Raw genomic sequence first — 144,179 nt, forward strand, 5'->3', positions numbered from 1 at the left:
GCTGCCTCCAATAACTTTCCTGATGAATTATGATCGAAAGCTAATTGGTGCTTCAGGAAGGTTTGACACAAAGGAAAGATAAATGCCACAATGCAGATGTCCCTTTCATTTGGAGCCTGTTTTGCCACATTCTTTTCTTGCCAGATGTTCTCCTTTGACCCAGTCACTCCTCCTGTTCCAGTCCCCCCCTCTTCCCTTCTCCCTATTCGACCTGAAAGTCTCCTTGTTCCCTTCTACATGTGGCCACTGCAAGAGGAGGACCCTGGGAGAGGCAGTCAGCAGCACCTAGAGGAGTGTGCGAGAGGAGGACCCTGGGACAGGCAGTCAGCAGCACCTAGAGGAGAGTGCGAGAGGAGGACCCTGGGACAGGCAGTCAGCAGCAGCCCCCAGGGAGCTCAACGGGACAAAGGAGGACACAGAGAGAGACAAGGTGGAGAAAGAGATTGAGGCAACAGAGAGCCAATCAGCAGCACTACCCCCTGTACCTCCCAGTCCTCAGGACAGCGAATCAATGGAGGAGGAGGCAGCAGTGGAAAAGCAGCAGGGGGAGTGGCGGACGGTGAAGAACAAGAAAAGTAAGAGGGAGCGAAGAAGAAGCAAAGGCATTTCCCAGAGAAGCGGCAAGAGGCGTCTCCCATCCGACATGGATGACAAGGGCAGCAGCTCTTCGGATGATGAAGTGCCAGGGCGGCACCGACAGAAGAGGCGGCAAAGCTCCAGGGCGTTGGAGGACGAGACACCCGAGCTCCAGAAAATTGGAGACAACAAGGAGACCAGCGCACCCCAACTTTGCCTGCAACCTGAGGAGGCCAGTGCACCACAGCCCCTGGAATCTGGGAGCAGTGAGGCAATCATCGCACCCCAGCTCCAGGAAGCCGGGAACAGCAACACCCCAGAGGGGGTGAGTTTTGGAGAAGCTTCTCCAGCAAAGGTCATCTCAAAACCCACTCTCTACGTGAACCTCCAGATGCCACCGGAGCAGAACACGGCCAAGGAGATCTACCTCAGCCCATCCAAAGTGAAGGAATTTGAGCTCACTACGGGTATGAAGGAGCAGACTAAAGGTCTGGGACTCTCAGAGACAGTGGGTTTGGTAGGAGAATAAATGCTTTAAAATGGGTTTAAAGATTGTATCCATAAATGTGCGTAGCATTAAATCTACTACGCGATGTGTTGCGACCTTGGACTACCTAGCCAAGGTCAAAGCTGACCTGTTGTTTCTGCAGGAGTGTGCGATACCGCACCTCAGCTCCTACAGGCAATGGTCACGATGGTGGTCCCATGGGCCATCGATCTGGTCGGGCGGAAACAACTCTCGTTCCTCCGGCCTGGGTATTCTGCTGCGGGGAGGCAACTTCACCGTCTCCGAGGTCAAGGAGGTGGTGGGCGGGCGACTCCTCGTAGCAGACGTAATGTACAAGAACGCTCCACTCCGGTTAATTAACGTGTATGGCCCGGCACAAGGGGCTGAGCGGCTGGAGGTTTTTCAGCAGCTCCCACTGCTGCTGGCGACCTCCAGGCCGGTCATTCTGGGCGGTGACTTCAACTGCATCATCGATGCGGCTGGACGATCCGGCAGGGCCGGCAGCAGATTGGACGCTACGTCCAGATCCCTGATGGAAACAGTTAAGGATGCCAAGCTGCACGATGTCTTCAGCAACCCTGCAGACGGAGCGCAGCGTAGATACACCTGGTCGCGGCCAGACGGGTCCATTCGTTCCAGGATAGACTTCCTGTTTGTGTCCCGTGCATTCACAGTCAGATCCACCGAGGTCAAGCCGGTGTTCTTCTCTGACCACTGCCTCCTACTGGCGGACTGCCACTTGGAGAAGGACCTGAGGGTGGGCAGGGGGGCATGGAAGCTAAATGTGCAACTGCTGACCCCAGAGAACATTGAGGAGCTCAAGAGGGATTACAAAGGTTGGAGAACCGTGAAACCCCTCTTTGAGTCCCTGACACACTGGTGGGAAGCGATCAAGGGAAGCATCAAGAGGTTTTTCATCCTCAAAGGCACCCAGAAAGCTAGAAAGGAACAGAGGGAAATGTCCCGACTCCAGAAAAAGATGCAGAATCTGCTCTGGCTGCAGTCGATGGGGGTCGATGTCAAGGAGGAGCTCCAAGAGGTGAAGGGCCAGCAAGCCTCGCACTTTGCCTCGGAGGCCTCCAAGATCATCTTCCGTTCCAGAGTCCGCTCCGTGGAGCAGGATGAGACGTGCTCACGTTTCTTCTTCCAAAAGGTACACAGAGAGCGCTCTGTGATCAGCAGCCTGAAGGAAGAAGACGGCTCAGTAAAGTCATCACGGTCCGACATTCTGAGGATCAGCAAATCCTTTTATGCCGGATTGTATGACGTGAAGCCCACGGACAGCACGGCCTCCCAGTCCTTCCTGTCCTCTATCACGGAGGTCTTAGACCACAGTACGCGGGAGAGCCTGGACAAACCGCTAACTCCTGATGAACTGACTAAGGCCCTTGAGTCCTTGGAGAAGAGTAAAACTCCCGGAAGCGACGGCTTGCCGGCGGAGTTGTATTCGGCTCTGTGGGACTTGATCGGCCCAGACCTGCTAGGAGTGTACGAGAGTATGCTCCTGGCCGGTAGTATGTCAGAATCCATGAGGAAAGGCATCATCACCCTCATCTACAAGCACAAGGGGGAAAGGGAGGAAATTAGAAATTGGCGACCCATTTCACTGTTGAATGTGGACTATAAGATTCTGTCCAAGGTCATCGCCAATCGGGTCAAATCCGCTCTGGAATTGGTGATTCACCCTGACCAGACCTGCTCTGTGCCAGGCAGGAAGATCTCTGACAGCCTGGCGCTGCTCAGGGATACGATTGCCTATGTACAGGACAGGGGTGTGGATACCTGCCTCATCAGCTTGGATCAGGAGAAGGCCTTTGACAGAATATCGCACACCTACATGGGGGATGTGCTCTCCAAAATGGGGTTTGGGGAGGGAATTCGAAATTGGATCCAACTGCTCTACACTAACATCAGTAGCGCAGTCTCAATCAATGGGTGGGAAACAGATAGCTTTCCGATTAAATCTGGAGTCAGGCAGGGCTGTCCTCTCTCGCCTGTCCTTTTCGTGTGTTGCATAGAACCCTTTGCCGAGTCCATCAGGAAGGATCCGGGCATAAGAGGAGTGACGATCCCAGGCAGTGGAGGCACTCAGGTAAAAGCCTCCCTGTACATGGACGACGTCGCCGTCTTCTGCTCGGATCCGCTGTCGGTGCGCAGACTGATGCACATCTGCGACCAGTTCGAACTGGCCTCGGGAGCCAAGGTAAATCGTGGGAAGAGCGAGGCCATGTTCTTTGGGAACTGGGCTGACCGATCCTTTGTCCCCTTCACTGTCAGGGCTGACGGCCTGAAGGTGCTGGGGATATGGTTCGGAGGGACCGGGGCATGCGTTAGAAACTGGAAGGAGCGAGTGGCTATGGTGAAAAGGAAACTGGGCATGTGGGAGCGACGCTCCCTCTCCATTGCGGGAAAGAACCTGGTCATCAGGTGTGAGGTACTCTCGCTGTTGCTGTACGTGGTGCAGGTCTGGCCCATTCCAGACTCCTGCGCGATGGCGATCACTCGAGCCATCTTCCGCTTTATCTGGAGGTCGAAAATGGATCGTGTCCGCAGGGACGCGATGTACAAGCCTCTAGATAAAGGGGGAAAAAACGTGCCCAACATCGCCCTCATACTGATGGCCACCTTTGTGTGTGGCTGCATCAAGCGGTGCGTAGACCCTCAGTACGCAAACACCAAGTGTCACTACGTGCTGAGGTTCTACCTGTCCCCGGTGTTGCGAAGGATGGGTCTGGCCACGCTGCCGCGGAACGCTCCAAGTAGTTGGACCGTGCCGTACCACCTGTCCCTGGTGGAAAAATTTATGCAGAAAAACACCTTTGACCACAAGTCCATCAGGCAGTGGTCAGCACGTAACGTCCTAGAGGCCCTGAGGGAAAAGGAGAGGGTGGACCCTGTGGGATGGTTCCCCGAGCAGACTGTCAAAGTCATTTGGCAGAATGCCTCATCGCCAGAACTTTCCAACAAGCACCAAGACGTAGCTTGGCTGGTGGTGAGAAAGGCCCTCCCCGTCAGATCCTTCCTACACGCCAGGAGGCTCACCCCCTCTGCACGTTGCCCTCGAGGTGGCTGTGGTGGGGAAGAGACCGTTGTTCACCTCCTTGTGGAATGTGCCTTTGCAAAGAAAGTCTGGAGAGAGATGCAGTGGTTGCTGTCGAGGTTCATCCCGAGCAGTTCTGTGACACAGGACTCTGTGCTCTACGGGCTGTTCCCAGGGACACACACCGAGACAAACATCGACTGCAGCTGGAGGATCATCAACTCGGTGAAAGACGTGCTTTGGTCTGCCCGAAACTTGTTGGTCTTCCAGCGCAAAGAGTTGTCCCCGACCGATTGTTGCGGACTGGCACAATCCAAAGTCCAGGACTACGTGCTGAGGGACGCACTAAAGCTTGGGGCAGCGGCTGCAAAGGCGCAATGGGGAAGGGTCGCTGTCTAAGACCTTCTGCCACAGCGCACCGAGAGACTGGGAACTGTTTAGAGCCCCTAGGGCTGTACAGCTCAAAATGAAAGGCTGTAAATGATTGTAATATTGTTTGTACTGATGCACCTGGTGATACATTTTGTAAAAGTTTAACCTGGATTGTACCCTTGTAATGTTGTTTTTGAAATGGTTTGGAATGTGATTGAAGATATTTTATGAATAAAGTATATTTTTACAAAACAAAAGTCAGCAGCACCTAGAGGAGAGTGCGAGAGGAGGACCCTGGGACAGACAGTCAGCAGCACCTAGAGGAGAGTACGAGAGGAGGACCCTGGGACAGGCAGTCAGCAGCACCTAGAGGAGAGTGCGAGAGGAGGACCCTGGGACAGGCAGTCAGCAGCACCTAGAGGAGAGTGCGAGAGGAGGACCCTGGGACTGGCAGTCAGCAGCACCTAGAGGAGAGTGCGAGAGGAGGACCCTGGGAGAGGCAGTCAGCAACACCTAGAGGAGAGTGCGAGAGGAGGACCCTGGGACAGGCAGTCAGCAGCACCTAGAGGAGAGTGCGAGAGGAGGACCCTGGGACAGACAGTCAGCAGCACCTAGAGGAGAGTGCGAGAGGAGGACCCTGGGACTGGCAGTCAGCAGCACCTAGAGGAGAGTGCGAGAGGAGGACCCTGGGACAGGCAGTCAGCAGCACCTAGAGGAGAGTGTGAGAGGAGGACCCTGGGACAGACAGTCAGCAGCACCTAGAGGTTCTAGTCTATCTAGAGGATCTAGCATCTAGTCTATACTCAAGTAGGAGTAAAGGTAAAATAAAAGCCACTGTCCATATTCTATGTGGTTAAGATAGGCCTGGGGAGCTCAGTCCCATGATTTGTACATCCTGCGCTATGTGGGAAACTCTAGATGCTCCTGGTGGTCTGGATGACCATGTGTGCAGGAGGTGCCTCCGACTAGTGCATCTCAAGCTCTGGGTTTTGGGGCTTGAGCAGCAGCTGGGGACACTACGGTGCGTTCATGAGGTTCGTGGATAGCACGTTTCAGGATGTGGTCACCCCACAGCTTAAGGATGTGCAAGCAGAGAGGGAATGGGTGACCGCCAGACAGAAGAAGGGAAACAGACAGGTAGTGAGGGAATCCCCGAGTGTATCTCGCTCATAAACCGTTTTTTGGCCTTGGAACTCGGTAAGAGTGACGGTTCCTCTGTGGAGGCCAACCAGAGCCAAGGCCACGGCACTGTGGGTGGTCCAGCTGCTCAGGGGGTGAGGAAGAAGTGTGGAAGGGCAATAGTGATTCGTAAGTGAGGGGAGTAGACAGGAGCTTCTGTGGCCATAGACGTGACTCCAGGGTGGTATGCTGCCTCCTGAGTGCCATGGTCAAGGATGTCACGGAATAGCTGCAGGGCATTCTGAAGGGGAAGGGTGAGCAGCCAGAGGTTGTGGTCCAAGTTGGGACCAATGACATAGGAAGAAAGAGAAATGAGGTCCTGCAAGCAGACTTTAGGGAGTTAGATAGGAAATTGAAAAGCAGGACTTCCAGATTACTCCTGGTGCCATGCAGTACTGAGTCAAGGACAGAAGGGTAGAGCAGAGGAATGCGTGGCTGGAGAGCTGGTGCAGGAGGGAGGGCTTTAGATTCTTGGGGCATTGGGACCATTTCTGGGGGAGGTGAGATCTGTACAAGTTGGACGGGTTACATCTGAACAGGAATGGAACCAACATCCTCGCGGGGAGGTTTGCTAATGCTGTTGGGGCAGATTTAAACTAAATTGGCAGTGGGGGCGGGATCCTGAAAAGTAGTTCAGAGGGGAGAGAAGCTGAGATGGAATTAGAAGTTAAAAGGCTAGTAAGCGAGTCTGGAAGGCAGAGAAAACATAGGCTAGATAAGAAAGAAGTGAGCTTAGCAAGGCTAAATGGAATATATTTTTATGTAGGAACCTGAGGAATAAGACAGACGAGCTGAGGGCAGACGTGGGCACATGGGAGTATGATATAGCTATGACCGAGGCTTGGCTAAAATAAAGGCTGGATTGACAGCTCAACATTCCTGGTTATAGGGTATTCAGATGAGGTAGGGAGGGGGAAAGAAGAGGAGGGGTGGGGGTCATAATACTGATCAAGGGATCAATTATAGCAGAGAGGAGGGATGATATCTCAGAAGGATCATCAAATGAGGCTATATGGGTAGAAGTAAAAAACACAAAGGGGCAAACACGCTGTTGGGTGTGTGCTATAGGCCCCAAAACAGTCAGGGAGAGATAGAATCAAATTTCAGAGAAGTGTAAGAATAATAAGGCAGTAATAGCAGGGGATTTTAACGACCCAAATATTAACTGGGATAGTTTAAGTGTGCAAGGTAGTGAGGGAGCAAAATTCTTAAGTTACATCCAGGAGAACCTTTTTTTAGCCAGTACGTAGAAATCCCAGCAAGGGAGGGGGCAGTTCTGGACTTAATATTTGGAAATGCGCCCGGGCAGGTGGAAGGCGTATCAGCAGGGGAGCATTTTGGAGATAGTGACCATAACTCAGGTTTAGGATAGTTCTGATAAAGGTTAAGGTTAGGCCGGGAATAAAAGTTCCAAACTGGGGAAAGGCTAATTTTATTAAGATGAGATACGATTTGGCCCAAGTGGACTGGGAGCAGGTACTTGCAGATAAAACTGTGTCAGAGCAGTGGGAGGGAGACAAGGAGGAATTAGCGAGAGTACAGGGCAAATATGTTCCCGTAAAGACAAAGAGAGGGGACCAAGTCCAGAGAACCCTGGGCATCAAGGGACAGAAAGGTTAGGATTAAGAAAAAAAGAGAAGTTTATGGCAGAAACCGAGGGCTCAATACAACCCTAAACGAGTATAAAAAGTGCAGGGGGGAACTTAAAAAGGAAATTAGGAAAGCTAAGAGAGTGCATGAGAAAGCATTGGTGGGTAGAATAAAGGAAAACCCAAAGGTGTTTTTAAAATATATAAAAAGTAAGAGAATGACTAGGGAAAGAATAGGGCCAATTAGGGATCATAGAGGTAATCTGTGTGTGGACCCGGAAGACATGGGCACAGTCCTCAATCAATACTTTGCATTGGTTTTCACAATGGAAAAGGATGATGCAGATATGGACATCAGGGTGGAGGACTGTGGAATTTTAGAGGAAATTAACATAGAGAGAGAGGAGGTACTAGCAGGTTTGGCAGCCTTAAAAGTGGATAAATCTGCAGGCCCGGGTGAGATGTACCCCAGGCTGTCGAGGGAGGCAAGGAGAGAGATATCAGTGGCCCTGGCAGTAATTTTCAAATCCTCTCTGGCCACAGGTGAGGTCCCAGAGACCTAGAGGATTGCTAATGTTGTCCTATTATTAAAAAAAGGAGGAAGGGATAGACCAGGGAATTGCAGGCCGGTCAGTCTAACCTCAGTGGTGGGGAAGTTACTAGAAATAATTCTGTGAGACAGAATATATCTGCAATTGGAGAGACACTGATTAATCAGGGATAGTCAGCATGGATTTGTTAAGGGAAGGTCGTGTTTTGACAAATTTGATTGAATTTTTTGAGGAGGTAACCAGGAGTGTTGATGAGGGTAATGCATTTGATGTGGTCTACATGGACTTCAGCAAGGCTTTTGGTAAGGCCCCTCATGGCAGACTGGTCAAGAAACTAAGAGCCCGTGGGATCCAAGGCAAAGTGGCACGTTGGAACCAAAATTGGGTGAGAGGCATGAAGCAGAGGGTGATGGTAGAGGGATGTTTCTGTGACTGGAAGTCTGTTTCCAGTGGGGTTCCACAGGGCTCAGTGTTGGGGCCCTTGCTGTTTGTGGTGTACATAAATGATTTGGACTTAAATGTAGGGGGTACGATCAAGAAGTTCGTGGATGACACGAAAATTGGTAGGGTGATAAATAGTGAGGGGGATAACCGTAAACTGCAGGAGGATATCAATGGACTGGTCAGGTGGGCAGAGCAGTGGTAAATGGAATTCAACCTGGAAAAGTGTGAGGTAATGCACTTGGAGAGGGCTAACAAGGCAAGGGACTACACTATGAACAGTAGGACCCTGGTAGGTGCTGAAGATCAGAGGGACCTTGGTGTGTGTATCCACAGAACCCTGAAAGTAGCAGGACAGGTAGATAATGTGCTTAAGAAGGCACATGGGATACTTGCCTTTATTAGCCGAGGCATAGAATAAAAGAACATGGAGGTTATGCTGGAACTGTATAAAACACTGGTTAGGCCACAACTGAAGTATTGCGTGCAGTTCTGGTCACCACATTATAGGAAGGATGTGATAGCACTGGAGATGGTGCAGAGGAGATTTACCAGGATGCTGCCTGGGCTGGAGGGTCTGAGCTATGAGGAAAAGTTGGATAGGCTGGGGTTGTTTTCCTTAGAGCAGCGAAGGTTGAGAGGGGACCTGATAGAGGTGTATAAGATTATGAGGGGCATAGATAGGGCAGATAGAAAGGCACTTTTTCCATTAGTAGAGGGGTCAATAACCAGGGGTAAGAGGTAGAAGGCTAACAGCGGGGGTTGAGGAGAAATCATTTCACCCAGAGGGTGGTTGGAGTCTGGAACTCATTGCCTGAAAGGGTGGTTGAGTCAGAAACTCTCATAACATCTAAGAAGTATTTAGATATTCACTTGCGTTGCCATAGTCTCCAGGGCTATGGGCCAAGCGCTGGAAAATGGGATTAGTGTAGTCAGATCTTTGTTGACCAGCGCAGACACGATGGGCCGAATGGCTTCCTTCTGCGCTGTAAACGTCTATGAGTAATTTTTATAAGAAAACCCACTGCCTGGTGACAGACGACTGAGCCAGAGAAGGGCCACCAATGGCTTAGACATTAGTCAAGAATAGAATTGCACTTAGGGTAGCTGCAGTGTCCAGAAAAGATACATTGGGGTGTTTTGAAGGTAAAAATGATCAAACCAGGGATGTGAACCTTTAACAATGGTTTTTATTTTCTTGTGTTACAACAGTTTCAATTTTCTCAGACAGGCGTTCAAGAGGATTTTTACTTTGCTTTCTTTGCTCATTAGTTTTCTTTCTCCACTGATTCTCCCTTGTGTCGGCAGTAACTCCATGCTGGAGCTCAGTTCTATGGGCGCCAGATGCGTTCCAGACTTTTGTCTGAGTATCTGGTCATCATCTATCAGCTTGACAGCAAGGTTTAACTGGCTCATGCAGCCAAAATCCAGGTACAGGCATCGTCCAGGAGGGGTCAGTAGTTATCCATCAGGAGCAGGAAATCGGAATGCCCAACCCTAAACCATAACTTAAATCTGAATCTCAATTTAACTCCAACCATAACATGAACCCGATCGCTAATCCTAAAAGAACTGTCCCTATCCCGACTTCTAATCATAATTCTAATTGTGTATCGCTGAAAAAAAGAGAGATTTTTTATTGAAGCTTTTCACCTTGCACTCATCAGGATGATTCACAAGAATACCAAATGTAAAGGGAACAACAATTTATACTGCATGAGAAGAGAGTGGACTTTAAGTCCTCTTTCGAACCAATCAGCACTCTCTTCTCATAGAATAAATTGTTGTTCCTTACACATTCGGTATTCTTGCAAATTGTCCTGAGGTGAGCAGGACACAAAGCTTCGACAAAAGATGTCTCTTTTTTCAGCAATACTCAAGTCCTGTGCTACCAAATGACTATTCATAATTCTAATGCTAACCTGAATCTGATTATTACCCCTAATGCCAACACAACCCAATCCCTAACCCAACACAATTCCCGAATCCTTGCCTTGCCCTATCCCTATGCCTTGTATTTTGGGTTACCACATCTGGAGAGGGATGAACTTTTGGGTACGGTATTTTAGCAGTTCTGTGGCATTGGACTGGTGGTTATCAGCTCAAATTATAAAATTAATTTAGGCCGATTTGGTCATTGGTGGGCTGGCAGCATTAAAAAAATCTCAAAAAAAAAGCTGCTAAATTGTTAGAGAAACCAGCTCCCTCCCCCAAGGGGGTTTGGCCTGCATGTGACTTTGGCCCCTCGCTGCTTAGCTCTCTCTGGAGCAGCCAAGTGAGTTGCTCAGTTATGAAGCAACGGGCAACAAAGGATGCCACCATCTACTCCAGCAATCAGCTGTCCTCAGTCATGGAGAATGAACAATAACTTGCATTTACAAAACATCTTTAACATAGTAAGACATACTAAGGGGCTTCAAAAGAGCATCTTCAGCCAAAAGTCGGCACTGATACATGAGATATTTGGATGGGTGACCAAATGCTTGGTTAAAAAAGTAGGTTTTGAGGAGCAATTTCAGGGAGGAGGGCGGGCTAGGGAGCCAGGAGAGGTTTAATACGGGAATTCTCGAGCTTAGGGGCCTTGGCAGCTGAAGGCACGGCCACCAGTGGTTGGGTGAAGAAAGTGGAGGACGCTCAAGAGGCCAAAATTAGGGGAACGTAGAAGGGTTGCAAGGTTACAGAGATTGGCGGGGGGAGCGGGGCGAGGCCACAGAGGGATGTAGACAACAAGGATCCAACTTAGTCCATCACCAAAAGCTGATGCGGTAAGTTATTGTCCCAGGGAATGATTGGGAGCGTCCTACAGTTGCAAAGCTAATAGCGAGCTTGTAGCTGCAGAAGCAAAGGTCCATTCCCACCCTGAAAGCTTTGGGCGATGTGTGTTGTGTTACAACAGTGGATTGACACAGGCCTATTTTTCGATATCAAATTGAGGAGGCAACAGTCACTATCCAAGAGGCACAGATTAAAGGCTTTTACAGAGGGAAATTTAAGTGGCTTCGGAAAAGGCTAGGAAGAGTGAGGACAATTATTTTCTAATGCAGTGCGCAGTTAGCACTGAGGAGAGCAGAGATCAAGGTCAGATTTGACGTAAGGGCACCAGAACAAACATTGAGTTTCAGGCAGTGATGCAGTCTGAATCTGTGAACACTCTCAATTACCTTGATACCAAGAGACTAGTGTTCTGCTTAGTATTTCTTGTTTTTGTTTACTGTATCATGTTTGATAATAAAGGAATATAATAATCGAAAATCATACCACCGAGCTCATAGATTTAGTAATCTACATTAACATCAGTGTGGCCTGCAACATCCCTGGCTTCAAGAAAAAAATGTTGCGAAAAACATTCTTGTCTTTCATCTTTTTCAGCAATTTCTTTCCCCTCTTCCTCCTCCTCCTCTTCCACCCCGGCAGCTGTGGTTGGTAGCACACACTGCCTCTGAGTCAAAATGCCAAGGGTTCAAATCTTCACTCCAGAACTTCGGCACATAATCTAGACTGATGCTTCAGTGCAGTACAGAGAGAGTGCTGCACTGTCAGAAGCATGGGCTTTCAGACGAAGCAATAAATCATAAACCCCACCCTCTCCATTGGGCAGGGAAGATCCCTTGCCACAATTTCGAATAAGAGCAGGGGAGCTCACTCCGAGGTCCTGGCCAATATTTATGCCTCAACCCCACAAGACTGAGGGCTTCACATTCTTCTCGTTGCTGTTTGAGGAATCTTGCTATTTCCAGATTGGTTCCCATCTTTACCCTACAGGTGGGGCAATGGTGGAGTAGAGGGAATGTCACTGGACTAGTAATCCAGAGGCCCAGGCTAATGCTTTGGGGGCACAGGTTCGAATCCCACCACAGCAGCTGATGGAATTTAAATGCAATTAATAGAATCTGGAATTAAAAGCTAGTCTCAGTAATGGGGACCATGAAACTATTATTGATTGTTGTAAAAACCCTGCTTGGCTTGCTAATGTCCTTTAGGAAAGGAAATCAGCCACCCTTACCTGGTCTGGTCTACATGTGACTCCAGACCCACAGCAATGTGGTTGCTTCTTAACTGCCCTCTGAAATGGCCGAGCAAGACACTCAGTTTTACCAAACCACTACTAAGAAGTCAATGCCAGATGGACTGTGGCAGTTCAAGGAGGCCACCAAATATTGGCCTCTCCAGTGATGCCACATCCCATGAGGAGAAACAATGCCACTGACTGCATTGCAAAGATATTTAATTGTCTGTGAAGCACTTCCAATCCTGAAGATTGGAAAGGCAAGAGATAACTACCTCGCTGAGGAATAATTCCACACCTGCTTGTGACAAATAGTTGGTTCATGTTAATATTTTAGAGATAATTTTTAGTTCTGGGAAGATTAAAATTGGAGTGTAGAAAATGGGATAAATTCAGCTAAAGCAGCTTGGAGTCTACTACACTTAAAATGTTAGGGCCATGTTGACTTAAGGGGTTAACAACTAGAAAGTTAACCATAAAACAGCTGGAGAGCTGGAGACATGATGTCTACGTTGCTTGCAAAAAAGTGCAGTCCAGAGAGATGTTTTGTTTGGGGAGTTAGAGCTAAATTAGTTTCAAAGCTTTCAGTGAACCCTGAAATGTTATGTTGTCATGGAGATGCATGGAGATTAAGAAGGTTCTCTCCTCACAATCAAATCATTGATATAGATTAGGAATAGTTAGGGCCCTAGCACTGATCCTTGTGGTACCCCATGAGTCACAGCCTGCCAAACTGAAAATGACCCATTTATTCCTACTCGCTGTTTTCTGTCCATTAACCAGTATATATATATATATATATATATATATTCCCCCAATCCCATGCACTCTAATTTTGTCTACTAACCTCTTGTGTGGGACTTTATCAAAAGCTTTCTGAAAATCTAAATATCCCACATATATTCCCCCAATCCCATGCACTCTAATTTTGTCTACTAACCTCTTGTGTGGGACTTTATCAAAAGCTTTCTGAAAATCTAAATATCCCACATCCACCTGTTCCCCCTTATCTATTCTGCTAGCTACATCCTCAAAAAGCTCCAATGGTTTGTAAAACGTGATTTCCCTTTCATAAATTTATGTTGGCTCTTTCCACTCTTACCATTATTTTCTAAGTGGCCAGTTATCACATCCTTTATTATACATTTCAGCATTTTCCCCACTACTGATGTCAGGCTAACAGGTCTGTAGTTAGTCCAGATCTCTAGGGTAACAAACCCAGGAACGTGAACCCCTGTGTGATGGTGACCATTCTCTTGGTATGAGCTTGCCAACAGGCCAACAGAACCAGGCATGGAGTGCAGGAGTCCCCTGGGGTCCCACTTACAAAGCAGTTTTCTGTTTTGGAAGCTGATGAGGGCGCTGGTTCCTCAGAGGAGTGCAGCCAGAGCCAAGATTGTGGCACCATGAGTGGCTTGGCTGTACAGGAGGGAGAAAGAAGAAAGGAAGAGCTTTAGTGATTAGGGGATTCATTAGATAGGGGAACAGACAGATGTTTCTGCGGCCGTAGATGTGACTCCAGGATGGTATGTTGCCTTCCTGGTACCAGGGCCAAGGATGTCACCGAGTGGCTGCAGGATATTCTTCTGGGGGAGGGTGATCAGCCAGAGGTCATGTTTCACATTGGTACCAATGACTGAGGTAGGAAGGGGGATGTGGTCCTACGATCAGAATTTAGGGAGCTAGGTCAAAAATTAGCAAGCAGATCCTCAAATGTAATAATCTCCAGGTTATTCCCAGTGCCACGTTGTTATGACCGATGCAGTTGGTAAAGCAGAGTTATTTAAATATCCCAGAGGAAAACTCTAAACAACTGTCATAACCTATAATTTTAAATATTATGTTTGAGATGCGGCTCTAAATTCAGGAATCAGACCATCAGTTCTTGAGGTTTTACATTAAACTAACTGAAATATTTTATTAACTTGCACAGGTTAAAAATATACATGCACATGGCTACAAATTACTACTACCATAAATTTTAACAAACTAATCTCCATTACGGCAACAGCAACCCATAGTCTTAACCAAACACCAGGCAAAGTATTTTTACCTTACGAATTCAAAATGAGGTTCTTTTCACTTTGGTCCCTATGGAGCCAGTTGGAGACTTACAGCTGCCTTTTGATCTTACATTGCCTCTGCCTACACACCCGAAAACTACTGAAGTTATACCTACCACCACTGATTGCATTCAAATTCTCATTGTCTCACCAGTCTCTTTGAACTTTACCTTTTAACAATGAAACCCCATTCATTGTACCAATTTTATTAGTAATATAAACATATGGCTTGGTAGCTTTTAGAGAGGTGTCAAGTTTTCACTCCACTTCTTGAATGCTCTATTCAAAAAATGCAAATGCACACTATCTCTCTTACATATCAAAACTAGCTGGCTTTAATCCAACTAAGGCACACCCACAGACTAGCCCAGTAATGGTGACCATGAAATCTTTGCTTTGTGTTACAAAACCCCATCTGGTTCACTAATGCCCTTTAGGGGAGGAAATCTGCCACCCTTACCCGGTCTGGCCTACATGTGGCTCCAGACCCACAATAATATCATTGACTCTTAATTTCCCCCTGAAATGGCCTAGCAAGCCACTCAGTTTCAAGGGCATTGTATGTTTTCAAGAAGGAGTTAGATACAGCTCTTGGGGCGAAAGGGATCAAAGGATATGGGGAGAAAGCGGGAGCCGGCTATTGAGTTGGATGATCAGCCATAATCAGACTGAATGGCGGAGCAGGCTCGAAGGGCTGAATGGCCTACTCCTGCTCCTAGTTTCTATGTAATTAGGGATGGGCAATAAATGCCAGACTTGCCAGTGGTGCCCACATCTCATGGAAGGATAAAGTAAAAAAGGAATTGGGAGATTTAGAAATGTGATACATTTTAAACGAATGAACGTGAGGGGGGGAAGAGTGGAAGACAGGAGGAATTAAATGACAACAGAGTTGGTGGTGCACAGCCAAATGGAGTGGTAGTGGGGCAATGGGAGGTGAGAAAAACTTTCTCACACAGCGAGTAGTTAGAGTTTGGAAAGCACTGCCTGGAAGTGTGATGGAGGCAGGTTCAATCGAGCCATTCAAGAGGGCATTCGATCACTATTTAAATAGAAGCAACGTGCAGGGTTACGGGGAAAAAGGCAGGAGGTTGGCACTAAGTTAAAATGCTCAGATAGCCGGTGCAGACATGATGGGCCAAATGGCCTCCTAACAATTCTATCATTCTGAAGTCAAAAATGAAACGATGTGTCTGGAGGAGGTGTGAATGGCAGGATGAGCAGCTGTGGCCCGAAAACAAAAAGAGAAACAAGTCAGCACAACCAAAATCGGCAAAGGGAAAGGGAACAAAATGGAGGCGGAGATCCTGACCTGAAACTGTTGAACTCAACATTGAGTCTGGAAGGCTGTGAAGTGCCGAATTGAAAGATGAGGAGCTGCTCCTCGAGGTTTTCGCTGAGCTTTCTTGGATAGGAGGAGGAGGAGGAGGCCGAGGGCAGAGATGTGTCAGCTGGGCAAGGCGGTGAATTAAAATGGCTGACGGCCGGAGCTCAGGGCCTGAGTGGAGGTGTTTCGCAAAGTGGTCACCCGACCTGCCTTTCTCCCCAGTGAAGCGTTGATCACATCGGGAGAAGCGAAGCGGGAACACTAAAGTCCTTCTTCACCTGGAAGGATCTTTTTTGGGGCTTTGGGCAGTGAGGGAGGAAGGAGTTAAAGAGCTGGTGCAACATCGCCAGTGGTTGCATGGAAAGGTGCTGTGGGACCGGGTGTTGGAGGTGATTGAGGAGTGGCCCAGAGTATAAAAGAGGGAACAGTCCCTTTGGAATGCTGAAAAGGAAGGAGGATCCTCAGTTTCTTTCATTTCTCCCCCTGCTCCTCCAGTTGTGGCTTAGTGAATAGAGCCGCTGAACCTAAAGGTTGTGGGTTCAAGGTCCACGGGATTCAACACATAATGTAGGCTAACCCTCTGATACAGCACCAAAAGAGTGCTGCAGTGTTGGAAATACTGTTTCTCAGATGAGGTTAAACCAAGGCCCAGTCTACCCTGCCAGTTGGATGCAGAAGTTCCTGTGGTACTATTATGGAGAAGAGTAGAGACATTCTCCCTGGTGTCCTGAGTGATATTTATCCCTCATCGCACATGACTGAAAAAGTCATTTGACCTGATCCTTATCTCGTTGTTGTTTATGGGATCTTTCTTTGTTAAAATGTGCTGCGTTTATTAGAATAGTAGCGGCACGTCAAAAGTTTTTAATTGGCTGCAAAATGTTCTGGGGCTTGCAGAGGCCATGAACGGTACAGATCTTTCTTCACCACTCAACATGCTCACACTACAACCTGTAAACAAACCCCCAGGTATCAATCGTGCCAATGGGGCACGTCTATGGTAAAGAATACAATCCATTTACCTGACACAGAATTCCAGTCTCAGGATCGTTGGAGGCCGGACATACAATGCAAAATGCGCGTTGGTGCCCTGCGGAAGTCCTCATATTCGGACCTCCTTGGGAATTACCTGGGAAGTTTGAACTTCCAACGGCATTTCCCCTCCTCCCTGGGACCCATTGAAAAAGTCTCTGAGTTGTAGTCCGAGACTTTAAACACTTTAGGGGGACTTACCTGAATAGTTACCCAGGAACGGTTAGACAGGAAGGTTCTAGTCCAGCTCCTGGATAACTACAAAACTGGCCCCCCAATCATTCACACTGACCCCCCTGACTCCTCCCCACAACTACCCTCCCTAACCCCACCCACCACCTCACCCACCTTCCGCCCTACCCACCTACCACCCTACATACCTGTCACCCTACTCACCCACCACCTCACCGACCTGCCACTTCACCCACCTGCCACCCTACCCACCCACCACTCTACCCACCTGGCACCCAATCCACCTGCCACCCTTACACGCCTACCCCCTGCCACCTCACCTGCTTGCCACCCTACCCAATTGGCACCCTACCCACCTACCACCTCACCCATCTCCCACCTTATCCCCTTACCCATTTACCTCACCCACCTACCCGCCCTACCATCCTACCCATTCACCCATTAACTAACATTCACACTGGACATTTAAACTTACTATACAAAGCAGTGCAGTGCCCTAAAAGAGAGCACGCCCTGTCTAGCACTGACACTGCGGCGCCATGACAGAGGCTCAGAAGACCCACCTAGGAAGAGGAAAGTTCGAAGATCCAGGCTGATGTGTATTAAATGAATAAATATGTATTATATGTTAACAAGGATTCAAATCCCAAGTGGGTTCAAGTTTCATAATCAAGAAGGCTTCACTTTGTCCAGATGAAAGCAAAATACTGCGGATGCTGGAAATCTGAAACAAAAACAGAAAATGCTGGAAAACCTCAGCAGGTCTGTGGAGAGAGAAACACAGTTCACGTTCCGAGTCTGTATGACCCTCCTCCAGAGCTGAAGAGAAGTGGAAATGTGATGAAGTTTATACTGTTTAAGGGGGGGTGGAGCAGGTGAAACTGGATAGAAGGTCAGCGATAGGTGGAGACAAAGGAGGGATTGACAAAGATGTCATGAACTAAAGGACAAAGCGAGTGTTAATAGTAGGGGTTAGGGCTAAAAAAAGATGCTGATAGTGGCATAAAGGTAAGAAAGCAGAATGTGATAATAACCGAACAAGGGTAGCATTGTGGGAAAGAACAACATGGAACACGTGACAGGGTTTGGGGGTGGGGTGGGGGTGGTGGGAAAAAAGGATAGAAAATGGGATAAAAAGCAGGGATAAAAAAAAGGGGATAAAACAATGAATAAATGAATAAAAGTAAAAATAAATAAAAATAAGTGGATATAAAATAAAAATGAATTTTGGAAAAAAGGATTTAAAAAGGGGTGGGGATGGAGGAGAGAGTTCATGATCTGAAGTTGTTGAACTCAATGTTCAGCCCGGAAGGCTGTAAAGTGCCTAGTCGGAAGATGAGGTGCTGTTCTTCCAGTTTGTGTTGAGCTTCACTGAAACATTGCAGCAGGCCAAGGACAGACATGTGGGCATGAGAGCAGGGTGGAGTGTTGAAATGGCAAGCGACAGGGAGGTCTGGGTAATGCTTGCGGACAGACCGAAGGTGTTCTGCAAAGTGGTCACCCAGTCTGCGTTTGGTCTCTCCAATGTAGAGGAGACCGCATTGGGAGCAGCGAATGCAGTAGTCTAAATTGAGGGAAGTGCAAGTGAAGCACTGGTATTATCACATTCTGCTTTCTTACCTTTATGCCACTATCAGCACCTTTTTCTTTTGTTCGTACCATGACCACTAACACTCCCTTTGTCCTTTTGTTCATGACATCTTTGTCAACCTCTCCTTAGCCCCCACCTATCGCTGGACTTCTATCCAGCTTCACCTGCTCCAACCCCCCTTAAACAGTATAAATGTCATCACATTTCCACTTCTCTTTAGCTCTGAAGAAGGGTCATCCAGACTCGAAATGTTAGCTCTGTTCCTCCCTCTCTCTGCAGATGCTGTCAGACCTGCTGAGTTTTTCCAGCATTTTCTGTTTATGTTTCACTTTGCCCAGCGCTGGGAGCTGCTGTACGTTCCTTGCGCCATTGAGCGCACAATGCCAGGATCCTCCGTGAAGCAGCAACCATAGTCGGATTGCTGCTCTGCTCAGACCCTCGCCCGCCGAGATACTGTTCCACATTCCTACCTGGGTCTTCTCAGCCCAGCTTCTCCAGCAATGCAAAGTGCAGTGACCGTCGGAGGACTCCGTCACAGTGCTGCAGCTGAGGGCAGACTGGACGGCACTGTACCGCTGCATGGTAAGCTTAAATGTCCAGTGTGAATGTTAGTGAATGGGTAGGGTGGGTGAATGAGTGAATGGGTAGGGTGGGTGAATGAGTGAATGGATAGGGTGGGTGAATGTTAGTGAATGGGTAGGGTGGGTGAATGAGTGAATGGGTAGGGTGGGTGGATGAGTGAATGGGTAGGGTGGGTGAATGAGTGAATGGGTAGGGTGGGTGAATGAGTGAATGGATAGGGTGGGTGAATGAGTGAATGGGTAGGGTGGGTGAATGAGTGAATGGGTAGGGTGGGTGAATGAGTGAATGGGTAGGATAGGTGAATGAGTGAATGGGTAGGGTGGGTGAATGTTAGTGAATGGGTAGGGTGGGTGAATGAGTGAATGGGTAGGGTAGGTGAATGAGTGAATGGGTAGGGTGGGTGAATGTTAGTGAATGGGTAGGGTGGGTGAATGTTAGTGAATGGGTAGGGTGGGTGAATGAGTGAATGGGTAGGGTGGGTGAATGAGTGAATGGGTAGGGTGGGTGAATGAGTGATGGGTAGGGTGGGTGAATGAGTGAATGGGTAGGATAGGTGAATGAGTGAATGGGTAGGGTGGGTGAATGTTAGTGAATGGGTAGGGTGGGTGAATGAGTGAATGGGTAGGGTGGGTGAATGAGTGAATGGATAGGGTGGGTGAATGAGTGAATGGGTAGGGTGGGTGAATGAGTGAATGGGTAGGGTGGGTGAATGAGTGAATGGGTAGGATAGGTGAATGAGTGAATGGGTAGGGTGGGTGAATGTTAGTGAATGGGTAGGGTGGGTGAATGAGTGAATGGGTAGGGTAGGTGAATGAGTGAATGGGTAGGGTGGGTGAATGTTAGTGAATGGGTAGGGTGGGTGAATGTTAGTGAATGGGTAGGGTGGGTGAATGAGTGAATGGGTAGGGTGGGTGAATGAGTGAATGGGTAGGGTGGGTGAATGAGTGAATGGGTAGGGTGGGTGAATGAGTGAATGGGTAGGATAGGTGAATGAGTGAATGGGTAGGGTGGGTGAATGTTAGTGAATGGGTAGGGTGGGTGAATGAGTGAATGGGTAGGGTAGGTGAATGAGTGAATGGGTAGGGTGGGTGAATGTTAGTGAATGGGTAGGGTGGGTGAATGTTAGTGAATGGGTAGGGTGGGTGAATGAGTGAATGGGTAGGGTGGGTGAATGAGTGAATGGGTAGGGTGGGTGAATGAGTGATGGGTAGTGTGGGTGAATGAGTGAATGGGTAGGGTGGGTGAATGAGTGAATGGGTAGGGTGGGTGAATGAGTGAATGGGTAGGGTGGGTGAATGAGTGAATGGATAGGGTGGGTGAATGAGTGAATGGGTAGGGTGGGTGAATGAGTGAATGGGTAGGGTGGGTGATGAGTGAATGGGTAGGGTGGGTGAATGAGTGAATGGGTAGGGTGGGTGGATGAGTGAATGGGTGTATTCCTCGAATTGAATTTAAAACGCTGCATAGCGACTGAGGGCTTTGGCTTCAGGTGGTTTTTTACAATGTTTACTAACTCATCGAAAGTCTCCGTATCGGGGGTGTTGGGTGACGTGAGGTTGTGGATCAGCCCTTACGCTTTGCTCTCGCATGTGGACAAAAGAATCACCCTCTTCTTGTCCTCCCCCCATGATGTCATTAGCAGTAAAGAAGAACACTGGGCATTCGATGTAATGAGACCAGTCATCGGAAACAGTGTTGAACAGTTCAAGCTGCCCACATCTCGGTATACTCGATGTCTAAGGAGACTGCGCTTTCGAACAGTTTCAAGGTCGTGGTGAAGTAACAGAGCTGACTTACCGCGACTTTCTTGATTGTCATTAATTTATCCGGTTTACCCTCGTCACCAGTTTTATGTTTTTGGTTATCTGGTTCACTGTGTCCCCTGAACACGAACTGTGCCCTTGATATCTACATATTAGTTGGTGCTTGAAACAATATAGGCAGAGAAACCGATTAACTGAACAAACACGGGTGGTTTATTGGAACTAAGAACAGGACACTAACACCATGTGTACTTCTTCAATCACCTCCAGCCCTAGACTTACAGTTACCAAAGTACCTGTGCTGTATAGCAATTGGCCGATACAGTCATGTGGTCGATTAATTACATTCTCTTAAAGGTACGTAGCACTCCACTTTAGCTCAGGCCATGAGGTCGATGTGCAGGGCCTGCATCCTGTGGAAGGAAAGGTCAAGGTTATTCACGAGGCACCTACACTGAAGAACACTACAGAACTAAAGGCTTCTTAGGCATGATAAACTACTATGGGCGATTTCTCCCAAACCTATCAACCACACTGGCTCTGTTATACTCATTGCTTAAGAGAAACCATCAATGGATTTGGCAAGCTCCACATCAGGAGGTGTTTCTGAAGGTAAAGCAGTTGTTAAGATCATTGGCCCGACTGGTCCCCTTTGACTCAAAGAAAGAATTGATTTTAACTTGCGACACATCCCCTTATGGAGTAGGGGCTGTACTTTCACATCGGATGTTGGATGGCTCCGAGCCACCCATTGGTTATACATCTCGCACACTCAGTGCTGCAGAGCGACAATATTCACACATAGAGAAAGAGGCCTTGATATTGTATTCGGAAACTCCATCAATACCTCCTCGATCGCCATTTTCACATGATATACAACCATAAGCCTCTGCTGGGATTATTTGAAGAGGATAAGGTGATACCCCCCATCGCATCTGCTCATATCCAGAGGTGGGCACTGATATTGGCTGCTTACGGATACACTTTTATTCACCAATCGGGAAGCCAGATTGTACATACTGACTCGCTGAGCCTCCTCCCCCTGCCAGATAACAACGTGAAGGTTCCAATTCCCCAGGAACTTGTCAGTAAATTCTTTGGATTCCTCCTCTGTCCAGGCCAAACAAATTTGTGAGTGGACAAGCCAAGATCCACTTTTATCTCACGTCCGGTGTTTTTGTTTTGGATTTCCAGCATCCGCAGTTTTTGTTTTTATCTCTGTGTTTAATTGACTGTCACTTCTCTTCAAGAAATGCCTACCTTGAAGAAGTTTTGTTCTACTCTCCGTCAGGATTTTCAATGCTTGTCCCTACAACCACCCCTCCCCCCACTTCTCCCCCCACTCCCCCACCTTAAACCAGCTTATATTTCACCCCTCTCTTATTTTTACTTAGTTCTGTTGAAGGGTCATGAGGACTCGAAACGTCAACTTTGTTCTTCTCCGCCGATGCTGCCAGACCTGCTGAGTTTTTCCAGGTAATTCTGTTTTTTTTTTATCTCACGTCCTAGCAGGTCTTGAATGGATGGTCAGGAGAGCCAAAGTCAGTTGACATGAAGCCTCATTTCAATGGCAGATACGAGCTCAGCTGCCAGGGTGGTATATTGCTCTGGGGAGCAAGGGTCATCGTTCCCCCGAGAGGGCGAAGGTCATCACTGGCTGAATTACATAGCGCTCGCCCTGGCATTAGTATAATGAAGATGCTCACGCGCAGCTACTTGTGGTGACCAGGGATGGACGCGGACATCGAAACCCTAGTCAAAAGTTGTCTTCAATGCCAACAGGCACAAAAGCTGCCCCCCCCCCCGCCCTTAGCTCCATTGCGCCCCTGGGAATGGCCGGGGCACCCATGGGTGCACCTCCATATCGACTATGTGGGGCCCTTCTTGTGCACGATGTTCCTTTTACTAACAGACACCCTCTCCAAGTGGATGTTTGTCTATGAAGTCTGGTCACCCACGTCTGCTGTTGCCATAGACCATTTACAACAGAGTTTTGTAGTGCACGGGTTACCAGAGGTGCTCGTGTTGGATAACGGGACTGTGTTTACCAGCGGGGAGTTCCACGGGTTTACAACCCTCAACGGAATGACCCACATCAAAACCTCGCCTTACCACCCCGCCTCTAATGGTTTGGCTGAGCGGGTGGTCCAAACTTTTAAGTCCGAGATGAAGAAGCTGGACGGGGATTCCATCAGCACCAGATTGTCACGGTTCCTGTTCACATTCCGGACAACGCCCCACACGACCACCGATATTGCCCCGCTGAATTACTAATGAAGAGATGTCTCCGCACCCGTCTAACTCTTATCAGGCTGAATTTATAGGGAGAGTGGAGAGAAGTCAAGAGGCCCAGAATATTAGACATGATGGGCATAATCCTGAAAGAAATCTCACGGTGGGAGACACAGTTCTCGCAAAGAACCTTGGAGTTGGGCCCAATTGGCTATTGGACGATGTGAGCACCGTGACAGGACCTCTCTTCCATAATGTATCTGTAAATGGCTGAAAAATTAGACTACACGGGGATCATCTCCGGAGAAGAGAGACAGTCCCACAAGAAGGAATGCCGTCACCATTTGCGTTTGAGTCTGTACCACATGTGGAAGAAATGTCACATGATTTGGAAGTATCGGTGGGGCCTGTTGGACCCGAGAGAGTTGAAGACACAAATTTGCCCACTTCCACCGAAGAGCTTGGTGGACAGTTGACCCCTGAGGAGGAGGTCATGGAGAGACCCGCTGAGGTTGTTGAGCTACGACACGTCCGAGGAAGCTTCCTGAGGACTTGTAAATAGTTATTCATGTAAATAATTGGGAGGTTGAGAAGTTTGCCAACTGTACTTTCAAGGAAAGGAGGCATGTGATGAAGTGGAGTGCTGTGTACCTTTAAGAGAGTGCAGTTAACTGACCATGTGACTGTATTGACCAATCGCTATAAAGCAGGGACTACTTTGGTAACTGTAAGTCTAGAGCTGGAGGTGATTGAAGAAGCACGCACGGTGTTAGTGACTGTTCTTAGTTCCAATAAACCACCCATGTTTATTCAGTTAATTGGCCTCTCTCCCTATATCGTTTCAAGCACCAACTAATGTGTGAATATCAAGGACACAACTCGCATTCGCTGGACAAAGCGAACCTGATAACCAAAAACATAAAAAGTTTCCCAGCACCGACTGTGTGTGCGTAACAGGACTAAGTGTCCCAGCACTGACTGTGTGTGTGTAACAGGACTGAGTGTCCCAGCACTGACTGTGTGTGTAACAGGACTGAGTGTCCCAGCACTGACTCTGTGTGTATAACAGGACTGAGTGTCCCAGCACTGACTGTGTGTGTAACAGGACTGAGTGTCCCAGCACTGACTGTGTGTGTGTAACAGGACTGAGTGTCCCAGCACTGACTGTGTGTGTACAACAGGACTGAGTGTCCCAGCACTGACTGTGTGTGTAACAGGACTGAGTGTCCCAGCACTGACTGTGTGTGTATAACAGGACTGAGTGTCCCAGCACTGACTGTGTGTGTGTAACAGGACTGAGTGTCCCAGCACTGACTGTGTGTGTGTAACAGGACTGAGTGTCTCAGCACTGACTGTGTGTGTAACAGGACTGAGTGTCCCAGCACTGACTGTGTGTGTGTAACAGGACTGAGTGTCCCAGCACTGACTGTGTGTGTATAACAGGACTGAGTGTTCCAGCACTGACTGTGTGTGTGTAACAGGACTGAGTGTCCCAGCATTGACTGTGTGTGTATAACAGGACTGAGTGTCCCAGCGCTGACTGTGTGTGTGTAACAGGACTGAGTGTTCCAGCACTGACTGTGTGTGTGTAACAGAACTGAGTGTCCCAGCACTGACTGTGTGTGTATAACAGGACTGAGTGTCCCAGCACTGACTGTGTGTGTAACAGGACTGAGTGTCCCAGCACTGACTGTGTGTGTATAACAGGACTGAGTGTCCCAGCACTGACTGTGTGTATAACAGGACTGAGTGTCCCAGCACTGACTGTGTGTATAACAGGACTGAGTGTCCCAGCACTGACTGTGTGTATATAACAGGACTGAGTATCTCAGCACTGACTGTGTGTGTGTAACAGGACTGAGTGTCCCAGCACTGACTGTGTGTGTATAACAGGACTGAGTATCTCAGCACTGACTGTGTGTGTGTGTAACAGGACTGAGTATCTCAGCACTGACTGTGTATATAACAGGACTGAGTATCTCAGCACTGACTGTGTATATAACAGGACTGTTTTAATTAATAGTCACCTGGTTCCTGCCTTTAGCTCTGAAATTCGTATCAATGGTTTGACTTTGGCTGGAGATGTGGGCTGATTTTTTCAAATTACTCTTGGTTTTTACTGTCATCTTCATGCCTCTCTGAGCTTGTAAAGATATTTAACCCTTGCCCACAACAGGATGTTCTTAACCCTTTTTCTCTTCACTAGTGCCTTTCAGAAAGCTACTACATGCCAGTCTGCGCTTTTGTTTAAATTTCTCAACTGCCTCTATGACACATCAGCTTCTCAACTCAGTCCTGACACTCAGTCCTGTTACACACACACACACGCATACACACACACACAGCTGGTAACGTGATTTTCGTATGATTCACTCCTTCTTTCTCTGTCTTTCTTAGGCACTAATTTGGGTTGATTTTTCTCGATCTAATTAAACATTAGGTCTGTTCGAAACACTTGAGTCTTACTCACCTTCACCGGCTGCCACCATGTTATATCTTCTAGTTTCCAGAACTAGAAGAAATAATCATACCTTTAGACTGAAATTGCTGGAGCTTCACTGAGTGTATTTCTTACAGCTCTCCACATGGCCGGTGGACTGGTACAATGTCACTCAGCACCTGACTGTCGTGCAGCAGTAAATTTGGCATGCTGGTGTACATTCTCCTAAAAATTAGCTCCTAGCTGCTCACAAATAATATAACGATATAAAAATCCCTCTCCCCTGGCGTGTCTCGTTTGTAGAGCCGGCAATTTCGGTCAGTTGCGCTCGGATTGACATGAAGTGCAGTGCCAGGGTCTGGCATAGAAAGGGTTAATGTGGGACCGGGCACAGTACAGCATCCCACAACATCAAGTACAGGAGTGGGTCCAGTCTGCCCCTCTGCTTAGTAGATGTAGGATATGAAGGGGAGTAACACAGGGGAGCTCAGCACACTGACTAATATCAGCTGTGAAGTGCCCTGGGGTGTTTCGTCTTGTGAAAGGCACTATACAAATGTAAGTTGTTGTTTTAGTTGCTGTGTTTCTTACCACACCACATTGGTTATGCGGCATAAGTGCTCTGTTGGCTGGGAAATGCTTTGGGTCATGAAAGGTGCTATAGGAATGCAAGTTTTTTGTTTTCTTAAGCAGCGGAGCTGTGAGACAGTCTGTCTCTAGGAATGCTAACGGATAGATTATTATAATTCAGTTTGCTGGTCTAGTGCCAACGAAGGAGGAAAATGGTGTCAAAGGTCAAAACATTCCTGGGGATTTTGGAATGAGAGGTTGAGGTGAAAAAAATTGCAAAATAATTGATGTGAGGAGTGAATATGTACTATCAGCCAGTGTCGTGTTTTCTTAAAAAAATATATCTGTTATTGAGTAATCTTTACAACGTAGTATCTCCTGATACAGGCAAGCTTCCAGTTGATTGTAATTTTCAGGATAATTCACAATTATCGAGGTTCAGGTTACGAGGGAAATGCTTTTTATTGCTATGGTGGTGGATAGGATATGAGGCAGGGCAGGCCAGCACTCCGGGGACAGGGGATCTCAAGGATAATATACTTCAGTTATCACATTTCATTTAGAAGGCATTTTACATACTGCCGATGACTGCACTGAGCCAGGGAGCAGTCAGAATCGGTATTGGTCAGGATCAGGGCATCCTGAGCCTTAACCCCAACCACCCCCTCCACACCCGCCAAACGAATAGATCCACCATTAAACCATTCAGGGGGACATAATTGTGGTAATGTAATGCTGGGACCCAGGATAATGATCTGGGGTAATGGGATTAAATCCCACCACGGCAGCTGGTAGTATTTGAATTCCATTAATAAATATGGAATCGAAGGATAGTGACCATGAAGCTCTCATTGGCTGTTGTAAAAACCCACCTGGTTCACCCCTGTTTAGGGAAGGAAATCTGCCATCCTTACCTTGTGACTCCAGACCCACAGCGATGTGGTTGACTCTTAACTGCCCTCTGAAATGACCCAGCAAGCCCACTCAGTTCAAGGGCAATTGGGGATGGGCGACGAATGCTGGCCTTGACAATGACGCCCACATCCCATGAAAGAATAAAGGGAAATAAAGGATGCTACTCACAGTCCACTGCCCCCTTCAGGACGTCGCAAGAATTTACAGCGAATTAAGTGACAGACCCCTTGACGGCTACTGGCATTGAGATAGTTCCCAGGAGGCCACATAGCCCTTCCCAAGTCAGTGAAGCACTTTTGAAGTGCAGTCCCTGTTGTAGTGCAGAAACATGGCAGTAATTTGCGCAAGCTAGATCCCAAATGCCAAAGAGATCCAAAAAGGATCACTGTTTTTGTGATGGTTGGTTAAGGGGTAAATATTTGGCCATGACAGTGGGGAAAACTCGCCTGCGCATCTTCAAAGTAGCTCTGTGGGATTGTTTACATCCACAATGCCTCAGTTTAACATTTCACCTGACAGTACTCTGACAGTGCAGCACTCCCGCAGCACTGCACGGGAGTGTCAGCCTGGATTACATGCTCAAATCTCTATAGCCAGACTTGAACCCACAACATTCTGACTCGGGTGGGGTAGAGAGCTACCCATGGATCCAAGACTGACCCAGATTATCATCTAGGTGATAACACTGACCCGTTCAGATCCGCAGGCTTCATTCCCCTCGACTTAGTGTGAGTTCACTAAATTCAGCCAGCGGAGCAGTGGGATATTCCCCTGCTGACTTCACCATCTCCTTAGCTAGTGGGGGAAGAATTCAGCTGGGTCCTGTACATCTGTTTGACAGCTAATGTGCTGTGAGCGGGCATTAGGCAGGGCCGGGATGAGGCTTGGTTGTCATGCTCAGTGTGGGTGCCGTAGCTCACTGACACGTACTTGGCTCAGTCAGCGGCCCTCTCTCCTCTGAGTCAGAACGATGTGGATTCTAGCCCCACTCAATTATAAGGAGCTGTCCTCTGGCGATTTCCTTCTACGCCTTCGCTCCTTGGAGATCGCCTTCAGGTCAGAATGCTTCTTTGATTTTTTTTTTCCTTCAGTTTTCCAGGATTTTAATTTTCTTCTGCAGCCTCTGCGAGGTTTTGAGTTGTTCCATTTGCTACCACCATGTTGTAAGGCATTGGGCGTAGTTCGATAGGTCTTATCAAGATATTCATAGTCTTAGATAGTTCAACAGTAAGTGTTTATTAACTACTAGAAGCTATACACATAGGTACAGTAAAGGTCTAAGCTAGGAGCTGTCTCCATGCTTGCTTCTACACACAACTCTGTCCAACACTACACTGACACCTAGGTGTGGGTCATGTGTTATCTTACATCACTGTGTGTGTGTGTTACTGTACTCAGTCCCACATTAACCCTTTATGTGCCAAACCCTTATACTACACACTCTGGAGACTTGGGCATATAATTCAGGCAGGCACTTCAATGCAGTACCAGGGGAATGCTGCACTGTCGGCAGTGCTGTTTTACAGCAAGGCGCTACCTGCCCTGTCATGTCAAACTTCCCATGGCCCTATTTTGAATTAGAGCGGGGCAGATCTCTCTGTCTCCTGGACCAATATTCATCCTGCAACACCACCAGGTTTTTTGGGTATTATCTCATTGCTGCTTGCAGAGCCTTGCTCTGCATACATTGGCTGCTGTGTTTCTGGAATGATAATGGTGACCTCACCTTGAACGTGTTCCATTGCCTGTAAAAAGAAAACGTTGAGATGTCCTGAGGTCAGGAAAGGCGCTATATAAATGTAAGATATGTCTTCTTTCTTTTGCGATCTAGCCTCACATATGCAGGGTAGCCGTACGGTTGGGGAACCATCCATCAGGAGCTATAGAAATGTAAACCAGCAAAGTATCAGTTTCAGAAGGAAAGAAAGATGTGGGGATCTGAGGGAAATACAGATGACTTATTTAAGGAAGGATGTAAATGCATTGGAGGCCATTCAGAGGAGGTTTACTAGATTGATACCTGGAATGAGTGGGTTGTCTTAAGAGGAAAAGTTGGACAGACTGGGCTTGTTTCCACTGGAGTTTAGAAGAGTGAGGGGGGTGATTTGATTGAAGTATATAAGATCCTGAGTGGTCTCAACAAGGTGGACGTGGAAAGGATGTTTCCTCTTGTGGATGAGTCCAGAACTAGGGGGCAGTGTTTTAAAATTAGGGGGCGCCCATTTAGGACAGAGATGAGGAGAAATTTTTTCTCTCAGAGGGTTGTGCAACTTTGGGACTCTCTGCCTCAGAAGGTGGTGGAGGCGGGTCATTGAATATTTTAAGGCGGAGGTAGATAGATTCTTGTTAGGGAAGGGAATCAAAGAAATTGAAACACAAACAAATCAGCCATGATCTTATTGAATGGCAGAGCAGGTTCGAGGGGCTGAATGGCCTACTCCTGTTCCTATTTTGTATGAAGGAGAGCTCCTCTGAAGTAATATTTAGGATTCTGTGAGGATTCAGTGGAATATTGTTCCCTTGTCTTGGGAATGTAAGTGCTTCCCAGTTTCTAGTGCTGGAAAGAATAGACATTATGGTAAATGGTGTCTGGGGGCAGACATAGACCAGCAAAAACTTGTATTTAGCCATAGGAAGGTTGAAAATGAGAATGAAGATTTTAAAATTGTGGCATTGCTGGACCAAGAGCCAGTGTAGGCCAGCGAGCACAGAGGTGATGGGTGAATGGGACTTGGTGCGATAAGGACAAAGGCAGCAACATTTCAGATCAACCAAGTTTGGGCCAGGGGCAGGAATGTAGGAGACCAGCCAGGAATGTGTTGGAATAGTCAAGTCTAGAGGGAACAAAGACATGGATATGGGTTTCAGCACAAATGAGTTGAGGAGTCAGGCAATTTTACTGATGGTGTGGATATGCGGTTGGAAGATTATCTTGGGGTGAAATATGACACCATTAAGGTTGCCAGCCTCAGCCTCAAGACAGTTGCGAGGAAGATGGGTTTTTCTTTCTTCATTCTTGGAATGTTAGCATCACTAGCGAGGCCAGCTTTTAATGGGGGCAATTTTTAAGAGTCAACCACATTGCTGGTGTAGGCCCAGACCAGGTAAGGACAGCAGATTTCCTAAAGGGACATTAGTGAACCAGATGGGTTTTTACAACAGTTGACAATGGTTTTGTGGTCATCATCAGACTTTTGATTCCAAAAACTCACCACCTGCTGTGGCGGGATTTGAACCCAGGTCCCTGGAGCATTATCATGGGTCTGTGGTGACAATACCACTATGCCACCACCTCCCCCTTGGGGATGGTACACTTTGTGCTGGCGGTGGATGGAGTGGATTTTGGTGGTGCCAATTCAAGATGGCTGCTTTGACCTGGATGGTGTCGAGCCTCTTGAGTGTTGTCCAAACTGCACTCACCTAGCCAAGTGGGGAGTATTCCATCACATTCCTGACTTGTGCCTTGTAGATGGTGGACAGGCTTTGGGGAGTCCGGGAGTGAGTTGCAGAATTCCTAGACTCTGAACCTGCTCTTGCAGCCACAGTGTTTATGCGGTTGGTCCAGTTAAATGTTCTGATGGATGGTGACCCCCAGGATGTTGATAGTGGAGGTTTCAGTATTAGTAATGCTGTTGAATGTCAAGGGGAGGTAGTTAAATTTTCTCTTCTTGGAGATGGTCATTGCCTGGCACTTGTGTGGTGCCACTTGCCACTTATCAGCTCAAACCTGAACGTTGTCAAGGTCTTGCTGTATGTGCTGCTTCAGTATCTGAGGAGTCACGAATGGTACTGCACACAGCGCAAACATCACCTTGGCCCGAGGGCATTACCCTGTGGAACTCCTGCAGCAATGTCCTGGGACTGAGATGGTTGACCTCCGACGACCACAGCCACCTTCCTTTGTGCTAGCCATGACTCCAATAAGTGGAGAGCTTTCCCCCTGATTCTCATTAACTTTAGAGGGCTCCTTGATGCCACACTTGTTCAAAGGCTGCCTCAATGTTGAGGGCAGTCACTGTCACCCTGCCTCTACAAATCAGCTATTTTGCCCACATTTGGACTAAGACTGTAAGGAGGTCAGTAGCTGGGTGGCCCTGGTAGAACCCAAACCGAGTGCCAGTGAGCAAATTGATGCTGAGGTAAGTGCCACTTAATGACTGTCATCGACACTCCACTACTTTGCTGATGACTGAGAGTAGACTGATGGAGCAGTGTTTGGTCGGACTGGACTTGTCCTGATTCGTGGAGTTGGTGATTAGGGGACGCAATTTGTAGTGGGGACCAAAGATGATGGCTTCAGCCTTCTCAACCTTTAATTGGAGGAGGTTTCTGCTCATCCAGTACTGGGTGTTGGGCAAGCACCTGACCACGTAGAGATGGTGGAGGGGGTTGAGAGAATGATGGTGAGGTCGAGCTGAGGGTCATCAGGCTATGGCGGAACTTGACGTGTTTTCAGATGATGAACCCAGGGGTGGGATGTACAAGAGAAAGAGGAGGGGGGTTGGGGGGGGCAAGGATAGATCCTTGGGAGACAACCAGAGGTAAGGAGTCGTCATTGCAGGTTTACTCTGACTACAATTAGATAAATACGAATGGAACCAGGTGAGTGTGACTTTTGACAAATTGGTTGAATTTGGACAAGGGTCAGCATCCAGTTGAGCCTTCTCAGTACCCCTGGAGCTGACCCAGTCCACATCCGCAGCCCTCAGTGAGATACTTCTGCAGCCACGATGCCGTGTTTTCCAATCCATTCTGAGCCATGTTGTTTGTTTGAACGGGCTGAGGTGGATAGCAGGTGTTCCAAGTTCACACGCGGGGCCACTGTGCATTTCAACTGCGCTCCCAGGACCTTAACTGCCGTATTTAAAGAAGTGGTGAGCCGTTCCCTTTTGTGAGACGGTGAGGAGCGAGCACAGGGGTGAACACGTTCGTTTGCCTGGAGGTGATGTTTGTTCGAACGAGCAGGTGCGTGTTTTTCCCACCCGGACTCTCCGAGGGGTTTACACATCGGAAACCCTGACGTGCGTTCCCCTTGAGATGTCACCGTGGGGAATCCCTGACTACACTGTAGAAACGTCTGGGTATGAACTTGCCTGCAGCGAGGAAAAGATTCCCTTTTTTTCCACATGTACAGTGTGTGTGGAGTTCCTGTGAGAATTCCCTGGTGTCACCCATGGCCCATTGTGTACCATTCAGCAAGCGCCTGTGTTGGATGTGATCCAACTATAGGAAATATAGGAACAGAAGTAGGTCATTCAGGCCCTCAAGCCTGTTCTGTCATTCAATTAGATTGTAGCCGATTTGAATCATAACTCCCTTTATCCGTCTTGGCTCTGTAACCCTGAGAATCAAATCACTGTCAATCTCAGTTCTGAAATTTTCAACTGGTCTCCAGCTGCAACAGATTTTTGGAGGAGAGAGTTCCAGATTTCCACGACCCTTTGTGTGAAAAACTCATCCCTGTATGGCCCAGCTTTAATTAGAACATTGCGCGCCCTTGTTCTGGATTCTTCCCCACCGGAGGAAATAGTTTCTCTCTATCTACCCAATTAATCATCTCAAACACCTCAACTGGATCACCCCTTAATCTTCTACACACAATGAAATGAATGCCTTTCTTCATAATTTAATCCTTTCTAGCCCTGTATTATTCTAACGGTTGCAATTCACCCTTTCCTCAACAAATATATCCATCCTAAGGTGCCCAGTGGCGCTATTGCACTGCTGAAGGCAGGCTCTGAGGAGCCCTGCACAGATACTGGTCAGGGGAAACAATAGTTCTCTCCTACAATGAGGAGTAGCCACACTTCCACTGGCAATGGTCACCCATGGACAGAGATCAGAAATCCAGGGGCCCTGCGGGTGTTTTCATCAGCAAAGTGATGGAAAGTGTTGAGGACAAGTTATTCCCATTGACTCCAGTTTTGCTAGGGCTCCTTGATGCCACACTTGTTCAAATACTGCCTCGAGGTTGAGGGCAGTCACTCTCACCCCCACCTCTGCAAATCAGCTCTTTTGTCCACGTTTGGGCCAAGGCTGTAATGGGGTCAGGAGCTGAGTGGCCCTGGTGGAACCCCAAATTGAGCATCAGTGAACAAATTGCTGCCAAGTGCTGCTTAATGACTCAAAGCACAAGGCCCAAAAAATTACCCATTGTCATTGCTAGTTAGTGGAGTCACTCAGTTATTGCAACAGCAGAGTTAATTTGTTAGTATATTCAGTGGCTAATGGAATAACCGATGTATAGGATCACTGTTTCTATGGCTCGGTGTCAAGCACCTTGGGACACTTTGCTGTTTTGAAGGTTCTACATAAATGCAAGTTCTTGGTGGTTAGTGGAGCTATTTCCCTCTGATTGGTTAATGCAGTGACTCAATGTAACCACTGGTTAGTAAGGTAATTTGCTTATGTGACCACTAGTCATTGAAGTTATTCGGTAGTTTATTTATTTAGTGGAATTACTTACCTTTCTCATCACCAGTCAGTGACTGGAGATGGAGTCATTCACCTCATGTCATCATTAATTGATGGAATTATTTGCATGTGTGGTCACTAGTGGGATTATTTGCTCATGTGACTACTAGTGAAATTACTTAGCTGTATGATCACTGGTTAGTGGAATGGTTTACCCATGTGAATACTAGCTAATGAAATCATCCTGGGGGTTACCACTGACCAGAAACTTAACTGGACCAGCCACGTAAATATTGTGACGACAAGAGCAGGTCAGGGGCTCAGAGTCCTGTGGAATGCACCAAAGCTGCAACCGGGATGGTCTTGGCAACTCCACTGGGTAGCTGCTCAGAGGCCTTGGCTCGTCCAGAAATGGTTTAAAAGGGCCCACTGTCACCAAGGTCGATCAGTAGGGTCCACGGCGAGAGTGTGGTTTCTGGTGGATCTATTCTCCTGCCAAAGGTCCTCAACTGTTACTCCTTGGTGTGGTGGGTTTAACCATATGGAGTGGTGTGAGGGAACGTGTACTGCCGGTGGGTTGTGGAGGTCCCTGAAGAAGGCCAGGCTGGGGTTCGAATAGACCTTCTCCAGTAGCTTACCTTTCAATTGCCCTCCTAAATTGGGGGTGGAGGTCACGGGGTGTGAGGCAGGGTGGGGGTGGGGCAATGTTGCTCAGTGAGCCAGGGAGGCAGGTTGTTCAAAGAGTACCTGTGATGATGTGCATTGTAGAGCTGAGTTGCACACCAATAAGTTTGGTGTGGGTCTGATTGGTAGCATACTGGGGCACGGTATTCTGCAGTCGAATACATGATTGCAAGAACAGAGGCCCTGAGGGTCTTAGCCTGTGATCCCCATGAGGTACTGGCCAGTTTACTGAGGAGATTGTTTCATTTTTTTCTTCCATCTTGATGAGGTGCCATCTGTACATGAGGGTTCTGTCAAGAGTGACACCTCGGTAGACAGGGTGGGGATCGTGCTTCAGCCTCTGGTCATCTCAGGGTGATAATCAGTTCCCTCTTGGCACTGGCACCGTGAAGGTGCAATGTGCTAGAAACTGTTTTACTGGTGCTCGCTTGATTGCACCATGTCTTGCAGTAGTTGGTCAGCTTTGTGATCTCATTGTTTAACGCATCTCGAGCTCTGGGAAGGTCTGAGCCTATGTGCCGCAGCAGATGTCGTCTGCAAAGATAAACTTCTGGGACTGGATTAGGAGTAGGTGGTTGGTGTACAATTTGAACAGGGCTAGGACAGAACCCCTGGGGTAACTCATTTATCTGTTTCCTCCATGCACTAGCCTTGTCACCCATATGCACCCTGAACCCTCTGTCCTGGAGTAGCAGTCTCAATGGTGTCAGTAGCCCAGGGAGGGAGAACACTTGTTATTTTGAAAAATAGGTCATCTCGTCAGACATTCATACGCCGCAGTGAGGTCCAGGAAAATTTGGATGAGCTAAGTGGCCACGGCACCATGGTACAGGAAGCCATTCAAGTGGGAGGAGCAAAAAGGAATGTAGTGGTAGTAAGGGACGGTGTAGTTAGAGGGATTGACACTGTTCTCTGCATCAAAGAGCGTGAGTCCAAAAGGCTGTGTTGCCTGCCCGGTACCAGGGTTCGGGACAAATGCTCAAGGCTGGAGGGGAACCTGCAGTGGGAAGGGGAGAACCCAGTCATTGTGGTCCATGTAGGTACCAATGACACAGGCAGGACAAGAAGGAGGTTCTGCCTTGTCAGTATGAGGACCTAGGCACCAAGGAGTTTGAGGAACTCTGGGAGGATGTCAGCATAACCAGTGGCTAAGTGTTCTCATCGCGCTACTCGTCAGTACCGGGCCTACACTGAGGAAGCTGATGATCCTCCAAGCAAAGAGAATTCAACAAGTCTGCCCTTGAAGAATCCCAGTTTCACAGAATTTAAAAACTGCCACAACTATGAAATCCTGTGGCTCCCATACCATTGGTCCTGCACTTTGCATCCTGAGAGTCAATGTTGAGGGACAGGCAAGAGCCATGTAGCCACACCCTCAGCCAATAACACACCATCAAGGTGATCTGCATTCAAGAAACACATCCCCCATCAGGTGAACCCGTGAGGTTCAAGTCAATGGTTTCGGCCTGATATCCCATACTGCACATCCTAAGCACAGCCAAGCCACATTTACCCAAGCAACCATTGCTGACACAGTCCACCTGTTCTCCACTGAATACTCTCACATTGTCAAGGTTGATGCCTTCTGGACGGCGAACGTCTTCAAGCCCCGTCCTGCGAACTGGTACCAACAGATCCTCCCAGTCTTATCACACCCGGCTGTCCATACCGGGGACTTTAATAGCCATCACGCAGACTGGGGCCACCAAGAGGTTAACGCAGATGGTGAAGAGCTTGAAAACCCGACTTCACAGCATGACCTTGCCCTCGTCCACGATGTCAAACAGCCTGGAACTTTCTACTCTACTTGATTTGTGCTGGGTCGGCAGAGTACACAGTAATCCAGCTCCTGAATCATGCCAAACCCTGCCCCCAGCTGGCACAGGCCCCAAAACAGATCCATACTGGACTCTAACTACCGACCGTCACCAGCTTAACGAAGGAGTGGTGGAACCGATGAAATTCCAACTGGAAGGAGCACAGCAAGATATTGCAACAAAGTGCTATGAGGGTACCATCCCAAAATATCCCGCTGGAGCTGGTATACAGCTGCTTCAGCAGAGCCACCTACAAAGGACATGCCAATCCAAGGGCATACAGCCCTGTGTATGTACCTTTCCTGGAAGAGGACTCTGCCTCCCTACTCCAACAACATGGGACCTCCAGTGACCAAGACGCTGCAGGCCGTCTGCTTGACCAGACGTGCTTACCCACCCAGGTGGAAAGGGACAGAAAAGCACCTGGACTCCACCCATTCAATTCGGAAATGTTGGCGATTCCGGAGCAGCCCAGAGACCATTAATGCCAAGCCGCCCATCTGTAAATGCCAATCTGGTGGCGCACCATCCCCTTCACCAGGGAAAGACATTGCCAGAAAAAAGAGCAAAGAAGCAAATCTGGGCAAATGGTGCCCCTTCCATTGCCTGCACAACATTCCACATCAGAACCCTTCATCACGCTGGAGTTACTATAAACCATCAAACCGGGCACTGCTGCTGGACATGGGGATAGTGTAGAGGGAGCTTTGTTTACCTGTGCTGTAGAGGGACCTTTACTCTGTATCTAACCCCGTGCTGTACCTGCCCTGGGAGTGTTTGATGGGGACAGTGTAGAGGGAGCTTTACTCTGTATCTAACCCTGTGCTGTACCTGCCCTGGGAGTGTTTGATGGGGACAGTGTAGAGGGAGCTTTACTCTGTATCTAACCCCGTGCTGTACCTGCCCTGGGAGTGTTCGATGGGACAGTGTAGAGCGAGCTTTACTCTGTATCTAACTCCATGCTGTACCTACCCTGGGAGTGTTTGATGGGGACAGTGTAGAGGGAGCTTTACTCTGTATCTAACCCCGTGCTGTACCTGTCCTGGGAGTGTTTGATGGGGACAGTGTAGAGGGAGATTTACTCTGTATCTAACCCCGTGCTGTACCTGTCCTGGGAGTGTTTGATGGGGACAGTGTAGAGGGAGCTTTACTCTGTATCTAACCCCGTGCTGTACCTGTCCTGGGAGTGTTTGACGGGACAGTGTAGCGGGACCTTTACTCTGTATCTAACCCCGTGCTGTACCTGTCCTGGGAGTGTTTGATGAGGACAGTGTAGAGGGAGCTTTACTCTGTATCTAACCCCATGCTTTACCTGTCATGGGAGTGTTTGATGGGGACAGTGTAGAGGGAGCTTTACTCTGTATCTAACCCCGTGCTGTACCTGTCCTGGGAGTGTTTGATGGGGACAGTGTAGAGGGAGCTTTACTCTGTATCTAACCCTGTGCTGTACCTGTCCTGGGAGTGTTTAATGGGGACAGTGTAGAGGGAGCTTTACTCTGTATCTAACCCCATGCTGTACCTGTCCTGGGAGTGTTTGATGGGGACAGTGTAGAGGGAGCTTTACTCTGTATCTAACCCCGTGCTGTACCTGTCCTGGGAGTGTTTGATGGGGACAGTGTAGAGGGAGATTTACTCTGTATCTAACCCTGTGCTGTACCTGCCCTGGGAGTGTTTGATGGGGACAGTGTAGAGGGAGCTTTACTCTGTATCTAACCCCGTGCTGTACCTGCCCTGGGAGCGTTTGATGGGGTCAGTGTAGAGGGAGCTTTACTCTGTATCTAACCCCATGCTGTACCTGTCCTGGGAGTATTTGATGGGGACAGTGTAGAGGGAGCTTTACTCTGTATCTAACCCCATGCTATACCTGTCCTGGGAGTATTTGATGGGGACAGTGTAGAGGGAGCTTTACTCTGTATCTAACCCCGTGCTGTCCCATTACCCTGCTGAGCTGTTATTCAGTTTACACCATCTTCCATCGCTAGTCTTTACCCCCAGCCACGTGCCTTTTGTGAGGGGCCTTATTAAGTGCTTTATTAAAGCCAAGATTTCTAAATTTCACCATATTACTCTTGAACACAAATTCTGTTACATTCTCAAAGAATTCCAATAAATTTGTTAGCTCTGACCTGCCCCTGATAATCCAATACTGCCTCAGAGTTATTGCCTTTAGTCTCTGAGATCCTCTTGAATTGCTTCCAATAATAAACTCCAATACTTCTCTCACTCTAGCTGTCAAGTTAAGCAGTCCTAATTCCCTGGATCATGCTTCTGACCTTTATTAAAGTTTTGAATACCGTAAGCTATTTTCCCAGCCTCTGCCATTGGGACAAGACACAATAAACAAAAGGGCTTTTAACTTTCTGTTGGAGGGCAGTATGGTTGCCAACCCTCCAGGACTGGCCTGGAGTCCCCAGGAATTGGAGATCAATCTCCGGGAAATTGCTGTGTGCAACCCTGGAGAAAAATGATCGGGACATTAAAGAGGATTACATTTTTTTAATCATTTTCTTTAAACATTACTCTTTACCAGATATAAAATATATTGAAAAAATATTGGGTGTAAGAGGCTATTTGCCTGACAGTCAAGCATCACCCAGTTTGGTAGTTAATACCCACTTTGTCCTTATGTCCATGACATCTGTGTCAATCTCTCCTTTCCCCCCCACCTATCACTGGTCTTCTATCCAGCTTCACTTGCTCCACCCCCCCTTAAAAAGTATAAATTCCATCACATTCTTACTTCTCTCTAGCTCTGAAGAAGGGTCATACGGACTCGAAACATTAACTCTGTTTCTCTCCCCACAGACGCTGTTAGACCTCCTGCTGAGTTTTTCCAGCATTTTTCTGTTTTTATTTCATATTTCCAGCATCCGCAGTATTTTGCTTTTAACTTGGTGGGTAATGAGTTTTTGTTTCCCAATGGGTGTGGGAAGGGAGTGAGTCACAAGGATGGATGTGTTGGTGACTAGTGGCTGGAGTGTTGGGGGCAAGTCATGCGATGATACCTCCAGGAATATATTTACTCATAGTTGGCAACCCTAGGGGGAAGTACATATTAAGGAGAGGCTACGGTTTTAATTGGGGGCGGGGGGGGGTGTTGCGGAGGGGTTGGGGGTCAGGTGCAATACAGTCCATGGAAGCCCCAAAGTGGATGGTGAACCTGCAGAACATGAGGACATGGAGGCCCTGTAAATGCCCTCGGAGCATGGCATGAACCAAGGCAGTCTGGTAGGTAGGAATTTGGTAGCTGAGCCCAGCTGGGTACTTGTGGTAATGGTCTCTGAACTCGATGGAAGCCAGGAGATGATGGGGAAGAGGCAGGGTTACAGAGAGGATTACAGGGAGTTTCTCTCATGGATTGAGGGAGGCCTGGGAAGGCGATTCCCTTGAGCTTTTTGGTGGGGCTGGTGACCGGGGTGGGTAGCTGAGAGGTTGGGGTTGAGAATTCTCTGGAGATGAGGGAGCGTTATTGAGGGAACTAGGGCTGGGAAGGCACAAGGGTTCCCAATGGCACCTGAGAAATGTGCTCTTTCTCCTGCTGGTCCATAGGAACATAGGGAGAGGGGAAGACCATTCGGCCCTTCGAGCCTGCTCTGCCAATCGATACGATCATGGCTGATCAAGCACTTCAAAGCCTTTTAACCACACTATCGCCATAACCCTTTACGTTATTATTAATCAGAAATCTATCAACCTCTACTTTAAACATACTCATTGACTGAACTTCCACAGCCCCCTGGGGTAGAGAATTCCAAAGATTCACAACCCTCTGAGTAAAAAAAACTCTCCTCATCTCGGTCCTAAGTGGCTTCCCCCTTATTTTGAAATTGTGTCCTCTGGTTCTAGACTCCCCAACCAGGGGGAACATCTCACCTGCATCTACCCGGCCTATCTCTTTAAGTATTTTGTAGGCTTCAATGAGATCACCTCTCATTCTTCAAAACTCTAGAGCATACAGGCCCAGTTTCTCCAATCTCTCTTCGTAAAACAGTCCCGCCATCCCCAGGAACAAGTCTGGTGAACCTTCGTTGCACTCCCTCTATGGCAGTAATATCCTTTCAGAGGTGAGGGGACCAAAGCCGCGCACAGCGCTCCAGGACCTGAGTGTTCAGGTCAACGGGCGGGCGCGATTGGCGGGCGCGATTGGCGGGCCCGGGGTCGTCCGGGAAACGGACCGCCGACCGCGATTGGCCCCCGACTGTGATTGCACGCCGGCCGGCCAATCAACATTCAGCCAGCGTGAAACGTGCGCCGATAGGCTCAGCGCTGCCGGGGGTGAGGGTGGGCGATGACGCCAACGTGGGCGCGGGCCAGCACCGATGGAAAGCTCCCCAGAGAGCAGCCTCAGGGAAGCTGAAGACCTGAAGCAGCAAAAAAATAAAGATTCCAGAAGCTGGGGGGATAAAAAAGTGTCCGTGCGTCATAATCGGTCAGCTGAAAATGTAGCTTCTGGAAATGCGGCCCCAAGAAATGTATTTCTATTTTATTTCAACGCGGGAATCTCATCCCGCCCGTGGATGAGGCTTTACTGACAAACACAAAGGCCGTCTGTCCGATTCTCCCGTCCGCCACCCGTAAGGCTGGACGGGCTGCGTAAAATGACAGACAATCGCACCGTTAATGGGCACGTCCGCCTGATCAGAGTAAAATTCTGCCCCGGCTGTGACCTAACCAAACTTCTATACAATTGAAGCAAGACTTCACAATGACTGACTGACAGGAGTAATCTCTCGTGACTTACCCCAACCTCTCCTGGCCAGCCTTCTGTGGGTCAGCTGTCAGGCAGAGCATGACTTTCTGTTTTATTCATTCATGGGATGTGGGCTTCGCTGGCTGGGCCAGCGTTTATTGCCCACCCCCTGATCGCCCGCCCCATTGATTCCCGCCTCACGTCAGCCGAAGATCACATGGTGACGTGGATGGCGCCGTTGGGCCCAGCTTTTACACGTAACCGAGGCCTGCCTGCAGTGGGAGCCTCGGCCTACTTAGAAACGAAGCAGTTGTAACCCCATCTCACTCGGTATTCCCGCTCGGCCAGAGAGTTTAAAGTTGAGGCCAAAAGACGGTCCACGCTCATGAATCCTTTAGGAAAAGTAACAGCGGGGGAGAATAGGGATTCTTGGATAGTGGGGCTGATAATGGGGGTCTTCACTGGCTTATCGCGACGAAGCGATGGAACACTGTGTCATAGAGGACTGGGTCTCCCAGGGTGTATTACGGTGCTCTAAGCAGGGTTTTCAGCTGGGACATGGGGGAGAGGATAGGAGTGCAGCCTTTGCATCGGGTAACCTGAAACGTGGGCAGGTGAGGGAGGTTAGAATTCAGACAGGGATTGTGCAAGAACATCGCCCAATACCTCTAACATTTCCACTCAGCAAAGCCAACATGAGATTTGTTTACCATCAACCTTTTGGCCTTATATTGTTCGGTTACTATTACCCGCCCCTCTACCAATTGCGCAGAAGGCATACAGGTTTCCTTTTAGGACTTTGTCTTTTGCCGAGTTAAAAGAATGATGCCAAGCCTGTCAGGCAGCACTGAAAGGGCATGGCACACACCAGCTGATACCCATCCTCTCTCACCCCTCCAACACCAGAATATACAGTCCGAGGTGCTCCGACTCCCAGGGCAGAACTGGAGAGTGTTTGTTGAGAAAATGTGGAGGGGCCTTTACTCTATGCTTTCCACTTGTCTGGATGAGTTCAATTCCAACAACACTCAAGAAGCTTAACACCATCCAGGACAAAGCTTGATTGGCACCCAATCCACCGCCTTAAACATTCACTCCCTCCGCCACCGACGCACACTGGCAGCAGTGTGTACCATCTACAAGATGCACTGCAGCAACTCACCAAGGCTCCTTAGACAGCACCTTCCAAACGTGTGGCCTGTACCATCTAGAAGGACAAGGGCAGCAGATGCATGGGAACACCATCACGTGGAAGTTCCCCTCCAAGCCACTCACTATCCTGACTTGGAAATATATCGCCGTTTCTTCACTGTCGCTGGGTCAAAATCCTGGAACTCCCTTCCTAACAGCACTGTGGGTGTACCTACACCACATGGTCTACAATGGCTCAAGAAGGCAGCTCACCACCACCTTCTCAAGGGCAATTAGGGATGGAAAGTAAATGCTGGCCTAGCCAGTGATGCCCACATCCCATGAAGAATATTTTTTTAAAAATCTGCTGTATCAAGCCTTGGAGTGTTTGAAAGGGCCAGTGTAGAGGGAGCTTTACTCTGTATCTAACCCCGTGCTGTACCTGTCCTGGGAGTGTTTGATGGGGACAGTGTAGAGGGAGCTTTACTCTGTATCTAACCCCATGCTGTACCTGTCCTGGGAGTGTTTGATGGGGACAGTGTAGAGGGAGCTTTACTTTGTATCTAACCCCGTGCTGTACCTGTCCTGGGAGTGTTTGATGGGGACAGTGTAGAGGGAGCTTTACTCTGTATCTAACCCCGTGCTGTACCTGTCCTGGGAGTGTTTGATGGGGACAGTGTAGAGGGAGCTTTACTCTGTATCTAACCCCGTGCTGTACCTGTCCTGGGAGTGTTTGATGGGGACAGTGTAGAGGGAGCTTTACTCTGTATCTAACCCCGTGCTATACCTGCCCTGGGAGTGTTTGATGGGGACAATATAAAGCGAGTTTTACTCTGTATCTAACCAGAGCCATACCTGCTCTAGAGGTGTTTGATGGGATAATGGAGGGGGAAATTCACTCTATCCTGGGAGAGTTTGATTCAACTGTGTAGTGGGAGCTTTACTCTGTATCTAAACCCGGGCTGTACCTGATCTGGGAGTGTTTGGTGGGGACAGCATAGAGGGATCCTTACTCTTCATCTAACCCCGTGCTGTACCTGATCTGGGAGTGTTTAGTGGCAACAGTGTAGAGGGAGCTTTACTCTGTATCTAACCCTGTGCTGTACCTGCCCTGGAGTGTTTGATGGGACAGTGTAGAGGGAGCTTTACTCTGTATCTAACCCCGTGCTGTACCTGCCCTGGGAATGTTTGATGGGGACAGTGTAGAGGGAGCTTTACTCTGTATCTAACCCTGTGCTATACCTGCCCTGGGAGTGTTTGATGGGGACAGTGTAGAGGGAGCTTTACTCTGTATCTAACCCCGTGCTGTACCTGTCCTGGGAGTGTTTGATGGGGAGAGTGTAGAGGGAGCTTTACTCTGTATCTAACCCCGTGCTGTACCTGTCCTGGGAGTGTTTGATGGGGAGAGTGTAGAGGGAGCTTTACTCTGTATCTAACCCCGTGCTGTACCTGCCCTGGGAGTGTTTGATGGGGAGAGTGTAGAGGGAGCTTTACTCTGTATCTAACCCCATGCTGTACCTGCCCTGGGAATGTTTGATGGGGACAGTGTAGAGGGAGCTTTACTCTGTATCTAACCCCATGCTGTACCTGTCCTGGGAGTGTTTGATGGGGACAGTGTAGAGGGAGCTTTACTCTGTATCTAACCCTGTGCTGTACCTGTCCTGGACCCGTGTTATGGTGCAGTGTAGCCTTTCTTTGTATGTAATTCATCTCCTACTTTGCTTGGCCCAAAATTTCTAAATATTGAAATGTGATAGTGGATGAATCCACGGATTGTGTGTAAAGTGGAAAGCAGAGATAATGGAACTCATGCAGCTCATGTATAAGCAGCAGTGTCTGTGTAAGGCATTGTGAAATTATCAGTGGAGATGGATATCCCAGGGAGGAGGTGTTGACAGTAATGCCACTGTCTAATCCTCAGATGTGAGAACTCTCATCTCCTCTACATCTTCACACTTTGCTAATGCATCCTTTTTCATGAAAACATCGAGTGGGCCAATTTTAATAGTTTGTACTATAATACTCCTGAATCATGTCAGGCAGAGTGTGGACTGCACTCAACCATCCCGTGCTTGTACTCAGAACATAGAGTTCAACATTAGGTGCGATTCCGTAATTGGGCAGCACTTACTTAACAATCCCTCAATCACATTAATAACCAAATCAAGATTATCAGACGGGCCTGAAAAGAGGCTCACCTACACATGTTAGGAGCTACATATATTCACATGCAAGGCCTTGTGCTCTGTAAACAAAGATAGTAAGTCCAGGCATTGGACTAAACAAAAACTTAGAGGACAATGTTTCCCTGCATTCCCAATGGAAACACCTTGACCAATCAGAGTCGACTTGTTTGGTTTGAACATGAACAAGAGCTTGGGAATACCTGTTCCTTGCTGCATTCTCTACGGCAACAATCAGAGCCCACTTGCCCACCAATCAGCACCCTTTTCCCAAGCAGTATAAATTGTTGTTCCCTTTTGAGTTCTGGTATCCTTGTAAACCTGTCTTGATGAGTGCAAGATGAAAAGCTTTGACAGCGTGTACCATCAGCTGAGAATGGTCACCCTCATGTCGATTATAGTTTTCTTTAGCGATTGACCAAGCCGCTCCTTCTTTTACACAACACCAAAGTTTCTCCGACAGTTTCTTTGATGCCTTTAACTCAGAGAGAGGCAGGTCACCGTACTGACAGTGGCTTATTGTCCAGTTGATACTTATCACAGGCCAACATGTCCAATCATAGGCTGACCCTTTGGCTTGAGAAAGGCTGCCCTAGTGCTGTCCATCTTCCTCCGGCCTCCCTCAGAAATGTTCCTTCACGTGAGTAACGCTGCAACACTTGGATGGGGGGGTGTGGGGGGCGGGGGGGCGGGGGTGGGGCGGGGATTGTGGACTCTTATCCATTGAACAAGCCAACTTTCAGATAAAGATGTTTGCAGAAGGCAACGGGTCATTGAGTCCTGTGCGAACTCATGTAGGACCCTTCAAGGCCTTGTTGCTCCTTCTTTTGGACACAAGCCTCCTTTAACCTCAACGTCTTTGCTCCTTGGAGCTGGCGTCGCCTGGGGCCTTGCCATCTCTGGCACAGAGTGGCAAGTTTAATTTAAAAACAGGCAACTCTTCTCCCAACGTGTTTTCCCGATCAATAGCAATCGGGAGCCTGTTAAGTCATTGGGCCTTGACCTGCACCTGCCAACGAAGGCCCTGGCAGCTTTGGGTGAGCAGCTTAGCCGTCTGTCCAGAGGCCTGAGCCAAAATTACTGACAAGTTGGATCTGGATTTGTGCTTTGGCCGATCCCAAAACTGTTCCACCTGGCTCCCGGTTTCTGGCTTTTGTTGGGTGACTAGGATCTAAAGCCTGCGTCGTTTCCTGTACACACGAGTTAAATGGGGGAAAACTCACTCTCGCCGCATGAGCCCCAGGGTCAGCCCCTGTACCTCAGTAAACGCCGCTGGACGGTAAAGTGGAACCCGAATGATATCCGGAGTCACGGAGAACGCTGGCGATAAAGCCAGGCAGCATCCGTAGAGAGTGAAGCAGAGGTAACGTTTCAGGCCGATGACCAAGCGCCCGTCTGATGACTGATATCACGTGGCGCATGGCAATGCGCAGGGCATCGCGTTGGCACAAATATCGTCGCACCTTGCCGCCCGCCTCATTTCAGGAATAAAGACTTGCATTTAGGTGGCGCCTTTCGTGACTTCAGGGTGCCTCAAAGCGCTTTGCAGCCAACGTTCGAAGCCCAGTCGTTGTTTCAACGCAGGGAGCGTGACGGCCTATTTGTGCACAGCAAGATCCCACGAGCTGCAAAGCGGCAGCGAGCGGGCAATCCGATTTCGTGGCGGTGGGGTGGGGGGGTGTCGAGGGGGTAAATATCGGCCAGGGGCCGATTACTCCGCCGCTTGTTTTCAACCCTGAGGGGCTCCAACGTAAGGCCGCGTCTGAAAGGCAGTGCCCCCCCCTCCCCTACACCCCTACACCCCGACGACCGTGCAGGGCTCCTCCAGCGTTGCACCCCTCGCGTGTCGGAAGCGAGGCAATGACTCAAAGAGGCCAGCTGAGCGACAGCTTTGGGCAGAATCTGCATCCCAGGGCAAACACGGTAAACGATCTGCGGCCGAATTGCGGGGAGAGCAAATTGCCTAAAAAAAAAAGGATAACTGTTCGATGCACTTGATAAAAATGTCCATTTCAAGCCCTGAACCATCAGGAGAGGCGGCAGTTACATATTTTATGAAGCTCGTCAGGGCTCAGAGTAGCTGATTTCTTCCCTCCCTTTCTCTTAGCCCCTGGCAACATGCTGTGATTGTAGTTTGAGAAAGCAGGTTAATAATTGGGAATATTACACTTTCTCCATAATTCCATCTTGGTGGGAAAGGAATAATAATACAAGCCAGTGAGACAGAATGGTTGCAATCGTCCTGCCAGCTGCAAATGAATGTCAGCAAATTAAAGAGCACCACAATGGGAGCCAATTCCAAGGTGAGAAATCGCATTAGAGTCAAAGAGCGCTGCCACTCTCACTGTGGGGGTGAGTGGAGCACACAGCAGCTGTAGTCTAAGTTGAGAGGGAACCCATCTGCCCTGGAAGCAGCCTTACAAGGGAGCTGATGGGGCTGTCACCTCTCCCCTGCCTGTTGTATCCAACCTGTTGTCCAGTCTATCAGGAAGGACCCCGGGCTTAAGTGGGTCCCAGGCAGTGGAGGCCCTCAGGTCAAAGCCTCCCTCCGCATGGACAATATCGCCCTCTCCTGCTCGCAGGCTGATGTGCATCTGTGACCAGTTCCAACTGACCCCAGGAGCCAAGGTACACCCCGGCAAGGGCGGGGTCATGTCCTTTGGGAACTGGGCTGACTGAGCCTTGATCCCCTTCGCCTTCAGTTCAGGCTACCTGAAGGTGCTGGGCATGTGGTTCAGAAGGGCCGAGGCGTGCGCTAAAAATTGGAAGGAGCGAGCAGCCATGGTGAAATTAAAACTGGGCATGTGGGAGCGACGCTCCCTCTCCATTGCGGGTAAGAACCCGGTCATCAGGTGTGAGGCACTCTCGCTGTACGTGGTGCAGGTCTGGCCTATTCCAGACTCCTGCGCGATGGCGATCACCCGAGCCATCTTTCGCTTTACCTGGAGGTCGAAAATGGATCGTGTCCGCAGGGACGCGATGTACAAGCCTCTAGATAAAGGGGGAAAAAACCTGCCCAACATCGCCCTCATACTGATGGCCAACTTTGTGTGTGGCTGCATCAAGCTGTGCGTAGACCCTCAGTTCGCAAACACCAAGTGTCACTACGTGCTGAGGTTCTACCTGTCCCCGGTGTTGCGAAGGATGGGTCTGGCCACGCTGCCGCGGAACGCTCCAAGTAGTTGGACCGCGCCGTACCACCTGTCCCTGGTGGAAAAATTTATGCAGAAAAACACCTTTGACCACAAGTCCATCAGGCAGTGGTCAGCACGTAACGTCCTAGAGGCCCTGAGGGAAAAGGAGAGGGTGGACCCTGTGGGATGGTTCCCCGAGCAGACTGTCAAAGTCATTTGGCAGAATGCCTCATCGCCAGAACTTTCCAACAAGCACCAAGACGTAGCTTGGCTGGTGGTGAGAAAGGCCCTCCCCGTCAGATCCTTCCTACACGCCAGGAGTCTCACCCCCTCTGCACGTTGCCCTCGAGGTGGCTGTGGTGGGGAGGAGACCGTTGTTCACCTCCTTGTGGAATGTGCCTTTGCAAAGAAGGTCTGGAGAGAGATGCAGTGGTTTCTGTCGAGGTTCATCCCGAGCAGTTCTGTGACACAGGACTCGGTGCTCTACAGGCTGTTCCCAGGGACACACACCGAGAGAAACATCAACTGCAGCTGGAGGATCATCAACTCGGTGAAAGACGCTCTTTGATCTTCCCAAAACTTGTTGGTCTTCCACTGCAAAGAGTTGTCCTCGACCCTGTGTTGCAGACTGGCACATTCCAAGGTCCAGGACTACGTGCTGAGGGACACACTAAACATCCGAACATGCAAACATACGAATTAGGAGCGGGAGGAGGCCACTCGGCCCCTCGAGCCTGTACCGCCATTCAATGAGATCATGGCTGATCTGATTGTAACCTCAACCCTACCTTCCTGCCTACCCCCCCCTATAACCTTTCACCCCCTTGTTAATCAAGAATCTATCTAGCTCTGCCTTAAAAAATATTCAAAGACTCTGCTTCCACTGTCTTTTCAAGAAGAGAATTCCAAAGACTCACAACCCTCAGAGAGGAAAACATTTCTCCTCATCTCTGTCTTAAATGGGCGACCCCTTATTTTTAAACAGTGACCCCCCAGTTCTAGGTTCTCCCGCAAGAGGAAACACCCTCTCCACATCCACCATGTCAAGGCCCTTCAGGATCTTAAATGCTTGGGTCAGCTGCCTCAGAGACATATGGGGAAAGATCACAGTCTAATGCCTTTCAGCCATTATGCACCGAGGGTCTAGAAACCATATAGAACCCCTCGGGCTGTATGTTTGCTACCTAATGAATCTTGCATACGGCGACCTGAAATTATCCAAAGCTAGAGTTCTTGCTGGTGAACCCCTGCTGTGCATGCCCGGCACAGAGAGGGAGCCTTCTCAGCACCAGCCAAGCTGCAGCTGGTCTTCCAGCTCAAAGGACTATAGGTGACCACGTGTTACAAACTGGCACATGCCAAGGTCCAGGATCTCCGTGTTCAGGGACACACTGAAAGCTTTGGGCAGCCTTTAATGCGGCCACTCTCTAAGGCCCTCCCGCCATAGCACACCGAGGGATTGGAAACCATACAACAGAGACATGAAATAGAAATGTGCACCGTAAGGCCAAATGTAGTGAGGCACCTCATGTACTGTGGGTGAAAGAAGCTGATCACCTTTGCACTTTATATAATGTTAAATTTGAACCATTTTATAACATAATTTTCACAAATATTTTGAATAAAGTACAGATTTGGAAAAGAGTCTGGAGCTCCCTTGCTATGGTCACAGACACCTCGGAATTGAAATAAGAGCAAGTCTATCTCGCTCTCCTTCTTAACTTTCTGGTGGTTGCACTATACAATGGAGAGATTGGGCTGAAATTTACGAGTCGGCGAGCGGGGGCGGGGCCTGCTCACCGACACGTAAAATGCCGCGCGGTGAGGTCGGGGGGAACTCCCTACGTCACCGCGCCCGATTTAAATTTTCAGGGAAGGCGGGAGCGCAGCGAAATCAGCCATTGAGAAATTGAGGCCATTAACAGGATCAATTAAGCAATTAAAGAACCTGTCCGTCCAACCTTAAGGTTGGCGGGTCAGCCAGGAGCCCCGGCGGCAAATAGAAAAAACATGAAACCCCATCCACCGGCGGGATGTAGGCTTTAAAATTTTTTAATGAAGATTGTGTAATAATTACGGACATGTCCCAACTCATGTCACATGTAAGGGAAATTTTATCTTTCTACTTTTATCTTTTTTACATGTAGAGTCGATCTCCCTGAGGCTGCACTTAGCCTCGGGGGATGAGTGCGCTCTTTTGTGAGCATGCGAGAAAGAGCGCACTCTCGATTTTAGGTATTCCCCCCCCCGCCCGCACAGGGAGCGCGTAGCACTTCCCCGCGGGCGTCATACTGGGTGGGCCTTAATTGGCCCGCCCACGTAAAATGGCGCCGCGCCCCCAATTGGGGGCACCAATCGGAAGCGTGCCTGCCCATCAACTCCCCCCCCCCCCCCCACCGCCCAACAGGGGGAAAATTCAGCCCATTATTGACTGATCAGAGCCATCAATCTCTATCAAATGGGCTCCAACCTGCCTGGGCCTCTTCTGGCCCTGGATTCCACCCCCACCCCTTGCAGGCCCGGCCTGATAGAGAAGCAGTCACTACCACTCCCCCTCCCCCATTGAGATTACATCATCAGGACCTGACGTGCGTAGTTCAAGAATGGTCCTCACTACCACCAGCTCATTAGGGCAGGTTAAAATCAGGACACTGCGGGAAGTGAGCGTTTGGCCTCATTCTAACCTCAAGGCAAGGGGAGGTTAAAATCGGGCCCGTTCTCACTGACTTGCAATGGGCTCTTTTCTTTCACTTACATTGGGTGCGCAATGGATTTTCTCTGAATTCATTTTGTAACCAATTTGCAACAAGTTGGCACTTGCCTGGCACCCGATTCTGTTTGGCCTCCGTTCGGTTGGCACTGCCCTTGTGTGTTGGGTTTAACCTGGGCACGCAACAGATCTACGCTTTGCTTCGGCCAGGTGACGGAGAGATGAGATGCCCCAAATGGGGTCAGCTGGTATGTGACCAATTTATATAGAGACTTGAAGGAATCAGGTTTGGTTCCCGATCTACTTGGAGTTCTCCGCTGTTGCAGCCCGGAGATAAGGCAATGGAGACCAGCAACATGACCCAGGGAAAGGATCCTCCCAACTACTGCTTTTCACAACCTCAGGGCACCTCAATGCCCTTTAAAGCCAATGGAGTGCTACTGTTGTAACATAAGAAATGCAGCAGGCGAATTTGGAAGAGAAAGATGTCAAAAACAGCATTGCGCAATTACCCCGAATTGTGTTTTTTCAGTGATGTTGGTTGAGGGGTAAATATTGGCCAGGACACCAGGGAGAACTCCCCTCCAACCAGTGGGAAAAAACAGTAAAAACTGAGAAATAAGAGTACTGCTCCAAACTGGTGTTCCTTTTTAAGACTAGTTCGGACCAGTACCCTTATTTCCCAGTTTTTACTATTTTTTCCCCTCTTCTTCACCGACTACCTGGGGACTGTTTGTAATCCCCTGAGAGGACAGATAGGGCCTTGGTTTTCAATATGTCGCGCGAAAGATAGCACCTCCAACAGCGCAGCACTCCTGCAGTATGCCTCTGTAGTAGCAGCTGAGGTTGTGCAGTCAAGTCTCTGGAGTGGGGCTTGATCCTCTGGACTCAGAAGCAAAGCGCTACCCACTGAGTATGGTCGCCAGTTCAGGGCTGAATCAGGTTTGGGGTGGCACCCGTTACACTGTGATATCCTGTGTCACATACTGTGAATTGGCAGTGCCAGGAAGCGGACAACATGGTGCCTCTCCACCTCATGTTCAGCCTCACTCTCCGATAGATGTCGGGTTGATGCGGAGAAGCTACAAGGGAGAAGGAGGTGTTGTGCTCCAGTCAGGTCTGACAGTGGGCACAAGGCCCAGTCTGCACCAAGTCGAGTGGCACCAATTTAAGGTTACCCGGGTGGGATTTGTATTGAGGGATGGGATGGGTGGGAATCTGGGATGGAAAACTGTGAGGCGCTTAGAAGGATGAGGCAATGAGGGAAAGGCATGGGTCAACAGCATCTCAAGGTCACTGGTAGGTAGAGGGATAAAGGAGAAATTGTTTTGAGGGAGTGCTGGAGGGAGAGTTTAGGATAGTAACTTTTAGAGGGATAGAGGTTAACCATGGGCAGGAAGTGAGGAAGTTGAGGGAAACTCAAGTGACCAGAGATGGCTTTGTCGGCTGTAGTAGCCTCATATGGAAACGCCTCACAAGGTGGTGAGATTGAGGGAGTGGGCGTAGGTGAAATTAATGTGGAGTGAATGTAAGAATAGGAGCAGGGGTAGGCCATTTGGCCCCTCGAGCCTGCTCCACCAATCAACAAGATCATGGCTGATCTTTGACCTGAACTCCACTTTCCCGCCTGATCCCCATATCCCTTCAATCTCAAAGGGACCAAAATTCTATTGATCTCAGCCTTGAATATTCTCAAACACTGAGAGTCCACAGGTTTTTGGGATAGAGAATTCCAAAGATTCGCAACCCTCTTGGGTGAAGAAATTTCTCCTCATCTCAGTCCAAAATGGCTGACCCCTCGTCCTGAGGCTGTGCCCCCGAGTTTTCAACTCTCCAGCCAGGGGCAAACAGTCTATTAGCAACTACCCTGTCAAGCCCTCTCAGATTCTTACGCGTTTCAATGAGATTGTCTCTCATTCTTCCAAGCTCGGTAGAATATAGGCCCATTCCAGCGATCCCTCCTCATCCCAGGAATCAATCTGGTGAACCTTTGCTGTGCCCTCCCCAAAGCAAATATATTTTTCCTTGAACAAAGAGACCAAGGGCAGAATTTTACAGCCCCTCCCACCGGTGGGATTTTCCACTCCCGCCCAAGTCAACGGACTTTTGAACGGTTAGCCGCATTTTACGCCCCCGCCCCCACCCCTGCCATGGCAGGGGGGCCATAAAATTCCACCTCAAAGCTGTACGCAGTACTCAAGGTGTGGCTTCACCAAATCCCTACACAAATGCAGCAAGTCTTCCTTACTTTTGTGCTCCAGCCTCCTTGCAATAAAAGCCAACATGCCATTTGCTTTTCTTGTTGCTTACTGCACCTGCCTGTTGACTTTCTGTGCTTTGTTACAAGTACATGTAACTCCCTCCGGTCTTCAACATTTAATAGTTTCTCATCGTTTAACAATATTTTTATTCTCGTGACCAAAGCGAATAACCTCACATATATCCCATCTGGCACCTTCTCGCCCACTCACCCTCTATCTCTTTGCAGACACTTTGTGTCTTCCTCACAGCTTATTTTCCCACCTCCCTTCATCTCCTCAGCACACTTGGCTACATTACTCTCGGCCTCTTCATCTAAGTCATTAATATTGATGGTAAATAGCTGAGGCTCCTGTATTGAACCTTGCGGCACTTCACTACCTACAGTCTGCCAACTTGAAAATGTATTATTTACCCTACTCTTCCCTTCTTGTTTGTTTACTGATCTTCCATCCATTGTAATGTATTATCCCCTATTCCATGACACCTTATGAAGGCCTGCTTAAAGTCCAAACATAAGAGATCTACTTGTCCTCCTTCATCCACCCTGCTAGCTTTACCCTCAAAAACCTTTCATAGATTTTGAAAACACAATTTTCTTTTCATAAGACTATATTGACTCTGCCGAATCATATTACGATCTTCCAAGTGCCCTGTTTCCACTTGTTTAACAATGAATTCCAGCACTTTCCTGAGGACTGAATCAATGGAGGAGAGGAGCCACTTGGTGACGAGGCTACATGAGAAGTGGTGGGAGGAGAGGGACTTGCAAGGGCATTTGGGGGAGCAATAGGCAATGAGGAAAATTGAAGGGATTGGTGGGAGGGATGGAGCTGATCAAAAGAGGAGAAGCTGTCCGAGCAGTAAAGGAGCAGTGGTTAAAGTTGTGATGAGAGGCATCTGCTGGAAGATGGTTACAATAGAAAATGTGGTGGATCACGTAGCTAGAAACCATGTTGCTTATCTCTCTTGCTCCCCCTTTCTCATTCCCTTGCTCTTTCCCTCTCTCTCTGTCTGGCTCTCTGCCTTTCTCTCCATAGCTCTTTTTCATTCCCTCTTTCTCACTTTTTCACTCCTCCTCTTGTTCTTTCTCTTTCCTTTTTCTCTTTTGCTCTTCCTCTCTCGTCCTCCTTCGTTCTCTCTCTTCTTCCCTATCCCTCCTGCTCTCTTCCCCTCATTCTCTCTCTCACCCTTTTTCTTTCTCTCTTTCTCCGCCTCTCTCAGTCTCTGATGGCTTCATAAGACCTGTTGAACTCGGGCTTGTTAGTCTGAGATATATTTTCAAAGTCTACTGAAGGGTGAGTTGAATGAAAGGAAATTGGAAATGTGCCTATTGAACTCAAATCAAGCTGCCACACTTAAACCCACAGATATTGGTTATCCATCGGCATGATTAGGAGGCTCAGATGATTGGGGTGATAGATGTGTTTGACGGTTGATTGAAGAACAGAAAGGAAAAGTAGGAACACATTTCGTGAAGGCAGAGTGTGACCAGTGGAGTGCTGCAAGGATCAGTGCTTGTCCTTGGGTTATTTGCAATCTATATCAATGGCTGAGGTGAGGGTATTGAGTGAAAAACTGTGAGAGTGGATGTTATCTTTAAAAGAAATATTTTTGGGCAATATTATGTTATTCTGTGAAGAAGGCTGGATGTGTGTGCGTGTTTATGTGTGTGCGTGTGTATTTATGTGTGTGTTTATGTGTGTGCGTGTGTATTTATGTGTGCTTGTGTTTATGTGTATGCGTGTGTTTATGTGTGTGCGTGTATGTGTGTGTGCGTGATTATGTGTGTGTGTCTGTGTGTATGTGATTTAATTAAGCTGGGCAGAGATTGAGTCAGGTTATCTGGGGTATTTAAAACATGAAAGGATAGAGGTGTTAAATTTGAGGTACAAGTAAATAGGTTGGATCTAACATTTGCATTTTTGGATAAGTCGAGAGTTTGTTTGAATATCAAAGGGGAGTCAGAGGTGAAAAAGAAACATGTTTGTATCTTGCAGGAGTTCCATTATATCTTATTGACCTGAAAACAAAGACAAGATAGAGACATAAAAGGTTTTATATTTGCAAGGATTTGAGTTTCACAGAGATGTGAGAACAATGGAACCGGAGGTGAAAGGGGGAAAAAAGTATTTTAGCGTTACTGTGGAGTACTTAGAGGAGATAGCCGGAGCTGAGCTGAGAGCTGTTAGCTCTGGGCTGAGAGGAGGTGCAGCTTGAATCAATCATCCAGTCAAACCAGAAACACCTTGGGCTGCAACAAGCAGTTTTATCCTGAAGTGGGTTCCACTGCAGAGTGGAAAAGGGTAGAGGTCATGTGGTATTTATTGAAGACACAGCAGTTTGCCTTGGGTAATATTACTGGATTTCATAGTAGACATCTATAAGGGAGTGTTGCCTGGAAGGTGTTTATTTGTGTACTTAACTAAGTAGAGAGTTCCTGGGGGAGTGTTTTATAAGACTAACGTTAATTGTGTTCTTAAGTTTTCTTTTATTCTTGTTTATAAAACTTTTACTTTTAATTTTAAAATCCCATAAGTATTACTGGACCTCTTACTGCTGAGATTGGTAGGTTTTCTTCTCATTTTCAGAATACAAAAAAAAAGGGTATGACCCGTAAGCCAAGTTTCCCCCTGGGAGTTGGTTTGTGCAGCAATTAACACCGGCTGTGGCCATAACAATACATTCAAGTTTGCTGACAATACAAAACTGGGTGGGAAACTAGGCTGTGAGGAGGATACAAAGAGGCTGCAAAAGGAAACAGATTGCTAATAGATAAATTATTAATATTTTATTAAATAGATAGTTAAATGATTGGGAAAGAGGTTGGGAGTGAAATATACTGTGGGCAAATGCAAAATTATACTTTAGTACGAAGAATAGGGCAAGAGGTCTTGTGGGCAGCACCCTTCTCTCTGGCCCAGGAGCTCTGGGTTCAAGTCCCACTCCAAGGTTTGATGCCCACAGAAGGTGTGTTCATGACATGGCCAAGCAGTTTGATTATCAACATGAAAATCCTTCCAATACGCCTGATGACAGGCAGTAAGAGCAGGAGAGTTTCCTGGTCAGCCATACTGCAGAAGGCAAAAGCAAACCACTGCAAAACCTTGCCAAGCATAATCATGGACCAATCTAATGGAAATCCATGGTCACCAATACCCTGTTAGGGCATGGTACTTGGTGGAAGAAGAATGAGGAAGCAGAATATTTTTAGAAGATGAGATATCAGAAAAGGTTTTTTTTAAATTCATTCATGGGATGTGGGTTTCGCTGGCTGGTCCAGCATTTATTGCCCATCCCTAGTTGCCCTTGAGAAGGTGGTGGTGAGCTGCCTTCATGAACCGCTGCAGTCCATGTGATGTAGGTACACCCACAGTGCTGTTAGGGAGGGAGTTCTAGGACTTTGACCCAGCGAAAGTGAAGGAACGGCGATATATTTCCAAGACAGGATTTTGAGTGACTTGAGGGAAACTTGCAGGTGGTGGTGTTCCCATCAATCTGCTGCCCTTGTCCTTCTAGGTGGTAGTGGTCGTGGGATTGGAAGGTGCTGTCGAAGGAGCCTCGCTGAATTCCTGAAATGCATCTTGTAGATGGTACACTGCTGCTACTGTGCACTGGTGGTGGAGGAAGTGAATGTTCGTGGATGTGGTGCCAATCAAGCGGGCTGCTTTGTCCTGGACGGTGTCAAGCTTCATGAGTGTTGTGGGAGCTGCATTCATCCAGGCAAGTGGAGAGTATTCCATCACACTCCTGGCTTGTGCCTTATAGATGGTGGACAGGCTTCGGGGAGTCAGGAAGTGAGTTACTCATCACACGATTTCTAGCCTCTGACCTGCTCTTGTAGCCAGTATTTTTATGGCTGGTCCAGTTCAGTTTCTGGTCAATGGTAAGCTCCAAGATGTTGATAGTGGGGGATTCACTGATGGTAATGCCATTGAATATCAAGGGGCGGTGGTTGGATTCTCTCTTGTTGGAGATGACCATTGCCTGGCACTTGTGTGGCGTGAATGTTACTTGCCATTTGTCAGCCCAAGCCTGGATATTGTCCAGGTCTTGCTGCATTTGGACATGGACTGCTTCAGTATCTGAGGAGTCATGAATGGTGCTGAACATTGTGCAATCATCAGCGAACATCCCCACTTCTGACCTTATGATGAAGGAAGGTTATTGAAGAAGCAGCTGAAGATGGTTGGGCTGAGGACACTACCTAGATGGGTAGAGTAAGATTCACTGGAATGGATCCCGGGATGCGGGGAGATTGACTGGAATGAGCCTATATTTGCTGGAGTTTAAAAATATGAGTAGTGATCTGATTGTAAAGTATAAAATTCTTAGAGGCTTAAGAGGGTACATTTTGAGAGATCATTTCCTCCAGTTGAACAGCTTAGAGCAAGGGTCAGGGTCTCAGAATAAGAAGCTGGTCATCTGGGACTGAGATGAGGAGAAAATTCTTCACTCAGAGAGTTGTGAATCTTTTGGAATCTACTTCCCCAGAGGGATTTGTCATTCAGTATATTCAAGGCTGAGGTTGACAGATTTTCAGATGCTAAGGGATCAAGAGATTTGGCGATCAGGCGGGAATGCAGCTTTGATGTTGAAGCAGGTTGGAAAGGTGTATGGCCTACTTCTGCCCCTATTTGTTAAGCACTTATGTTCTATCAGTGTCCTGTCTTTAATGTTGCTGTTGCAAATACAGTAAGTTCTCATTTTAAGTTGCCATATTCAGCATTGTTCCACTTTAACATCGCTGATATAATGGGGCTGGTATGCACATTTAGATGGGGCTTTTGCTTTAGCATTTTTTTCACACCAGGGCCTACGTAATGTGGTGTGACCTGATCAGTGCCATTTTGGAGTGGACTCTCCCTCTCCCCCACTCTCTCCCAGTCCCCCACTCTCTCCTGCTCCCCTATTCTCTCGCGTTCTCCCACTCTCTGCCTCTGCCCATTCTCTCCCTCTCCTCTACTCTCTCCCACCCCTCCACTCTCTCCCACTCATGCCCTATCTCCCACTGGCCAGCCTTTCCCACTCACCAACCCCTCTGCTCACTTCCTCCCTCTCGCTGCCTCACTCCAGAGCCCTCGTAGATCGTGCGGCTTCACACAATCACAGAATCTTAACTGCACAGGAGGAGGCCATTCGGCCCATCATGTCTGTACCGGCTCACCAAATGAGCATCATGACCTAGTGCCATTGCCCTGCCTTTTCCCCATACACTTGCGCATTGTTTCTATTCAAATAATCATCCAATGCCCTTTTTAATGCCTCGATTGAACCCGCCTCCACCACACTTCCAGGCAGTGCATTCCAGGCCCGAACCACTCGCTGTGTGAAAAAGTTTTTTCTCACGTCACACTTGCTTCTTTTGCAAATCACTTTAAATCAGTGCCCTCTCGTTCTTGATCCTTTTATGAGCGGGAACAGCTTCTCCCTATTTACTCTGTCCAGCCCCCTCATGATTTTGAACATCTCTATCAAATCTCCTCTCAGCCGCCTTCTCTCCAAGGAGAACAGTCCCAGCCTCTCCAATCTATCCTCATAGCTGAAGTTTCTCATCCCTGGAACCATTCTTGTAAACCTCTTCTGCACTCTCTCCAATATGTTCACATCTTTCCTATAATATGGTGTCCAGAATGGTTCCAGCTGAGGTCTAACGAGTGTCTTATATAAATTCAGCATAACCCCCCTGCTCTTGTACTCTATGCCCCAATTAATAAAGCCCAGGATACTATATGCTTTATTAACTGCTCTCTCCACCTGTCCTGCTACCTTCAATGATCTATGCACAAATACACCCAAGTCTTTCTGCTCTTGCACACCCTTCAAAGTTTCACCCCTTGTTTTATATTGTCTCTCCATGTTCTTATTGCCAAAATATGTCACTTCACACTTCTTCACATTGAACTTCATCTGCCACCTATCTGCCCACCCACTCCACCAAATTGTCTATGTCCTCCTGAAGTTCCACACCGTCCTCCTCACAGTTTACAATGCTCCCAAGCTTCGCATCATCCACAAACATTGAAATTGTCCCCTGCACATCAAGATCTAGATCATTAATATATATCAGGAACAGCAAGGGTCCCAATACCGACCTCTGGGGAACTCCACTACAAACCTTCCTCCAGCCCGAAAAATATCCATTGGCCATTACTCTCTGCTTCCTATTTTTCAGCCAATTTTGTATCTACATTGCTACTATCCCTTTTATTCCATGAGCAATAACTTTTCTCGCAAGTCTGTTGTGTGGCACTGTGTCAAATGCCTTTGGAAAGTCCATGTACACCACATCAACAGCACTACCCTCATCGACTTTTTCTGTTACCTCTTCAAAGAGCTCCAGCAAGTTAGTTAAACACGACTTCTCCTTTAGAAATCCATGCTGGCTCTTCCTTATCAACCCATATTTTTCCATATAGCTACTAATTCTATTCCAGATATTTGTTTCTAGAATCTTGCCCACTACTGAAGTTAAACTGACTGGTCTGTAATTGCTGGGCTTATCCTTACAACTTTTTTGAACAAGGGTGTAATGTTTGCAATTCTCCAGTCCTCTGGCACCACCCCTGAGTCTAGGGAAGATTGAAAGAATATAGCCAGTGCCCCTACAATTTCTAATCTCATTTCCTTCAATATCCATGGATGCCTCTCACCTGGTCCCGGTGCCTTGTCAACTTTAAGTGCCGGCAGTCTATTCAACACTTCCTCCTTATCAATTTTGAGCCCTTCTAGTGACAGTTTCTTCATCTGTCACCATGGCCTGGGAACCATCTACCTCCTTGGTAAAGACGGATGCAAAGTATTCATTTAATACCTCAGCCATGGTCCCTTCATGTGTAAATTCCCTTTTAGGTCCCTAATCATCCCTACTCCTCCTTTTACCACTCTTTTACTATTTATATGTCTATAGAAGTCTTTGGGATTCCCCTTTATGTTGGCTGCCGGTCTTTTCTCATAATCCCTCTTTGCTTCTCTAATATGTTTTTTCACCTCCCCTCTGAAGTTTCTGTATTCCTCTTGGTTCTCAATTGTATTTTCTACCTGACACCTATCATAAACGTACTTTTCTTTATTTAAATTTCTACCTCCTTTTTCATCCAGCGCGCTCTGGATTTGTTTGCCCAATTATTTTTTGAAGGTAGCCCATTGTTCAGCTTCAGTTTTCATTCTAGTCTATTTGGCCCAGCTCCATTCTTGCCCCATTAAAGTCTGCTTGTCCAGTTAATTATTTTTACTCTGGGTTGCCTATCATCCTTTTCTATCATCATCCTAAAACATACAATACAATGATCACTATCTCCTAAATGCTCCCCCACTGACACTTGATCTACTTGGCCTGCCTCATTTCCAAGAACCAGGTCCAACAGTGCATCTTTTGAGTGCGTCTTCAGGAGAGGGAAGCAGTGGGCGGGAGACTGGGGAGCGGGTGAGAGTTGGGGAGAGGGAGAGAATGGGGAAGAGGGATAGAGTGACAGAGTTGGGGAGAGGGAGAGATTCAGAGAGCGGGCGAGAGTTGGGGAGTGGGAGAGAGCCAAGGAGAGGGAGAGAGTGCCGGGGGTAGGGGGGAGGGGGGCAGGGGGAGAGGGATAGTGGGGGAGTGGGAGAGATTCAGGGAGCGGATGAGAGTTGGGGAGTGGGTGAGAGTTGGGGAGTGGGTGACAGTTGGGAAAAGGGTGAGAGTTGGGGAATGGGTGACAGTTGGGGAAAAGGTGAGAGTTGGGGAAAAGGTGAGAGTTGGGGAGTGGGTGAGAGTTGGGGAAAAGGTGAGAGTTGGGGAGTGGGTGAGAGTTGGGGAGTGGGTGAGAGCTGGGGAAAAGGTGAGAGTTGGGGAGTGGGTGAGAGTTGGGGAGTGGGTGAGAGTTGGGGAGTGGGTGACAGTTGGGTAAAAGGTGAGAGTTGGGGAGTGAGTGAGAGTTGGGGAGTGGGTGACAGTTGGGTAAAAGGTGAGAGTTGGGGAGTGAGTGAGAGTTGGGGAGTGGGTGACAGTTGGGTAAAAGGTGAGAGTTGGGGAGTGGGTGAGAGTTGGGTAGTGGGTGACAGTTGGGGAGTGGGTGACAGTTGGGGAGTGGGTGACAGTTGGGTAAAAGGTGAGAGTTGGGGAGTGAGTGAGAGTTGGGAAAAGGGTGAGAGTTGGGGAGTGAGTGAGAGTTGGGGAGTGAGTGAGAGTTGGGGAGTGAGTGAGAGTGGGGGGAGAGGGTGAGATTCAACGAGTGGAAGAGACTGTGAGGGTGGAAAGTAGAAAGAGTTAGTGTATTTCCTTTATATTTTAAAATTTAATTTATTTTAAAAGTTATTCCATTTACAAATATAGGAATTTGGGAATGCGCAGTATTTCAGCTTATAGAGCACGATGCTTCAACAGCTTTCGCTGGTGAGGCAGGTCCTACAGATCACTGCAGCTTTTACCTTGGTGTAATGGAACATCTTATCCGCTTAAAGTCATTTTACTTAAAGTTGCACTTCTCAGGGACACAACTGCACCATTTAGCGAGGAATTACTGTAAAAAATCAGTGGGATAGTCTAGCACCTTCCAAACTCACCTGTCCGACCTTTTCCTCAAAGCGTGTGTAGTCGCTGCTGAAAGCCTTAGACAGTGAGTCGCCTGTCGCACACGCACATTAAATTAACATTGGATCACACTTGACCTTTAGGCTAATCTTTCCCCTCTCACCGTGCTCCAGTCTCTGACAGCCTTGGTATGCCAGCAAACTGTCAGCACTTTTTCTTGGTCGAGGCACAGAACAAGATAGCTATCTTGTAATTAGCTCCCCAGACAGGAGCAGGGTGCGGATGGAGATGGGACTGTCCAACATTCCAAACACAGAACATTGCTCAGAGCCAAGATTTAGAAGCCGCACTTTCCAAGTACTTGAAGGCCTCATCAAGAACGGGGGAGTGATTTTGGCAGCAGTTTGCCGTTTTACCATCTGCCTGTGGTTCACCTGATTGTTTGCACATCCCTGGCAGGATTGAATGCAACATTTCAGTTCCTGCATCAAAAAGTGACCAGCAAACAGAAAAGCTGGACTTTGGCTGGCCTCTCTTCCTTTTCCTCCCAGCTTGAATAATTCTGCAGGAGGAGAGCTGGTACCTACTTGGAGCTGGCAAGGATCGCGATCACTCTACACCTGCAAGGACTCGAGTCTCAGTTGGGCTCGCTTACTTGGCCCCTGTCCAACCAGATTTTCATTAGCACTTTGAAAAGAATGCCAAGCACAATGTTTGGTTGTGCACCAAGGGAATTTGGAATAGTCACAACTTAGAAGAAGCCACTTAGAAGATCCAGGTGTCCCTGTGGGCCTGCCAATACGTTCCATATTGACAACCTTGGAAAACTGCTGGTGCTTAGCTTGGGTTTCATAATTGTTCGGAGGATGTGGTTGACACCGGCAAAGCCATGTTTATTTTGTCAGCTTGGGTCAATGGTGGCACATTCGCCTCTGAGTCAGAAGTTGGTGGGCTTCTGTCCAACTCCAGAGTCAAGCAGGAAATCTAGGCTGACCCTCCCAGTGCAGCACTGAGGGAGCGCTTTTGTGTCAGATGCACTGTCTTTTGAATGAGAGCTTACAGCAAAGCCCTTCTCGTGTCCTTTCATGTGGACATGAAAGATCCCGTCACCTTAATCTGAAGAAGAGCAGGCGAGTTCTCCGCCCTAATCTCTTAACCAACACAACTGAAGAAGATTATTTGCCCATTATCTCATTGCTATTTATGGGAGGTTACTTTTTAAAAATTCTTTCATGGGATGTGGGTGTCGCTGGCAAAGCCAGCATTTGTCACCCATCCTTGATCGCCCTTGAACTTAATGGCTTGCTAGCCCATTTCAGAGAGTATTTAAGAGTCAACCACATTGAGGATAAGCATTGTGGCAATGTCACTGGAAGAACAATCCAGAGGCCCAGGCTAATTTCTGGGGTCATGGGTTCAAATCCCACCATGGCAGCTGGTGGAATTTAAATTCAATTAATAAATTCAGAATTAAATCTCGCACTTCCGCCATGCTAAATGAGATAGATTTCAAACAGATCTAGTGACTGAAAAACTGGGCCTCCATGAGGTGCTGTGAACCATAGTAGCAACAGAATTGTATTCAACCACAATGTGTAACCTCATGGCCCAGCATATCCCCCACTCTATCATTACCACCAAGCCAGGGGGTCAACCCCAGTTGAATGAAGAGTGCAGGAGGGCATGCCAGGAACAGCACCCAGCATACTCAAAAATGACGTGCTAACCCAGTGAAGCTACAGCACAGGACTACTTGTGTGCCAAGTAACGGAAGCAGCATGCAATAGACAGAGATAAGAGATCCCATAACCAACGGATCAGATCTAAGCTCTATAGTTCTACTACATCAGTCGTGAATGGTGGTGGACAATTAAACTGCTAACAGGAGGAGGAGGCTCCACAAATATCCCCGCCCTCAATGATGGGGGAGCCCAGCACATCAGTGCAAAAGACAAGGCTGGAGAATTTGCAACAATCTTCAGCCAGAAGTGCCAAGTGGATGATCCATCTCGGCCTCCTCCAGAGGTCCCCAGCATCGCAGATGCCAGTCTTCAGCCAATTCGATTCACTCCACGTGATGTCAAGAAATGGCTGAAGGAACCGGATACTGCAAAGGCGATGGGCCCTGACAATATTCCGGCAATAGTGCTGAAGACTTGGGCTCAAGGACAAGCCAACTTGTTCCAATACAGCTACAACAGTGGCATCTACCCAAAACTGTGAAAAATTGCCCAGGTATGTGCTGCCCACAAAAAGCAGGACAAATCCAACCCGGCCAATTACCGCCCCATCAGCCTACTCTCGATCATCAGCAAAGTAATAAAATGTGTCATCAACAGTGTTATCAAGTGGCACTTACTCAGCAATAACCTGCTCACTGACACTTACCTTGGGCTCCGGCAGCTGGTGGTGATCCTCAGCAATCGTAGGTACACCCACAGCGATGTTAGGGAGGCAGCTCCAGAATTTTGACCATGCGACAGTGAAGGAACAGCGATATATTTCCAAGTCAGGATGGTGAGTGACTTGGAAGGGAACTTGCAGGTAGTGGTGTTCCCAATCACCTTAAAACTGTGCCCTCTGGTTCTTGATCCTTTCATCAATGGGAACAGTTTCTCCCTATTTTCTATGTCAATGTTTGAACACGTCTATCAATGCTTTAAAAATTCGTTCATGGGACGTGGGCATCGCTGGCTAGGCTAGCATTTATTGCCCGTTCCTAGTTGCCCTTGAGAAGGTGGTGCCTTCTTGAACCGATGCAGTCCATGGATGCGGGAATACCCACAGTGTTGTTAAAAAGGCAGTTCCGGGCTTTTGAACTAGTGACAGTGAAAGAATGGTAATATATTTCCAAGTCAGGATGGTGTATGCCTTAGAGGTGAATTTGCAGGTGGTGGTGTTCCCATGCTCCTGCTGCCCTTGTCCTTCTAGATGGTTGAGGTCACTGGTTTGGAAGGTGCTGTCGAAGGAACCTTGGCGAGTTGCTGCAGTGCATCATGTAGATGGTACACACTGCTGCCAATGTGCATCGGTGGTGGAGGGAGTGAGTGTTTGTGGGAGGGGTATCGATCAAGTTGGCTGCTTTGTCCTGGATGGTATGTTGGAGCTGCACTCATCCAGGCAAGTGGGGAGTATTCCATCACACTCCTGACTTGTACCTTGTAGATGGTGGACAGGCTTTGGTGTGTAGGTGTTATGATCCAAGCTGAGGTTACCCCTGGACAAGCCTGATCCCAGAGTGAAACCCAGTTTGATAGATCCTAACTTTTATTTTTGTTTGTTTAGGTATGTGGAGAGTAGCTACTGAACAGAGGCATAGGAGTCAGCTGGTAAACTTTTTACAAAAGAATAAAACAATTATTAAACAAGAAAAGATGAACTATATTACAATACTCCTTCACCCGTAACAATAGCTTTACAGATATATACAGATTTGTAAGAGTAACACAAGTTACAAAAGCTATCTTATACTTTAATGTCCACAGTGAGTACACAGTCCATGTAACCCTATGGGACCCTGTGGTCAGACACACCACACTCTGAAACCAAGTGACAGATGCCACCTCAACCAGATGCTATGGATCTCTCCTCAACTCCCCCCAGATCTTGTCACACCGTGAGCCAACCAGTCTCACTGAATTCTGTCCCTCACACGAGGGATTCCAATCTCCGCTCTCCAGGGCCTCGCCTTGGAATCTTCTCCCAAACTGACGCTTTGTCTCAGACACCTTCCACCAGGGTTCACCTCCAGGGTTTCAAACTCTCCTTCTGATGTTCCTCTTCCCTGGGTCACTCAAGCTGCCTTCAATGCACTCTCTCTCTCACCAACTCAAGCTTAACAGTGCACCACTGTTTCATATGCCCACGGCAAAGAATTACAGACCTTCAATTGTCTCTTTGAACCTTCTTGCTTCTTGCAAACTGTCCTTGCTTTAAATCTGTAGCCTGGAGCCTTTCTCTCTGCCCCTCACTCTTATATTCACTTAACAGGACCTTTTCCTTCCTTTAACTAGAAGGTCTTCTTTGGACTTTCCCATCTTCCGCTCCCCTGGAGTTTGGGGTTTTTCTTAGCTTGGGACTTGCTATCTGTCCCCTTTTAAGCTGCTTCTGCTTCACAGCTGCCTTCAAACCAACTGAACTCAAACAACTTCCAAAACAAACTGCATGTCGTTCTTCTGTGTGTGTGTGTGTGTGTGTTTGTCTGTGGGAGGAACCTGCCTATCTATCCCCCCTGTTGCTAAGCAACAGCACTGTTCTTCCTACTCTTGTGTTTACTTGCACTTTATAGGGATTGTAAACATCTCATTAGAACTGCAAGCAGCCTTTTAAAGTGAAACTAAAACTCCATTTGACCTTTCTTAACACACAGATACAGAAATACAAATCAAACTTAAACTTCAAAGCTAAAACTCGTTCCTAATACCCACAAATACCAATATAACTTAGTTAAGCTATCTCTATTTCCTAACAGCCAGGAGGTGAGCTACTCGCTGTTGAATTCCCAGCCTCTGGCCTGCTCTTAAAGGCACAGTGTTTATATGGCTAGTCCAGTTCAGTTTCTGGTTAATGGTGACCCCCTGGATATCGATGATGTTACATTCAGTGGTGGTAATGCCAATGAATGTCAAGGGGCAATGGTTAGGTTCTCTCTTGTTAGAGATGGTCATTGTCATTTTGTGGCACCAATGTTACTTGGTGCTCTTTAACGTGTCTTCTTAACTTGGTGAGCTGTAATGATAGAAGTCCTAACTTGACAACTCTTCTAACTGGAAACCCCCAGCTGCTTGAAGCACAGCTTCTGCAGATACATAGGCCCAGGTGCTTTGAAACCATGCCTTTGACCCCTTTCTCAAATAGTGCACCAGAACGTCAACTGGAGATCGTCAGAAACAAGCTGTGTGCAGACTTTTTATTCAGCTACCTCCCCATTCTCTGTAACCTCCTCCAGCCCCACAGCCCTCCGAGGTCTCTGCGCAACCCCACTTCTGGCCTCTTGCACATCCCCTAATTCCCACCATTGGCGACCAGGCTTTCAGCCACCAACACTCTCCGTAGGGTGGAATTCTTATTCTTTATCTCTCCCTCTGCTCCTTTAAGACACCCTGTGAAACTTACCTCTTTGACCAACCAGTTAGTCACCTGTCCTAACCTCTCCTTATGTAGCTTATTGTCAATTTTTACTCAGGAACCCTCCAGTGAAGTACTTTGAAAAAATGTTACTCCATTACAGGTGCTAAATGCAGGTTGTTCTTGCTTTCTCCCAATGGCAACGGCCATTGCAATTTTCCCATTCAAACACCTTACTTTCACAGCATACCTGAGTTCTTCTGAGCGGGCTTCTTGCAATGGCTAATACATGGAGGTGGCGTTAATTATCTGTTGACTCATATCACAGCCTGTGACTTTGTCTCTGCCAACCTGATTCCTGTGCGACTACCTTTGCTTGTCCAATCACTGTATGCTGAGCCCGCACTGTGTGGTCTCTATCTGTGCATGGAACTGGTCCCCGAAGGTACTTTAGGGGAAAGGGAAGCTCTCCTCCCGACCTGTTTCTCCAGTCACACGCCAGTGCGATTGGCTCTGAAATGGCAATCCAGGATGGTCAGTAAGTGCTGGCCTTGCAAGGAAAATACACAGCTCTAGGATGAAAAATTATAAAAAGAATCTCAGTTGACACTTACACAGTGCACTCCTAAGGAAATTATTCATCAAAGAATAGCATTTATTTATAGAGCAGTTACAGCACTGAAGGAGGTTGTTCAACTGGCATGTCAATGCTGGCTCTCTGCTTGAACAATTCAACCTGCACCACACATCCTGCCTTTTCCCAGTAGCCCTGCCAATCTTTCCTTTTCAAATATTGATCCAATTCTCTATTGAATGTGTTGATTGTATCTGCCTCCACCACATTCTCAGGCAGTGCATTCTGTTAGGAACTAAATATAGTTTTAAGTCAGTCATATTTGTATTTGTGAGTGTTAGGATCAAGATACAGCTTTAAACTAACTTTATTCTTCTTTTATCTGTGTATTAAGACAGGTGGAACCTGGTTTTTGTTTCATTTTGGAGTATTTTTTTGAGATGGAGCTGGGAAATCTCCAGGCCCCGTTTGTATACATGCATTTTAATGAGGTTTTACGAGTCTTGATTTGAAGAGATGGGTCACCAAGGGGTTCGTAGTTTTGGGAAGTTAAAACAAACACAAAAAGTAGGAAAAAACTGTGCTGTTACCTAGCAATGGGGCTCGTGGAGAGACCCACAGGGAGAGACAAGAAGGCAGATTTTAGTTCAGTTGGCATGCATATACCACAGAGTGAAGACAGAAAAGGTCTAAGACTCTCTCTAGCTGGAAATGATGCCAGACTGCGGAGGAAATGAGTTTAAGGAGCTCATATGTATTGCTCTAAAGTTAAAGTAATAGTGAATTTAGAGTGGGTTTTCTGGTTATCTCAAGGGAGGTACCAATTGTGGATGGGCTTCTAATGAATGTTGAGAAGTCCACTGGGAAATAAACCTTTTTGCAACTGAATCAGCTCTAGTGGAAACAGTGGAACCTCTTCACTGGAGTATCGGACCTGTAAGCGTGTTGCTGGGATAAAAGAAGTGAGTGAGTTTGAATAATTTTTTCCTTGGTGCCTGTGTTGAAACCTTTCCAAGTTTTTGTTGTCTAGTGTGATGTAGCCGTGTTTCTTGTGTAAAAAATGTTTTACCTTTTTGATGAAAGGTCAACAGCACACTCCTATGAATCTGTTTCAGTAAGAACCCTCCAGAGTTTAAAAAAATAATTTAGAAAGTATGGTCTATCAAGTCAGGTTCCATTCTGGGATCTGACTCATCCAGTATTCACACCAACTGGTATCATAACTATTCCAGATCTTAACCACGCACTGCATAAAAAAAAAATGTATTTCCTCATGTTGCCATTGCTTCTTTTGCCAATTACCTTAAGTCTGTGCTCTCTTCCACCAATGGGAATAGTTTGTCCCGATCTACTCTGTCCAGCCTCCTCATGATCTTGAATATCTCTATCAACTTTTCTCTCTGCCTTCCCTTCTCCAAGGGAAACAGTCCCAGCTTCTCTAATCTGTCTACATAACTGAAGTGTCTCATCCCTGGACCCATTCTCATGAATTCTTTCTGCATTGTCTCTAGTGCCTTCCTATCCTTCCTAAAGTGCGGTGCGCAGAATTGAATGTAATGCTCAAGTTGAGACCAAACTGGTGCTTTATACAGGTTCATCATAACTTCTTCGCTTTTGTGACTTGCAGAAAAAAGAGACATGTTGTCGAAGCTGTTCATCTTGTACTCATCAGGACAATTCGCAAGAAACTGCAAAGGGAACAACAATTTATACTGCATGAGAGGAGACTGCTGATTGGTTAGTAAGTAGACTCTGATTGGTAGAATCATTTGAATTTAAACTAATCTTGGCAGCTAATTGTCAGTTGTCAGTTACTGGTGCATTCTCCATGGCTACGCTTCTACCAATCAGAGTCTACTTGCCAACCAATCAGCACTCCCTTCTAATGAAGTATAAATTGTTGTACCCTTTACAGTTGGCATTCTTGCTAATTGTTCTAATGAGTACAATACGAAAAGCCTCAACAACATGTCTCTTTTTTCAGCAATATCCAAGTCCTGTACTACCAAAGAATTATTCTCTGCTCTTGTATACTATGCCCCTATTTATAAAGCCCAGGACCCCGTGTGCTATATTAACTGCTCTCTCAAACCTGCCCTGCTACCTTCAATGATTTATGCACATGTGCCTGAAGGACCCTTTTCCCCCTGCACCCCCTTTAGAACTGTACCCATTAGCTTATATTATAGAATGAAAACAAAAAATGCCCAAAACAGTCAGAAGGTCCAGCAGCATCTGCGAAGCCAGAAGTAGTTCATGTTTCAAGTTGAGATGGACTTTCATGAGAAAATTCAGAAAGATCATGGGCTGAATTTTGCCCTTGATGGGCAGGCGGGCGAGCAGCCGATCGCCGCCGCCAAAACGGGCCCCGCCGCCATTTTAAGTGGGCGGGCCAATTAAGGCCCGCCCAGCGTGATGCCCGATGGGAAGCGCTATGCACTTCCTGTGCGGGTGGGCGGGGATTCCCCAACTACAAGAGTGCGCTCTTTCGCTAGGTGGTGCCTCAGGGAGATCGCTGAAAGGCCGTGAAGGTTTAAAAATAGAACAATAAAAGAGTCATTAACATGTCGCCCTCATGTGAAAATGTCACACGAGATGGGACGTGTTAATGAAGTACACAAAAACTTTATCAAACTTTTTAAAATCCGAAATCAAGCCTCACCCCGCCTGTGGATGAGGTTTGTTAAAAAATCACTTACCCGCCTGCCCGTTGGGCCCATGCGCCGAGCCGAAGTTCGCACGGGCCCCTCAAAATCATCGTCAGTTGGTGACTTAAGGGCCTTAACAAGGCCTTTAATGAATGGCGGGCGGGCGTCGCGCTGCATAGCGTGCCCGCCGATCGAAACATCGCGATGCCGCGCGCTGACGTCGGGACGCTCGCACGGCATTTTAAGCGCTGACGTGCGGGCTCCACCACCCGCACCTCAGCCAGAAAGATTCAGCCCCGCGAGTTCTAATTAAAGGTCATCGCGACCGGAAATATTAGCTCTGTTTCTCCCCACAGACACTGTCTGACCCGCTGAGCGTTTCCAGCATTTGTTATTATTGTTGTTGTTGCTTTTATTTCAGATTTCCAGCATCCGCAGTGTTCGGTAATAGTTACCATTTACTTTATACTGCCTCTCACCGCGCATGCTACTAACATAAATCACTTCACACCTCCATCGCTATAAACTAAAAACTGTCAGTCAGGGCAGGGAAGGTTGGTAACGAAGAGGCTCTCTGACTAAATGTGGAACTATTTTAATTTCTCACAGTTGTTCACATTATGCGTTGGTGGTGAAATCTCACTTGTCTGAACAGCTGATCTATTTTCTGCAGTTAACTTTTGGTTCAAAGAGTTTACTCTCAACTCCTTCCACGTCTATTTGGGGTATTGATTCCACTGAAATGCCAATGAGTTGCACAGACCTGGACAATCCTGTGCTTGGTGGCTGGTCCATGCCAGTCTCAGTCTAATGGGTTGCTCTGCAATTAACTAAGTGATTTCTATAAACTTATAAAATCTATAAAATTCTAACAGGACTAGACAGGGTGGATGCAAGAAAGATGTTCCCGATGGTGGGGGAGTCCAGAACCATGGGTCACAGTCTGAGGATACGGGCTAGACCATTTAGGACTGAGATGAGGAGAAATTTCTTCACCCAGAGAGTGGTGAGCCTGTGGAATTCACTACCACAGAAAGTAGTTGAGGCCAAAACATTGTATGTTTTCAAGAAGGAGTTAGATATAGCTCTTGGGGCGAAAGGGAACAAAGGGTATGGGGAGAAAGCGGGAGCAGATTATTGAGTTGGATGATCAGCCATGATCATAATGAATGGTGGAACCGGCTCGAAGGGCCTAATGACCTACTCCTGCTCCTAGTTTCTAAGTTTCTATGATTCCTGAGGTAGGAAATTTGGGCAGAGGGCAGAAAAATAAGCAGGAAGGGTACCTCTCCCGCCATTGCTCTGCATTGACTGCTGATGGTGAGTGTGGATGATGACAGAGAATGGGGTTCAGCTTGGATATGATGACTTCTACAGTCAAATAGTCCACCAATAATAATTGTCCAGGCTCACAAGTGAGGAACGATCACTTGAGAAATAGTCATGTTACAGTGGGATGTGTTATGATATTTCAGCTTTATTATTGTGGATGTTTTAGCTAAATTATCCTGCATACTGCCCCCACATGGAAAGGGCTAGGACTATCCTCCCTCTCCTCAGCATGTCTCCAGGAGAATTCTGCAGCACATTATAAGCCGCACACTCACCACCTCACAATCAAATTCCTCGTAACCGTGAGGACAGAATAGAGAACTGTCCTGATCGAAATGGGTGCTGTTCTTTAGAGCCTGGAGCAAAGCCAGAGTTTCATCCAAAAAGGGAGATTTGCTGTGTATTTAATGGCTGTATGTGAGTCTGATGTGTTCGATAGACAGTGTAGAGGGAGCTTTACTCTGTATCTAACCCCGTGCTGTACCTGTCCTGGGAGTGTTTGATGGGACAGTGTAGAGGGAGCTTTACTCTGTATCTAACCCCGTGCTGTACCTGTCCTGGGAGTGTCTGATGGGGACAGTGTAGAAGGAGCTTTACTCTGTATCTAACCCCGTGCTGTACCTGTCCTGGGAGTGTTTGATGTGGACAGTGTAGAGGGAGCTTTACTCTGTATCTAACCCCGTGCTGTACCTGCCCTGGGAGTGTTTGATGGGGACAGTGTAGAGGGAGCTTTACTCTGTATCTAACCCCGTGCTGTACCTGTCCTGGGACCGTTTGATGGGGGCAGTGTAGAGGGAGCTTTACTCTGTATCTAACCCCGTGCTGTACCTGTCCTGGGAGTGTTTGATAGGGACAGTGTAGAGGGAGCTTTACTCTGTATCTAACCCCATGCTGTACCTGTCCTGGGAGTGTTTGATGGGACAGTGTAGAGGGAGCTTTACTCTGTATCTAACCCCGTGCTGTACCTGACCTGGGAGTGTTTGATGGGGACAGTGAAGAGAGAGTTTTACACTGTATCTAACCCCGTGCTGTACCTGCCCTGGGAGTGTCTGATGGGGACAGCGTAGAGGGAGCTTTACTCTGTATCTAACCCTGTGCTATACCTGCCCTGGGAGTGTTTGATGGGGATAGTGTAGAGGGAGCTTTACTCTGTATCTAACCCCGTGCTGTACCTGTCCTGGGAGTGTTTGATGGGGACAGTGTAGAGGGAGCTTTACTCTGTACCTAACCCCGTGCTGTACCTGTCCTGGGACCGTTTGATGGGGGCAGTGTAGAGGGAGCTTTACTCTGTATCTAACCCCGTGCTGTACCTGTCCTGGGAGTGTTTGATAGGGACAGTGTAGAGGGAGCTTTACTCTGTATCTAACCCCATGCTGTACCTGTCCTGGGAGTGTTTGATGGGACAGTGTAGAGGGAGCTTTACTCTGTATCTAACCCTGTGCTATACCTGCCCTGGGAGTGTTTGATGGGGACAGTGTAGAGGGAGCTTTACTCTGTATCTAACCCCGTGCTGTACCTGTCCTGGGAGTGTTGGATGGGGACAGTGTAGAGGGAGCTTTACTCTGTATCTAACCTGTGCTGTACCTGTCCTGGGAGTGTTTGATAGGACAGTGCAGACAAAACTTAATCTCTAGCCCAGTTGTAAGACTAATCCTAAACTCTATCTTAATACAAAGTTCAGTTTCTCATCTGTCTTCCGGTTGTCCCCATTTATACCTTGTCATCCATTTATCCATCCCAGTTGCATACCCAATTTTGAGCTGTCACTGCTCTGCTCCTGAAGTTGTTCCCTGGCTGTGTAATCGAGCAGGAGTGGAACCTTTCTGATTTTAAATTGTGAGATATTGCACAAAGTAACCCGTGGAAAGGCCGATTCAGGGATAAATTTAATACGTCCAAATCAACCATATCCGATTCAGTTCAAACTTGTGGCACGTACAGACCTGCCAACAACCCTTGAAGCAAATGGCAAATCCTCTGGGAGCTGTGTTTTACATATATAAGAAAAGAGTTTATTTCTGATTATTTGTTGAGCTGCTAAAATGCATTACAAAAGGGAGTGTCAATGAGGAACATTATGTATCCCTTCCCTCCCCACCTTGTTACCCCACCGTTGCTGAAGGGAATTTGAACTCCTTCAACTGTTGCTATGGAAGATCGCACCTGCGGCCTACTGGTAAACGTGGCTCAAATGAAGCCTTTATTACCCCACACTTACCTATAAAAAGGTCAAGCGAACACGGTTAAGAGCCCAAAGATTTTGCGAAGAAATATATGATTCATAATGTAGCACTGAGGAGGAAATGTCGCCATTATGGCATAATTAAATGTAATAGAATCACCTTGTGAATGTATCAGGATAATGTGATTCATCGACTTTAGAATCCTGTAATTCAATATTTGCTCCACAGGGGTCTGTTTTATTCCAGTTGATATGGAAATAAAGTCAACAACTGGCTTTTTATTGCAGGAATCATATTAACGTAAGTGAGTTTAAATAGCCAAGGAAGAGTAATGCACCAGATTGCCTTTAATAAAACTCTCCGTGAACAAGCAGAGGCCCTGCTTCCAGGCTGAATAATGGAAAAACTTTTCAGAGAACAAAACAGCATCAAAGGGGAAAAAAAATAGCGCTGTCATTTAGTTATTCATTCTTAGGATGCGATCACCTCTAGTATTTCATTGCCCATGGCAGTGTTGAGCTGACACTTCCTTGAGCCACCGCAGTTCCCGTGTTGTACCCACAGTGTCCCAGGAATCTAAAGCCCTCCCTCCTGCACCATCTTTCCAGCCACGCATTCATCTGCCTTATCCTCCTGTTTCTGTACTCAAATGGCACGTGGCACTGGGGGTAATCCAGAGATTACTACATTAGAGGTCCTGCTTGCTCATTTTCAACCTAGCTCCCTAAATTCTGATCGCAGGACCACATCCCCCTTCCTACCTAAGTCATTAGTACCAATGTGGACCACGGCCTCTGGGTGGTTTGATACCACTGACTGGCTGCACCATTTCAGAGGGCAGTTAAGAGTCAATCACATTGCTGTGGGTCTAACTCATTTTGTTAAAGAGGATGGATTAGGCATAAGGAAATTGTAGAATCGCAGGAGGGTTACAGCACAGAAGGAAGCCATTCTGCCCATCGTGTCTGTGCCGGTTCTCAGCGAGGACAATTCACCGAGTGCCACTCTTCCGCCTTTTCTTTGCAGCCCTGCAAATCTTTCCTCTTCAGATAATTATCCAATTCACTTTTGAAAGCCGCGATTGAACCTGCCTCCACTACCCTCTAACGCTGCCTTCTAGATTCTAACCACTCGCTGCGTAAAAGCGTTTTCCCTCATGTCATTGTTGCTTCTTTCACCAATCACCTTAAAACTGTGCACTCTGGTTCTTGATCCTTCCACCAAATGGGAACAGTTTCTCCCTATCTTCTCTGTCCAGACCCCCTCATGATTTTGAACCCCTCCATTAATCCTCCTTTCAACCTTCTCCTTCTCCAAAGAGAACAGCTCCAGCTTCTCGATTCTACCTTCGCAACTGAAGTCTCCCATCACTGGAACTACTCCCGTGAATCTTTTCTGCAATCTCTTTAAAGCCTTCACATCCTTCCTAAAGTGTAGTGCCCAGGATTGGACACAACATTCCAGTTGAGGATGAGCCAGTCTTTTATAAAGGTTTATCTTAACTTCTTTGCTCCTGCAATTCTGATGAGCGTAAGGTGAAAAGCCTAGACAGCATGTTTCTGTTTTCAGTAATACTCAAGTTCGGTATGACCAATGGATTTTTGCCTTGCTTTTGTGCTTTATGTCCCTATCTATAAAGCCCAGAATACCCTATGCTTTTTTAACTGCTCTCCCAACCTATCCTGCTACCTTTAAAAATTTGTGCACATATACCCTGTAGTGGCCTCCTTTCTTTTCTCTTGACTTGAGGAATATGCGTTCCAGATACATATAGATTGTGCGTGGTTGTAGCTCCTTTTTGATTATCCTGGGGGAGGGGGAGGCCTGCTCCTCAAGTTTTGGCTGCACTTTAGCTCCACTCCCCTGGTCTTTGGCCACCAGGTGCAGAGGGGAGGGCGAGTGGATCGGAGGACGTCCTCATGGGTCTGCTCCTGGGCCTGGTCAACACTGCCACTATCAGGTTCAGGCAGCGGGCGGTTGAGGGGGCCGCTTGGCCTGACTGTCTGCCTGTCTTCCGTGGCTTCGTAGGCTGTAATGGCACAGCCGATGGTAAATGCTGAGTTGTTCAAATCCTAAAGGGAAACTTGAAACAACTGCCGCAATTTGTTTTGCAATTTGTATCAATTTTGAGATGCGTGCCCTGAATTCAGTAGTAATAAGACCACCAAGTCTTTGGGAAAAATAAACACACTGTTTCTAAACTTCACCTGGCCAGGTGACACATTTCGCCCCTCCTTTGAAAACAATCTAGTCTGATTAATTTCAAAATGCAAATGTTCCCTTGACACTTATGTTTCTAAACTTCCCCATGTTTACCTAATAAACCTTTCAAACCTAACCTCTCTTCTTAGATCAAAGCACCCAGGCTAGCTGCCTCAAATTCAGTTAAATCTCTCTCACACACACACACACAACTATTACTCTATTTTACAATAAATTCCAATAACATTATGAGAATTATTATATCTCGTTGACAATGCATCCTGGTGTCCCTGGAGAAGAAGCATTTGGTGTCCAGTGGTACACTTCAGGCCTTCCGCAGCCAGTGGGCGCTGTAGGGGCTGGAGTGTATCATCAGCACCAGAGATGACATTTTAATTTAATTTACTAAGTTTCCAATAAAGTTTTGTCTTTTTGTTGCGCTACCCCTTTGAAGGGCTGTCAATTTGTTAATTAGCTTATTTGTTAATTATTTCATTTTTTTATTGGTTACTCAAAAAGAGTACAAAGAGAGTCAGCTGGGACACTGAATAAACATACCTTGTGGTCTCTCTGCTCCTGCATCCCCTTCAGAATTGTGCCCTTTATTTGATATTGCCGCTCTCCATTCTCCCTCGCAAAATGAATCACTTCACACTCAGCGTTTTTATCCATTTTCACCTCTCATAACATAAAGGCGCTGAGCGCTGTTTATGTTAAAGAATATTTCAAGGGTATGGGCAATCGGGACTAAGTGAGTAGGTCTTTCAGAGAGCTAGCACAAGTGTGATGGGCTGATTGGCCACCTTCTGTGCTGTACAATCCTACAATACAATCTGATCCTTTCTTCATCCGCATGTCCCACCTGGAACGGTTGGATAATGAAAGGAAACAGGAAGCCTGGGTAATTTTGCTTCCCCCCAAGCCCTCTATAACCCAGAGGCACTGAGGTCAATTCTGGTGTCAACCCTACACCCCCTTTCCACCACACCCCCCCCCCCCCCCCCCACCCCCCCACCCTCCAACCACTCCAGTGTGACTACCGGATACCAAATTAGCGTAAAAACCCATCTGGCTCACTCATGCTCTTGAGGGAAGGAAATCTGCCCTCCTAAGATGGTCTGCCTAATACGCTAATACGTGACCCACAGCAACGTGATTGTCTCTTAATTGCCCTCAGAAATAGCCCAGCAAGCCACTCAGTTACATTGAGGAAGGTAGTTCACCACCACCTCCTCAAGGCAATTAAGGATGGGCAACATATGTTGGTCTTACCAGTGATGCCCACGTCCCACAAAAGGATTATAAAGACAACTCTGTTCTGGTGTAATCCAGTGGAAGTTCTACTGGCTTGCCTGGATCTTCACAAACCTGATGCTTTTTCCCACCAGACCATCAACTGGACTTATGCAGTGGATAGAAGCCGGCACACTTGAAGGCATCGTGTACAGTGCTATCAGGTGACAGGTACAGGCTTGTGCAAGGGATATTCTGGCTCCCTGCTAGGTATACATTGACATGGCTTTATCATCCAATGCATAGAAGGCAAGACAGGGCTTAAAGCAGGACTCGCAGCAAAACGTCTATTTTACAGCTAACACGGTCTACTTACAGGACCCAGTTAAAAAGAATCTCTATGAACCGCAGCAAAACAGAAATCGTGGCTGAAACTGCAGCAACTTCTCCCGATTAGAGCAGGATTATTTCTCCCGCAGAGTGCAGTCAGTGGAGCATAGCTACATAGTTACAAATTATAGGCGTAAGATCAATCTCAGTCTCCAGATGTGACTGATGGGGCAATTATTCCGATCATCTCCATTCTGGTCACCAGTTCATGCAGCCAACTTCCCGATCGCAGGGAAATTGTTGACAAGCCCAGTGGCTGGGGAACTACTTTATTTCACTGGGATCTGGAGGGATGCTGAAGGAGTTGAGATGACGAATGTGTGCTGAGGTTTGTAGAGAAGCTGATCATGCCTTGGTCCTTCCTTCTCATTTGTCTAAGTTTACTTGTGTGACTAAACCCTCAACATAGAATCCCAGGTCTACTGGAGCCTTTCTGACTTGTAATTCATTCATCATCCGACAGATTTCTTCCTCTGCTGTGTTCATCTCGCTGCTGGTTCCTCAATCACTGACCCCAAAGGAAGACCAGAACAGCGACTGAGGAAATGACTTATATCACAAGCATTATCCATTTTACTGTCACTATGGCAACGGATAGTGCCCTCATCAAAGGTGGCTAGCATTTTTTCCTAATGTACACCCTGGGAGCTAAATAAACTCACAGCAGCGATAGGAGACAATGGTTCTGTTTTCAATACTTTGCTTTGCCGATTAATAATTAAAAATGTGTTCTTCTTAACTTAAAATTAAATTATCAGGACAAATGTGAGCTGGCAATGTCACATTCATTGCCTGTCAATGGTTGTCCTGAAATGCTGTTGATGGACTTCCACCTTGTAATGGTGCGTTAGGCTAGCAAATTCTTCCATTTTGACACAGTGTCATTGACATATGTACAATTCAGGATAGCGCATGACTTGCAGGATAACTGGAATGTGATGGCGCCCCCCCAAGGTGTGGAGGGTTTCCAACCCTCCCAGATTGTCCTGGAGTCCCTAGAAATTAATCTCCTGGGGCCTGGCCTTGGGAAAAAAATATCTTTATAGGATTAAAGATTGGCTTCATTGCCTTTGAGCACTTTTGCTTATTAACATAAAAGTCTCAGTAATGGCTGGTCAAATCACATTCAAGGAGTCCATTGGCTGACCGGTTGACAAATTGACGATGGATGTTCCCAATGACCAAGAGTGGAGCATGGGATGGGGGGGTAGTTAGAGGTCATGTGATCAAACCTCCAGGATCCCATCCAGCTACAATGATATAGATGCTCTTATCCTCCTGGGTGACCCAGGTACTAAATGGGTACCATGTGTTAATAAGATTAGACTGGTTGGAAGTCTGGATTCAGCAAACAGCTTTGTTGTGAATTGCTGATGACTATAATTTGAACTTAACCTTAGGGAGTTTTATGTTTTTGGTTATCAGGTTCACTTTGTCCAACGAACGTGAGCTGTGTCCTTGATATTAACACATTAGTTGTTGTTTGAAACAATATAGGCAGAGAGAGACTGATTAACGTGGTTTGTTGGAACTATGAACATTATGTGTGCTTCTTCAATCACCTCCAGCTCTAGACTTACAGTTACCCAAGTAGACTGTGCTGTGTAGCGATTGGTCAATACAGTCACATGGTCAATTAATTACATTCACGTAAAGGTGCACAGCACTCCACTTTACCACATCCCTCCCCTTTACTTGAAAGTACAATTGATAAACATCACAACATCCCAATTATTTAGATGAATAACTATTTACAAGTCAAGTCTCTCAGGAGCTTCCTCGGGCGTGTTGAGCGTCGTAGCTCAACGGCCTCGGCTGGCTTTTCTGAGACCCCCTCCTCAGGGGTCAACTGTCCACCAGGCTCTTCGGTGGAAGTGGGCAAATTTGTGTCTTTGACCCTCTCGGGTCCAACAGGCCCCACCGATACTTCCAAATCATGTGACATTTTTCCATGTGCGCTGCAGACTCAAACGCAAATGGTGACGGCATTCCTTCTTGTGGGACTGTCTCTCTTCTCTGGGGGTGATCCACGTATAGTCTAATTATTTGGCTGTTTAATTATAGAGAAAGGTCCTGTTACGGCGCTCACTTCGCCCAATAGCTAATTGGTTCCATCCCCAAAGTTCTTCGCGAGAACTGTGTCTCCCACCGTGAGATTTCTTTCATGATTATGGCCATCATGTCTAGCCTTCTGGGCCTCTTGGCTTCCCTCCACCCTCCCCCCTAAATTCAGCCTGATAAGAGTTAGACGGGTGCAGAGACATCTCTTCATCAGTGATTCAGCGGGGGCAATACCGGTGGTCGTGTGTGGCGTTGTCCGGTATGTGAACAGTAACCGTGACAATCTGGTGCTGATGGAATCCCCGTCCAGCTTCTTCATCTCGGACTTAAAAGTTTGGACTGCCCGCTCAGCCAAACCATTAGAGGTGGGGTGGGTAAGGCGAGGTTTTGATGTGAGTTATTCCATTGAGGGTTGTAAACCCGTGGAACTCCCCACTGGTAAATGCAGTCCCGTCATCCAACACGAGCACCTCTGGTAACCCGTGCACTGCAAAACTGCAAAACTCTGTTGTAAATGGTCTATGGCGGCAGCAGACGTGGGTGACTGGACTTCATAGACATCCATCCAGTTGGAGAGGGCGTCTATTAATAAAAGGAACATCGTGCACAAGAAGGGCCCCCGTAGTTTTCGTGGAGGTCCATCCATGGTTGCCCCGGCCAATCCCAGGGGTGCAATGGAGCTAAGCGGGGGGAGCTTTTGTACCTGCTGGCATTGAAGACAACTTTTGACTAGGGTTTCGATGTCCATGTCCACCCCTGGTCACCACAAGTAGCTGCGTGTGAGCATCTTCATTATACTAATGCCAGGGCGAGCGCTATGTAATTCAGCCAGTAATGACCTTCGCCCTCTCAGGGGAACGATGACCCTTGCTCCCCAGAGCAATATACCACCCTGGCAGCTGAGCTCATATCTGCCATTGAAATAAGGCTTCATGTCAACAGACTTTGGCTCTCCTGACCATCCATTCAAGACCTGCTCCTGGGCGTGAGATATAAGTGGATCTTGGCTTGTCCACTCGCAGATTTGTTTGGCCTGGACAGAGGAGGAGTCCAAAAAATTTACTGACAAGTTCCTGGGGAATTGGAACCTTCACGTTGTTATCTGGCAGGGGGAGGAGGCTCAGCGAGTCAGTATGTACAATCTGGCTTCCCGATCGGTGAATAAAAGTGTATCTGTAAGTAGCCAATACCAGTGCCCACCTCTGGATGTGAGCAGATGCGATGGGGGGTTTCACCTTATCCCCTCCAAATAATCCCAGCAGAGGCTTATGGTTGTATATAATGTGAAAATGGCGACCGAGGAGGTATTGATGGAATTTCCGAATACAATATCAAGCCCTCTTTCTCAATGTGAGAATATTGTCGCTCTGCAGCACTGAGTGTGTGAGATGTTTAACCAATGGTTGGCTCGGAGCCATCCAACATCCGATGTGAAAGTACAGCCCCTACTCCATAAGGGGATGTGTCGCAAGTTAAAATCAATTCTTTCTTTGGGTCAAAGGGGACCAGTTGGGCCAATGATCTTAACAACTGCTTTACCTTCAGAAACACCTCCTGATGTGGAGCTTGACAAATCCATTGATGGTTTTTCTTAAGCAATGAGTATAACGGAGCCAGTGTGGTTGATATATTTGGGGGAAATCGCCCATTGTAGTTTATCATGCTTAAGAAGCCTTTAGTTCTGTAGTGTTCTTCGGTGTAGGTGCCTCACGAAGAGCCTTGACCTTTCCTTCCACAGGATGCAGACCCTGCACATCGACCTCACGGCCCAAGTAAACTGCCTCTTTGGCGTGGAAAAGACATTTTTCTTGCTCCAAGCGAACCCCCGCTTCTGAGAAACGTTTCAGCCCCTCCTCCAAATTAGCTAAATGTTCTTCATCAATTTGTCCAGTGAGTAAGACATCATCCAGATAAACAACGACACGGGGCAGTCCCTGGAGTAGATTTTCCATGGTTTGCTGGAAAATAGCACACGCCGATGAGACCCCCAAAGGGTAGTCGAGTATATTGATACAGTCCTCGATGTGTATTGATGGTCACTAATTCCCTAGAACCTTTATCCAGCTCTACCCGCTGGTGGGTGTGGCACATGTCGAGTTTTGAACATGTGATGCCCCTTGCCAATTTCGAATATAATTCGTCAATCTTCGGTATCGGGTGTCTATCAAGTTTGGCCACTCTGGTTACAGTTAATTTACAACCACTGCATAAGCGAACCCTTTGGTCTGGCTTCAGTACGGGTACTATGGTTGGCACTCAATGGAAAATTGCACCAGTTGTAAAATACCCAACTTTTCCAGCCCGTTTATCTCGGTCTCAACATTGTCCCGTAGAGCATAAGGGACTCCGTCTGGCTCTGATAAATATGGGGGTTGCGTTAGGGTCTACGTGGATTTTGGGTTTGTAGCCCATGAATCCTTCCTAGCTCGTCACTGAAAATGGAAGGGTACTTCTATAACAATTCCTGTAAGTCTCTCGTTCTGATTTGAAAAATCTCGGCCCATTGCAATTTAATCTTTTTGAGCCAGTTGTGACCAATTAAACTGGGGCCCGCCCCAACTACTACGATAAGGGGTAAATTTGCAGACTGATCCCCATACTGCACCAGGACTTGACATATCCCTTTCACTCTTATTTCTTCACCCGTATATGTTTTTAATTTAGTGTCTGATTCTTCCAACCTTAAAGGATGGACCCCTTTATTCAAGTGTCTGAACGTAGTCTCTCCTATGACAGAAATCGATGCCCCAGTATCGACCTCCATCTTGATGGGTTGTTCATTGACTCTAATGACTACCTGGAATGGCTCAGTTCTGCCCACTTTCAGGTTGTATAATGAATCGATGTCAGATTCTGCTTCCTCTGGTTCTTCAACAAGACAGATTTTGTGATTTCTACCTTTGTTTTTAAAGTGCTGGCTCAGCCTATCTGTACAGTACTGTATTATGTGACCATTGGGATGGCAGAGAAAGCATTCGATATTCCTGAACTGTCGATCGCTTGCAGGCTGCTTGGATGCATTTCACTCATTAATGTTGTGGGTTTTCACTGTTGTTCTTCAATGGTCTGTATATAGTGGGCGTTTCCCTCCTTTCTGAGGAGTCCGACTTTTTTGTGCCTTTTCTTCCCGCCCTAGAAGATGGATGGCGCCATTTTGTGTATCTTTTATCGCCTCCAAGTCTCTAACAGCCTCTCCATGGTCGCTGCCAATTCTACTGCTATACTGAAGTCTAGATTAATTTCAGATAGCAATCGCTTTTGAATAGCATCGTCCCCGAATTCGCATATCAATTGGTCTCTCAACATGTCATTAATTGAAGTTGCAAAATCAATATTCCGTTAATTCCTTTAAAGCAGCTACACAGCCAGCGATTGTCTCTCCTGGAAGCCTATTCCTCAAATTGAATTTAAAACGCTGCTGAATTTAGTGGGCTTTGGCTTCAGGTGTTTTTTATAATGTTTATTAACTAGTCGAATGTCTTCGTATCGGGGGTGTTGGGTGACGTGAGGTTGTGGATCAGCCCGTACGTTTTGCTCCTGCATGTGGACAAAAGAATCACCCTCTTCTTGTCCTCCCCCTGCGATGCCGTTAGCAGTAAAGAAGAACACTGGGCATTCGATGTAATGAGACCAGTCATTGGAAACGGGGTTGAATGGTTCAAGATGCCCAAACCGCGGTATACTCAATGTCTAAGGAGACTGCGCTTTCAAACAGTTTCAAGGTCATGGTGAAGTAACCTAGCTGACTTACCGCGGCTTTCTTGATTGTCGTCAATTTATCCAGTTTATCCTCGTCGCCAGTTTAGTGTTTTTGGTTATCAGGTTCGCTTTGTCCAGTGAACACGAGCTGTGCCCTTGATATTCACACCATTAGTTGGTGCTTGAAACAATACAGGCAGAGAGACCGATTAACTGGACAAACACGGGTGATTTGTTGGAACTAAGAACAGGACACTAACACCATTGGAAGAATTTTCTCCCATCAGGGGTGTTGTGAGGGGACAGGCGGGAATGGGCACTAACGAATGGACCCTGATCGGGTCCACACCGCCATTTTATGTGACGCAAACCCGGAAGCGCTGTGCTCTCCCTGTGTGGGCGGGGGGCAATTCCCTGAGTTGGGGTGTGCACCCTTTCGATCATGCGCAGGAGAGTGCAGAAATCTGCCTGAGTCACGAAGGTGCCTCAGGGAGATCAGTTCAAGTTCAGAGAAAGTTATTAAAGGAAAAAAAAATTAAGGACATGTCCCCTCATGTGAAACTGTCACATGAGCTGAGACATGTCCATTAATTTTTTCAAACATTTTTCTTTACTTAATAAACCCTTCATCAAACCTCATCCCACCCGTGGATGAGGTTTCTTGAAAAATGCGAAGGCCGCCTGGGCTCTTCACCTTCCCCACCCCCTCTGCCAACCTTAAGGTTGGGCGGGCAGCATTCTTAACAACTTTAATGGCTTTCTTAATGGCCTTAATAGGCCTTTGACAGCTTGGCATGCGCGCGGCCGAATCAGCTGTGCACCTGCCGAACCGACAATCTAAATGATGCGCGGTGACATCGGGACGCACGCCCAACATCACCGCGTGACATTTTACACATCGGCGAGCGGGCCCCGCCCTCGCTCGCCAACCCGAAAATCCTGCCCCACGTGAGCTTCTTCAATCGCCTCCAGCTCTAGGCTCGCCAGTTACCGAAGATGCCCGCGCTGAGTGGCAATTGGTCAATACAGTCACATGGTCAATTAACTACATTCTCTTAAAGGTACATAGCACGCCGCTTTACCACAAGGAGTTGAACTAGAAAGCTGCAGCTATTGCACTCAATGGGTGCAATTTTTGTGCAGCAAGACATGTGGGTTCCCCACACCCACTCCTACTGAAAGTGTGGAGCCCACTGTCTGACCCACAGGGATTGACCGAAAGGGGTTCCCAGGTCTCTCGGATGCTGCACTGGAGGCCCTTGTAGAGGACACCCAGAGGAGGAGGCTTGTCCTGTCCCCACAGTACAGTCCCTTCAACCTCTTGTCCCTCCTGTCCCCCTCTCCTACAGGAGCTGTTTTTCCTCCATCTGGCCTCATGTCCTCCTACCATCCAGATCAGGGGCAACCCCTTGTAAGATGCGTATGGCCAAGCCTTCCATCTCTCCAAATAGCCCTTACAAGGTACCTGATAAAGTAGGGTAGAACAGCAGTCACTGTTTTTAGGTGAATACTCAGAGAATTCCCAGCATAAATATTACCCGTATGTTAACAAAGCTTCTCTGTGTACTTCAGAGAGTCCTCTTCACAGGTCCAGCAGCAATGAGTATGGAATAATGACTATCCCTTTCAGCGGTGGGTATCCCTTTAAGTAGTGCGGTAAATCGACATTGACGCTGTGTTTCCTCTCAAACAACTGGCAACAAAAGATGTTGTGGGGGGTTGCAGTCACCAAAATTCCATGCAGTCTCTTTAATGAGCATGTATTGGTATTGGTAGTGGGGAATTAGCTGTTTAACAAGGATCTGGGCAGCCACTCCAAGTGCTGGCTCAACTCCTTTACCAACGATGGCACCTTGTGCTGACCCAGCATTTGAACTTATGATGTCATTTTGGCCACCTCTATCACTCAGCGAAAATGATCCCTTTGACTTCCACCTGAGAGGACAGACAGGGCCTCAGTTTATCATCTCATCTGACAGCCAGCGCCTACTGACAGTGCAGCGCTCCCTCCAGACGGCGCAGGGGAACCTCAGTGTACGTCATCAGCACAAGCCTCTCAAGTGGGAGTTGAACCCACGACCTTCATGGCTCTGATGCTTGCGTGCGACCTACTGAGCCACGGTTGAGGATCATGAAAACCTGCACGTGCTACACAACGCCACACCAAGCTCTTCAACCTCACTGCAATGCATTGGAAGCCTGCCCGGTACCTTAATAGCACCGAGGGTAGGAAATGGGCATTCTGGAGCTTTGAGGGCATGTAGTTATGGGCATCTTAAGTGTCTTTACAATGCATTCCAGCTGTCTCCAGGCAACAGGCGTGTGAATACAATGGCTATATGGACAAAAAAAAAGAGAAAGGCTGGTGGCTTCAAAATAAAATAAAAAGAAATTCAGTCAAGCTTGGGGATTTTGCAGTGTGTCCAAACCTATGAAGCATGCATTGAATTGAAGAGTTGGAAATATTAACAAAAAAAAATGCGATAAAAGGATATTTTTGTCAGAAGTGCTGAATAATTTAATTTCAGATAAAACCAGTATGTCTCTTCATGACAGGCTTTCCAAACCGCAGCCTGGTAATTGTTTTCTAAAACGGTAGTTTATCTCCGGACTCTTTACAGGAGAGATACCGAGATTGTCCCCTCTTTCCGAGCTCCCGGCATTGCTCTTATCAGACCTGTCAACACGGGGGGGCTGCAGTTCCGCCAATCCTGATGAATTATTCAGCGGTGCAAAAGAGAATTGAGCCACTGAATGCGTTTCCATTGAGTAGGCTCTCGAGCCCAGGATTCAACGTGAAGGGAGAGGGCAGAAGTCGTGAGTGGGGTTGGGGAGGGTTGTGGCGGGGGGCAGGGTGTGTGGGGAGAGGGGTGGGGACCTAATATGATGTTACATCTGACGCAGGTCCACAGGCTACCTCTAGTCGTTCTGTGGAGTGTTAAATGGAATTGGAACTCAGTGGAGAACTTTGCAAACAGGCTTTTGTTATCACCAGCGGCATGGGGAAGAGAGGGAGAACTTGCTTCCATGAAGAGTAGAAAAGAAAGGCTTGCGTTTATACAGCGCTTTTCGCAGCCTCCGGACATCTCATTTTGCTTTCCAGCCTTTTGAAGTGTGGTCTCATGTTGTAGTGTGGGAAATGCGGCAGCCAATACGCACAAAGCAAGATCCCACAGTCAGCAATGAGGTAATGACCAGATAATCTTTTTTTTTAAGTGATGTTCATTGAGGGATAAATATTGGTCAGGACACCGGGCAGAACTCCCTTGCCCTTCTTCGAAATGATGGGGCTCTTTTACATCTACCTGAGCAGACAGATGGGGCCTCAGTTTAAGGTCTCATCAGGAAGAATGGCACCTCTGGCAGTGCAGCACTCCCTCAGTCCTCAGTGCTGCGCTGGAGGGTCAGCCTTGATTCTTGTGCTCAAACTCGGAGGGGGGGGGTGTGACTCGAACCCAGAATGTCGTGACTCCAGAGCGTCTCAGGACATCTCAAAGCGCCCCACAGCAGCACGTTCTGAAGTGTAGTCACGTTGGAATCGAGGGAACTGTGGCATCCCTTCGTACACAGCAAGCTCCCCAAAAGCAGTAATGAGATAAAGGACCGGATAATTTGTTTTAGTGATGTGCTCAAGCCTCGGGAGGGCAGCTTGACCCCATGATCCCTGATTTGGAGATACTAGTGTGACCACTAAACCCATCGGCTGACCTTTAGCATATGATACCAACCCACAAATAACAAATTCAGAAAAGCACTAAGTTTTGTTTTGTAGTGTTGGTTGAAGGACAAGACGCCAGGAAAACTCATGACTCTTATTTTTTGGTAGTTTCCAGGGATCGATTTCGTCGACAGGAACACAGGTCGGCCCTCAGTTTAACAACGCATTCCATAGGTGCAAAGGCAAACATTGGTGACAATCACTTAGAGTCAGACCATTAACCTCCCTGGTCCTCCAGTGGTGAAATTACCTCACTACTTGCTGGGGAAATAATTAGGACAGGCCACATTGAGCACAGCAGCAGCTTGGAAGTGGCAGGATCAATACAGTCAAAATAAAGTCCCGTGACCATGTGATTGTGCTGAATCTCACTTAACCTCGATTGAACTAAATCAACGACTCATCGAAACATGAAAAAGCACAGTACAGATGAGAGACCATTTGGCCCATCGACCTTGTGATGGCTCTTTCGAAGAGTAACCCCGTTCGTCCCACTCCCCCATTCTTTCTCCTCACCCCTGCCACATCCTTCTCCTTCAGGTATTTCTCCAAATTCCTTTTGAAAATCATTAGTGAATCCGTTTCCACCACCCAATCAGGCAGTGCCTTCCAAATCCTGGCCTCTGGTTGTTCCAAACGTTTTTCCTCATGTTGCCTCTGGTTCCTGGTGTAATATGCCTTTAAGGGATAGCAGCAGGGCATCATTAGAAGGGAAGTGTGTCACGTGATCCAGTCTTAGTTTCACTTTTGATTTTGAGCAGAGCACAACTCACAGTCTTCATGCTTCCTACCTCTGTGCAACTGTTCTCGTGTGCCTAGTCTAAATAAACGAACCCACAATGTGTTTTCACGATCTGTTAAGAGTGATTGGTGCCTGTATCATTATAATAACACAACAGTTCCTTTGCAAATCGCCCATGACCTTTGCTTACCGATCCTTCAGCTACTGGAAGCAGTTTCTCTTGATTTACTCTTATCTAAATGATTTTGAACAGCTCTGTCGGACCTGCTGAGTATTTCCAGCATTTTCTGTTTTAATATCTCCTCTTAACCTTCTCTGTCCGAAGGGGAACAAGCACAGGTTCTCCAGCCTATCCATGTAACTGTAATCCCTCATCCCGAAACCATTGCAGCCAATCTCTTAGCCGTCTCTAAAATTTGCATAATCCTTCTGAAACCAAGGTGCCCAGGACCTGGGTGAACTGGTGTTTTATGTTGGTTTAGTATATTTTTCTGGCGTTTGTACACGATGGTGAGTATTTTAAGCTGAACAGAATTGAGTGGGGCTCACAAGCGGGTGGCTGGTTCAAGGGGCTGAAATCACCAACTTCTGTTCTTACCCTCAGTGCACGTTGCTGTGCATGGGAAAAACCCTGTGATACGGGCGGCTTCACTTGACTGTGGCTTGAACGAGGATTTTTAAATTTAATTGTGCGTGCCTGAATTTCCCAGGCTTTGAATGCCCATTAAGGTGAGGGGACAGGGAGGCGTGAAGGGGCTGAACAAGTGAGAGACCAGGAAATACTGAGACCTCACACCAGCTTCCTTGCCTAGGTGAAAGGCTTTCTCTCACAGGGCTTGTTCTGAGAGTGTGCTTCCAACAGTTTATAGAGAGGCCTGTTAGAATTCACCTGAGCGCTAAAAGTAATTACACCTTGATGGGATCATCAGAATTTGAATTTGTGTTAACATCAGCCACATTGATATGATTGGGTTAAAAGCAAAATACAGCGAATGCAGGAAATCTGAAACAAAAACAAAAATAGCTGGAAAAACTCAGTAGGTCTGACAGCATCTGCGGACAGGAACGCAGTTAACGTTTCGAGTCTGTATGACTTTTTATCAGAGCTAAGGAAATAGAGAAATGAGGTGAAATATAAACTGGTAGAGGGGGGGTGGGACAGGTAGAGCTGGATAGAGGGCCAGTGATAGGTGGAGGCAAAGAAGAGATTGCCAAAGATGTCATAGACAAAAGGACAAAGAGGTGTTGACGGTGGTGATATTAGCTAAGGAATGTGCTAATGGGGACATTAAGGGTAGCAAGCAGGACAAGCTAGTGGCAGATGGCCGGTCTCTAGCTCATCTGCCCACTCAAGCAACCCAGAGGCATCAAAGTGCCACCGAGCGCTCCAGTGCTCCACAAACCCCGCTCCCCCACCCCCTCTCCCCCAACCCCACACGCCGGCACAGACTGCAAATTCATAAGCATTTCAGTGGGCTGTAGAACAGTTGGACGACTGGGCACATTGTACAATCTCTTCGCTAAACTGACCATGGGGCAGTCACTGGTGGAGGTGCTCACAGCCCCTGGCAATGTCAGCATCCCGGTTCGGACCAGTCTCCCCCATGGTTCAAGCTAACAGTGCAACAACCTAAGGAAGAAGGCGTGGCTGGGGCTCCCGCACATACCGCCCAAGAGCCATCGGTGCCTAGCGACACCCAGGGTCTGTAACGCCGCCTGTCATTCCTGCAGGTGACTGAGAACCAGTGCCGCTGAAGACTGTGCGTGTCTACGGAACTGGTCAGTCACATCTGCCAGCTGCTGCAGGATTTGGCACCAGGGGTCATGGAGGGCATCCACTGCCACTGGCTGTGAAAGTGACCACGGTGCTCAATTTCTACACCAGTGGCTCCTTTCAGGGCTCCACAGGTGACCCCTGTGGGATATCACAATCCTCCACCCACAAATACATCCATGAGGTCACGGATACCATCTTCATGAGGACACACAACTTTGTGCATTTTGCCCGGGACCAGGACAGCCAGGATGCAAGATCGATTGGATTTGCCCAGATCTCGGGTTTCCCACAGGTGCAGGGTGCCATCGACTGCACTCACTTGGGGCTCAGATCTCCATCGCAACACACGGTCAACTATGTCACCCACAAGGGATTCCATTCACTGAATGTGCAGCTGGTGTGTGACCACCACAAACACATCCTGCAGGACTATGCTCGGTTTCCAGGGAGTGTCCATGACTCCTACACTCTCAGTCAGTCACAGATCCCTGACATCGTCCAGGGTCCACAGAAGCTGCAGGGATGGCTCCTCGGGGACAAGGGCCACCCACAGAGGACGTGGCTGAGGACACCCGTGTGGCAGCCTCAGACTGCAGCAGAGTGAAGGTTTAATGAGGCTCATGCTGCAACTCGCAGTTTGGTGGAGCAAACCATCGGGATGCTGAAGATGAGGCTCCAGTGCCTGGACCGGTCTGGTGGAGCCCTGTAATACAGTCCACAGAGGGTGTCACAGATCATCATCACCTGCTGCACCCTTTACAACCTGGCGCTGCAACGGGGTGAGGAGCTGGCTGAGGAGGAGATGGAGGAACTGGAGATCTCCTCCAATGAGGAGGACTCTGTCGTTGATGAGGGTGAGGAGGTCCTCTGAGGTAACAATGATGGCAATGAGGCCCTCGCACTGGCCAGATGAGACAGGCTTGCTCGGGAGGCCCTCATAGCTGCTAGATTTGTGGAGGATGATGACGAGATGCAGTGAGGAGACCTCAGAGATCCTCACATTGCATCTGTGAATGTTTGACTCCAGTCTGGCTTGTAGCAGTGCACATACCCTCTGTGAGAATGCTCCTGTCATGGAGACACAGTGGAAACCCTAATAGTCACTCGATTGCAGGAGGATGATGATGACCTGCAGTGAGGACACTCCATAGATCTTCACACAGCCTTTGAGAATGTCTGACTCCTGTCTGGCCGAGGGCAGCTCACTTGCGCTCTGTGATCAGGGTCATATCATAAAGAGGCAACCGTGAAACTTTAGAAACATCTTATCCTTTGTCCGCCTTCAGCACCTGACCCCTTCAGGAGCACAGTGCCACTGGTGACAGATGCTGAGGAGATGGGGACCAGCCCCACCTTAAAGGTGCTGAGAGCACACAGAGAGAATGATGGAACTCTGTGACACCTGCCCACTACATTCTGGCAGCAATGACCAGCACCATCGAGGTGCAGGCATCAGTAATGTGTCCAGGGAGTGTGAGGCCGGACCATCACTTTGGTCTGAAGGCTGCACAAAGCACAGGGAAGAGGCCCTGGACTGAGATACCTGCCTTTATCTTGTGCAGAAAGGTTTCACATCTGAGTGACAAGAACACTGCTCATCAGAACAGGGAGCCATAGGCAGGGAGACATTCTTGGCAGTTTATTGACAATAGTGAACATTAGGTACAAGTGATAACAGCTGTGCCCAGGCTGTGCAACTAATTCTCCCTAACTCTACCGTTACGTCTTGGTGCTCCCCGGACACCCACAGTGGAGGTGGAGGCAGCCTGCTGACTGCTACATCCTGTCTGTGATGACCTTGGCAGGCGTCCTCTGGAGGGCCGAGACCTGGAGGGCCCCGGCCTGCTTTCGGGGGCCTGCTGTGTGGCAGTGGCACCTTCCTCGGCCTGTGGAGCTGGAGCTGCTGGGGTCACAGGAAGTGGGGATTCGGATCGGCTGGGCACTCCCAGAGTCACCTGGATGGGTGGGCCCGGGATTTGCACCTGCTGATCCTCCTCCCTGTGGGTGCCCAAGGCCTCGTGGCTGACTCCTTGAGGAGAAGGGGGAGCGGGAGTGAGATTGAGCTGCCCAGCATCCCTCTCACACATACACATTTTTGGGGGCCAACTATGGCATCAGTGATGGAGTTCAGCCCTTGCAGCAGTGCAGGAGCGACATCCTGGACCAAGGTCTCCATGGCGGCCGCCATCCTACCAGTGCTGACCTCAGTGCATTGCCATGTCGGCGCTATCACCTCAGCCTGAAGGCGGACGGACTCCTCCATCATGCCTTGCAATCTGAGGAGTGCAGCGGACATCCATTCCTGATGTTCCCGAGCTTGTCTTTGCAGCTCCAGCAACTGTGACATGACAAAGTCCAGAGGCTCATCACCTGTCTCGGACTCACCAACGTTCTGGTCTCCAGCAATCCTCCGAGTGCCGGGGACCTGGGAAGTCCCTGCCTCCACCTGCTGTGGATCAGGCAGTGCTGTGTGCTCACCAGATTGTGAACCCGAGGCTACTCTAAAGCTAGGTCCCACCGAGGTGTGTGTCTCTGCGCTGGTGGAGGGTGTGGGTGAGCGCTGTGACGGGACTTCAGGGAGGGTGCCTCCAGATTCCTCTTCAGAGGTTTCTTGAGGGCTTGATTGGAGGCCCTGGGTCATGGATTCCATCGGCTGTTTCCCAGATGTGCCTGTGAAAGCAAGGAGAGATAATTAGTGCAGGGCAGTGGCCTGTGAAACAGGACACGTCACTCACAGCATGGTTATCTGATGGATGTTGCACTGCTGGATCCTCACTTGGTTGAGCAGCGCCGACCACACCGTCAGCACAGGACCGGCCCAGATCCTCACCGGCCAGCTGGATGGCTCTGTTTTCAAAGTCTGTGAGGACCTTGATTTCAGGCATTCCTCCACCGGTCAGTGACCTCTCCCTCTTGTTGTGTGCCAGCTTGTCCTGCATGAATAGAGATGGAGAGAGTGTAAGCGGGACGCCTGCCGGGCCAGATGATAAGTCTGCCTGGCCTGTGTGGGTGGTGAGTGGTCCCATGGACGGGATGAGGACAATGACAGTGAGTGTGAGAGAGTGAATGGTGATGTCCCTTGGACTGGCAGCGAGTGAGGACCCTGTGGATGTGTGACGGGTTTGTGAGTGTGAGAGTTGGGAGCGATGTGAAGAGTGACTTACCCTAGCAGAACGGAGGAGATCATTCATCCTCTTGTGGCACTGGGTGGCTGTCCTCTTCTGAAGGGCATTGATGCTGACCATCGTCTCCCAAAGCTGGGTTATTACTGTTGCTGCCCACCCCGCGGCCAGAGTGGGTGTAGAGGGCATCCTGGCAGGCCTCCGTGGCATCCAAAGGGCGCTTGAGGGAGGTGTTGCTGAACCTGGGGGCTGCAGGCTTCTCCCATTTCAGGGCCATGTCTTCCATGCAGCAGGTGTGGTCTGGAAGCACTGAGATGTGGGCTTGTGGCTGGGCTTTCAATATGGCGGCTGGCGTGATGAAGCGATGAGGGGATGGCGTGGTGGGCCAATGAGAGCCCGCTCGCCATGGAAACGGCATGTTTCCCAGGAGTGCATAAACAATGTGGCAGGTTTGGGATGGTACACTGTAAAAACCCACCATTGGGGCCAGCGGGTATAACATCGTTTTAGCCGCCCCCTTACCGCACCTAGTGCAAACCTGGGGCGATCCTGCCCTTAAATTCAATTAATAAATCTGGAATTGAAAGCGGCTCTCAGTCATGGTGACTATAGCATTGACTGTTGTAAAAACCCATCTGGTTCACTAATGCCCCTTTAGGGAAGGAAATCTGCCATCCTTACCCGGTCTGGCCTACATGTGACTCCAGACCCACAGCGATGTGGCCGACTCTTGATTGTCCTCTGAAACAGCAAGTCGCTCAATTCGAGGGCAATTAGGGATGGGCAGCAAATCCTGGCCCTGCCAGTGATGCCCACATCCCATGAAGGAAAAAAAAAATATTTGACATCAGTAGTTGTTGACATCAAGTCAACGCGTGTGAGTTTACTATGTCACGTAGCTGATGTGTAATTTGGTTACCAGGTAGCGGGGACACTCCAGTCCCTCCAGGTTCTCCATCTGCTCCTCCCCAGGATTCCTCCCCCCACTGTGCCCTCCCACCTCCCGCACCCACCTCCCACGCCCCCTGCCAGGGGGTCAAAAGGTTAAACCCCAGCCCAGGATTAAAGCCCAGGAGCCTATACGAATCCATGAACAACCAGAAAACAGACTGAGATTTAAATTATAGAGCGAGAATCACCTCGAGAACTTGTTTGTATCACACCTCAGCGCATAAATCCATATTGCGCAGCGGAGGCCGGGTCATTGAATCTATTCACGGCAGATTTGGACAGGTTATTGATGGACAAGGGAGTTAAGGGTTATTGGGGGGGCAGACAGGACAGTGGAGTTGAGACCACAAGCAGATCAGCCATGATCTTATTGAATGGCAGAGCAGGTTCGAAGGGCTGAATGGCCTTCTCCTTCTCCTAAGTCCTATGTTCCGATAAGATATACAGCAAAGAAACAGGCTATTCGGCCCGACATGGCATTTACGCTCCACTCAACCCCCCCTCCCATCAAATTCCATTATTCTAACCCACTATTCCAATCCCAGTCATACACTTGTCTACCTTCCCCTTAATCGCATCAATACCATTTGCTTCAACTAGTCAACGTAGTTGTGAATTCTACATTCTCGTCCCTTTTTGCTGAAAGATGTTACTTCTGGATTCTCTATTGGATTTTTTGATGATTATCTCATATTAATTGCCTCTAGTTTTGCTCCTACCCACCAGTTGGAACTTTGACGAGATCTTACCTGCCCTCAGGAGGTGGGGCTGCGAGGCAGGAGGGCTTGTAAAATGGCGGCTGAAGGCGTTGGAAGGGAAGTCTGACATCTTAGCGCTGCCACGGGATACTCCCAGAAGCAGGAACGGCAATGGAGGCAGGAGGTCAAAACGTCCAATTAATGACCTACTAATGGCCATTTTACCAACTTCGGGATTGCCTCCTGACATGAGGGGAGACCACCAGGTCCATCGAAGCAGCTTCCCAGGGCAAGGGGTGGGAGGAAGGGGGGGGGGCCTTCCTTTCTGGTTGACCCATGGCCCACAGAGGGACGTGCCAGCGGCAATGGCCACCATCACCTTTGCGAAGGGGCCAGCCCTCTGATCGTCGGGGTCTGTCTGTCCTGACCCGGGCACAGAAAGGAAAGTCCCAACTTAGCTGCGAGGGAGCCTTAACATGGAGGCACCGTCTCCTCCCAGGAGCCTCTACCAGTGATGTTATCGAGGCCGCGGAGCAGCCCTCCGATTGGCAGCTCAGTGAAAGGGGGTCACCACCCTTCATTAGTCTGCAGTCTCACTGCTGCTGCTGCCTCAGGCTGGGAACCCGCGTTTCATCCCAACATCGTGACTTGACTCCGGCCAGTAAAATCCTGGCTATTCCCTCTGCACCCAATCTATCAACACCTTCCATAATTGCCAAGACCCCTTTCAGGTCAACCCTCGGTCTTATTTTCTCAAGAGAAATGAGACCTAGCCTGTCGATCCTTTTCTGATATGTAAGCCCATACGTTTCTTGTACCATCCTGTAAATCGTCTCTGCACCCTCTCCAGTGCCTCGATATCCTTTTTTATAATATGGTGAGCAGAACTGCACCTAGCACTGTAAGTGTGGTTGAACCAAGAGTCAATGCAGGTTCAGCAAAACTCCCCTACTTTTCAATCCTAACCCTCTACGAATAAACTCGAGTGATTGGTTTGTTTGTCTAGTTAGTTTTTTTCAAAGGAACAATAATCCCAACCCCCTTCCCTCCCCTTTTTCCATTAAGGCTATATGAACAACATGAAGATGGGAGAACTTAGTGATAGAGCAGAGTGACCAACTGTCCCATATTTTAAGCGACTGCCCCTTTAATTCGACTACTTTGTGATACCTTTTGTCCCTCAATTCTTGGACAAGCCTGTGGGAAACGGAGTCTGGGTGGGGTCTCCTCTTGCCTTTGTCTCTCTGTTTTCTTCTGCGAGCATTTTTTCTATTGGTCACTAGGGGGGGGTTATGGTCACAACCTCCCCCCCACCTACTCCCGAACTTGTGGTCACCAGCACCCAGCCCCACCACCCCAGCCCCATGGTCGAAGTCTCCCTTATTGTGCTTCACAAGAGTTGGCCATAGAGGGCTGAATTCTCATACTGTGGCTGAAGCCCCTCCACCTCGGCCAAAAGGGGGAGGTGACCATGTTCCGCCGAGGGCTACGGAGACAAATTCCATGCCTGCGGCTCAACTGGGCTCCGGGTGGGCAGCCGGTCTGCCAACCTTCCCGCTGCATGGCAAAGATGGCGGGAAGATGTTCAGGCTTGCCCCCCCCTCCCTGACACCTTCCTGTTTCACTTTTCCAGCCTTCCCTCCTCCCAGCACCTCCACAAAGCCTGATAAAATTCTGCCCGGAGTTATAGGATCTTACAGGGTGGAAAGAGGCCATTTGGCCCACCAGGGCTATGTTGGTTATTTGAAAGAGTTACCCAATTACCATTCCAGTAAACCTCCTCTTCGGGGCTTTGACCTCCTTCCCAAAGTGTGGTGCCCAGTGATTTGTAAAGGTTAGGCTTTTGTGCTCCATACCCCTATTAATAAAACCAAAGACTCCAGTCTGCTTGACAGCCTCTTCAAATTTTCCTGCCATCTGTAAAGATTTGTATTGTGTTACGTCCCCAGCTGATGTGAATACTGGGCAAGTCAGCTCCCCGAGTGAAGCCTGGCTTGATAGGTCCTAACATTTTTTTTTAGCATCCGTGGAGGGCTCTGCTAATGAACTTCTAACACAAAGAATAAAATATTTATTAACCAGAAAAAATGAACTATGTTATACCAGACAAAGAGGTTGGAGATATCTCAATACAAACACAAGAATATGATTCCTTCATCCCAGCAATATCTTTACAGGCAAATACAAATTCAGAAAGATATATATTATACTCTAATATTCAGAGTAAGTATGTGGTACATGTGAATTAACAGGTGAACTGTGGTCAGACACACCACACTCTAAAATAAATGACAGATGCGACCAAAGCAGGTTCCATGGATTTCTCAACAACCACCCAGACATTTGTCACATTGTGAGCCAACCAGACTCACTGAAGCTTTGCCTTTCTCGCCAGGGTTTCCAATCTCCACGTTTGAAGAACTCACCTTGGAATTCTCTCCAAACATTGGTCCCACTCAGAAGGCTGCAACAACGGCCCACTTCTCAGGGTTTCAGTCTTGCCTGCCGAGATTCCTTCCCACCGAATCTCCGAGTACACTCATACTTCACTTTCCAAGCACAATTTCATATCCTTGGCCATGTCAAGCAGGAAACCCATTGCTCCAAAATGCCCACAGCACAGGGGCACCAGCCTTTGGCTGCCTCCTTGGATCTTCAGGTCTTCTCTCAAGCCCACTTTGCTTCAGATCTGTTCCTCAGAGCTCTGTCCTTAACTCAGAGCCTATTGCTCTGCTCCTTTCTTTTAACTTGACTTCTGGGTCCTCTTTCTGATCCCTGTCTTTGTCTCTGCCTGGGAATTTCTCCTGGGACTTCTACCTGCCCCCTCCCTGTGTCTTGCTCCTTGGGATACCTTCTTGGGGAATAGTGCTCTGGCTTGGGTCACTCAGCTGCATTTCGCGCCGCTTTTCCACTTCTTTGCATCTGTGCAGACCGCGTAGGGCTGATTCCTGGCCCGAAGAACGCCAAACACATGAACTGTGGGGAGGACGAGGGGGAGGGGGAGGTTGAGGGAGACGGGGAGGTGGAGGATGAGGGAACTGGGGAGGGGGAGGTTGAGGGAGCTGGGAACAGGGAAGCTGAGGGAATCAGGGAGGGTGAGGGTGAGGGAGTCAGGGACAGGGACGTTGAGGTTGAGGGAGTCAGGGAGGTTGAGGCCTTTTCCCAACCGACCCATGTGCAGAAGGCCTGAGACTTGGTGGGAGCCATGACAGCCGATTTAAAATTAAGGTAAATATCTGAGTTTCCTTACAGTTTCTACACTGCCCCTCCCCTATGCTGCCCCTCTCCGACCACCATGTCTATCCCAGCCTCTGTTTCTGCACACCCACTTTAAAATTGTACCATTTAGTTTATATCGCCTAGCTCTGCTCCTCCTTCCAACTGCATCGCTTTACATATTGTGAGTTGCTCAAGCAGCCTGTAACCTGTTGCTATCATTGATTTAGTACTCAGGTTGTAATAAGGTATAAATGGGTACATTGTGTTCACTAACGACCACGTTCACATGGATTGGGTTTAATGATCCAATTTACATATAGAAAAGGTAAAGAAGTGGCAAATTGCTCCCAGCCCCCAGGTATACATCATTGCTGCTGCTTTACACTTTGCTCCATTGACCCAAAACACTGACAGGATTTCGCCAGGGGATAATGATAAAAACAGCACTGACAAAAAACAATTTACATTTATGTAGGTAAAAGCAAAATACTGCGGATGCTGGAAATCTGGAGAAAAAAAAGGTTAACTCTGTTTCTCTCTCCACAGGTGCTGTTAGACCTGCTGAGCTATTCCAGCATTTCCAGTTTTTGTTTGACCTTTACGCAACACCTTAAACTCCGTGAAATTTTCAAATGTGCTTCACAGCATTAATAGCCGGTTGGTCAAGCAGAAACCAAGACACAGGGCTTTTCCTCACCGAGAGAGTTTATTGATTCTCACAGTTCTCTTCCCACTCAACCCAGTGTCTCGGGATGCCCCCTATTTATATGTGCTCAAGTAATATCCTGTTTCTCTTAACCTTAATGCTGTAAGTAACAAGCCTTAACAATGTAATTTGGCAGGACATTAACACACAGGTATTTTATCAAACAAAGTTACATGTTGAGTTCCATGAGGAGTATTAGGACAGGTAATCAAAAGCTTGGTCAAGGAAATAGTTTTAAGGAACGTCTTAAGGGCAGAAAGGAATATAGAGAGGTGGAAGATTTAGGGACAGAATTCTGGCGTTTAGGTCCTTGGTAGCTGAAGGCTTGGGAACCAATGTTATAATAATTAAAACCAAGGGTGGGTAAGAGCCCAGAATTGCAGGGTGCAGATATCCCAGAGATGGAGGACTGGAAGAGATCACAGAGATGGGAAGGGACAAGGTCAACCAGGGATCTGAAAGCAAGGGTGAGACTTTTAAAATTGAGGTTTTGCTGGACCGGGAGCCAATGTAGGTCAGCGAATACAGGGATGATGGTTGAATGGGATGGTGCAAGTTAGGATAATTGCATCGAGTGAATTGAGCATGATTTTTTCTTCATTTAAACAATGAACTACGATTCCTGTGATTCCACCAAAGGCACTGAGCTCAACTGGTCTATTGTGCAAAAGCCTAAGAGGCTGAATCAACCACAGTGTCGCTGATTCAGCAAATGCAAAGGCACCGTTGGTTTTAGTGGAGTGGAGGGTGGGGCTGTGGTAATTTGGCAATCCAATTTTTTGGATTTGTCTGGAGCAGCTGCGTAACTCTTAGGAAATTATGGCCTGGTGCACGTAACTGCATAATTCACTCAAGGCATAATTTTCTGGAATTTCCACACCATATGACTGACATACGTTGTGGATACATCATGACTACGGTACAAGTTACCAGCAAGTTTTGGCCCCATGTTGTTCCTATAGTCAAAAGAGTTTCATTGGTGCTTTGGGATGTCCTGTAAGGTGCTATATAAATGAAAGCCTTTCTTCATAAGTCTCTTTATACCCACTCAATTCTGCCTTGAAGTCACATACCAGATTAGGTGCTTAAGTTAATCATGGGACTTGAATCCATGACTTGACGCCAAGATAGAGTTGCCAATCCCCCAGGGTTGCTCTGGAGTCACCAGGAATGAAAATTCAATCTTCTGGTCACTATTGCAAGCAACATCCAGGATAAAAATAAAGAGAGTAATTTAAAAATCGCTTATGTTTCTCATTTTCTTCAAACACTTTCATTTATAAGCTTTAAGAGTAGTGGAGATTGTGAAGCAAAGACTGCTAGACCGAGCAGGATGATTGGAGGTGGGAGATCATGTGATGAAACCTCCAGGAATACCTCCAGCCAGAGTTGGCAGCCCATTTCCAAGGCAAATAGACTGTCACTTGGCAACCGGAATGGTACCGTCGATCGATGGGCTTTGCAGTGCTCCACTGATATACGTACCAGAGAAATTAGGGGTGTTCTCCTTAGAGCAGAGAAGGTTAAGGGGAGATTTAATGGGGGTGTCCAAAATTATGAGTTTATGACAAAACTAATGAACAAAATTATGAAATTATGGATCATGAAAAATAATTTGGATAGAGCATAAAAAGGAGAAACTGTTTTCACTGGTGGGTGGTTTGGTAAACAGAGGAGACAGATTCAAATAAACAGTCGCTTGGTCATACAGAACTTGAATATTGCTGAAAAGAGAGACATGTTCCTGAAGCTTTTTGCCTTGCATTCATCAGGACAAACACAAGAATGTCAAATTTCAAACAATCACAACAATTTATGCAGCAGGAGAAAAGAGGTTCCGATTGGTTGGCAGGTCAACTTTGATTGGGCGAGGCATTGCCAGATATGTAGGCTGTATGTCCTGGTGATTGGCTGATCAAATAGGATAGTATCTTCTTTCAGTTGTTCGTAATAGGCAAAGAACAGACTGTACTCAACCAGCCCACACTTGCAAAACCCCCAAAATAAAATGTCTACTGTTAGATGTGATTATGTGATTGGACAGCACTTGCTGAATAACCATGAGTGTGTTAATAGTTACACAAACAGCCAATTTAAGATAACCAGTTGAACTCATAATGTGGCTCATTCGCGGCTTGCTAGAAACAACATACATTTATACACAGGGACCCATTCTCTGTAAACATAAGGAATATGATCCAGCCTTGAGCTTTCTTTGAATTACCTGGGAGCTTGGGGAGCCTATAGTTCCCCGTCGCTTTCTCCATGGTAATGTCTCGGCCAATCAGAGTTGAGTTGCGAACCAATCAGAACACTTTTCTTCTGTTGTATGAATTTTGACCGTTGGAAAAGCCAGCATGGATTTCTTAAGGGAAAATAATGTTTAACTAACATGTTGGGTTTTTTTTAAAGAGGTAGCAGGGAGGGTTGATGAGGGTAATGCTGTTGATGTGGTGTACATGGACTTCCAAAAGGCATTTGATACAGTGCTGCACAACAGACTTGTGTGCAAAGTTATAGCTTATGGAATAAAAGGGGCAATAGCAACATGGATACAAAATTGGCTGAGTGACAGGAAGCAGAGAGTCGTGGTTAATTAATGTCTCTCGGGCTGGAGGAAGGTTTGTAGTGGAGTTCCCCAGGGGTCAGTGTTGGGGCCCCTGCTCTTCCTGGTATACGTTAATGACCTAGACCTTGTTATACAGGGCACAATTTCAAAATTGGCAGATGATGCAAAATTTGGAGGCATTGTAAACTGTGAGGAGGATAGTGAAGAACTTCAAAGGGATGTAGAAAAGCTGGGGGAGTGGGTAGACAGGTGGCAAATGAAGTTCAATGGGGAGAAATGTGAAGTGATTAATTTTGGCAGGAAGAACATGAAGAGGTAATATAAAATAAAGGGAACGATTCTTAAAGGGATGCAGGAGCAGAGGGACCTGGGTGCATATGTGCATAAGTCATTGAAAATGGCAGGACAGGTGGAGAGAGCAGTTAATAAAGCATTAAGTATATTAGGCTTTATTATTAGGGGACAGAAGGTATAAGGGGAAGGAGGTTGTGATGAATGTGGTAAAGACACCAGTTCGGCCTCAACTGGAGTATTGCATCCAGTTCTGGGTGCCTCACTTTAGGAAGGATGTGAAGGCATTGGAGAGAGAGAGTGCAGAAAAGATTCACGAGAATGGTTCCAGGGATGAGGAACTTCAGTTATGGAGATAGATTGGAGAAGTTAGGGCTGTTATCCTTGGAGAAGAGAAGGCTGACAGGAGATTTGATAGAGGTATTCAAAATCATATGGGATACGGACAGAGCTAATAGGGAGAAGCTGTTCCCACTCATGAAAGGATCAAGAACGAGACGGGACAGATTTGAAGTACTTGGCAAAAGAAGCAAAAGCGATATATGGGACAGAACTTTTTCATGCAGCAAATGCTTGAGGTCTGGGGTGCGCTGCCTGAGAGTGTGGTGGAGGCAGGTTCAACTAAGGCATTCAAGAAGGATATTAGGCTATTACCTGAAGAGGAGGAATGTGCAGCATCACAGGGAGAAAGTAGGAGAATGACATGAAGTGAAATTGTCATTCGGTGAGCTGGAGCAGACATAATGGGCCAAATTACCTCCTTCTGTGCTGGAACAATTCTGAGATTTTGTTTGAAATTTGGCATTCTTGCATTTGTCTTGATTTTAAAAAAATTCACTCACGGAATGTGGGCTTCGCTGGCTGGGCCAGCATTTATTGCCCATCCCTAATTGCCCTTGAGAAGGTGGTGGTGAGCTGCCTTCTTGAACTGTTGCAGTCCATGTGGTGTAGGTACACCCACAGTGCTGTTAGGGAGGGAGTTCCTGGATTTTGACGCAGTGACAGTGAAGAAACGGCGATATATTTCCAAGTCGGGATGGTGTGTGACTTGGAGGGGAACATACAGGTGGTGGTGTTCCCATGTGCCTGCTGCCCTTGTCCTTCTAGATGGTAGCAGTCATGGGTTTGGAAGATGCCGTTGAAGGAACCTTGGTGAATTCCTGCAGTATATCTTGTAGATGGTACACACTGCGGCCAGTGTGTGTCGGTGGTCAAGGGAGTGAATGTTTGTGGATCTGGTGCCAATCAAGCGGGCTGCTTTGTCCTGGATGGTGTCCAGCTTCTTGAGTGTTGTGGGAGCTGCACTCATCCAGGCAAGTGGAGAGTATTCCATCACACTCCTGACTTGTGCCTTGTAGATGGTGGATGGGATTTGCGGAGTCAGGAGGCAAGGTGCTCGTTGCACGATTCCTAGCCTCTGACCTGCTGTTGTAGTCACAGTATTTATATGGCTGGTCCAGTTCAGTTTCTGGTCAATGGCAGCCTCCAGGATGTCGATAGTGGGGGATTCAGTGATGGTAATGCCATTGAATGTCAAGGGGCAATGGTTGGATTCTCTCTTGATGGAGATGGTCATTGTCTGGCACTTGTGTGCGGTGAATGTTACTTGCCACTTGTCAGCCCAAGCCTGGATATTGTCCAGGTCTTGCTGCATTTGGACATGGACTGCTTCAGTATCGGAGGAGTCGCGAATGGTGCTGAACATTGTGCAAATCATCAGTGAACATCCCCACTTCTGACCTTATGATGGAAGGAAGGTCATTGATGAAGCAGCTGAAGATGGTTGGGCCGAGGACACTATCCTGAGGAACTCCTGTGGTGATGTCCTGGAGCTGAGATGATTGACCTCCAACAACCACAACCATCTTCCTTTGTGCTAGGTATGAATCCATCCAGTGGAGAGTTTTTCCCCTGATTCCCATTGACTCCAGTTTTGCTAGGGCTCCTTGATGCCACACTTGGTCAAATGCTGCCTTGATGTCAAGGGCAGTCACTGTCACCTCACATGAGGAGTTCAGCTCTTTTGTCCATGTTTGAACCAAGGCTGTAATGAGGTCAGGAGCTGAGTGGCCCTGGTGGAACCCAAACTGGTTAACAGTGAGCAGGTTATTGCTAAGCAAGAGCCACTTGATAGCACTGTTGATGATCCCTTCCATCACTTTACTGATGATGGAGAGTCAGCTGAATGGGGCGGTAATTGGATGGGTTGGAGTTGCCCTGCTTTTTGTGCACAGGACATACCTGGGCAATTTTCTACATAGCTGGGTAGATGCCAGTGTTGTAGTTTTACTGGAACAGCTTGGCTAGAGGCGCAGCAAGTTCTGGAGCACAAGTCTTCAGTACTATTGCCGGAATATTGTCAGAGCCCATAGCCTTTGCAGTATCCAGTGCCTTCAGCCATTTCTTGATATCATGTGGAGTGAATCAAATTGACTGAAGACTGGCATCTGTGATGCTGGGGATCTCCGAAGGAGACCGAGATGGATCATCCACTTGACGCTTCTGGCTGAAGACTATTACAAATGCTTCAGTCTTATCTTTTGCACTGCTGTGCTGGTCTCTCCCATCATTGAAGATGGGGATATTTGTGGAGCCTCCTCTTCCAGTGAGTTGTTTAATTGTCCACCGCCAATCATGACTGGATGCGGCAGGACTGCAGAGCTTAGATCTGATCTGTTGGTTGTGGGATCGCTTAGCTCTGCCTATCACTTGCTGCTTATGCTGTTTGGTGTGCAAGTAGTCCTGTGCTGTAGCTTCACCAGTTTGACACCTCATTTTTAGGTATGCCTGGTGCACGCCCTCCTGTACTCTTCATTGACTCCATTAACTCTTCATCAGTGGAAGACCAAAAGCTTCGGCAACATATTCCTCTTTTCAGCAACACTCAGTGTTTAAGATAATTGGAGAAAGAACCGAAGGGGAGACAGGGAGATTTTTTTTTACACAGAGTGTTTATGATCTGGAATGCACTGCCCAAAAGGACAGTCGATGCAGAATCAACAGTAACTGTCAAAGGGGAGCTGGATAAAAGGTTGAAAAGGAAGAGTTTGCAGGTTTAAGCCTAAGATCAGGGGAGCGGGGCTAATTGGAAAGCTCTTTCAACAGGCCGACACAGAAGTGATGGACCAAATGGCCTTGCTCCGTGCTGTATTCTTTGATTCCATGATTCTGTGAAGTTGAAGGTATGTGATGAAGGATTTTTCGAACAACACACATAGAGAACACTGAATTAAAATGTGCTTCCCCCATGACACTCGCTGCAGTCACCAGCCATCAGGACTCCAGTTAAAGTCTGCAATTAACTGCGGATGAAATGCTCAGATAGCTGCCCTAAGGGGCCAGCTGCAGATCCTTGCCTTGCAACAGTGCATTTTAATTTTGGGTGATTTAAGAAAAGTACTGGGAGCCATCGGCAATTTCAAGTTGCCTATTGGATAAAGTTCTTGATTTCACTTTTGTGCAGACACAGTTAATTAAACCCATTGAACAAATAAACTCAGATCTATCTTTTCTGTGAACTGAAGCACTATATCCTGTGGGTAGTGGACTGTTTAATGGATGAGGGGATATTAATGAATAGATTAGAATTTGTTAGTAGGCACCATAGCAACAGATGGGGAGTTTTTTTGACAGAGAAATTAGAGTGTGACTGAAGATGGTTTTATTATTTAGAAGTTCAGGGGAAGATGGTGGCATGTTGGTAATGTTACCAGACTAGTAATCCCATGGCTCCAGGCTCTGAGGATATGGGTTCAAATCCCACCACAGCAGTTGGTGGAACTTAAATTCATTAGATTAATAAATCTAGAGCACAAAGATGGTCTCAGTGATAATGACCATGCTTAGCTATCATCAATTATCACAAAAATTTTCTTGGTTCACTAAAGTCTTTTAGGGAAGGAACAGTATTCCAGTTATGGTCTAACTTAGGGCTCTGCTCCATTGAGGTATAACTTATAACCTTTTGTATCCTAGTCCTGAAGATGTAAAGACCAGCATTCAGTTAGTTCTTTGATTACTTTCTATACCTGTTCATGACATTTCAATGATTATGTACCTGTACCCGCCCTCTTGCCAAGTCTCTCTGGACCCCCACTGTTTCTTACTTTTCACCATTTAGAAAGTATACTGTTCCAGCCTTTTTTGATCTGAAGTCGGTGACATTTTTGTGCATCGAAATCCATTTGCCAAAGTTTTGTCCATTGCTTTCTGATGGTTTGATACTTTAGTGTTTGTGATGTGTTGGCGTGTTTGATGGTTTGGTGCTTGTGGTGTGTTGGTGTGTCTGACAGTTCAATGTTCACAAAGTTTGGCTAGCTCCTCTCTTATCTCCTCTCGTGCCCTCCCTGAGCTCACCTGGTCCAGGAGAACCACTGCCTTCTCACTCGGCACTATTCCCCCCTTCTCTGCTGACCAGCCAACTTCCATTTCAGACTGCAGTGTGACCTGATATTGTAAACAGTTCTGTCTGCCCAGGCACTCTTCCCCTCTCCGTCGAACTTGCCATGATCACCCCTCTCCTCAAAAAATGACCCTTGACCCATCTCTATTTGCAAACATACACCCCATCTCCAGCCTCCCAATCCTCTCCAGCGTTAATGTCTCTCGGATTGCTGTCCGGCTTTCTTGCAGCTGCAGGCTTCAACTTCTTCAGTCACATTTCCGGACCTGGTACGGTACAAGAATGGCCCGACTCATAGTCACAAAGAATATCTGCATCACTGTGACAGAACTATTCCTTTGACACAATCGCAACATCCTCCTCCAATACCGTGACAGGTCCCCGCTGCCAGGAACGTTTCCAGAGGGGTGTCTGGTATGCGGATGGGTTGGGGTTCGAATTTAAAAGAGTCACTGGCCCAAGTAGGGAGGGGTGGTATTGCGGCTCTGCTGGCAATTGTCAGTGGCGGTGGGTCTCCCCACTAAGGGGCAAGGCTGCTAGCTTCATCCTCCCTCTGGCAATTCAGGGGGCCCTCTGAGCCAACAGAGGGTGTGCATCAATAATCCAACTGGCAAGGGTTTTCCTCCAATTTGAGGGCCCCGCTACCCTTCTTAAAATATTTGATTACTTTTGCGTCTCCGTGTGGGCCTCCCATGTTGAGGCTCCCGTGCGCTCTCAGACCTGCCCCAGCAGCGCCCACCTCTCCTGGAGGGTCTGCCCAGCCTCCAAGGCGGCCCGCCTGATGGAGCCTGCCGCATCGGAAGCCCACAAGCCGCCCTTGGAAGAAACCTCCTCCGGCCTGGCTCCTGGCGGCTTGGGATCGCCATTTGGTTTCGACCTCGGAGGCCCTGAAGCCTGTGGGGAATTTTTTTTTTTCACTCGTCCATGGGATGTGGGTGTCGTTGGCTGCGCCATGATTTATTGCCCATCCCTAATTGCCCTTGAGAACTGCTAGGCCATTTCAGAGGTCATTTAAGCGTCAACCACATTTGCTGTGGGTCTGGAGTCACATGCAGGCCAGACCGGGTAAGGGTGGCAGATTTCCTTCCCTTAAGAACATTAGTGAACCAGATGGGTTTTTACGACAATCGACAACGGTTGCACGGCCATCATTATACATTTAATTCCAAGTTTTTTATTGAATTCAAATTTAATCATCTGCTATGGTGGGATTTGAACCTAGCACCTCAGAGCATTACCCTGGGTAATTGCCACCTGAAAGGTCTGTCTGCTTCTCAATTGGGGTAGGATAGGTGGAGCATTGCCATGATGGACATCTTGGGTGACCAAAGGCATGGGTCAGCAGTGAAGCCTCTAGGGATAGGCCCAGCCGGAATCGGCAGCCCTGGAAACCAGTCTTAAAAATGATTTCCTCGGTCCTGCTTAAGACGCTGGCTCTTCACGGGCATCAGAGAATTCATTCGTTTTAATTGAAGTACTGTCAGAATTTCCCAAAGACTTAGAGTAAGTGGGACCTCATTCCTTCAGCTTATCTGTGTCATAGAGCATCCTCGTTCTGTTAGGTTTGCTGCATTCACAACGTATGTGTGTGACAGGCCTTGAAGGTTTCAGTCACAAATAGACTGAGGAGCTGGGAGCATTAAGAAGCCCTGATAACACTGGGAACAGAAAGGATGTTTAACTCCATTTAAACTAAAAAAAAAACCAATATGTCTTTTTTTTTGCCACTGTTTCCGCAGTCACAGCTTAATAATTGTTTTTTTTTTAAAGTTGGGTTTATCTCAGTGCTCTGTTACGGGACAGACACGCAAGATAGTCCCGTTTCATGGTTTCTGACATCGCTGTTATCAGCCTTGTCAACACATAGACCTCGGTGATGCAAGTGTTTATATGAATTATTCAACCTCACTGCAATAAAACCATAAAATTCACATCTGTGAATTATTAGCACCTTTCTAGTTTCACAATCCGTGTGTCACTTGTTCCAACGTTGTATAAAATGCTGAAATGAGTTTTCAGAGCCACAGTGAGGAATAGCCCGAGGAAAGCTTGGCCCCCTTTTTTATTTTGGTTTCCACCATTCTCCTTGTCGTCCTTCCTACCGCTCGGCTGCCATTTCAAGGGCACCAGCGGCCCTGGCTGTGCCGCAGCCACGTGCCCCAATCATTTCTGTGAGGCTTGAGTGACTGAGTCCAGGCTGCTTGAGTATGGGTGGCATCACCAGCAAGATTGGCCCTAATCGGTCTGCCCTGTGCACACACACAGACACACACACACACGCACACCCCAGACAGACACACTCACATATATCCCAGACAGACAGACATGCTCCAACACACACAGAAAGGCACACGCACACACACTCACCCACCTCCGCCCCACTCCACCTGACCGATTGGCAGCAGCTTTGCCCACTGGACTACACGCTGTGCTCTCAGCTCAGGCACAGGCATTCTCCTAACCCACACTGCAAGGCTGCACTGTTAGCTTGAACCATAGGGGAGACTGGTCCAAACCGGGATGATGACATTGCAAGGGGCTGTGAGCACCTCCACCAGTGACTGCTCCATGGCCAGTTTAGCGAGGAGATTGTACAATGTGCCCAGTCGTCCAACTGTTCTGCAGCCCACTGCAACCCTCATTAGTTTGCAGTCTGTGCCCGAGGGGTGAAAAGCTCTTGAGCACTTGGTGGCACTTTCATGCCTCTGCATTGCTGGAGTGGGCAGAGAAGCTAGAAACCCAACTCTAATCATATCCATGTGGCTGTGTCTGAACTGTCTCAGCTGCAGAGGAATGGTCACTTTATATAAAATGTCCCTAATGCGTGGCTGCTTCCCTCCCCCTTGCTCCGCACGTGCTTGTGCCCTACCTTCAGCCACAGGGCAGCCCTTGTCCTCACCCCCCCCCAACACGCCTCAACTTTGAAGTCCAATGAGTGACCGGGACGAGTGCTGCACAAACGTCACTGTGCGCTCACCTCTGAGTTCCCCTCAAAGCGCAGCCCGCCAAGTGCACGTCCTATAAATGCTGTTGTGAAACACGTCGGCGTGATTGCAGGCCAATGTGGGCGGACCATCCAGCAGGGGGAGGGGGTGATCCCGGCGGGCTGGCCTCACGACGATAGGCTGACCTATTACAGTGAGGTTTCCGATGTCCAATGGCGGGAAACGCGGCTCGTCATCGACGGGCTGAGCGGACGATCGCAGCCTGGGTTTCACGACGCCTTCTCGCCATATTGTCCGCTCATGCCGCCGAGCACGCCCGACACCAGCGGGCACGGAAAATTCCACCCATGGGCACCTGTACCCAAGCTCACACACACCCATGTGCTCACTGTACATAGGCACAGACACTTTTGAGTTGGGGGGGCACTGGACAGTGAGGACCCTACATGCCAGGAGTTTTGGCTGCCTGACGAACTCACAGAATATCTTAGGAATGAAAGCTACTTTTAGCAGGGAGCAAGTCACAAGCTTGGGACTTCTACAGCTTACGCTATATGCTTCCATGCGGGTTGAGGGCTGGTGATATTTTTGCCTACATTTCCAGCTCCTCTTGGAAAGACTACAGCTGTTCATAGAATCATAGAATATTACAACAGAGTAGGAGGCAATACAGCCCATCATATCTGTGCTGGGTCTTTGGTCAAGCTTTCTAATCTTTTGCCAATCATGTTACATCCGTGCCCTCTGTGTTGTGTATTTGTCATATATTTTATATGTTTCAGAGCAATGCAGAGATGACACCAGTTTCTAAATGTGCAGCAGGTTTATTTACAAGAGTTTTAGAATATCTCTGCAATCACAAGATGTCTGCACTCATGCTTACAGCTCAGCTTGTCGTAGCTTCTGTGGCGTCTGTTTACTTTGCTCTGAGCCCACACCTGGGCTAAACCAATGGAGCACAGTGAGCATAGATCAGTTGCCAGACTCATGATCAATCACGGAACAATTGAACCTTTGAACACTGCACTCTGGTTACCGTCCCTTCTGCCACTGGGAACAGTTTCTCCTTATTTAGCCTATCAAAACCCTTCCTGATTTTCAAAACAATTTTGTTACAGCATTGTAAATAATAACTCGGTGATGGTGGGTGAGGGAGGAGTGATTTCTTTTCCACATTCCATCATTCTCTGTCATTGACGCGTTAACACATATTGCCATGATGTTGAGGGTATCATATACTCTCTTATCTTACCATAGGCAGCCAGCCCTCATGTTGTACCACTGCAAACCAGGAGACAAACTGCTCCCGAACCACTGATGCTTTTAACTGGGCGTTGAGAGGTGTTCAGCAGGAGAGTGGTGGGGAAAATGTATCTGCTTTTCTGGGTATCTCTCGGTGCTGTGAGATTGGGAGTTCAGGACAGCGTTGGACAATGCTTCAGCATTTTATCTGCTGTGGGTGGCCCTAATGTTGCTGTGCATCAATGGACATGAACACTGGAAAGGCCCCCCCCAGAACCTAATCACTTTTTAAAATGCAAGACAAGCTTAAAATGGCGTAATTTATTTTGGCATTAGCTCATTTTTTAAAAAAAAAAGTAAGACTGGCATTTATATAGCGTCATTCACGACTGTAGTGTTAGGGTGTTTGGAACTGGGAGGGTTAATGTGGGACTATGGGAACAGTACTGCCCATATTATGATGTAGAGTCACAAGGGAGTGGCAGAGGGTAGTAGTGAGTCTGGTAGAAGTTGGCATTAAGACAGCACCTAGTCAGGACTGTACCCTGTATATGTATATAGTTATGCGTTAATAATAAACAGTTACTGGTCAACCATACAAGCCTCTAGATCTCTTCATGAAACAACATACAACATTACAACAACTACCTCAGGAAGCCTCAGAGTGCTTTACAGCCAATGAAGCACTTTTTGAAGTGTAATCACTGTATAATGTAGGAAAAGCAGCAGCTAATTTTGAGCACAGCAAGGTCCCATAGGCAAGAATTGGATAATAATGTTGATTGAGGGATGAGTATTGGCCAGGGTACCAGGGGCAACTCACCTATTCTTCTTCGAATAGTGCGAAAGGATCTTTTAGGTTCACCTGATAGGACAGACCGGGTGTAGTAATTACGGTTTGTTAAATGTTGGACTGTACCTTTAAAAATAGTCCTGTGATGTAAGATTACATGATCTGTGTAAACCAATGTGTTAGCAGTGTCGGCTACCTCCACATTGAGTGTAGTGATAGAGATGGAGTTGAAAGCACTTGTGTAGTTGCTGCTGGCTGTATTGTAAATAAACATAATTTTTCCACTTAGAAAGTTGTCTGTAGGTCAACTCTATTACAAATAGGTAACTTGGCCACACTACAACACCGGGCCTCGGTTTAATGTCTCAACTGAGAGATTTTCACCTCCAGCAGTGCAGCACTCTCTCAGTGTTACACTGGGATTGAGGCCTAGACTTTGCACTCAATTCTGCATGTGTATGTGATGTTTAGTAAAATGCATGGACCGATTTGGTTTCAAACGCAACTTGGAATATTTCCACTAAACAGGGTATTCAGATAACCCTACACCTCAAACCCCTCCCACGGCACCTTCCCATGCAACCACAGAAGGTGCAACACCTGCCCCTTTACTTCCCCTCTCCTCACCGTCCAAGGGCCCAAACACTCCTTTCAAGTGAAGCAGCATTTCACTTGCACTTCCCTCAATTTAGTCTACTGCATTCACTGCTCCCAATGCGGTTTCCTCTACATTGGAGAGACCAAACGCAGACTGGGTGACCGCTTTGCAGAACACCTTCAGTCTGTCTGCAAGCATGACCCAGACCTCCCTGTCGCTTGCCCTTTCAACACCCACCCTGTTCTCATGCCCACATGTCCGTTCTTGGCCTGCTGCATTGTTCCAGTGAAGCTCAACGCAAACTGGAGGAACAACACCTCATCTTCCGACTAGGCACTTTACAGCCTTCCAGACTGAATATTGAGTTCGATAATTTTAGATCATGAACTCTCTCCTCCAACCCCACCCCCTTTCCGATCCCCCTTTTTCCAATAATTTATAATTTTAAAAAATATATTTTTCTTTTCCTACCTATTTCCATTATTTTTAAATGTATTTCCATTCATTGTTCCATCTCCACCTTTTAGCCTATTTCGATCCCTTCTCCCCACCCCACCCCCACTAGGGCTATCTATACCTTGCTCATCCTGCTTTCTACCCTTAATGTCACCATTAGCACATTTCTTAGCTAATACCACCACCGTCAACACCCCTTTGTCCTTTTGTCTATGACATATTTGGCAATCTCTTCTTTGCCTCCACCTATCACTGGCCCTCTATCCAGCTCTACCTGTCCCACCCCCCTCAACCAGCTTATATTCCACCTCATTTCTCTATTTCCTCAGTTCTGATGAAGAGTCATATGGACTCGAAATGTTAACTGTGTTCCTCTCCGCAGATGCTGTCAGACCTGCTGAGTTTCTCCATCTATTTTCATTTTATGCAGATAAGTAAGTGTTTATTTCAAATGGGACAATTTTGAAGGGGCGGAATTATCAAAGCCACAGAATGAAATTTCAACCTCAACATCCTGAGTCCCTATTCCCTGACAATGGCTCTGGCTACTTCAGTTCTGTCTTCTATCTCTTCTTGCTTCCTTCGAAGATGTCTGCCAACAAACTCCACATCAACAGGAGATTAGTTGGCTTTTTGGAACTGTGAATGCCACGGTCGTGTCATACAGGGTTTTGTTCTGAATTCGGGTATTGGTGCAGGTTTCTGGGACAGAACAGAGGGTGCCTTCATCGTCACCCTGTTAATTCCTACCCTGGGAGTGCTTGATCCCACTACAAAGATGCTATAAGATTATGAGATCATAAGAAATAGGAGCAGGAATAGGCCATTCGGCCCATCAAGCCTGCTCTGCCATTCAATGAGATCATGGCTAATCTGATTGTGGCCTTAACGCCTCTTTCCTGCCTGTCCCTCCATACCCTTGACTCCCTTGCCAATCAAAACTCTGTCTAACTCAGCCTCAGGTATATTCAATGGCTCAACCTCCATGCTCCTGGGTAGAGAGTTCTAAAGGTTAATGACCCTCTGAGAGAAGAGATTCCTCCCCGTCTCCATTGTAAATTTTAAAATTGTGTCCCCTAGTTCTAGATTCCCTCCACGAGGGGAAAAATCCTCTCAGCATCTACCCTGTCAAGCCCGCTCAGAATCTAATATCCTTCAGGGATGAGAGATGCTGCCTGTGGGGTGTGTGGTTACCATATGACTCCAGTATCACTCCCATGGGGTTGACTTCCAATGTCCTGAGGAAACTGGAGGTGGGCAATACATGTTATTGCCCAAATCCCAAAAATAAACATACATAAAAATGTTAGAACGCATGAATTGACAAGAAGTCACCAAGGTCCATCTAGTTCGCCTTTTAACATCTTGGTAGTCCAATGATGCGATGATAATAGAGTTGTTGACTCATCATAGCCATCAATCTCTATGAATGAGTCCACAACCAGACGTTGGATGAGGAAAAACCCCAGTTGTGGAGAACTTTGGGACCCATAGGCCCAAGGTAGCCTATTCCTCCCAAACCACATGATCCTCACCACACGCCATGTCTCAATTACCCTCAGGTAATCTAGCCCAAAATGTTATTTTCTAAAATATATCCATCTGATTCACATTAGTTCCATAGGTTCACTGAAATCATGGGCCTGAACTTCCTTGGAGTGGCAATAAGGTCAGATTGCCACTCCGCCCCTACTTTCTTACCTCCAAATTCTTTTTGATCCAGTCTCACCCGACCTTCCGACTCAGGCCAGGCAGGATCTGGGCAGGGCAACCCGCCCCTTGGGGCTTAGTGTTGAGGACAGCCCTGTTAGAAGCAAGGAAATAGCTGCCCTAAACCGAGTAAGTTAAAGGCCCAGCCGAGATTAAAGGTCCTTGACAGGCCAGAGAGAAGGTAAGTGGGTGGAACTTGGGAGGGGGTTCGGCTCAGGGGGGGGCGCGAGGGGGGTGTTGGTTGGGACTTGGGTGGGTGGTGTTGGGTCAGGTCGGGCAAAGGGGGCAGGTCAGGTTGGGCCTCAGGGGGTGTTGTCAGGGGCGGGGGCGGGGTGGGTCGGGCCTCTGGGGGTGGGGTAGAGTCGAGCCTTTGGGGTGGGGGGGGTGCGGTGGGGGTTGGGTCAGGCCTTGCGGGGGGGGGCGTTGGCCAGTCGGGTTGGGTTGGTTCAAGCTTTGGGGTGGTCAGTCGGATCAGATCGGGCCTTGGAGGCGGTAGAGAGGTTAAGGGTTGGGCCTGGGCGGTGGGGGGGAGGGGACATGAGAGTCAGGCCTGGCCACAGGGGGAAGGGGTGAGTGTCAGGCCTGGTGGTGGGAAGGGGGGTGAGTTGGGTTTGGCAGGGGTCAGGGGACGAGTCCCCGTGGGGGTTGGGGGTGGGGGCGAATCCTGTGGCTTGGGAAGTTTCTGTTGAGGGATGTAGTCCATTGGGAGTGGGGGGAGTCCCGTGCTGGGGTAGCCGGGGGTGGGGGGAGGGGTGGTTGGAGAACCCGGGGTGTCAGGGGGTGGGGGTTTCCCCCTGGAGTGGGGGGTGGGTAATCGGGGGTAGGGGTGAGTCCCTGAGGATTCAGGGATGCGGGGTGAGTCCCTTGAGGGGATGGGGCCAGTGCGGGTCTGTGCAAGAAGTCCGAAGAGGTCTTAATTCTTCCAACTTTTTCTAGGTAATTGCTGATGTAACCCGATGGGTACCATCCGACATTTGGGTTTTAAATTTCACTTTTGGATGGTTTGCAGCACAAGGGCAATAGCCCAGGGGAGGTTTCCACTTCCGGGCAATCGCTGTACAAGGCTGACTCGGCTGACTCGGTGGTGGGGGAGGTGGGGTGGGGTGGGGTGTTCCCCAGTATGCCTTTTGGGGTACCACCCCCCCACTCCCCCCAACAATCAGTACGATGCCCTGGAGTTCGGAAGTTACAGCCCAGGCTGTTTCCCCGGATTACTTTTAAATCAAACCCCCTTCAACGGCCTCTGCCCTGGACAAGGTGAAATGGCTTGTCATCATCCATCTCATCTCTTTAGGATCCTCAGTCAGATTCACCTTTCTCCCACACTGTGCAAACATTTGTTGTCTCAAACTGGAACGTGATCTTCCTTATCTAGCCAACGCTAACTTGATGCCAATTGGCAATGATTCCAACATTGAAGGAGCAAGTGGGAGATTCTGTCCCGTGGATAGACTTGAGACCTGTTTTACAATGCATTGGGCAAAGACCTGATTTACTTGCAATTTATTGACTTCATGGGTTAGAATATAAGAAAGACTAGTATTTCTATAGCACCATGGGCCCTCGGTTTTGACATCTCGTCTTAAAGGCAGGGCCACAAACAGTGCAGCATGCCCTGAGTACTGTACTGGAGTGGGAGCCTATGTTTTGTACCTAAGCACCTTGAGTGGGACATGGAGCCACAGCTTCCTAACACCAGAGGTACGAGAGTACTACCCACTGAACCACAGTGATCAATGGAGTCACAGTGTCATCTTTTACCCTGAACTTGCCTCGTGCTTACATACCCCGATACAATAATGCATCAAGATAAGTGCCTGGCCAGACTTTCGATAGCACCCGTGAGTGCAATAGGCATGAATGACCCATCCAGACATTGAATACCCTCACATGAAATCTCCTCAGTAATCGCTGCTGACTGTAATTGGTGCACAGAGATTTAATTAACAAGACCAAGCTGTTCTGGACTCAGGAGGAGCCCTCATTGGTTGTGGCTTTGCATGCTTGTGAGGAGTGAACGGCCCTTAAGATAATTGCCATTTGACAGCTTTTGTGACAGCGACGAGGCTTTCTCGCTTTAAATGTTAGGGATCAGATCCATCTGCTCAGCTAGAAATCAGTCCAATGCACCAAGAGCCGACAATTAGCAGCAATACACGGAGACTAACTGTCAGAGTACTCAGACAGGACTGTATTGTGACTGACAAGGGAAAAACACAGAGCTGCATCCAACCCTTTAAATGTGGGGGCTGGTGGTGGCGGGGGGGAAACAATCTTTCAATTCGTCTCAATCTGTTGTCTAAATTTTGCACTGAAAAACATCGGGGGTTGAGGTAAAATACAGTCTCCTTTCTTCTTCTTTTGATGTATTCATTGCTCCACTCTTTTCCTCAGTCAAGTCAGTAATGGATGTGTTGCTTGGCACTTGGATTTTACTTAACAGAAAACTCTTGACACCATAATTTTCAGTCTCCTGCTTGCAAACCCTTCAAGCATAGTCATCAACTTTGACACTTGAAACCATTTAGAAGCATCTCTTATTTAGCCCGGTGAAGGCTGTGGTAAAATTTGGATCGCTCGCGCTTTCCCCTCAGAAGTTTCTGAAAGAAAATAAACTCCCTGAAAAGAAAAGTTCAGGATACCTTGCAAACTCAACAGCAGGGAAAATGACTAACAACAGTGTGCCATTAGGGACTGACAGTCTTGCTTTGCTCTCTCTCGCGAGAGAGAGAAAGAGTCAGCAGTGGCTCTGAGTGCCAGAATCAAAGATTGCAGCTTGCAACTGCCGCACTCTCAAACCAATCAAACAATCCTGGGTGGGTTCTAGCGTTGGGAACTTCCAGCTGGAAGATCATGCTTTATTAAATACAGGTACCAGATCCCTTATCCGGCATCCCAAAATCTGCAAGGACCTGAAATCCGGCTCCTGGGCTGGAAACTACAATGGCCTTTTTTTGAAGTACAAACATCAGTGAACATTCATTTAGAGAGCAAAACAGTTCATGACCTTTCAGGGGTAACCTTCAGCAAGACTGATGATTATGAGGAAACCTGTATTTTAGTCAGAAGCAAAAACAGGAAAATGTAGGAAAGGCTGTTTTATTTCTAGACTACACCGCAGGTCCCAAAATCTGGAGAATTCCCTGATGTGGTACACATCCAGTCCCAAGTACTGCGTCCGGTTCCTGTATACATGGCACGGTTGAAATAACAAAAGACAACCCCTCTCAGTCGTGTAGTGCCTTTCACATCCCCGGAATGCTCCAATACACTTCGTAGCCAATGAATCAGGCCAAAATAGTCCATTTGCACTCAGCAAGAGTCTATGCGGAGTGCAAACACCAGTTGTGCCAAATGATCTGGTTCTGAGATATTGATTCTCTGTAATGTAATTCCTTGCGTATGGAAAGATTCACTCTTGAAATGGACTTCCAGGTGAAATAATGGCAGTGAAATCCCTGGAATCAATGAATTTCTGGGGTGGATGAAATAAAATGAGCTCAACTATCTTCATCCTCCTCAGTTTTCTCCTCCTCATACCAGGCAGCATCCTAGTGAATCTGCACTGTGCACCGTCCATTGCCTCCATATTCTTCTACACTGTGGAGCCCAAATCTGCATGCAGTACCCCAACAATAGTTCAATAATGTTTTGTGTAGATTCCCCATTTAATGAAAGATTTGCATTTCCATACCAACTTTTACAACCTCAGGACGTTAAAAACTTCTGAAATATATTCGCTGTTTTAATGTAGGAAACAGTGTCACATTTTATATCATGGTGCTATGCAGAGATGACACACCAGTTTCTGTGTGTGTAACAGGTTTTATTCAGCGTTTAAAAATACCTGTTCCATGCTTACAGCTCTTTTTTTCATTTGCCCTTGGGATGTGGGCCAGCATTCATTGCCCTTGAGGGCACTTAAGAGTCAACTATATTGGTCTGTGTCTAGAGTCACATGTAGACTAGATCAGGTATGGATGGCAGATTTCCTTCCCTAAAGGACGTTAGTGAACCAAGTGGGCTTTTACAACAATTGTTTTATTGTTAGACATCTAATTCCAGATTCTTATTAGATTCAAATTTCACCATCTGCTGTGGTAGGATTTGAACACAGGCCCCCAGAGCATTGCCCTGGGGTCTCTGGATTACTAATCTAGTGACAACACCACTACACCACCACCTCCCCGTGGAATAATTGCAGTGAAATCCCTGGTATCAATGAATCTTTGGGGCGGATTAAATAAAATAAGCTGAACTGTCTTCCTTCCTCCCTCGGGCAACTTCTACTGCTTGTTTACTTTACTTTGAGTCCACACCCAGGCTTAACTAATCAAGCACCATGAGCATCAATAGCAAACAGACCCACATAATCAAAGATGGAAAAATCGAACTTGGCAAGAGCAGCAGCCAATTTGCACACAGCAAGCTTCCACAAACAGCCATGAGATAATGGCCTGACCATCTGTTTTTTGTGAAGTTAAATTGAGGGATAAATATTGACCATGACACCAGGAAGGAGTCCCCCTGCTTGTTTTCAATATAGTACCATGGGATCCTTTAGATCCATCTGCGATGTCAGGTCAACACCTTACTCAGAAGACAGGCTGTCCAACACTTCAGCACTACCTCAGTACTGCAGCGGAGTATCACCTGAGATTTTTACGTTCGAGTCCTGGAGAGGGGACTTGAATCCACAACCTTGACTTAAGAGGCAATAACACTCAGCGGAACAGCAAGTGATGCGCTGAGCATTGAATTTGATAGAACTGAAGTGCATGAGCTTTTTTCCCTCTTTGAAAAGATTTTCAACATGTTTCTGCGGGAACAAGTGTCCAATTATTGGCAACTCCTCTCCTTCCAGCCGCAAACATTCAGTGAAGGAAAAAAACAACACAAGTGTAACTGCAGAAAAAGAAGCTATACTTATTGCTGATTCCTGCCATACCTCAGGGAATGAATAACAACTTGGTAACATGAATTGTGGCATAGCAGTGCAATTTAGGAAAGTATTAAGTCCAGCAACCTCAGCTTACAAGTATAACTGACAGGTAATAGACAATGAAAGACTTGCATCTATATAGCAATTTCCCATGTCTCTCAGAAGCTTCTCAAAGTGCTTCACGTTATAATGCATTACTTTGTACAGTGACAGTACTGCAGGCAAGTTCTATTTTGTCCACTTTTAAGAGTTTACTGAATTCAGTGGATGTTCAAAGGCTGCAGTTTCCACCTGCGCAGCCTCAGATGTATCCGTGGCCTCTCCTGGCAGGAGAAGGTCACCAACTCCGAGATCCTGGGACAGGCTAACTCCATCAGCTGGTAGCGTAATGGTAATGTCACTGGGCTAGCAATCTAGCGGCACAGGCAAAGGCTGTGGGGTCACTTGGTTTAAAATCCCACCACGGCAGCTGGTTGAAACTAAATTCAGTTAATAAAATCTGGAGTTGAAATCTAGTCTCAGTAATGGTGCCCATGAACCTATCATTGATTGTTGTAAAAAGCTATCTGGTTCACTAGTGCCGTATAGGGAAGGAAATCTGCCATCCTTACCTGGTCTGGCCTACATGTGACTCCAGACCCACAGCAATGTGGCTGACTTGTAACTGCTTTAGATAATTAGAGATGGACAACAAATTCTGGGCATGCTAGCAATACTCGTATCTCATGAAAGAATAAGTATTTTTTTGAAAAAATCAGCATGCACTCATTGCTAAGCCAATGACATCTGTGCTGGCTTGGCCACATTCATTAGATGGACAACAGCCATAAACTCAAAGACCTTCTGTATGATAAACTGACCACTGGGTCAGGAGCTCCTGGGCATCCATACCTTCACGACAAGGACACTTGCAAGCAAGATAGGAAGGTGGTGGACACTGACACTGACAACTGGGCGACAGTCGCTGACGGCCGTGACCTCTGGAGGCTGACTGTGTGGAGGGACGTCGGAAGAGGTGAGCAGAAAAGGAAAGCTCAGGTGACCGAGAAGAGGGTCTGGAGAAAACAGAAGCCGGAGAATCGTGTACCTTCTCAGTCCCACTGTCTTGCTCTGCAGCACATGCAGCAGAGTCTGCCATGCCAGGCTGGGGGCTCCTGAACCACACCAGGCGATGCCGAACACCGAGTTGACCACCACGGCACAAACCCTCGCCTAGGAGACGGAAGGCTGCCACCAAGTGCAATGGATACTTCATCAGAAATAAACAAAAACAAAAATAGCTGGAAAAACTCAGCAGGTCTGACAGCATCTGCGGAGAGGAACACAGTTAATGTTTCGAGTCCATACGACTCTTCATCAGAAATAAATCTCAGTCAAATGACTTGTTCCAATGGTGTGACCAAGGAGTTCTGAAGAAGAGTCATATTGGACTCAAAACCTTAACTGTGTTCCTCTCTTCATAGACCTGCTGAGTTTTTCTAACATTTTCTGTTTTTATTTTATGACAGAGCTGTCCTTAAGGTTAATAGAAGATTTGATAGAGCCATTTCAAATCAAGAAGGGTCTAGATAAAGGAAAAATCTTTTCCAATGACTGAAGGGTCAATAACTAGGAAGGTGCAGATTTAAGGTAAAAGAACCAACAGTGACATGAGGGAAAAACTTCTTCTGCACAAGAGTGATCAATTATTGGAATGGATGGGACAGGTTATAAACAGTGGAGGCATTTGGCAACTGTGATGGGATCAACCAATAGTTTCAACGGAAGGGTGAGCTCAATGGGCCGAATGGTCTTCATGTGTGTCCATTTCATTGACCACGCGCGTCGTTCTGGTTCAAAGTTGTCAGCAGCAACTTTGGAAAATGCCAGCCGACGGCTGTGTGTTGCTTACCGAATAACATCCCCAGGCAGATACAGATGATGGCAGTAAGATGAAGGGGAGATAGAGGAGCAGGGAAAGGAGGAAGGTTAGGAGGGGAAGAAGTCATTGAATACAAGCATCAGGCACAACAATTGTCAAGGATTAGCAGAAGAATTCGCTCCTTTACAAGATTACGAGGCAAGGTTGAGCAGGTTGGGGCTCTACCCATTGGAGATTAGAAGACTGAGGGGTGATTTTATTGAAACATATAAGATTGCAAGGGGGTTTGACAGGATAGACGCTGAGGGGATGTTTCTTCTCGTGGGGGGGGGGGATCTAGAACTAGGGGATGCACTTTAAAATTAAGGGCTAGTCTCCCATTTAAGGCAGAGATTAGGAGGCGTTTCTTACCTCAGAAGGTTGTTCATCTTTGGAATTCTCTTCTCCAGCGAGCAGCGGAGGCTGAATATATATATTCGAGGCTGAGTTAGACAGGTTTTTGATTGACAAGGGAGACAAGGGGAGCTGAGAGGAAAGTGGAGTTAAGGCCACAATCAGATCAGCCATGATTTTGAATGGCAGAGCAGGCCTGAGGGGCCGAATGGCCTCCTGCTCCTAATTCATATGATCTTATGGTATTGAACTGAAGGTTGCTGGTTTTCAGTAGAATCCAGACAATACATCAAAATGCACGTGCGATAGTCTAGTAATTATAAGTGAAAGCTAGAATATTACAATATTGTAACTGCTGTCTGTCGTCCTTTAGCGCAAGAGTACAATTGCTCAGGAGCCATAAGTGAAGTTAAGACAACTGGAGAAAGAACCAAAGGGCAGATGAGGGGAATTTCTTCGCCGCAGTGAGTGATCTGGGATGCTTTGCCTGAAAGGGCGGTGGATGCAGATTCAAGAGCAACTTTCAAAAGGGAATTGAATCTGTACTTAAAAGGAAGAAGCTGAAAGAGTGCAGGAGAGTGGGACTAATTGGATCACTCTTTCAAAAGCCACAGGCTCTATCGACTGATTGACCTTCCTCTGTGATGCATGATTCGATGATAATTCTATCCACGTGGCCTGTTTTGGTAGACTCACTGAATCTGGCAAGCAGAATTTCATAAATAAACATGGAATAATTCTAATAAGAAGGCCCTTATTAAAACATCTGCTCCTGCTTTCATTGCCAAGTTAAAGCCCACTAAACAAATTGGTTAATTTTAATAATAGGAAGCTGTGGCTCACCAGTGTCTGATATTAGATAAGCAAACCTCCAGATTCTCCATATGCTATGTGCTGAAGGGACCTAAAACCAGCGCTGTCTGCTGTGTCCCCAGACTATCAGGTATCAAGGTGCAGGTTGGGTTGGCCTGGTGAATGCTCGTGCATTGCCAAATCCGCTTAGAGGGACCGTTTGAAGGGATTTTGTTGAGGCAAGCCCCACCTCCTTAGCATTTCACATCACTGTAGATTACCTGGTTACCTGAGGTCACTCCTGGGGTGGTTGCAACCAGATGATGGGAGGTACCGCAGCAGGGCTCTATCATCGGAATCGTCTTGAGGGAAGTTCGGGAATGATTCCGTCAAAGAGGTCAAGGGTCCCAAATGCACCTGGAGACTAAAGGCCAGAAAGATACAAGAGCAGGTCAACCAGATGTCTGAGCATTTTACAATCACTGCCTTACCCCATGCCCACTTTTCCCCTTCCCTCTGTTTTCCACTCTTTAGCCTCGGGTGGTAGCACTCACTTGTCAATCAATTCGAAGCTTGTGGGTTCAAGTCCTGTGCTCAGAAGTGAAGTATATAAATCTAGGCTCACACTCCAATACAGGACTGAGGAAGTGCAGCACTGTCAGAAGTGCCTTTTTTTGGATGAGATGTTGAGCCAAGGCCCTACATGCCTCCTACGGTGGGTGTAAAAGATTCCAAGGCATTATTTCGAAGAGGGATAGAGAGTTACCTCCGGTATCTTGGCCAATATTTATCCCACAATCAAGTCACAGAAACAAGATTGTCCGGTCATTGTCACATCGATATTTGTGGGAGCTTGCTGTGTGCAAATTGACTGCTGCTTCCCTGCATTACAACAATGACTGCACATCAAAAATATTACATCGGCTATCAAGTGTTCGGGGACATCCTGAAGTTGTTGCTATGGGAATGCAAGTCTCTCTTTCTTGAATTTCAGCACCGTCCTCACCCTGCTCTGAGGCTGCAGGTCTGCCGGAAAGACAGGGCAGGTTTCACTGACGGCCCCTTTGACAAAATGGAAACCTCGCACCTATTATCCCCGGCTCGGGGTGAGGTGAGAGAAGCGCTGTCCGAAGACGGTAAGTAAGGCCTCCTGGCGAGGGCTCTTCTCCCGCTCCTTCCTCCGTGAGCAGTTTGCCCTGCTCTGTGCTGTCTCTGCTCAGTTCTCCTGCCATGCTGCAGGCCAAGGGCTTGGTAACTACGGCAACACCTGACCAGGAGAACTCTCACAGTCAGAAACAAGGCTTTCCTGTAACTCAACGCATTCAACTTTGCCAACACTAAAAGGCATTAGAAAACAGAGTTCCTACAAACTCAAACATAACTAGTAGACGTAGACTAAGATTTAACGTGAAAGTGGTTGATGATCCCTTCGAATAGTTGGGGGAAGGGGGCCTTTTCTGCTGCCGAGCACGTGTTCAGCTCTGCATGTTTAAAGAGGGTGATAGCTGGAGCATTGTTCCCATTCCAGGTTCTACACTTTAGGAAAGACGTCAAAGTCTTGCAAAGGGCGTGGAGGAGATTTCCGTTGCTTGGAGGCACTGGAGAAAGCTTTTATAAGAACAGAAAATGCTGGAAATACTCAGGCGGTCTGGCAGCATCTGTGCGGAAAAGGGAGATTTTGTTTCTTTGCTTTTCCCAGTACCGCTGCCTTTGGCCACTTGCACCAAAATGACCATTTTTTGTCATTTATTCTCTCCTGCCCTCCACCTTATAACAGGCCTCCCATTTAGTTCTGCCTTCCGCTATCACCCCTTTCATTTGTTCAAAACTCGTTACATTTCAATGTGTGCTCGGTTCCGATGAAAGGTCGTAGACATGAAACCATTACTCGGGTTTCCACTCTCAGGCCGGGTGCACAAAGTTCGAAAAATTCTGGGCTCCGCAAACCTGACCTTTAAGAACTGATGTCCGGATATCAGCTTTTCGGTCCTGGGGGTGGACGGGGGAAGGGCGGGTTTGGTTTTAAGAGGCCAGAGTAGCAGTCAGGGTAGGCAACCCAGGAACAAAAGGAGGCTGTCAGGTGTGGAGGTGTGTGTGTGGAAGGCCTGTGTCCAAAAATAAAGATTAAAGCATAAAACATCTCTCCAGCCATCATCCCTCACACCTCCTCAATCCCCCACATATAGTCCCAATGCCCCATCCAGGCCAGCCCATTGCCCCTCATACCCTCTTATTCCAACTAATGCCCTGTACCCACCCCCCAAAGCCCTTTGTCGCCCTTGTGCCAACTTAGTGCCAACCCATGCCCCCCCAACATCACCCTTTGCCTGTACATCTACCATGTTAACCCACCCAGTATTCATCATAGGCAGACCTCAGAACCTACGCAGAGACGGGATAAAGTAATGTTCTATAAAACAAAGTTCTGTGTCTATTGCAGGCTTCACTTTATTGACAAAAAAACACTCTTACTCATTTACTATATTTACATTCGGTCAACTATATAAAGCCTTAAAACAACAAACATTTCATTCAAGTTCACAATCCATTACAACAAGCATCATTGAAATTCATAGTCCTACTTCAAAGAGTTTAGAACCACTTGTAGCTGTCAATCAAACTGAAATGGCAGGCACCCTACTGTGATAATGGATGGTTGTGCAATCAGTCATGCAGCACTAATCCAGTAATGGAAACTCCAAAGCTTATGTCAACAGAATGAAATAGCAAACAATCTTTATTTCTTAACACTCCAAGTATGTTTTGCAAAGATTTAAAGGACTGGACTTTTAAATGCCTTGACCGCTTGACAGGTCCCTTTAACATGTACCTCTTACAGTTTTGACAGGTGATTTTGACAGATCTGTTGCCAGTTCCATTGAACTTTATAGTAACGGGTTTATCCACTTGCTGTGCACATTTATGCCTACTTTTAACAATTCTAAAGGGCACCTTACCTCCTCTAAAGGTGCCCTGGGACCAGATCCAAAGGGGTACCTTACCTCACTGTTGTAGGGTGGCCAAGTTGCGCTATTAATGATAGAGTTGATCTGCAGACACTTCTTGAGTGGAAACATGAAGTTTATTTGCAATATACTCGGCAGCAACTACACGTGTGCTTTCAACTCCAACTCTATCTCTACACTGACTGCAGAGGTAGTCTGAGATACTCTCCTATTGGTTGCAACAGATCATGTGATCTTCCTTAATGAGTATTGTTCTTAAAGGTACATTACACACTAAATAAAACCATAATTACTACACTCTGTAAAGTGGTACCCCGGCTATCCAAACAAATCCACTAGGTTCAGACCAGCTCTTACGTCTTACCCCCTAACCAGCACACATTGGGTTTCACACTCCTGGCCCACCAAAATCCATTTCATTGGAGGCAGCTGATGATTATAAATGGCCAGCTGCCTCTGTAACTCGCAAATGTGTGAAATGTGCCCCGCCCCCAATTCCTACACCGTGAAAATAGGAAGGGCCATCCTGAGGACAGGACTTCTGATTTTCAGGCGTTTCCGCTATTTTCGCCACGACAGAGAGCGCCTCCACTACCGTGACGAAAACCTGGGCCGTCAACGCTGTTTCTCTCGCCACAGATGCTGCCAGACCTGCTGAGTATTTCCAGAGTTCCCTGCCCTTATCTCACCTTTACAGCCAATGGGGTATTTTGCTTCTGTACGAGAGTAGCTGGGATTGTTCTCCTTAAAGCAGCAGAGAGTGTAAAGGGGAGATTTAAAATAGAGGTGTTCAAAATTATGACAGGTTTTGACAGAGTAAGAGGAAATTGTTCCACTGACGGAAGGACAAGTGGCCAATGCTGAAAGATTTAAGATAATTGGCAAAGCACCAGGTGGGAGATGAAGAGATTTTGTTTCTCACAACATGGTATTTTATGATCTGGAATGCAAAGACTGAAAGGTTGGTGGGAGCAAATTTAAGATTAACTTCCAAAAGGGAATTGGATAAATACAAACACCAAATACTGCAGATGCTGGAAATCTGAGGTTAAAAATAAAGAAAAAAGTAGTCACTTGGCAGTATAGAACTTGAGTATCGATAAAAAAAGAGACACGCTATCAAAACTTTTCATCTTGCATTCAGCAGGATGGATTCGCAAGAATACCAAATCTAAAGGGAACAACAATTTGTACTGCATGAGAAGAGAGTGCTGATTGGTTGGCAGGTGGACTCTGATTGGTAGTTGCATGTCAATGGATGACGCACCAAGGAACAATTTATTGCCAAGCTTTTGTTTAAATTCACTCTGATTGATCAAGGCACTGCCATGGGGAATGAACCAGGGAATGGCTGGCCCCCAAACTTTTGCTCAGTTGCAAAAGGCACAACGTGTGGACGTGCTCTTTCTGTTTGTAAAGGACAGGGCCCTGTGTGTGAATATATGTAGCTTCTAGCACATGTAAGGCCAATCGCTATCCAATCATGGAACCACATCTAATGCTGGGCACTATGTTTTGAGTTTTGCAAGCGTGGGCTGGCTGGGTACGGTCAGTACTTGACCTGTTGTCAACAGCTGAAGGGAGGTGCTATTAGATACGATCCACCAGTGGTTGAAAATACTCAGCAGATCAGGCAGCACCTGCGGAAAGAAGAGTTAACATTTCAGGTTGAGTTGGCCTTTCATCAGCATGGATCGGATAAATATTGAAAATGTAAAGGCTTGTGGGTCTGTGGGGGAAGAGCAGGGGAGCGGGAATAAAGAGCCAGCATGGGCATGATGGGTTGAATGGCCATCTCTGTGCTGTAGAATTCTATATCACTGAATTCCAATAGTCAGACATGTAACTCATGTTAAAAGCAAACAGCTGCGGATGCTGGAAATCCAAAGCAAAAACAAAAATAAAAATAGCTGGAAAAACTCAGCAGGTCTGACGGCATCTGTGGAGAGGAACACAGTTAACGTTTCGAGTCCGTATGACTCTTCAACAGAACTAAGGAAAAATAGAAGAGAGGTGAAATATAAGCTGGTTTAAGGGTGGGGGGTGTGGGACAGGTAGAGCTGGATAGAGGGCCAGTGATAGGTGGAGATTGCCAAAAGATGTCATAGACAAAAGGGCAAAGAGGTGTTGAAGGTGGTGATATTATCTAAGGAATGTGCTAATTAAGGGTAGAAAGCAGGACGAGCAAGGTACAGATAGCCCTAGTGGGGGTGGGGTGGGGGGAAGGGATCGAAATAGGCTAAAAGGTAGAGATAAAACAATGGATGGGAATACATTTAAAAATAATGGAAATAGGTGGGAAAAGAAAAATATATATAAATTATTGGAAAAAAGGGGGATTGGAAAGGCGATGGGGTTGGAGAATAGAGTTCATGATCTAAAATTGTTGAATTCAATATTCAGTCCGGAAGGCTGTAAAGTGCCTAGTCGGAAGATGAGGTGCTGTTCCTCCAGTTTGCGTTGAACTTCGCTCATGTTCCTGATTTGCATCATCCTCTCTCTTAGTCTTTCTAGTTTAGGACCTTTTCTAAGGGCCTTGTATATGAACCAAAGCCAGTTCTCAATCCAAACCTGCCTTAGACATGGAATCCGACGTGTTGCCGTCTCTCTCACTGGGAGTGACCATTCTCCCAGACCCCTTCCTCCAGTACTCCTGATAGCATCATCTTAACCCAGAGAATATACGCAGCGAGTGATCCTTACCAAAATGAATGTCAAAAAGGATGGCAAGATGGCAAGGGCGACTTGCAACCCCAAGTGTAACGTGCTGAAGCCTCACACAAGGAAGGCAGTCCACCACAGCTCCTGTACATTACCTAAGGAAGGTGCCAGGGTTTTACAAGTCACTCGTGATGGAGCCATCACCCCATCTAGACTTGTGTCATTTTATATCTCATGAGGAGAGTGAGTCAGGGTGAGGGAGAATAACTCATTTTTCTCGCCTCTGCTCCTGAAGGGGCTGAAACCTATTGGGGTACCATGGACTTTGGCAGTGCTTCTGAGAATTCTGCCTGTTAGACTCTAGCGACTGCAAGGCAGTTTCTCGAACTACGAGGGCGCAACTGGTGCTGGAGATTGACCACAGCAACTGCTGCAGTTTCATTGTAAAGCGCATGAAAATCAGTTGCTTTTATTTATAACGGTTCTCGTTTGCAAGCCGTGCCAGGGGTCGGCAGCTTTGAAAATCTGGCCTCTGCCACCACCAAGTGTCAATGTGCTATTCAACTATAAATAGCGTCACAGTGGAACCCTGTTCTCATCCAGTGGCCATTCTCTGCCCTGACTCTCTGGGTCGTGATCAGGAATCGGAGCAGGGCCCATTGTTTTTCTTCCCGCTCCCCGGCTCCACTGTGGCCTCCCCGTCCCTCTCCCACCTCACTTGGCTCACCAGAAGCTGCTGATCGGACCTGGGACTCCCTTGGCCTCAGCACTGGAGCAGCTGGTGGTGCATTTATCCAATGACATGAGGGTTTGTGTAATGTGCCATCAAAAATCATTTGTCAATGTTTAGCAAACAGGAAAAGATGACGAATCCCAAGAGTTCAGCTTAATATTTGGAATCATAAGGGCTGCTAAGAGGCTGATTAAAGAGGCAGTGTTCTCTGTTAAAACACAGCATCTTGACAAACAGGAAGATGCTCGCTCATGCTGAGAGCCTGCTTGGCACAGCTTGGCTTTTTCATTCAGCTTGATCATTTTTTATGCGAGACAAGCAGATAAACTTTACATAGCACCGCACGCATCCTCGGGCTATCCCAAAAGAGTCGATTGCTGGGGAGTTGTTTTTTTTAGAACGCAGACATCATTGCTTTGCAGGCAAACTGAAGCAGTCATCGAGGAGGGGGTGGAGTAATGGTAACGTTACTGAGCTAGTAACCTAGCTAATACTCAGAGGACGTGGTTTTAAATCCCACCACGACAGCTGGTGGAATTTAAATTCAATTAATAAAATCTGGAATTGAAAACAAGCCTCAGTCATGGTAACCACAAAACTATCACTGATTGTTGTAAAAACCCCATCTGGTTCAATAATCCCCTTTAGGGAAATCTGCCATCCTTACCTGGTCTGACCTACAAGTGACTCCAGACCCACAGCAATTTGGTTGACTGAGATAGACAGATTTTTAATCAGTAAGGGAATCAAGGTTTATGGGGGGAAAGGCAGGAAAGTGGAGTTGAGGATCATCAGATCAGCCATGATCTCATGGAATGGCGGAGCAGACTCGATGGGCCGAATTGCTTACTCCTGCTCTTACGTTTTATGGTCTCTTAACTGCCCTGTGAGTTGGCCTCGCCAGCCTCTCAGTTCAAGGGCAATAAGGGATGGGCAACAAATGCTGGCCTTGCCAGCGACACCCACATCCCATGAAAGGATAAATAAAAACAAGTGTCAGCTGGTGCACTGCAAAATCCCAGAAGCAGCAGTGAGATAATGACCAACTAATGTTTTTGGGGACGTTTGTTGAGGGATGAATATTGATTGGGGCATCATGAGAACTCCTTGCTATTTCTTGAAAAAGCTGGCACATAATTCCCCGCTCTCAATGCCGCACTTGGTGTGAGCAGCGCATTTGAACTGGGTGGAATAGGTACACCCACTGAAAATCTTGTGCGCTGTCTCTGTCACTGACGGGAACCCGCGTGGATCCGAACACCTGCCTTTCTCCTGGAGGTGACCTTTCTTGTAACAAACCTCCGCCTTCACAGGTTGGCCAATCGCTGTATCAAATTGTTGATTGTGGGATCTTGCTGTGCACACTGCCAAATTTCCTGCATTGCAACACTGACTACACTTCAAAAGCACTTCCTGGTAGTCAGGCATGTCGAGACATCCCAAGGCAGTGAAAGGCGCTGCAGACTTCTATCTGGGAAGAATTGCAAACAAATCAGTTTGATCTCATATGCAATTGGAGAACCTGAAGTCAGAATTTGCCAACCTCAATATTGACATTGGCCAGCACTGGGTATCTTACCTTTCGCTGTTTTAATTGGCAGTGCGTACACCATTCTCGATGTTTCTTGGCATGCTCGACTTTTATCACTTCTGGAGGGACATGTCCCTGCCCCAAACCTTGCCTTGGCTGCTAGTTGGCAATCCTGTTTGTCTCCAATTCTCAGTGCAAAACTGGCTTCCTTCGCCTACTCTATCCTGAGTAAAAAATGTCTGGCCCATTCTGCTTTGCTCTCGATGCCAACTGGTTACCCTACGTTACTCTGTCCTCCACGGCAACTGGTTACCGTAAGTCAGAGCGGGCCTACATGGATTTACCCTGCATAGTAATTGACTGGCCCTACCTACTCTGCCCTGCATGTCAATGGGGCTGCCCTGCTGTGCTGTGATAGATACGGTAGGCATTAAATCGATAACCATGTCTAGCTCATCGCAAACATCGTACTCCCATCAGCGTCACTTTTCCTGTCAAAACAGTTACAAAGAAATCATTAGTTTTGATGTGGGTTTTTTTTTGCAGATGTATTTTTAAATTATTAACAGACTGTAAGCTGGGAAGGGTTACTGAGCCTGATAGAATAAAGATTAAGACATGAAGAAAACTGCAGCATCTATACTGATATTTGCTCAGCCATGGTTCAGTAAGGCTTTAAATAAGGCTAGGCATGAATTGAGGGATCAGCTGAAATGCTTTAGTGGCAATGCACGCAGCTTTTGGAACAAGGAATTGATGTCAGTGATAACATTGCAGAAGCATGCTTTCACATAGATGAGGGGATGTAATAAGGTGCCTGATATATACATTTTTTATTCATTCATGGGATGTGGGCATCACTGGCTAGGCCATCATTTATTGCTCATCCATAATTGCCCTTGCTCAGAGGACATTTAAGAGTCAACCACATTGCTGTGGGTCTGGGGTCGCATGTAGGTCAGGCCAGACCAGGTAAGGACAGCAGATTTCCTTCCTCTAAAGGACATTAGTGAACCAGATGGGTTTTTACAATAATCGACAATGGATTTCATGGTCATCATTCAACTTTTCAGTCCAGATTTTTATTAAAGTCAAATCCCACCATCTGCCATGGAAGGATTTGAACCTTGACCTTTGGATTACTAGCCCAGTGACAATAACACTATCCCATCACCTCCCCCATGCCGCCTCCAAATCATGAGGAGAGTGTTGTTAGACTCAGGGACCTCATGGATAGAGGTATAAAGGGTGAACTTGACTTTGTGTCACAGTGGAAATTAGATCCATCAATTCAGCCGCCTGTCATACGTGTCTCCCACTGACTTTAATTGAAATGGGAATTGGAAGAGATGCACAATGGACATACAACTCAACATTGCTTGTTTTACACAATCGCCCATTGCCAAAATTACCCCCCTCAATGACCATCAAAGTATCTTCCACTGGGCAATGCAGTGACCTTTCACCTCTGAGACAAAGGTTGAAATCTTACCCAGGTTAATGGATCTTTTCTATCTGCTGGCTCTGAAAGTCAAATGAGAAATTAGTTCTTTTCATTCATGTGATCTGAGCATCACTGGCAAGACCAGTGTTTATTGCCTATCCCTAATTGCCCTTGAGAAGGTGGTGGTGAACTGCCTTCTTGAACCGCTGCAGTCCATGTGATGTAGGTACAGCCACAGTGCTGTTAGGGAGGGAGTTCCAGGATTTTGACCCAGCGACAGTGAAGGAACGGCGATATATTTCCAAGTCAGGATGGTGTGTGACTTGGAGGGGAACTTGCAGGTAGTGGTGTTCCCATCTATCTGCTGCCCTTGTCCTTCTAGATGGACAATGGGGAAGACTCAAAGCATGGGCGGTTTAACACACTCACACTCATATGGATAGAGTACAAATGAGTGGAGGTCACGGGTTTGGAAGGTGCTGCATCTTGTAGATGGCACACACTGATAACACCACTGGTGGCAGAGGGAGTGAATATTTAACAAGATGAATGGTTAGGCAGTCTTATCCCAGTTCCCTGTTCTTAATGGGCATGCACCAGTAGATTGAAGGGATTGATGATCTGACAACTGGTGCTGTAGGAAATGCTCCTTTGGATGAGAACTGTTTTACATTGTTGGGACAGATTAGATGGAGCATTGTTTTGCATTAAACCATGCAGTGCAAACACTCAACATATGAAATGGAAGTTCACCATTCTTCAGGATCAATATTCCTGATGATTTCAAAAAATTGCAAATAGAAACAAGTAGTGCCTCCAAACAATTATGTGATTAATTAAGCTGGCTGTCTGCACCAGATCATCTCCAGGTTAAAAGAAAGTTGTTCAGGGAGTGAAGCAACACAGAATTGTAATCCAACGATAGCAACAACTTGTGTTTATATGGGGCATTCAACTCAATAAAACATCCCAAGATGCCTCAGAGGAGCAAATTGGACACTTGGCCACATGAGGCAATATTAAGGGAGCTGACCAAAGAGGTAAGTTTTAAGTCCTATCTTAAAGGAGGAGAGAGCTGGAAGCAAGGCCAAGAGGTTTTTGAAGGAAATTCCATAGCTTGAAAGTCACTGTAGTCCTAGCAGACCAGAAGCTGCTCCTCTCATGAGAAAGAGAGAGAATTTGTGGTGAGTTTAATCTGAGGGTCACCACCCTTCAGGCTAGGGGTGAGGCTGAGAAGGCAGGGCCTTAATGTATGACCTCAGCCAGTACAGGACTTGAACCACAGGCTTTTAGGTACCACTCCACATCACAAACCAGCTATCTAACAGACTGAGCTAACCAACCTCCAATACTCAGAGTCTTGGTGGCTGAAGACAGAGCCACAAATGGAGATGAAATTAAATTTGAGGGAGCTCAAGGAGACCAGAAATACAAATACATTGGAGGGTTTTATTCATTTTTTTTTGCTCACAGGATGTGGGCATTGTATTTGCTGCCCATCCCTAACTGTCCTTGAACTGAATACCTTACTAGGCCATTTCAGAGGGCAGTTAAAAATCAACCATATTGCTGTGGGCCTGGAGAGATTTATAGGGCCAGGACCACACATTTCCTTCCATTTCATTTCATAACAATTGATATTTCCATGGTCATCATTCCAGATTTGATTAACTTGATTTAAACTATGACAGCTGCCACAGTGGGATTGTGAACCCATGCTCCACGTGGTTAACCTGAATTACTAGTCTAGTGATATTACCACTACACCACCATCGCATTACAGTAATAGAGAGGGACAAGGATGAAATCAAGGGTGAGATGTTTAAAACTGAGGTGTTGCTTAACCGGGAGCCAATGTAGATCAGCGAGCACAGATAGGGGAACAGGGCTTATTATGAGTTAAGACATGGGCAACTCGGGGGTCAAATATGCCACCAAGTTCGCAAACACTCTCAGCCTCAGGCAGTTGCCAGGGAGAGGGATGGAGTCGGTGGCGAGGGAAGCAGGTCAGCAGCAGTGGCCGAAAGCAATGGCTTCAGTCTTTCTGAAATTTAATTGGAGGAATATTTCTGCTCACCAGAACTGGATGTTGGACAAGACTCCTGATAATTTGGAGAGAGTGGAAGGGTTAAAAGGAATGGTGGTGGAGTAGAGCTCGATGTTATAAGCATACATGTGAAAACTACTGTTGTGTTGTTAGAGCATGCTGACAATGGAGAAGCTAAAAATACCTTTGGGACAAAGTGGACAGATTACAGTAAATCCACAAAAGAATTGTAAAAGTGGCAGATAAGTGATAAGTAATATTTATGCCACACAAATGCCAGGCAATAGCCATCTCCAACAACGTAGAATTTAACCATCTCTCTTTGGCATTACCATCGATGAACCACTCACTATCAACATCCTGGGGGTTACCATTGACCAGAAGCTGAACTAGACCAGCCAAATAAATACTATGACTATAAGAATAGGTCAGGGTTTGGGAATTCTGTGGCAAGTAAATCACTTCCTGACTCCCCAAAGCCTGTCCACCATCTACTAGTCAGGAGTGTGATGAAACACTCTCCACTTGCCTGAATGAATGCAGCTCCAACAACACTCAAGAAGCTTGACACCATCCAGGACAGAGCAGCTCACTTGATCAGTACCCTATCCAACGCCTTAAACATTCACTCGTTCTACCACTGGCGCACAGTAGCAGCAGTGTGCACCATCTACAAGATGCACTGTAGCAACTCACTAAGGCTCCTTCGACAGCACCTTCCAAACCCGCAACCTCTACCATCTAGAAGGACAAGGGCAACAGATGCATGGGAACACCACCACCTGGTAGTTCCCCTGCAAGCCACACATCATTCTGACTTGGAAATATATCGCCGTTCCTTCACTGTCGCTGGGTCAAAATCCTGGAACTCCCTCCCTAACAGCACTGTGGGTGTACCTACACCACATGGACTGCAGCGGTTCAAGAAGACAGCTCAACACCACCTTCTCAAGGGTAAATTAGGGATGGGCAATAAATGCTGGCCTAGCCAGTGAAGCCCACATCCTGTGAAAGAATAAATAAGAATAGCCTAAGCTGTCAGATAGTGCAGTGGAAACTCCAACTGGCCATTAGCAGTAAAGGGATGGGATCAAATTTGCTGACTGCTACACTCCCTTCTTCTGAAGTAAATGGAACAGAATAATGGGCAGCCAATTCCATCTCGCTCGTTTTGTGTTGCCACCTACAGGACTTCTGTGGAGCAAGAAAACACTCCTGGTTGAAATATCTGAGGCACATTGTGCAATGTTTATTCAACCTTGCTCTGTCAGGTGCGCTCAAGCTTATACTCTCTCCGTGAAAGGAGATGTGCCAGTTCCATAGCTGGCGTATTGATCATCACATACACTTATAGACCAAACCAAAACTACACCACCAACCATGACCGTTGGCCTGATGATGGGTGAACACTAAGATTCCAGTGATAGCTGTACAGTTACATCATAGGAATTAGCCCCTGCGAGATTATGAGTTTAAGTCCCGCCCTTCCAAACTGTTGAATTCAGACCAAAATGGTTGCATGATGGATCGTTGCACAAATTCATTTAGTTTGTTAACCACCTTTAGCGAAAAGGGGGCTGGCCCAGTTTTTTGAGTGGGGCTGTGGTCACACCTTATAGAAAGTGAGTGGTTTTACAGATAATACTTGGACCATGTGTTCTCCGGCACAAGTTTCAATTGTCTGAGGGGCTCGGAGAGGGAGTTTTCTTGGTGTTTCAGTCTCGTATCAGCCCTGGTTTTTTTTCTCTCTGTTTCCTGCCTCTTCCAGGCGATTACTTCCCTGCAGAAGTGGTGGTAGGGATAAAGAAAGTGTCCAGTTGCAACTCTCCAGCCATGATGATATTCCTACTAGCTGCTAGTACAAGGACTGGGAGATACAGATTTAAGGTTTTGTACAAGAGATGCAGGAGAAGAGCGTTTTTACGCAGCGAGTACTCAGATCTGGAACTCACTGCCCGTGAGGGTGGTGGAAGCAAAGGTGACCAATAACCTGAAAAGGAAATTGGAAAAAGGAAATAAACTTTCAGGACAATGGGGACAGGGTGGGGAATGGGACTGACTGGATTGCGCTGCAGAGAGCAGACACAGACCCGATGGGCCGAATGGCCTCCTTCTGTGCTATAATGACTCCTGGATTTCATGGCGGCAAACCGGGAGGGCCAATCCCCTCTCCCAAGCGAACACAAAATACAGCGTGGTGATGGCAGGTTGGCAATACGACGCCTTAAGTCCAATCTCCGATATTAAGGAAGGTGAGCAGGTGCTGAAATTGGAAGCCATTTTTAAATCACCCCGAAGGTGGGAGGATCTGTCTGATTTTTTTTTTTTGTTCATTTTTTGAGCCTCCAATAAAAAAACATGAAGACAGGTTCACAGAGCAGGGGGTCCATTAAATTTGTGGCTGTGAATGACTTCCTGTTCACAGAATAACCCCTCTACCCCATGATGACCCTGCATAGACTCCGATTGGGCACAGAGCAGCCCCCCTTCCCCCCATCCCGCACTTCTAATTGGCCGCCGTTTGATTGGATCATCAGAAGCGAGCAGGCCACTCGCTTTCCACCTCCTGCCCTATGTGCGGGGAAACTTTTGAGAGACCAGCTGGTGGTTTCCTGCCTGGCAGTGTGGGCATTGGCCAGCCCTTGGCTGTCTTGTCCATGTGTAACTCTTAATACCCTTTGCCTTTCCCTGGTAACCCAGGCCAACAAGGGATATGCCATAGACACGATAGAAAGCCATTGTGCACAGGGGGAGGTCATTCAACCCATCAATCTGGCCAGGTGTGTAACTAGAAGATTATTTTTAACGTGTGTGAGTCTGGTAACTGATCTGTGCTCACTGTGCTTGATTGGTTAAGCCTAGGCGTTGACTCAGAGTAAAGAAAGCTCGAGGCCGAGCTGGGATAAACGTTGAGTGCAGACATTTTGTGTTCATGTAGAGATACTTTAAAACGCTGTAAATAAACCTGTTGTACACTGAGGGCAGGATTTTCCATCCCTGCCCACCGCTGGGATCATCCCACTGAAAGTCAGTGGATTTTTGGTTGGGCCACTGACTCTCCTGTGGCTGGACCCACCAGGACGGGGCTGGAAAACCCTGGCCTTAGAAACTAGTGTCATCTCTGCGTTGCCCCTGAGGTAAATCAAGCACATAAACTCCACAACAGTGAATCGGATTCTTGGGTGACTCCTTGCAGTGGTTTTGGTTTTGACAGGGGAATGTAAGCGGAGAGACATTGGAAACCCTCTCCAATGGATTTGAACCCATCATTTATTGGATGTTATAACCATCAACGGTACGACATCTCCAACAGGCCCCTTTCCCCCCTGTCCTCCTCAGCCACTTCACTCTTGCATTCTTCACAGTTAATGGATGAAGACCAAATGCAGCCACGAAACTCCGGTTCAGGCGGGATCCTAACTGCCTGACGGGCTGAGAGAGCTGGAGGTAGCAAAAGCCCACATCACTATTCATGACTCACACCCAGCTTCAGAGCAAAGAGCTGGCATTGTGATATTAATGAATTGTCAGAGAAGCTTGATTGCATCTCCATCGCTCACACAAAAGGAATGGGTTGCGTCTATAAAAAGGGGATTCACACAGTCTGAGATGATACTCAGGCATCGTTGCCACACAAATCATCTCAGTGACAGTGCACTGCAAGTCACAGGACATAAATGACACATCCACACTCAGTGAACAATGGGGAAGACTCAAAACATAGGTGGTTTAACACACTCACACTCACGTGAATAGGGTACAAATGAGTAGCCGCCCTGTACCTAAGAGCATTGAGAGCTTCCTATCCCAGTTCAAATGGATGAGAACTATGATGTTGAAGGGAAGCCCTTGACTGTCGCTGGTTACTGTGCAGAAAACGGATTTACAGGCCCAATTTTAATTCGAAAAGGGGAAATTTATTTAAAGCAGAGAAAGGAATATGTTGCCAAGATGCATCCATTTCCGATTTCCCTCCCGCCTCCTCCCCTCCACTTCTCATGTCTCTAATGTATTTCCTCCATCAGTACCCTTTCCTCCAGGTCACTGATAACTGCACGGCCTTCAGCTTGGCAATGCCTCCTTCTATCAGGCCAAGGGTATAGGAGGGGTGTCCAATGTCTCTACACTTTCATTTAGCATTCCCCTGTCAAAACCAAAGTCACTGCAAGGAGCCATCCAGGCACCCTATTCGCTGTTGTGCATTTCATGTGTCTGATTTACCTCAAAGCAATGCTGGGATGACTCTAGTTTCTAAGTGTGCAACAGGCTTATTTGCAGTACTTTTAAGTACCTCTTCAAACAGAGAATGCCTGCAGTCATGTTTATCCCAGCTCAGCTTTGAGCAGGTTCCCTGTTTCCTTTGCTCTGAGTCAACACCCAGGCTTAAACAATCAAGCACAGTGGGCACAGGTCAGTTACCAGACTCTCACACTCGAACACAGAAAAATTAAACCATTGAACACTACATTCACCACAGCATGAAAAGGATCTTGCAGCTAATTAAAAGGACACAGAGAGAGAGATTATAGCGGGATTGGATCATGAGGAGTCTTTATGTAAGTTAGGCATGTTCTCACTGGAAAAGAAATGGGTGCGGAGTGATATTAATTTAGGATTCTAAATAACTATGAAAAGCTATTTCCTTGTCCAGTGCACTAGAATCAGGGCATACAGCCTGTGCTTGGAGTGAGGGGATTTTAAAAGTAACCTGTGGAAACAATAGGCTGAATTTAGTGCTGGCAGAGAGGGTCCCTTTGACGGGCATGAAAGCAGGGTCTGTCGCTGCTTCCCTGCTGTATATTAATTGACTGCCACTGGGGCAGTAGTCCCTGTTAAGGATGGTGCCTGCCCCCCCCAGGCCCTGTTGACCAGTCGGAGGACTGGCAGCTCAGCAACACCAAAGGAAGTGGTGGGGTGGGCACTGTGGGGGCTGCACCTGAAGATGGAGGGCGCAGGGCACAGTGTTGGATGTGCAACCTCACAGTCAGGCAAGTAGGGTCTGATGGCGCGAGGGTGACCCAGGCAGGCCTTGGCGAGAGCGGGTGGTGATAGTTCACGAGGGCAGTGCCGCAGTAGCGGTGATTGCCACGGTGGTGTGGGGGGAGGGGGATGTGGGGTGCGCTTTGTGGGCTATGCTCGAACAGGAGAGTCTCCCCTGCCCTCCCCTGCCCCCGAGCACCCTGGGAGATGGTTAGGGCAGTCTCCTCTCACTGCAGAGGGCTCCCCACCACCGGTCACTGGTAAAATACCAGCGGAGGTGGAAAGAGTTGGCTATTTATCAATTGAACTCTGGGCGGATGGGCCCTCTGTCACCTTCGCTGGCATGGCGGTGAAAAGATGATGGGCACTCCACCCGCTGCCTTCCCGCGCCATTTTACACCCCTACCGCTTCCCACCCCATCCCGGAGGGTTGGTAAAATGCAGCCCAATATTTTAGCGAGGGAGTGGTCATTCTAGGGGGAGGGCTGTCTTGGGCCGAAGCACTTGGCGTCAGTCCATTCAAAGGCAGACTAGACGAATTTCTTTCAGAAAATAACATACAGGAGTATTTTGACTCAGGGCCTGTGGTGAATGTAACATGCTTATGAGAAATATCCCTCTGGTTCTCGATGCCCTCCGCCAGTTGGGGAGGGGGTGGATTTCCTCACACCATGTCTGGGCTTGTGTAGATGAATTAATGGAGGTTGGTTGCCCTGATAACCCCATTATTGATACATCATTTGACAGTCCGGATGGTAGAAGGGGAGCTAGGTTTTATCCTCAATGATTCCTACGTTCCTGAGATTTCAACTCTTTCCATCATGTGTCCCAATGAGTGCCACAGGCCATTGGTTCATGGGTCCTGTCTGATTCTGCCCTCACCCTCATGTGTGCTGGGCTCACCGCTCAGCCTCCCGGAGTGGGCCATCGGACAATTTACCCTCTTGCTAAGCCAAAGGGTGCTAAGGGTCATTTCCAGATTCTCTAATCGGTACAAGTTTAATGGCTTCAGTAGAATTATAGAATCGTATAACACAGGTGGAGACCACTCGGCCCATTGAGCCTGTGCCAGCACTTCATAACAGCTATCCAATTCGTCCCGCTCCCCTAACCTTGCCCCACAGCCTTGCAAGTTTATTATCTTTCCAAGTTACAAAGCAATTCCCCTTTGAGTCTGCTTCCACCACGCGTTCAGTCAGCGCATCCTCGATCATAACAACATGTTCTGAAAAAAAATATTTTCACCTCCCTCCTCGTTACTGAGCTTTCTGCTAGTGGAAATGGTGCCTTGCTACTTTATCAAAATCCTTCATGATTTTGACAGCTCCCCTTAACTCTCTCTGATCTAAGGAGAATAGTCCCAACTTTTCTATTCACCCCATGTAACTGAAATCCCTGGTATCGTTCTAATAAATCTCCTTTGCACCCTCTCCAGAGCCTTGACATCTTTTCTAACATGTGGGGCCCAGAAAAATACACAACACTCCAGCTGGGGCTTAACCAGTGTTTTATAAATGTTTACCATAACTCCCTTGCTCTTGTATTGTCCCTACATCGGAACGTGCTCTTGTCAAACAGTAATTAGAAGTTCTGGGATAACGTGCGTTCGTTTACAACAATACTTGAAGTCAATAAGGCCTGTTGTCATCAGCATCAGCTGTCCCTCAATTCGAGGGTGATGTCCACTCAGGGCTGCGAATTTCTGCCATGGGTCTTCATGTGAATGAACAGGTCGATTCTCGACCCCCAGATCATTGGGCACGTGGGGCAGGACATGTCAGGAGTTAGTGGGACCCAGAGTGCAAGGGTTCACTTCCCTTTCTTCCCACCTCTGCCTCATCACTAAGACCTTGTGGACTCAAAGCTTGACACAGTTTAATGGACAGGTTTTCTCCATTTTGAATGCTTGGCAGCAAGCTCCTCTTACAGCCACTAATGTCAATGCTGCTGTGCTTCAAGGGGAGCTTCAGAATGTCTTTGTAAGATATTCTTTGTCTTTCCCTAGAACGTTGACCATTTGAGAGTTGAGAAAACAGGGCCTAATGGGGGAGATGCTTTTTGACCATCCAGGCACAGTGCCCAGCCCATCAAAGGTGATTTTGCAGGAGCTTTGCCTGAATGCTTGTGGAGCTGGCTTCAAGAAGGACACCAGCATTTGTCTGATGGTCCTCCCATTGAATCCAGACGATGTGGCAGAGGCATTGCTGCTGGGATTTCTCTAGCGCTCGTATGTGTCACTGATACACAGTCCAATATTGCGTGTAATGGTCTTACAGGCCATATTGGACTGTGTATCAGTGACACATATGAGGGCCGTATAATACTGCATACACAGAGTTTTAAAGTAATAACCTGACTTGGTAAGACAAGGGTTATACAGTATAAATATTCAAAAGCTAAACATAACTCCATTTATTTTCTTCAGATTTTATATTAAGTCTGGTTAACATATAACCTTCTTGTACTTCATAAATACCTCTAACCATTTTGCTTCATAATACAATATATAGGAAAAGCATCTTAACAAGAAATAATTGGAGCCTTATCTTCCAAAGGAGTAATATTGTGGGATTTAATTGCTTTTTTGCAGCAATGTAATAACTCAATCTTGTAAGGTTTAATCACCTTGCATCAGTAATTTCATTGCACCATCAACAGAGGGAGATCAGCTGGGGAAAAGTGTCTGGGCGCAATGACTAACTGTGGCCTTGGAACACTGTGGGCCAGGAGTCTCCATCAGGAAGATGTCCCAGTGTTACCTCGGGGATAAGGGAGGCTAGAACCTGGAGTGTAAGATACTGCCTGACCCGCTGACTGAAGCATTTAGATTGTCAGCAACCAGTTGGCACTCCACCTTTTTGCAGTAGGTACATAAACACAAGACAAAGCCCAAGAGGGTCCATCACTTTCAAAGATTGACCCCATCTGCCAAATTTCTCCCCACCATATCCCTCAATCCCACCTCCCCATCATAACCCTCAATCCCACCTCCCCACCATATCCCTCAATCCCACCTCCCCACCATATCCCTCAATCCCACCTCCCCATCATAACCCTCAATCCCACCTCCCCACAATATCCCTCAATCCCACCTCCCCACCATATCCCTCAATCCCACCTCCCCATCATAACCCTCAATCCCACCTCCCCACCATATCCCTCAATCCCACCTCCCCACCATATCCCTCAATCCCACCTCCCCATCATAACTCTCAATCCCACCTCCCCACCATATCCCTCAATCCCACCTCCCCACCATATCCCTCAATCCCACCTCCCCGTCATAACCCTCAATCCCACCTCCCCACCATATCCCTCAATCCCACCTCCCCACCATATCCCTCAATCCCACCTCCCCAACATAACCCTCAATCCTACCTCCCCAACATAACCCTCAATCCTACCTCCCCGCCATATCCCTCAATCCTACCTATCCAACATATCCCTCAATCCCACCTCCCCGCCATATCCCTCAATCCTACCTCCCCAACAATATCCCTCAACTCGACCTCCCCACCATACCCCTCAATCCCACTTACCCTCCATACCCCTCAATCCCACTTACCCTCCATACCCCTCAATCTCACCCACCCATGGTATCCCTCAATTCCATCTACTCACTATGTCCCTTTGTCCCACCTACCCTCCATTTTACCAGATCTCTCAGCCCCACCTACTCTGCAGAGGCCAGCCTGCCCTTGCAGCTCTCCTGGGATACTCCAGAACTAGGGGGGAACAACTTTGGAATATCTCACTTATATTCTTTCTGAATCATTGCACAATACAGATTATTTTTAATTGCTTACAACAAATTTCACAAAAAGTGACTAAGCTTATTGGGATTAACCTCGTCTTATATATGACAGGCTGGTCACTGTGCATTGACATGAACGTGCGAGTTTGGTTCTGTCCATGTCTGAAGGTGATGACACCTCCACTCATTGAATAGGCAGAGTTGGACCTCTGAATATAGTTGACTGTCTGATGTCTGGATGAAGTGTGGTATTATGTGTGGTAGCGTGCGCCTATGGACCAACTGGCAGCCAACAAACCATGTGTTCGAATCTCATTGTAGAAGTGTAGAAATTTACAGTGCAGGCGGAAGCCATTCAGCCCATCGTGTCTGTGCTAGCCAAGAAGGAGTTATCCAACCCAATTCCACTTTCCAGCCTTTCGTCTGTAAGCCTTCAGGTTGCAACACTTCACGTGCATACCTAAGTACTTCTTAAATTCAATGAAGGTTTCTGCCTTTACCACCTGTTCAAGCAGAAGGGTCCAAATTCCCGCAAACTGGTAGCTTATAATCATTGGTAATGCTTTGAATTACCCAGGAGCTTGGGGAGCCCATCGTTCCCAGTTGCTTTCCCCTTGGCAACGGCCGTGGCCAGCCAGAGTCTACTTGCCAACCAATCAGCACCCTTTTCTCCTCTAGTATAAATTGCTGTGATTCTTTGAAATTTGGTTTTCTTGCATTTGTCCTGATGAGTGCAAGATGAAAAGGTGCGAGGGCTGTGGGTCTTTCTTAGAGCCTTGTATGCGGACTTTAGATAATTGACGTCCAGGCTTAGGCCTGCCGTCAAAACTGTAGCTCAGCCGGTAGATCTCTCACCTCTTGAAGTAGAAGATTGTGTGGTCAAGTCCCGCTCTAGTGACTTTAGCAATATTCAGTCCTGCACTGAAGGGAGGATGTACCAGCTTTCTGTTGAAAAATTAAGCCCAAGCTCTGCCTGGTCTGTTAGGTGAATGTAAACAAATCTCTCGGTACTATTTTAGGGAGAGCAGGGGATTTCCCCCTGGTACACTGGCCAATATTTAAGCCTCAGACAACACCGCGTGTCACATTGCTGTTTCTGGGATCTTGCTGTGCAGATTGGCTGCTGCGTCTCCGACCTCGCGGCGGTGACTACGCCTTCATTCGAGTGCGGCAGCCTGAACTCATGGAACCTGATCCCGACAACCTGCCTCGCGCAACCGTAGGCCGGAATTTCACGCGCCGCGATCGGACGCACGCCCGGTCCAGGCGAGCGCGAAATCGAGCCAGAAGGTGGCGGGCAGGCGTCCTGATGTCACAGCGGCTTTGCGCCAAAGCACGCTCGGTGGGCGCGTGCGGGAGTCGGAAGCCTATCCACCGGCAACCGAAGCCCCAATTAAGCCAATTAAAGCCCCAACCGACCAGGGTTTTTAGCGGGGGCCTGTGCACTTTTACCCTTGGACGCATGGGCCAATCGGTCAAGCGGACTTCACGTTTTTGCATCGTTCTCGGTCCAGGGGCGGGTTAGACGGCCCAGGGGATGTTTGAAGGTTGAGGAGTTATGAGTACTGCTGCCGGTTGCGTTAGAGACAGCTCATGGCATTTCCTGTGTGCAAACATCCTTGGAACGACGCTACAGCTCCCCGAGGCACCTCCGCAGCGGCTTGTCAGCCTTCAGGGAGCTCGTTGTAAATCGCCCGCCCGACCCCTCACTTGCCCAGACGCCCGCCCTCTTCCCCCCCCACCTCCCCCGCCCCCGGCAGCGCTAAGCCTCTCATTGTTTCATGTCGGCTGCCAGTTAATCGGTCAGCCAGCATGAAAACACGCGGCCGGGAGCACATATCACGTCCCCTTCGGGGCCGCGCACGCACATGACGAGCGCCAATTTCAGGCCGTAGAATGTGTTACGGCACAGAAAGAGGCCATTCGGCCCGTTGTGTCTCATGCCGTCTCTCTGCAAGAGTAGCTCAGGCAGCCCCATTCCCTAGCCTTTTCCCCGTAGCCCAAGCAGATCTTTACTCTTCAGGTAATTATCCGATTTCCCCTTTAGAAGCCACGATTGAGTCTGCCTCTCAGTCAGTGCATTCCCAGATCCTATCTACGTACTGCAGGGAAGAAGGTTTTCCTCATGGCTCCTCTGGTTCTTTTGCCAATCGCCTGACATCGGTGTCCTCTGGTTCCTGCGGATAAACCTGGAAAATGAAACCACGAACCGGGGGCCCTGGGTGGTCAATTGAATTCGGCAATGCCCTTTCACCTACAGAGCCTGGGTTCCAATCCCAGCACAGGCTGATGAGGTCAAATCTCCCCCTGCAGCCGGTGGGAGTCAGGGGTGAAGTGAGTTTGTGCGTCCGTGATCGAGGCACATGGCACAAAAATGCCTGGGATTTGGTACTATGTGGCATGCTGATTGAGAAAAGCACAGGAGGAGGTGCTTCCTGAGGTGGTGAGAGGTTGATGCAGTATGTCATAAACTTACGCAGGAAGCTCAACTCTCACATCTTACAGGAACATAGGCACAGGGGTAGGCCATTCAGCCCATCGAGCCTGCTCCACCATTCGATTAGATCACGGTCTCTTTCCTGTGCCCTCTCCATATCCCCTGATGTCATTCGTCTCCAGGAGCCTATCGATTTCTGTCTTGAACATGCTCGATGATTGAGCTTCCACTGTCTCTGGAGCAGAGAATTTCAAAGATTCTGAGTGAAGAAATTCCTCCTCATCTCAGTCTTAAATGGCTTGCTCCTTATTCTGAGATTGTGTCCCCTGTCACTAGCCAGGAGAAACATTCTAACTACATCCACCCTGTTGAGCCTTGTAATAATTTTGTATGTTTCAATGAGATCACCTCTCTTTCTTTGAAACTCCAGAGAGTACAGGCCCAGTCTCCTCAATCTCTGCTCTCCTTATAGAGCCAGACACCACAGTAAGAGACCATTCATCCCATCATAATTGTGCTGGCTCTTTGAAAGACCTATCCAATTAGCCTCACTCTGCCTGCAATTTGTTCCCTTTTCAAATACATATCCAGTTCCCTTTTGAAAGTTACTTTTGAATCTGCTTCCACCACCCTTTCAGGCAAAGCATTCCCAGATCATAAAAACTCAAGCGTTTAAAAGGGAATCTCCACACTCCCCTTTGATTCTATCGCCAACTCTCTTAAATCTGTGTCCCCTGGTTATCATTTCAACTAGAAACAGTTTCTCTCTATATCAAAACCCTGCAAATCCTTAAGAAAATCAGGCCCTAGAAATCTCCTGCTGTGCATTTATCCCTCACCAACTCTTGTACAAATGCATATGACACTTCAACATAACATAACACAATTGGCACAAGTGGCCAGCTAATGGGTTCCCTTTCAAAACACTAACCCCGTCTCTGATCAATTAACATCTGCTGTACACAGATTGCCCATCTCAATAACAAGCTGCTGTAGTGGCCCGCCAACCAGATCTGGATCCCTTCCGTCGTGTTTTCAACATCGTTGCCATGCTGTTGGAATTTGCAATAGCAGCTGGCCCATGCTTTTAAGCCCTGCAGAGCTGTGGATTTAACCATAATCTGCTGGGAATGAAAAGACTAGAGGCCACCCTGCAGAGGGATTTCACCCCCTCCCTGGTCTCTGTTTCTCCATCCAACCCCACCCCGCTCCCCCCCAACAACTTGCCCACCACCCCTTCCATTGCCACAGTGGTTGCCTGGGTACATTTCCTGGCTTCTCCTTTAAGTTTTGAAAGAGGTGATGAGATGGCGCCTCCTTCTTGAAGCACCCTCTCACTTACTTACCCCTTCCTGCAGCCTGTTGCTTCTCAAGTTTGGAAGGCGTCCAATTGCACCCCCCCCCGCCTCCCCAGCTTTAAGAGCCCTCTTTCTCTAACCCGAGGACACTGGCAAACTGGTTCCCAACCTTCGAGGTCCTGGAGACTGGAACTGAAACTTTTCAATTTGCTGGTCCATGTAGCCTACGTATGTTTTCAGTGCTAGAATGAGAATCATAGCTGGTTATCCTGGCCCTGAAATAAAATATCTAGGTTAGGATCTAAACAAATCTCTCTACTAAATCTCAGCCCTCTGCTCAAAGCCATTCCCAACTAGAGACTCCATCAAAAGCTAAGGAGGTTGCATGCAACCAGCAAATGCAATATACCCCAGAGAGACAAAGATTCCCTTTTATCTTACCCACGAATTAGTACCAACTTAATGGGTGCTCCTCCTGCAGGTAGAAACAACGATAATCAGCTTAACTTGGC

This window comes from Cetorhinus maximus, chromosome 28 (genome assembly GCF_964194155.1).
Source record: "Cetorhinus maximus chromosome 28, sCetMax3.hap1.1, whole genome shotgun sequence".
Classification (NCBI taxonomy): domain Eukaryota; kingdom Metazoa; phylum Chordata; class Chondrichthyes; order Lamniformes; family Cetorhinidae; genus Cetorhinus; species Cetorhinus maximus.